This window comes from Pseudorca crassidens, chromosome 2 (assembly GCF_039906515.1).
Source record: "Pseudorca crassidens isolate mPseCra1 chromosome 2, mPseCra1.hap1, whole genome shotgun sequence".
Taxonomy (NCBI): domain Eukaryota; kingdom Metazoa; phylum Chordata; class Mammalia; order Artiodactyla; family Delphinidae; genus Pseudorca; species Pseudorca crassidens.
This window is the reverse complement of record NC_090297.1, coordinates 113,011,017-113,132,912: the sequence shown is the minus strand read 5'-3', so window position 1 is coordinate 113,132,912 and position 121,896 is coordinate 113,011,017. Positions and strand designations below refer to the sequence as shown.

The following is a 121,896-nucleotide window of genomic DNA, read 5'->3' as shown; positions in this document are numbered from 1 at the left end:
TTGGGGAAGTAGCTCTCCAGGCTGTCGGGACTCCAAAGTCCTTCCTGGGTGCAAGGCAGTGTGTACTCTGGCCCTGGCCCCTCCAGCTGCATAATTCACTGCTGGCAGCCCCCAAGCCAGCTTCCGCTCCAGTCATTTCCTTTTTCCATGCAGTTGCACACGCTCATTCCTCTTCTGGAAACACCTTTCCCCACCTTCCTCAACCCTGCTCATCCTCCACAGCTCAGCTCAATCCCCTCTTCTGACATCCCAACCCCCTGTACACGCAGGCATGCACCGCACACATGGCTAGATTAGGAGCCTCTGAGGTGGGCTCCCGTAGCACCAGCCCACACCACTAACTCACCACAACCTTCTGTAAGTACCTGTTGGCAAGTCGTTTCCCCCTCTTGACATCTTGAGACAAGATCCTTTTTCTCTCTGGGCTCTCAGCACCAAGAACAGTGCCTGGCACATAGCCATGGACTGTTGGCCTAAATCACAGTGAAATTTGTAAAAGAAGATCTAGTTTCTAGTCCCAGCTCTGCCGTGAACATCTGAGACACTGACAGACCTGGACCAAGGCACTCAACTTCTCTAAGCTTCAGTTTACCGGTCTGGAAAATGGGGATAATGTTCCCTGACTCCTTCTCATTTGTGAGGATCACACAAGAGAGAAATGGGATTGGTCCTCTAGGGTGGCAGCAGATGTAAGCACACTGCAGGTTTAGGACATCAGCTCTGAAGTTATTAATAACAGCTGCTAATAACGACCTGCTTACTTGAAGGAAATTTCCCCTCCCTTTCTGTGGGATGGCCTGGTTTTGTCCTAACCCAGCTCCATTCTCTGCTTGACGATGAAGCCAGGTTCCCTCTTCCCTATCCCCCTTGTCTCACAGGTTTCATATGACCTCAGAAAATCCTTCAAAAGTCTGACCCACATTCTTTCTATTGCAGCTCTGCACCCCCCCCTCGTGTGTCCTAAGAGCACAGTCCTGTCTGTGAATCTCCGATGACCCCGAAGCCCCATCACCTTATAAGGCTTATCCTTCTGAGGTTGATGTCCCCACTGCCACTGCTCAGACAGAGGGAGAGAGATGGAGAGAGAGACAAAGAGAGAGGGGGAGAAAGGGAAGCCCCAGTCTGGAGCGAGGGCGTGGAGAGAGAATCACCGGAGAGATGGAGATAAGACAGCAACAAGGACTCCCCAACACCCAGACACACAATGACACAAATACTCACCACACCACCACCACCTTCAGCTGCCTGGCTTCCGGGGGAGGGACAATTGTCTTACGGCTTTCCATGACGTGAGTCCTCCACGAGGGCTAGGGCTGTGGGTGAGGCGACATTTCCTGCCCCCGGGGGCTGGGGTGAAAGGAGAGATGAGTCGCTGAGTGTGCACACCTTTTGAGAGCCCAGACACACACCCTGCTCCAGGGGCTCCTTTCCTAGGCTGCCCCCATGGAGTTCCCCCTGGCCCAGATATGCCCTCAAGGTAAGTGTGAAGTTGGGGAATGTGGGTGGGAGGGAACATCAAGACCCCCATGATGCCTGCTCTCCTCCCTCTGGGCCTGAGCTCCCACTTCAGGGGTGACGGGCCACACCTCAAGCCAGAGCTGGCGGGCAGGCGGCCCACAACCCCTGCTCCCCTTCGGGGGCTCCAGGTCCACGCATCCCTGAGGATAAGGGTGAAAGGGTCTTCTGAGGGCTTCTTCGAGTGGAGAGAGGAGGCAGCAGGAGGATGAAGGGGGCTGGGGGGTCGAGGATCCTGGGCCAGCAGAGGGACCTGCCCTGAAGAGATCTGCCTCCTTTCCCGGATTTCAGGACTTCCGGACCAGCCGAAGGCCAGCTGGCTTACCAGCGCTCCTTCCTGGGGCCCAGTTTCCCTGAGAAGCCCCTCTGCGCCTCCTTGGCCCCTTACTCCTCCTCCCTGAGAAATCGTGTCTGCCATCCCTCCTGCATTTCTCCTGCTGTCACAACTGTCCCTGTCCTCCAGGTCCCCAGGGAGAGGCCTATGGGGCGCCTCTGAGCCTGGGGGAGGGGTGGGCGGCAGAGGGAGAGGCAGGCCCTCACTGAGAAACTTCTCTGTGCTAACAGGGAGTCAAGAAGCCCCCACCATAACCTTCAGCACCTTCCAGCCCATAGACTTGAACCGCAGGAGGTGCCAGAGCCTGGGCTTGCTGCCGGGACCCAGACTCCAGGCTCTGAAGGCCCAGGAAGCCCAGCCCAGCCCCAGGGCCTCCGCTGTGCACCCTGCGGTGAGTGGGAACCTGGGGGGTGTTGCTCCCTCCTCTGCTCCCACCGTCCCACGGGTGAGGGCTTGCAGGGGGACAGAGGCCAAGGCAGGAATGAGCTGGAGGCTGCCGACAAAGCCAGCGGCCCAGAGGGAGGGTCTGCATCTCTGTCCGTGGCCTTCATTTGCCCAGTGCATCCTCATCTCAGGCCTTCTCACTCACCCAGTCATTAGGAAATCCTCCCTGTGAACCAGCTCAGTCCCTCTTACTGTAGGGTGAGCCCTCCCTCATTCTGGCCTCTGGCGTTCCCTTCATCCCTCAGGCCACGGAATGCCTTTCTGTCCATCTGGAAGGCCTCACTCCCATTTAAGCACAGTTTAACAGTTCACTGCTACTGGATCAAAGGCCCACGGACCCAGACGGAAGTGGAAGGAAATTCCCTGGAAACAAAAACAGTTTGACCTAAAGAAGAGATTTAAGTTACACTTTGGGAGGGACTTTCTGAGCAATTATACCCTAAAATAGGCAACAGGGATGGGGGACGGGGAGCTTCCTCCACATGTCCAGGAGGGGCTAGGTATGAGGATGAGAAGGGAGTAGCTGGCTTGAAGTCAGAAGAAGGACCACTAATCATGGCTACTTCCCCCTCCTTGAACTCTTCCCCTATCCAGGCACCTCCCCAGGCCCCAGGGGCTGCCTGCAGCCCAAAGGATATTGGGAAGGAAGAGGTGCCTAGGGAAGGAGGCATGTCCCTGCAGGCTGAGACTCAGGCTTGGTTCCAGAACACCCAGGCCCATGAGCTCCTGCAGCATGGGGCAGCCCCTGCTTGGTTCCACGGCTTCATCACCCGGAGGTGAGTCACAGAGGAAGAAATAGGCCCAGAGAAGGGCAGGAGCCAGTCCCGGGTCCTGCGGTCAGTCAGGAGTAGATTGAGGCTACAGGCCAGGCTATGACACCTGGAGGTTCCAAGGCTCCTCGTTAAGGCAGCTCTCCTGGGGGAGATCATTGGAGAGGCTCTAGCCCAAACCCCCTACTCCGTGCCTCAGTTTCTCCCTTCTAGGCTCAACTTTCCTCCTGCCTCTAAGGCTTCTAGTGCTCAAGTTTCCACCTCTGCCTCAGTCTCTCTCCCTCCATCTTTATTTACCTCTGGCTCTCTCCAGCCCTCTCCTCTTTCTTCCCTCCCTTGCAGTTCCTCCCTCTTCCTCCACTTCTCAGCTTCACTTCTCCCGTATCTCTCTGTTCACATCCTCTGTTCAGCTTGTGACTTCTGAAGTCTAGGAGTCTATTACCATCCCTCTTGCTGCGGCCACTGTACTGACCCCCTTAGTCCCCCACCCCAGGCTGCTTTTCCAGCCAGGATGAGGCCAGGAGAAGGATGCAGGGCTGGGAGGTCTCCTGACCATCTACGCCCAGTCCCTGCAGCAGGAGCGCAGTGCCCACATCCTCTCTCTCCCACCTCCACCCTTCTCTAGCCACTTAAGCCCTCTTGGTAGGGGGTAGGGGTCCCCCCATGAGAGCCAGGGAGACAGGGGGTGAAGCTGGAAGAGTCTGAGCATCTTCCGTGTCTTCTCCATCACCCACAGAGAGGCTGAGAGGCTGCTAGAGAGCAAGCCTCAGGGATGCTACTTGGTGCGTTTCAGTGAGAGCGCCGTGACCTTTGTGCTGACTTACAGGTGAGGGGCGGAGCGCTGCGCTGAGCGACAGGGAGGCGGGGCTTCGGGCTAATCAGAGGGCGGGGCTTGATACTGACGGACGTGTGAGGGGAAGAACTTCATGCTGACTCCCAGCAGGGGTGGAGGAGGTCTATGCTCAGCCCCCAGGCTACTAAGGGTGGGAGACCCGGGCGCGGGGCGGGTAGGGGTCACTCCTCGTGCTGGTGCCCTGGCCGGGAAGAGGGAGCAGGTCTGATCCTGACTAGTGCCTCCAGGAGCCGGACTTGCTGCCGCCACTTCCTGCTGGCCCAACTCGGGGACGGGCGCCACGTGGTGCTGGGCGAGGACAGCGCCCACGCGCGGCTGCAGGACCTGCTGCGGCACTACCAGGCGTGCCCGCTGAGCCCCTACGGGGAGACGCTCACCGAGCCCCTCGCCCGCCAGGTACGCAGCCCCCATCCCCGGCCCTGACACTGACCCTGACCCTGGGAACCCAGGCCAGCGCCCCCTCCCCACGCACAGCCCAGGCCGCAGGACCTCGACATCAGGCACTTTCCCATTCCCACCGACGACCCAGCCAAACCTCCCTTGCCCACACATCTCCACGCAGATGCCCTTCCAGAAAGATGCGTGTGCTGGAGGAGGGGTCCTTGAGAGACCAGCCCAGCCACACAAAGGCTGGGAGTGACCAGCTAGGCAGACGGGTCATTTGGTGGGGGGGGGGGGGGGGGTTGTTTTTTGTTTTTTTGTTTTTTGCCTCGAAGCTTGTGGGATCTTAGTTCCCTGATCAGGCATTGAACTCGGCAGTGAAAGTGCCCAGTTCTAACCACTGGACGTCCAGGGAATTACTGGGTCATTTGTTCTTTAAATTAAGAGATATTTACTGAGACAAGACATATGGGTGTCAAACCCACAAAGCTACTTACCAGCGGCAAAGACATATAATAGGAATCAAGTGTGAGAGTGTGATGAGAGAGGAAATACAGAATGGGGTGCTATTGAGCTCACGTGGTGGGGAGCCGTGTCAGAGAGTGCCTCCCTGAGGAAGTTCAGGCAGTTCTGAGGGACCGCTCTGTGCCAGGCATTGGTCCGGGCACTGGAAAAATTGCAGTAAACAAAACTGACCCAAATACCCCTACCTCCATGGAGCTTCCATTCTAGTGACAGGAGACAGACAACGAATGCTAATACAGAAAACAAACAGAGAATACAGAAACAAGGAGTGACAGGGTTGGGGCTATTTTACATAGGAACATCAGGGTAGGCTATTCTGGTAAGGGGACATTTGAACAAAGGTCTGAATAAAGTAAGGGAGAAAGTCATGCAGATAAGTAGAGGAAAAACATTCTAGGTAGATAGCACAGCAGGTGCAAAGGCCCTGAGGCAGAAGGATCCTTGATGTGTGTGAATAAGAATAAGAGCAGTAAGGAAGCTAGCATGGGTAGAGAGGTAGGAAATGAGACCACAGGGGTGAAGGAAAGGGGCCCAGTAAATTCTTGTATGATTTGGAATTTTATTCTGAGTGAGATGGGATGGCACTGGACAGTTACAAGCTAAAGAGTGACATGACCTGGCAAGTTTGAGAGGGACATGGGTGACCAGATGGAGACCACTACAATACGTCAGGAGAGAAGATGGCAGCCTGGACCCGGTTGGTAGAGGTGAAGGGGTGAGGAGGTGGAACACTGGGTCTGTTTGGAAAGTGGAGCTGACAGGGTTTTTGCAGGATTGGGTGAGGAGTGTGAAAAGATGGAGTTGTCATTGACTGAGATGAGGAAGGCTACAGGAGGAGCAAGTCTGCAGGAGGCAGGGGAGATGGCGAGTTCAGTTTTGACGCTTGCGGTTTGAGACATCCATTCAATATGCAAATGGAGATGTCAAGTACGCAGTTGGAATACAGGGATCTGGAGTTTAGGACAGAAGTCTAGGTTGGAGATCAACATTTGGGAGCCATCAGCATGTAGACGGATTGATTCTAAAGGCTTCAGGAGGGATTAAATCTCAGGAATGAGTGTAGATGGAAAAGAATACCAAGTCTCCAGCATTGAGAGTTTGCAGAAATAAGGGGGAACCTACAAAGAAAACTGAGAAGGAGCAGTCAGAGAGAGAGGGGAGAAGAACCAGGAGTGTGATGCTCTAGACGCGAAGCAAAGAAAACGCATCAGGGAAGAGCAGGTCCCAGTGCGTCCAGAATTAACCACTGGATTTGGCCAACAGAAGGTCACTGGTGACCTGGGCAAGAATAGTTTCATAGAGCTTGATTGGAGTCAGTTCAAAGAACTTGCCTTGGGCTTCCCTGGTGGCTCAGTGGTTGAGAGTCCGCCTGCCAATGCAGGGGACACGGGTTCGTGCCTCGGTCCGGGAAGATCCCACATGCCGCGGAGCGGCTGGGCCCGTGAGCCATGGCCGCTGAGCCTGTGCGTCCAGAGCCTGTGCTCCGCAACGGGAGAGGCCACAACAGTGAGAGGCCCGCGTACTGCAAAAAAAAAAAAAAGAACTTGCCTTGAGGGACTGTGCCTAGGGGTAACTCTTGTGCAGAATTTTGTGAGGAATAAGTGGAGACCTGAAGATTCCCAAGCAGTTGGAACAGGGTGTAGGGAAGTCTGGTGGGGAGGGGAGCCAGCTGGAGCTGCGAGAGCCAAAGGCAGAGCTGTCAGAGACCAAGCTCCATGACCGGCCCTCAGAGGGTCTTGTCACTCACGTTTTCTGGAGTTTGGGCTTTATCCTGGAGCAACAGGCAGCCATGGAAGGATTGCTAAGGGAACTTCTGCAGGCTTACTCTGCTCACGGAGTGGAGAATGGGTTAGCAGGGCAAGATGATGCAGGAGGAGGACTTAGGAGGCCTGAACTGGAGTGGTAGCTGTGGGCGTGGAGAAGGTGTGCAGATGTAAAGATATTTAGGCAGTGGAAGGAGCAGGGTTTGTGCTCCGTTAGATGTGGGGAGGAAGGGAGGGAGGTGTCCAGGTTGACTCCTAAGGTGCTGCTGTTTCGGCAGCAGGGTAGAGGTGCTATTTTTTATTCATAAAGGGAATGCTAAGAACTCTTAGGGGGTTGAGGCAAGGAAAAAGAATTCTGACTTGAATCCATGAACGGCCTATACACCTTAAGATGGAGACATACACTTGGTGGATTGCAGAAGCATGAGAAAAGGCCTATGGCCTGAGCCTTCCAAAAGTAGTGGGCATGTGGAGAACATTCAAGAACCCAGGGATAAATGCTGAGCAAAAAGCCTACCTAACATGGGAAGGAACCCTATAAGGCTCATCTCCTCATCCCTGAGGCAGTGTCTCTGTCCCGAGAATGTCTAGCTTATAGCTCCATAAAGTAGAGTCGCCTGGCACCTGCAGAAATAAACACAGGCACAGAAGTCTTGGAGATCTATCCCCATGCCGAAAAATTTTAGGCTAAAGACTTCTAAAGCCTTGTTGCAGTTTTACAACCACAGGTACAAATGGCGACTGGCCTGGCCCTATGTTCCAGATGAAGTTAAGTTTAATGCTAAATATGGCCTGTGACCAGAGCGACTGTCCCGCCTCCTGGTCTCCTTGCCGCCTCTTCCTCACCCAGAAACCCAGCGCCACCCAAATTTCTGTGTCGCACCTCCACCCCCGACATTATCCGTATGGACGAGATTATTTTGCGCCCCCCTGCATCACTTGCCGACTCCCATCCGCCCCTCGTGCACCAAGTCCCTGAGGCCTCCTTCTTTCCCCGCAGACTCCTGAGCCCGCAGGACTGTCCCTAAGGACTGAAGAATCAGACTCTGGAAGCAAAAGCCAGGTCTCACAACCTCAGTATACCTCAATCCTCAAAAAGGAGCAAAGCGCAGCCCCCATGCAGAAAGATGGGGCGGGGGGGCCAAAGCAGGTACTGGGCGGGAGGGGCTGAGAGAGGTGGTGGGGCCTGAGGGAGTGGAGGAGCCGGGAGACGAAAAGACGGAAGGCCCTGCGGTCAGGGGCGGGGCCAGTGGGGAGGGGGCGGGGCCTGCAGGGAGCGGAGGCTCGGGCTGAGCTGCAGCTTTGGCCCTGCCTGTGTTGCTCTGACCCACTCTCCTCCCCGCCTGCCTTCTCTCTTAGACGTCCCAGCCGCCCAAGCCCAAGCCTCCCATCCCCGCCAAGCCTCAGCTGCCTCCCGAAGTCTACACAAGCCCCTCTCCGAGACCCCGCCCAACCCCGCCCCCCAAGCCCTCCAACCCCATCTACCACGAACCTGATGAACCCATAGACTTCTATGCCATGGGCCGTGGCAGCCCCGGGGAAGGCCCCAGCAACATTTATGCCGAGGTGGAGGTGAAGGTGCCTGATTCAGGGTGTGAGGGCCCGCCGTGCATCCTCAGGCACGAAGTCCTACAGAAGTGCCAGTCCAGGCCTGTCCCAGGAAGCCAGGTAAATAATGGGGGTGCAAGGAGGATTTCCTGAAAGCAGATTGCGGAGGGTGGAGAAGGTGTTCAGACAGGATGCCTGGGTCAGGGTGAATGCAGGTCAGAGGTCTGAGGTGAGATGGGAAGGACAGAGGGTCCAGGCTGCCAGCAACCCTCTTCCAGGCCCAGAGTTGCTCCCTCTCCTCTGCCTGGAGTTACTGGGACCTGCCTCCCCTTTGTCAAGTCCCCACTCCCTCCACTTCTCAGAGAAAATAGAGGCCCCGTCAGCCTTCCCCCAACTGAGCCTGTGTCCCTCTCTCCTGGCTTGTCCTCTTCAGACCCACCTGAGATTGACCCCACCCTGTGCTGGCAATCTCCTCCCAAGTCTGAACTTGGGCCTCTCACTCTGGCTGCCTCCCCTCAGCCTTCAGGGACCTCCTAAAGAAGAGCACCTGGAGTCCCTTGTGTCACCTCAGATGAGCTCAGGGGAGGGGGTACCTGCACGTCCCCTCCTTCTGCATACTCCTCCTCTCCTCCATCCTCCCACCTGCCCAGTCTTCTCACTGATCAGTTCAAGTCAGTATCTTGTTTCATGGGATGTGTTAGACCCACCAGCTGCTCCCACGCAATCCCTCTGCCTCTGCCCGCCTCCTCAGGCCCTTCCCCACCCTCCCCCCCACTTCTGGCACCTCAGGCTCCTGCTCAGCCCTTGTGCCTGCTCCCACTTATCCACACCCCTGCCACCTGCTACCATCCTAGAGCTGAGGTCACCAGTCCATGTCTCTACGCAAACTTCTCTCCAGGCTTCTGCTCAGCTCCCCAGCATCCCACAGCTTCTCGGACTCAGCACAGCCAACACTGTTCTTACCCTACTCCCTGGATGGCTCCCTCCATTGTTCCCTCTCTGATCGGGTACCTCTCCAGTCACCCAACTATTCAAGATCGTAGGGCTCCCTTGACGTCTCCCCTCTCTTCACCCTCACTCCCCTATAAGCCACTGATTCCTGCTGAGTCTCTTCCTAAATATATTTTTCCTTTCCCCAGTTTCAGCCCCCATCATCTCTCATCAGGACTTATCCAAGGGCTTCTTAACTGGCCTCCTAACCACCAGTCTTACCACTTCTGACCTACTCGGCCCCAAGAAAGTCGGAATGGTCTTTCTAAAACAGCTACCTGGCCCATGAGGCCCTCTATACTTGTGTGGGCTGGGGAACCACCTCCTCAGTCTTACCATCAGCTGCTCCCACCCTCCCAGAACTGGTCACATTCCTCCAAACACACCAAGTGGTTGCAAACCTCCCAAGGTTTTGCACATGCCAGTCCCTCTGCCTATAGCTACTTCCTGCAAGTGCACCCTCCGGCTGCCCAGCAACCTTCTAATCATCCTTCAAGATCAGCTTGCCCTTCTCCTCCTCTGCAAAGACTTCCCTGACCTCACCGCAGAGGCCGTCCACACAGAGGCTTTATACACACCTGCCATGCCACTGATCATTGACACCCATCTCCCCTCTCCCCCAGCAGAGTGTGAGCTCCCTGAGGGCAGGGGCTGGGACTTGTTCATCTCTGTTTCCAGAGCACCCAGCACAGTGCCTGGCAAAGAGCAAGTGCTCAGGAAATGTTTGTTGAATGAATGAGAGAGGTTTAGACCTCCTCTCTGCAGGCCAATGTCTGTTAAGATCAGACGTCTTGGCCCTTGAGGCTGCAGGTAAGCCTAGGAGGCAGAAGGAAGAGGGTGTGACCTGGGACCATCCTTCTCTCTACAGAATCCAGGTGGCCAACAACTGCATTCTGAGAACTCTGTGGCTGAACAAGGCGCTGCTGTGCCCCACAAGCCCCTACCCCGCTGGGGGCACACCCTCCCCCACAACCTTTCTAGACAGGTGCTTCAGAACAGAGGTCAGGCGTGGCTCCCCCTGGGGCCTCCTCAGTAGCTGCTGAGTCTGAGCTGGGGTGGGGCGGGGGTGGGGGATAACTTGGAACAGCGGGTCCAGAGACCTTCACACACACCCAGGCGCCCTTCTCACAAAATGTGGATGGAACAAACTGTAGATGATCAAAGCTGGAAAGGACCTCAGCCATCATCCATTGCAAAGATGGCAAAAAGGTGTCACCTCGCATGCCAACTCCAATCCATTCATTGTGGCTGCCTAGAGCGCTGCAATGGAAAGGATGTTGAGGTCATATCTGAACTCAGCAGAAAAGAACTCTGTGATTGATTAGTGATGTCTGCCACGGGTGAGAGAAGGAAGAGGAGCAGCATCTCCTTTGCTCTTACTGATCAAGTTCGACTCCCTCACTGTGCAGATAAGGAAACAAAACCAGAGAGGGATAGTGGCTTAGTCAAGGTCAAGCACTAGAACCCCAGCTTCCTGTTTAGTGCTCTGTTCCATACCCCACATCCACTAACTCTTTACCACGGGAAATGTCAAGAGATTTCCTCAGGAAATCTGGCTGCTTTCCAGAGTTCTGCCTCATGGGGGCCCGGGTGCTTGTTCCCCTCCTCCAGATCCCAGCTTACCCCTGTTCCCCTAACTGGTCTGAGGCCCCACAAAGAAGCCTGGAGGTCAGAGGAGCAAATGTGGAGTCGGCTTCCTTTTAGGGACACACTCACTGGTTCCCTCCCAAGAGTCTCTAAGAACCCAATGGCTCAGTGCTTGCCTCTAAGGAAGTGGGCTAGGAGGGCCCTGCTGCAGCCCGCTGCCCTGGTTTCTCCTCCTGGAGTCTGATTTCCTTGGCCCTCTGAGCCTTTGAGTCTGGGCCCTGGTCCAATGCTGCTGTTGTCTGAGGAACAGTTTGGCGAGAACAGATGTTAGAACTTGTTTGTTGATTCTTGTCTGGCTAATAAATCATCGCCAACCACCTCCCCCAACAGGGATTCAAGTACTCCAGGCTCCTTCTGTCTCTCCTTCTGACTCTCTCTCTCATATTGTGGAAGGCAAGTGGTTGAACGACCATTGCAATGGTGGGAGAAGGGTCGGGGGTTGAGAGACTCCTGGGCAAGGGTCACAGATCTATGGGCTGGGGGCAGGGAGACAGCAAGGCAAGGGACACAGACCTCTCTCTGAAAAGTATTCTCTGCCTAACTGGGGTGAGCTGGGCAGCTAGCCAGGGGCAGAGGAGTGGCTACATCACCTGCGGGTTGCCAGGAAAGAAAGGGGCAGGGAGGGGAGTGGTTGAAAGGTAGCCCCTGCACCTCCTTCCCCAACCCCCTGCCAAACACAGGACTGGGAGGGGGAGGGGGCATTGTTAGCCTATGTGTGTGAGCCCCTTAGGAGGATGGGGAGCCCCCCTGCAGCAGCTCCCAGCCTCTTGGGCTTAGGCCTCCCCTGTTCCTCTTATGAGGCTTCCTCCTGTCTGCCCAGACCCACTTCAGAGCCATCTTCCTGCCTCTGTGGCCAAGCTCTGCATTCTAAGCTTCAACCACCTAGAAGAATCTGCCTTGGGTCTTATTTTTTTATCAGACTGGAGGCTCCCTGAGGCAGGGCTGTGTCTGCGCCTGGATGGCCCTGAGGGCTCAGAATAGACTGCCCCCAGGAGCCACTCAGGGGGCTTCTGGGTACTCCTGTGGTCCCAGCCTGTTCTATGAGAGTTCAGTCAAGACAATCAGAGCCCATCGAGGTCTCTCTTCCTGCCAAGGGGCTCTGGGTACTTGCCTGAATCACAGAAGCCCCCCAGACCCCCTCCCTGAAGACATATTCCCTAGGCCTAGATGCTGCCACCACCATGCCACCCCCAGCCTGGTGCAGGGCCAGCTCCAGTGACTAGTGAATTCCCCTCCTTTCCACTCAGTGCTAATCAGCTCAAGGAGAAATATGGTTGCTGAGTCAACAGAGTGGGGTTCCACTTCCTTCTGTCTGTAGGTCTAAACTCCCTCCTGAGCAAGAGACGGGGGAGGGGAGGGGAGCAGATGGCTTTGGGAGGGGAGGCTGAAAGCGCAAGAAAGGTCTTAGATTAGACTCAGGGAGTCACCTCATGGCTGGTTCCTCCTGGCAGGGGAGGAGGCAGGAAAAGGAGAGGCTTGCTGTATAGCAAGGGCTGGAAATCAGAGTCAGAAGATGGGATTTCCTTAGACTTCGGGATAGAACAGGATGGCGGGTTCGGGGAGGGGACAGAAATGCCTAGGGACCCACTTGGTGTTTCTGAAGGAGCAAAGCCTGCTAGAAAGGGGTGAGCAGGACCCAGGGAATCTCCCCCTCCCTCTTCAGCTCCTCACAGCTAGGGGTGGACTCCCCAGAGTGGGTGGGAGGATCCAGATGATGGCATTGTCAGGAGCCCTGGGTTCCTGTCACGGCTGTTTGCTAACAAGCTGCCCAGCCTTTAACAGGGGAACTTGTTTCTGCACCACTGTTCCCTACACTGCTTTGAAATGGAGAGAATGCCTTATTTGCCCACAGGGCTGCTGTCCAGAGCAGATGAGACCAGGCAGCGAGGGGCTTGGCCGAGCAGGACTGGGACAGGAAGGGACTTCCAGACCCCTTGTGACTGACTTCTTGGTTCAACCAAATCGGAAACTGAGGTCTAGAGAGGGGAGGTGACAGGGTACTGGAGATAGGACCAGATCTTGTCATCCCAGTCCAATGTTCCCCCTTATACTGTGAGGTCCCTCCCAGGCCAAAGGATAAGGCCCCGGTCCTCCTGAGGGCTCCAGCTGCAGGCCCAGCCCTGACGACCAAGGTAGTGGAACCTCCCTTCTCCCCACCATAGCCATAGGCACCCCTGCACCATCCTGCTGATTTCACTCCCACGGGGGCCTGGGGCTGCAGTGAGACCTCAGGATAGAGAAGTTGAGTAACTAGTACAGGAAAGGGAGCCTGGCGATTGTGCTGAGCAGGTTCCTCAGCCCCAGCAGAGACCCCTCGGGCGGGGAGGGGGAGGGCATTTCCCAGCTGACTCAATCTCCCATGGTTATTCCATCCCTCCAGCTTCCTCTAGGGAGGGCTCTCTCTGGCTCAGCCCCCTGTCAGAAAGAAAAGTCTCCTACCCCGAGCCCCAGATCCCCTTCAGAGCCTGCAGCAGGCCTTGCTGCAAGTGGAGGTTCCAGCTTTTTCCTCCAGTTCCAGCCCCTTTAGCACCATGGCCGACCCTGAAGTCTTTTTTTTCCTGCTCCTGTCTCCCTTAAGCTGTCCCCTTTATCCTATCAGCTCCCTCAGCTAATGCAGTAGACAGTCTCAGTAAAGTACCCTGTAACTCTGGCTCAGGGGACCAGGGCAGGGGCAGGGGGCTGAGAAGCTATTAAACCCCAACCTCAGCTGTCCCGAGTCTATAGCACATCATTCCCCATGGACCCACTTAAGGAGGACTGGGGGCCAGTCATCACTGAGGCCCCATCCCCAACTACCTCTACTGGCCTTAGAACATGTGTCCCCACCGGAAACAAAGCTGAGCAGAGGGAGAGGGGGCAAAAGAAGGTTGGGAGCAGACAGCAAAGCCTTCCAGCACCCTTGCCACCTCCCCAGGCCCCACAGAACTTCAACCATCCCCTCAACAGACTGCGGCTTCTTGGACAGCAAGCTCAGCACCCAGCTGGGGCGAAGACCTGGCCAGGTCCCTGCCCAAGGGTCAGAGCTGAAACCCCCTTTGTGACAGCTGTGCCATCTCTGGGCAGTTCCTAAGTCTGCGTCCTAAGCCTGTTCCTGTGGACCTCACCTTCCTCAGCTCCTCTGCCCTGGGCAATGCAGCACTGAACACTTGGGCTTTGCCCCAGCACCTCCAACACCTTCTAGGGCCATTGGGAGCCACTTCTGACCAAGGCCTTCACCTCCCGCCCCCACCAACCCCGCCCCTTGGCTGCTACTGCCATGCCAATTTGAGCCAAGTTATCATTCCTTATTCCTCCTTCCCTCTCCCTCATCCCTGTCTTCTCTTTCCTGTTTATTTATCAGAACTTGAGGTTATTACCTCAGGAAGCCCTCCCAAATAAAGTCTGTCCATTTTCTAACTTGTATTTCTCTTGGTAACCAAGAAATTCTAACCACCAAATAATAATGTCATCTTTAGTAGGAGTAAAAAGTGGCTTTAAAAAAATGGCTTAGGGCTTCCCTGGTGGCGCAATGGTTGAGTCCGCCTGTCGATGCAGGGGACACGGGTTCGTGCCCCGGTCCGGGAAGATCCCACATGCCGTGGAGTGGCTGGGCCCGTGAGCCATGGCCACTGAGCCTGTGCATCGGAGCCTGTGCTCCGCAACGGGAGAGGCCACGACAGTGAGGCCCGCATACTGCAAAAAAAATAAAAAGGCTTAATACTACCTCCAGAGAACCAAAGGAGGTGGCAGGCAAGAGGAAGCTGAAAGATATCTGGCTTAACTATCCGTTCCCAGAAGACACCAGGACAACCCCTGACCACCACGCCTTGCCTCCCAACCCAAAGCACTTCCAGCTCCATCATGATGCAGCCCCTAAAATGAGAAAGTTGAACTGCTGAATCCCAGGAGTGTGGCAACTCAGGAGGGCAGGGCTGCGTCTATAGCGTACTGAATACAGAAACAGCACTTGACGCCATGGGACCTCAGACTTTGGGGCCCTGCTGAGCCTACCTCACCACCTCACTTCACTATGACACCCCAGAGGGGCGACCTCAGCCCTCAGTGCCTCTGTGGATGGTGGGAGTGGTGGTACGGGCTAATGCTCCTTGCTGAAGGCTGGCTGGATGCACTGACTTGGACAACTACAGCCCAAGTGTCCCTGTGGGATGCAGGAGCCCTGTCTGGCTCCAACCTGAAGTAGGTCAGATTTCAGATAAGCGGGTGGTTTTCCTGTAAGTGATGAAACCCTCCTCTGTACTTAATGAGAAACAGACTCCTCAAGTTACCCCAGCCGACAAGAGCAGAAGCATGATGAGATTCCTCACTTCTTCTAGTCTCCAAGTCCCCACCACACACTTCTTCAAACTGCCCCTCTGGCCTTAGCCTTCCTGTCACCAGGACTGTCAAACACCAATTCCCCCTAGTGTTTTCCCCATTCAGAACCTGCAACGACTAGAGTCAGGCATCTTTGTCCAGTTAACACTGCTCTGCCTAGCACCTAAGGCTTTTCTTCTTGCAGGAGTTTAACAGTCCCTTCCTGCAGGAAGCCACTGCAGTCAAGCCCTACTGGAGTCCCAGTATCCTCAGCAACAGGTTTCAGTAGTGTCTACAGTAGGATTTGCATGCTGCTTGGTGAACGATACCCGGTATCTTCCATCTCTACTTGAACCTTGCTCCGAGGAGGAATCATGCCACCTATCTTGTGGCTCCTGGGCACCACAGTGCCCTACAGCTAACTCAAGTCACAGACCCTGCCACCTCCCTTTCCCATCCATCCACCCACCCAACCTGCCCCTCCCTCTCAAGCAAAAAGCTAGGAGTCCAGAAATCTCCAAGATCTATCTAGCCCCCAAGCTCTGTGCAAAGCTTCCAAACCAGCCCAGGTCGATGACAACCAGTATAAATCTGACTCATCTTGAGGGACAGGCATTTCACCACTTTTTCATGTCCAACAACTCTTTCATGTCACAGAAACAATCTCCTTGACTTCCCCCAGTCTTCAGGGATACCCGAGATCAGCAACACTTTCCATATTTGGGATCACAGGCCCCTGTCCCATACAAAATTGTTGGTACAATTCCTAGAGTCTTCAATGGCCATGACCCCAGTTTAGATGGTGAGTACTCAGAAAAGATGCAAAGTAATCATAAGGCAGCTCACGATAGTTTGGAGGTTGCTTTACACAAAGTAAATATTGAGATCCAAAGACAGGATAACAAATGAGAAGGGTCCAAAAAAAGAGACCTCACTTAAAAGTAGGAAAGGGTCAGGGCAGGCAGCATCTGTCAGACTGAATGTTTTATTTCAACAGACATCCCTGGTTTAAAAAAAAAAAAAAAAAAAAAGATGGAGGGGTTCAACATTTCGTCACACCCAACAGAGAGCAAAACTCCCATCCAAGAACTCAGAACCCCTTCTGAGGCATCACTTGAGTCTCTGCTAGCTCCAAGACACAAAGGAGCTGAATTTTCTAACTTTTGTTAAGAAAAATCTATCAAATATGTTCATTCTCGCAGAGGCGAGGGCTGGGTCCTCAGGGAAGGAGATCCTGGGCTTGGAACAGCTGGGGTCCCAGAGACGAAGCTGGGGGCCCGGCCAGCTGGGCAGCAGGAGATCCAGGGGGCAGTCAGGTCCACAGCCCTAGAATCCATATTTGGCTTGGGTCTGCCGGCGGCTGAGCTTGTTCTCCGACCAGGTGTTCTTCAGTTCCAGCTCCCGCTCCTTAGCCTATGCGAGGAAGAAGGGGCAGGGGAGAGTCACACTAAGGTTCTGAGAAATATTTTTCTTTTGCCTCTGTGCACTTCCCAATTTAAGTCTTTCTCCCGGGCTTCCCTGGTGGCGCAGTGGTTGAGAATCTTCCTGCTAATGCAGGGGACACAGGTTCAAGCCCTGGTCTGCGAGGATCCCACATGCCGCGGAGCAACTAGGCCCATGAGCCACAACTACTGAGGCTGCGCGTCTGGAGCCTGTGCTCTGCAACAAGAGAGGCCGCAATAGTGAGAGGCCCACACACCGTGATGAAGAGTGGCCCCCGCTTGCCACAACTAGAGAAAGCCCTCGCAAAGAAACGAAGACCCAACACAGCAAAAATAAATTAAAAAAAAAAATTAATAAACTCCTACCCCCAACATCTTTTTTTTCACTTATTTCATTTAATAATATTGGTATGTATATTTAGAATAGTGTTACATAAAATATTTTAAAAAATAAAAAATAGAGCCTTTCTCCCATCAAAACAATTAGGTGGAAAAAGCAAATCCCTTGAAAGATTTAATTTTCCCTTATTCAAGCAGAAGGGGAAGACCCTGAGAAAGCAAAGAAAAACCATCTCTTTGGGGAGCTAATAGGGTTTAAGCAGAATAAAGACTCAAGAATCCTGGTCCTTCATCAGCTAGAATTAAAACTGAGATGCTCAAGTGGGAAATGGACAAATGAGAAACTGAATCTGGCATCTGAAAGAAAGACAACTGGCTACCTTGGATACCTAACTAGCCAAGTGGGAGAGGACAGCCTCAAAGACTTGGACAGGTCAAAACAGGACACCAACCAATAATAACTTAGTCTGGAGCCACAGTTTGCTGTTGTGTTGAATACAGTGTATATGGTACCCCAGAAATTCACACCGCTTTCAAGTATAAACTGAAGCTGTGAAAAATTGACTGGAAGGAACTAGAATTAATGCTTTCTCCTTCTGACTGCAACAACTCCTGGCTCTACATTGCATTCTGGGAAGGTACAAGCGCCACCCTAGAAATGGGGCTCCTCAACCCCACTCCCACAAGCTAGCTGATACCTGCTCATTTCCCCTGGAATGGGGTGGGGTGCTAAGGGTTTGGGTTTAAAAAAAGACCCTACAGGGGAGCAGCTAGCAAAAACAAATAATTAAAAAATAAATTTAAAACAATTTTGAAAGACCCTACCCTCAAATTCTTTCCCTACAAACAATAAGACAGGGTAAGGGTACAAAGGAGTCTCTGAAAAGGAATGTGAAAATATGATAAGAACAACGAAAGCAAGTTTTGCCACGGAAATCACCAACCAGCATATACACTCCCCAGGGAAATGGCCAGGAAAGAGTCTTATTCCTGTCTGCACCCTTGACAGCATTTAGTACAGTAGGTCTCGAAAAGATATTCAGTGATTCAGTGAATATTTGAAAGCTGCCAGGTCCTATCAAATAAATACCAAGACATATTCTCATTCCAGAAGATATTCTGGATTATCTGTAATTTTGAATTATTTGCAATGATGTTTCCTGCCACAGAAATGGAGAACATAAATAAAACCAACTTCCTCACGAGGTGGATGTTTTGCTAAAAGTTGGTGAACCAATTTTTCTTTAAAGTTTTTTTTAATTTTTTAAAATTTATTTATTGGCTGCATTGGGTTTTCATTGCGGTGGGCGGGCTTCTCACTGCAGTGGCTTCTCTTGTTGCGGAGCGCGGGCTCTAGGCGCACGGGCTTCAGTAGTTGTGGCATGTAGGCTCAGAAGTTGTGGCTCGCAGGCTCTAGAGTGCAGGCTCAGTAGTTGTGGCGCACGGGCTTAGTTGCTCTGCAGCATGTGGGATCTTCCCAGACCAGGGCTCGAACCCATGTCCCCTGCATTGGCAGGTGGATTCTTAACTACTGCGCAACCAGGTAAGTCCCTAAAGTTTTTTAAATTATCAGATAAACTTGCTATTTGAAAGAACCCTGTGATAAACCATTTCACTCCCCGCTTACCTTTATGCTTTGAATATCTGAATTTTCACTTACAGAGTTTATTCCAAGCACCTGTACTTGAGTCTTATCTAAAGTGAGACTGATGCAGAGTAGGAGAATTCCGAAGGACACATCCCCACCTAGTGGCCGTATGGAGAACTGGGGAGGGTGCCTGCTGGAAGTTTCTTAGCCTAGATCTCAGCCTTCAAATCCCCAGGTTTACAGGGATCCTGCCTGGCAGGCCAGGGCCCTCAGCCCTCTCACCTGATGAATAAGATATGTGATCTGGTGTTTCCGCCGCTGCTGGCCTGTTGGCTGCTCACCTTTCTTCTGCAAGGGAAGAAAACAATCATTAACCCACTGAAAGAAAAGTGGAAGTTTCTCACGTGCCCCAATGAGGCAAGGTTGGGCATTAAGAAACCAACTATACACAGCCCAAATCCTAGGGGGGAAAAGTCAGCTTGGAGCTGTTTTTATGTCTGTATACTTACAGTTATTTTTATTAAAGCCATTATGCAAAACTCCCAAGCTCAGACTACTTGCCTAAAATAGCCAGCTAACATCCCCATTAGACTGGAAATCCTATGGGGTCAGGACTGTCTACTACACGTCTTTGGTAAGTAACCCCACCCCACCCCCAGCACCAAGCATGGTGTTCTGCCCACAGTGGGCACTTGATACCAGCTTTACTGCCTGCAGTCAGTCTAAAACAGCTGAAGTGCCAGGGTCCAGGAGACCTTCCTCCCTCCTTTCCTCCCGCCCTCCAGACTCTCTCACCACCCACTCTGCCCATCTCCCCTTTAGGCCCTCTTCATCTCTGTTCACCTCTCCCCAGTCAGGCCAGATGTCTAGCCTATCTCCTACCTACTGCTTACCAAGCTCTCTCCCATCAATCACCTCTGGCTGAAACCCCAGTCCCTCATTCTAGTAACTGCCAACAAACAACTTCCCTGGAATTAGATTTTCGCCATCACCCCACCTCTCTCCAATCTTCCAGCCTCCACCCGTAACTGCACTGAACCCCTAACCAAACTGATGCAAATGATTTACTGTCAAAGTCTATATTGGTCTGGGCTTTCATTCTGCGGTTTTTCTGTCCTCTGCCAGTCTTGTCTCAGACTAGAAGCTTCCTAATCAGCCTCACCCAACTCCCAAAACTCCTCTCTGGAGTCTCCTCAGCACTTATGTAATCAATTTGCACCATAATCATTTACACTCAAGTGTCCTTAAATCTCTTTTTCTCAACTACACTGTAAACCCCTCAAGGACAGGAACTGTATCTTTCTCTCCTTTTTTTTCAATCTAGCTCAATACAATGAGATGATGGAAAAAAACCTCAGACCTGGGAAAACAGCAAACTCCAATTCCTTGATGCTATTTAATATCATTTAATATGACAGTTAAAGATGACAAACATAAAACATCCAGCTCCATTCCTGGCCCACAGTGAGCACTGACAACAGTAGCTATTACTATGTGATGATGCTTCTCGACCCACAGTTAGTAGAGCATGCTCTCCTAAGTGGTTTTTCCAGTAAACAATGATGGATCTATGCTGATCTAACCACAATCCTTTGCTCTGTCCTGTATGGCCGCCAACATTCAGTTAAAACAAATGGCTGGGGCTCAGATGGCCATCTGTGGCCACAGAACAAAGCAAAGAAAATGGATAGAGAAGGGAATAAAATGCCCGACCTTGGCCTTACTGGTGCTCGGCTAGAATCCAGGGTTCCCCACATTTTCCCCCCTGTGGCAGGCTCATAAATGTCCACATTTGCTGTACTCAGCTACTAGGTGAAGAGATGTTCATCATACTGACTGAAGAAAACTAGCAGAGAGAAGGTAGGAGTGTGGTGTGGGAAATGTGAGGCATAAAGCATCTGAAAAGACTACAGCTGGCTACAATAAATAATGGAAAGAAAGGAGAGAGAAGGACATGTACACTCAGCACCTAGGACCCCAGGGCTTCTGAGGCTCTGTTGTGCCCACACCTCACAGATGTGCTGTGCCAGGTCCCAACTTAACAGAATGGAGAGAGGGATATGACTGCAGAGAGAAGGAAGAGCAGCTATGGATCCCGTCCAGCCAGGGAAGGAGCCACACATATCAGAGATCTTCCCAACTGCAGGTTAGGAAAGTGTTTCAACCATCCAATCTCAGTAACCAGACTCCACCACCCAGATGGAGAGCAAAGTGCTGCAAATTCTGAAAGGCGGGAGCTCTATCTGGGAGGCTTGGTGTACACTCCAGTACCAAGGGGAACAGGTGTTTGCTAAAGGTGCTGGGACAGTAACAATGGGGTTTGGGGGTCAGATTTTGCTTTGGCCACCCACTAGACCTTTCCCACTTACTTTGCTGAATGACTTCATGGTTTTCTCTTCTGTCAATGACTTGGTCATCCACTGCTGGGCCCCACTGAGCTGGTCATCACCTTTGATCTCCACAAAGTTGATCTCCTCCCTCCCTCGGTTCCTTTTGCCCTGCAGCCGCTTAAACTGGAAAAGGGGGAAAAAATTCAGGAGTGGGGGGTCTGGGTAGGGGGTCAGGAGATGTCACCAAGGATCCAGAGTTTATGGAATGGTTTTGGGCCTCCCCAATTCCATTGCACCCTTAATTCTCTCTATGCAGTATGTCCTTTCACCGTGCCACCTACCAAGTGGCCTTAAAGCCAGGTGAAAGGTTACTTCTCAGAGGTTCTCCTGGCCTCAGGGAAAGGAAGGCCAAAATGTATTCCCAAACATAAGCGAGTGCAGAGAATCACTGATATGAATTTGTATTCAATTATTTATAAATTGTATCTGCCTAAAAGGACTGCATACTATTTTCAAATTAACGGTACAAAAAAAAAAATTTTAGGATTTCTCTTCTAAAAATTGGTTCTTTTAACATGTCTGTTCCTTCGCATTGGTTCAGTATCACCAAATCAGCAGACCGCACGACAGACCAGACATGAGAGAAGGAGAACGTAGAGATGGGGAGAGAGGAAGCCTCAAAAAAAGACCTGGCAAATTTTCTAGGAGACTGCTACTCTTTCCTCCTCAAAAAAAAAAAAAAATCACACCACAAGTCACCAGGAGATATGCCTAGAAGGAGTGTGAGCAAAGGGGAATTAAATTCAATAACACTCGGAAACCTGCAATGAAACCCAGCTTGTGGTCTGAGCATTAGCAAGGCCTCCTGGGGTCACTCTACCCATAAGAAGCTGACTTTTGCCACTGGATGAGCTCTCTGCTGCCTCCTAGGCTTAAAACAAAAAGGGCCTAACTACTGAACTTGTCAAGGAGGATATACACAGGGAGGTGGATGAACACAGTATTAACCACAGGCAGAAGTTTGCAAAGGGATGCACATCTTTCTGTGAAAAGGTGAGATGAAAATTATTTTTATAAGAACTTGCATGCAAAGAGGTAGAATCCCCAATTTCTCCAACACACTCCTAATAGGCTGTGACCTCCCTACAGATGGAATACTTTATCTCCTGAACATGACCAGATGGCCGCAGGACATGGGGTTTTCATCTTCCCTTGTGCTGAGTTGGGGAAAAGCTCAGCAGCAGGGAACACAGTGATGTGAAACACAGGGTTATTTACTGTGGCTGCTGTTCCCTCCCCAAATCCACTCTCCTGTCTCCGTTAGTATGAATGAACCCAACACTTCGGCTAGGCATATTACCACCCAGCGAAAAGACTCCATTTCCTTGCAACTAGATATGGCCATGTGACCAGGTTCTAGGCAGTAAGACAGAAGGGGAAGTGTTCTTAGAAACTTTCAGGAAGTCTCCTAAAAGGGGAGATGACTTTCTTTCTCTACTCTGCTGCCTGGTAGGCAGTAATGATGGCAGTGGACTTAGCTACATTCTTAATCTTTTTTTTTTTTTTTTTTTTTGCGGTACGCGGGCCTCTCACTGTTGTGGCCTCTCCCATTGCGGAGCACAGGCTCCGGACGCGCAGCTCAGCGGCCATGGCTCACGGGCCTAGCCTCTCCGCAGCATGTGGGATCCTCCCGGACCGGGGCACGAACCCGTGTCCCCTGCATCAGCAGGCGGACTCCCAATCACTGCGCCACCAGGGAAGCCCCATTCTTATTCTTATCACTCACCCTAAGAATAAAGGCCACAACCTAGGGATGGGCAAAGTAATGATCAGAAGGGGACTGGACTCCTGACAGCTTTGTGGAGCTGCCATACCAGCCTTCGCCTGCCTACCTCTAGCCTTCTTTTATGAAGAAAAAAGTTAACTTCCCTTACATAAGCCAGTATTACTTGAAGTTTCTCAATTATATGTTGCCAAACCTAATCCTAAGTGAATGTAGTTTAAAAAAAAAAGAAGGAATTTCCTTTAGCTTCAGATTTGAAACCTGGTGACCAGGGGTTAAAGATGGTCACTTGTGCTTTGTTAACTTACTGCTTCGTCATCGATGAAGGAGGCATCTGGGGCAATTTCCTGTGGGGGGACCAGAGTTGGGTCCTGTGCGGGATAGTAGCCACCACTGTAATAATCCTGCAGTCAAGGAGGGAAAAAAACACACCAACTGAGGGCACAGTGGAGAGGGGACAAAGAAAACCCTCATCAAAGAGGCAGTGGTGACACCCACACCCACACTACAGACCCTCAAATGGACCAGTAAAAGCACAGATCCTAAGGACCTACGCTATAACTCAAGAACCACACTTTCTTCTCATCTGCACCATCCAGACGGATATTTTTTAGGGAAGAGAGGTAAGAAATAAAGACGTTCTCTCTGGCTTCAATTTACCCCCTGCTCCCCTGGCCGCTTCCCAAGAGTGGTTTCCACTCCTGACCTCTACTGCGCCTCAGCCCTGCTCCTGCTCGTAAGACCCCAGCAGAATCCAGTGTGAGCAGAGGTGAGAGGTGTGAGGCATGCCATTCACGCTCCTCGTCCTATCTAGCACCCTGGACACAGGAGATCACTGAAACAGGCAGGGAGGTTGCAGATCTCGGATAAAAATCAACCCCTACAAGGGTGGTATGGAATTTACAAAGCTGGGAACAAACCAGGTTTGAAACCAGGTTTGCATTACCAGATTTTCAGTTCAGGAATTGATGATTTCCCTTTAGAGGTGAGCTGTCCAGATGTTGTTATGGACCCTAGAGGAAGAGGGGTGAAGGCAAGGGCAAGGCCCCTACTGTGGCCGAGTCAGGCAGCCACAGGGCTGAGAAACTGTTTCCTCCCTGCCTGCACTTTTTCCTAATTCTTCCACCTTTGCCCAGAACTCCAAGAAATGCTCCTCTAAAAACATTCACTTTATAGTGAGCTATAAAGGTTTAATTCTGAATAAAAATAATACATAAAAACCCAGAGTAATTAATTTTCATTAAAAGTATTGATAATAACATACATTTAAATTGCAGGGCCCCCTAGTGTATTTAAAGTGCTTTAATTTGCACAGATTACCCCAATAATGTTCGTAACTGCATACAGAATTCCAACTGATACTCATTTGCTGGATGTAAACTAGTGGTTTCTTAGATTTTTTTTTTTTTCTTTTCTCCTGCTAAAGAGATCAAAACACTCATGTTCCTCCTTCCTTCTAACAACCTTGAGGGGGAGATGCATTGTCCCTGATCAGCCTACAGGATACAACAAGGTTTAACGGCAAATAGTTCTCAAGGTCTTTGATCAGAACAGAGTGCCTTCAAAGCCCACTGCCTAGACTGTAGATAAGATTAACACTGACCATTCAGAGAATCACAGTGGCTGAAGAAGACTGAAGTCTTGAAACCATCGCATGCTGGCAGGAAAACTTCCTACAGCTGCCCAGCCACAGGACCGGCCAGAGGCCTCTGTTCCACCTCCACCACTGCCGTGAGTCCTCGAACTCCTGGGAGCCCTCTCCATCTCAGGAAGCTCTGACCACTGGAAAAGTCTTTCTTAAACCTATTTACAACCTGGCCTCATATATTCTCACTCTCTGAGGCCACATAGAACAATTTAAACCGCTCTTCCAAATAACATTTGAATAAAAAGTTATCATAACCATTTACTGAGCATTTGCTATGTTCCAGGCAGCACGCTAAACCAATGTAATTCTACCTAACAACCCTGAAGTTGCTAGTATTCTTCCCATTTTAGAGCTGAGAAATCTGAGACTCAGAGAGGCAGTTAAGTAATAGACTCACATAGTTTGAGATTCAAACTCCAAACCACCCTCAAACCCCATTCTCTATCTCTGCCCAAACTATGGTCCTCCAGCATCTTCTTTCCAGGGACTTGCCTCAGTCCCTTCAACTTCCTGTGACTCAGTCGAGGCCTCTCACCATTCTCCTTATTCCCTTTTGCATTCAACTCTCCAGATTCCCTCCTGTCCTCCACAGTCCCTCCTCTCCCTTGCAGTCCTCCTCAGCACTCCCCGCCTCCAGAACTCTTCTTGGACTCACTGCTGTCTAGGAGTCTATGCCACAGTTCACTTATCCTCCTCACTCACATCTGCAGAAGCACCTGGGATCTCTAAGACTAGAGACTGCTCCTCTTCCACTTTCTCCCTATACCTTTCATCAGCTCCTACAATGACATTTTGTTTTCAGAATAAACGGGTCAATTATGTTTCAACCTATCAGACTACAAGACTTAGCATAAAGGCAGTATGTTTTGAGGCCTGACAGGTACAGGAAAACCAAGACACCAGAAGATGCATTAATTCAGCCAAAGTGATGCCACAGAGCCCGTATCACTGGCTCAAAGCTCTCCTGACGGCCGTACTCCAACATTCCCTGGCCTGCCCTCCATGCCTCTTACCCACCTGATAGTAAGCACCAGCGGCATTGGCATCGCCATACGTGGAAAACTGATTGTAGCTGTAGTCATCCCCAGGCTTAGGCATCCAAGGGGCCCCACTTGAGCCTGCTGCCATCTTGAACTCTAAGGGGGCATTGGCTGCATCGTCCTGGAAGGCCGGCTCTGGTTCCGTGCCTGGAGGCAACTCTTCAGGGACAGTGGGAATGGGGTAAGGGTATGGCTCAACTCCAGGCGGCTCGGCCTTCTCAGGGAGGGAGAAAAAGTTCTCAGGGGCTACTTCCTCATCACTATCGTCCTCTTCCTGCGTGATCTGCTTCGTCACCTGCAGGGCAGCACTCTTGGCAGCAGCCTTGATAGCAGAGGGCGATGGAGTGGTGGTTGTGGTGCCCACAACAGGGGCGAGAGAAGAGGGCTTGGTCTTAGAAGCTTGTCTGGAGGGCTTAGTGTCAGAGGAGCCATCCGAGGGTTTCCGGGAGAAGGCATGGGGCAGGAGCAACCTGTTAGTCTCTTTCACAGTCAGGTTTTTAGGTTGGGGAAGCAAGGCGGACAAACCAGTCCCCTCACTGGATCCCTGGTGAGCCCAGGTTTGGGTAAGGAGGGAAGAAAGATGACAAGTGAGATGTTATGATACATACTACTGACATTAAGAACAAGCATTACAGATATGTGCTCTAGCCTAAAATCTTACCAGCCCTGTTTCCGTCTAACCTCGGACCACTAACGTCATCCAAACTGGACTTGACTCCTCCTACCTCAGGCCATTCTGCTGTCCGCTTCTCCCAAGGTAAGATGTCATCCCTGTTTTCCTCATCCATCTCAACCCAGCTCCACTTCCCTCTCCCACAAAGCCTTCCCTGACTCTGATTTTTTTGCAAATATGATAAATACATTTGGCAAATACATCATCCTTCTTCGCAAAAAGCCCAGGGCTCTCTCCAGCTGATCACTGAACCTCTATGTCCTAACGGTTCCTCTTAACATGGGACTACTCCCTGCTTCCTTTGGATTGCCACTCAAAGTCAAGAGCAAGCCTATGTCCGAAAAAGATATTCATACATACCGCCAGAAGTTCCCTCCCCGACCCAAGAAAAGACGGGGTATATTCAGCTTGCTTACGCCAGAGTCATGCATTTAACTTATCAATTTGTAAGCTAATTGGCTCAGCCTATCCAGTGTTCCTCAGCCCAACCAGAGTTGCTATTATTCATAAGAATCTCTGGGATTCTGCTTTCCATGTGCTACAGGTCCAGCTTGGCCTAACTGCAGGGCTGAGGGAGGTGTCAGTCTGAAAAAGGAGAATGGAACAAGGTCATTGTGTCACCGTCCTGGAGTACCCATGTACTTCAGCTCTCTCAGCCAAGAAATGCCCAGAATGAGTAAAATAAGACTTCTGAGTCAAGCAGGCCAGGCAGAACTGTTCATCCAGAAAATGGGCTCTTCTCCCTGCTGTCTGTGTTCACAGATTTGGGTCATTTCAGCCTGGTAGACCCCAGAGGCTCAGGTTCATAAAAAGCAGACTGAGGTGGCCGGTGGAGCACATCCTCAGGCTACCTTCAAAGTGTCTGACTTCTCAGATACATCTGGGATCATGGCTACATCCCTGGGCAGTGCTGGGTCCATACTCTGCCTTAATAGCTCAGAGTTTCTCTATGCACTCATCTCTTCCTACCATCTGGAAGACTGCTTTTTACTCCTGGGGTGCCTTCTGAGCCAGTGTCCTCTCATCTCTTCAGTTGCCAGTCCACGTCCTCCAGGAAGCCATTCTGATAACAGAGAACAACTGGCTTCATTCAGCCTCAGCAAGTCAGTATCTTCCATGATTCCTCCTCCATCACCCACTACAAATATGGACACAACATCACTCTCACTAGTTATCTTTCTAACTTTCACATGACTTTGTCCTTCTAACACCTCCCAGCCATGGAAGTGACACCTTAACAGAGTCAGGGGAAGGAGCAACTTCAGCATCATATACCTAAATCATGAGACAGCAACCTTATAAAGGCAGAACTGTTTTTGTTTTTTTGGCTGTGTTGGGTCTTCGTTGCTGCACGCCGGCTTTCTCTAGTTGCGACAAACGGGGGCTACTCTTCGTTGTGGTGCACAGGTTTCTCATTGCAGTGGCTTCTCTTGTTGCGGAGCACGGGCTCTAGGCGCGCAGGCCTCAGTAGTTGTGGCTCGCAGGCCCCAGGAGTTGTGGCTCTCAGGCCCCAGGAGTTGTGGCTCACAGGCCCTAGAGTGCAGGCTCAGTAGTTGCGGTGCACGGGCTTAGCTGCTCCGCGGCATGTGGCATCTTCCGGGACCAGGGATCGAACCTGTGCCCCCTGCACTGGCAGGCAGATTCTTAACCACTACGCCGCCCCCAGGGAAGTCTCAAGGCAGAACTGCTTTTGCTCTTCCTGAGGCATATAATCAACATGAGGTCAGAGAATGTATAAATCACCGAGTGTGGAGCTGAACAGGAAGAAACTTCTGGGAGTCAGAATAAAGGCACGGGGACAAGGGGAAACAGGAAACAGCAGCAAGATCATCTCCCGACACTGTCTGGTTAAGGACTTCTGGTCTTGATGACAGAGCAGCAGCCAAATGCAGCAGGTAAGAGCTTGGACTCTACAGTCAGACTGCCTCAGTCTGAACCCCAGCTCTGTCCCCACTAGTTGTCTGACCTCGGGCAAGTTCCTTAAGCTCTCGTTTTCCTTGTATGTAACACGGGGATGATAATAACGCTATGACTTAGGCACTATTAGGAGGATTAAATCAGTTAAACACTGGTACAGCACTTAGTGCCTGGTAAGTGCTATTTAAGTGTTTCTTTTCCAGGTTAAAAATGAGACAGGGAGAAGATGGATAATTTTAAAGTTCAGATGTTCCATAACAACATTTTGACCAATCCATTTATTCTACCGTTCCTAAATAATCCTTTTACCTGAAATGTAATGAATCAAATTGAGTTCCAATTCATCTCCCTACCACGCCTGTCCTCTAGGAGAGACGCCAGTGCGCTGAAGCCAGGGAACAGCGAGGAGAGGGTAGAGAAGCACAAGGTCTGATGTTATCAGGAAAACAAAACTATACCCAACAGGCAGTCGTCCAATACTTGCATTTGCTCTACGCCTGACCTGGAAATTTCCCATCTTTCAGGAAGCAATATGGGAAGAGAAGAAATGGCTTCTATTACATCACAAAGCTTACCTGAAGGACAGTTTTCTTCTTTGTGGGTTCATCTTCCTCGGAATCTGACTAAGAGAAAAAGAAACGGAATAAGGCCTCACTGTTTAAGGACAGTGGAGAAGCACCCACATTAAATGAAGCACAAATAAAGGACTGGACAACAGGGGCCATCATCCTGTCCGAGCCCCTCCTCTGTATGCGAGATGCACCCCCCAGAACCAGCCAAAAAGCAGAGCTTCCTTCCTGCTCTCAAACGGCTTCAGAGAACAAGGTATGCGTTGACCACCCCCGGTCACTCATTCCCATACCTCCAGACCTGTTGCACAGCCTTCTTAGCATCCATTTCTAGTCCTTTAAATTAAGACTACTTCCTCCCATTCAGTCTTTGGTGGAAAGAAAAAGCTACACCCATTCTTCTTCCTATAAATCTGTCCACTAGAAGATGAATGGGATTTGGCCCACAATCTCACCCAATCTCAGTTTCACTTCTAAAACCACTTATATAGACAACGTAACCACAGGGCTGGGGAACTCCACTGGGATTAAGTGGTATGTTAACTACTCTTCTATGAGGTATTAAAGGTCAAAGCCATTGGAGAAATCCATTCCCTCTCGAAGTATGATCTATTGTCTGCCAGACAGAGTTGTTTGTGTCCAGGAAGAAGGCGAGCAAATGATGACTGTGAGAATTTGGAGCAAGAGGGGAGCTCATCTGTGTTACTCCTCTGACTCATCAGGATTGTTTCTAATACAAGCTCTCACACTAAAAATGTCTAAACTTTTAGCTCAATACCAGTTCCTCAGCATCTCCAACTATCAAAAAGATGCAAGGCATATGAAGAGCAAGCTTTCACATTTTATTTTAAAAAATTAATATCCAAACTGAGAACCTTAAAAGTTTTCCATTTGTTCTTAGCACCTTGGTTTGGGACATCTGTAAACAAAGGTGATTAGGCAAGAATCTAAGATCCTATTCATCTCCAAGATTCTAAAGAACTCAAATCCTCTGCCTGTCTTTCTCAACTGACCCTCATATCTCACAAGTTCCTTTTGGGGTTTTTTGGAAGTTGTTGTTTTCTATTTTATTTTCATTTATTTATTTTTTTGGCCACACCACATGGCATGCGGGATCTTAGTTTCCCCACCAGGGATCGAACCTATGCCCTCTGCAGTGGAAGCACAGAGTCTTAACCACTAGACCGCCAGGGAAGTCCACAGGTTCCTTTTTGGATTTGTGTGCTACAAGGACTTTTTGATCATCATTACTCAGAACCTACTGTATGCAAGACACTGTGCCAGGCACCGTAGACAGAGTTTCCCAGCTGGTGTCCTATGGCTGGGTTATAGGTACTATGATGATACCGACCCACTCAGCCCACAGGGCATCAGGCAGGGCTTGGAGCAGGTAGAGTCCTGGCCCACTGGTTTCCAGAGGCACAGCCTGTACCACTTCCCCCACTGTGCTCCAAAGATTTTCCTGTGTGCCATGACATGAAAAAAGTCCCTGCCCTCAAGAAACTTACAGTCCAGTTAAGAAGATTCATTTGTGCTTGCTGTGTAAATGTTACATTTTTCACGTGCGTATTCTTCCCTTTACTCTGACAGCCAAGGCCCTATCTTACAGTTCGATATTACCTCACAGTAGTCAGTACACAATGATTTTAATTACTAACTGCTGCCAATTGTAGTATTAAAAAAACCTGTTAAGAGAAATCTGTCTTGGACTTCCCTGGTGGCACAATGGTTAAGAGTCTGCCTGCCAATGCAAGGGACACGGGTTCGAGCCCTGGTCCAGAAAGATCCCACATGCCGCAGAGCAACTAAACCCGTGCACCACAACTACTGAGCCTGTGCTCTACAGCCCGCAAGCCACAACTACTGAGCCCGTGTGCCACAACTACTGAAGCTCACACACCTAGAGACCATGCTCCTCAACAAAGAGAAGCCACCGCAATGAGAAGCCCACGCACTGCAACGAAGAGTAGCTCCCACTCGCCGCAACTAGAGAAAGCCCGTGTGTAGCAATGAAGACCCAACACAGCCAAAGACAAATAAACAAAACAGGGCTTCCCTGGTGGCGCAGTGGTTGAGAGTCCGCCTGCCGATGCAGGGGACACAGGTTTGTGCCCTGGTCTGGGAAGATCCCACATGCCGCGGAGCGGCTGGGCCCGTGAGCCATGGCCACTGAGCCTGCGCGTCCAGAGCCTGTGCTCCGCAACGGGAAAGGCCACAGCAGTGAGAGGCCCGCGTACCACACACAAAAAAATAAATAAATAAAATAATAATAATAAACAAAATAAATAAATATATATTTTTTAAAAAAAGAGAAATCTGTCTTAGTACTTAAATATGGTGGTAAGAGAAAGGGCAGTAAAGGACAGGACAGTCATTTGCTGAGTAGCTACTATGTGTCAGGCAATTTATTCACAAGTTTTTATTCAATCCTGAATAAAATTTCAAGGTAGGCATTATTATCTCAACTTTACAGGTAAGGAAAATAAGGCTCAGAGAGGTTAAATAATTGCTAGTACACGGCAGAACCGGGACCTGAATCAGTTTAGGCTCCCATGCTTTTGCAGCAATACCTGTCACGTTTTTGCAGCTGAGCTGTGCGTGTCCAGACCTGAGATCCACACTGATCAGATCCCACATGATACAGCCGAGAGCACAAGGCACAACATCAGAAATACAGGTTTATAGCTAGTGGGAAGCAGCCGCATGGCACAGGGATATCGGCTCGGTGCTTTGTGACCGCCTGGAGGGGTGGGATAGGGAGGGTGGGAGGGAGGGAGACCAAGAGGCAAGAGATATGGGAACATATGTATATGTATAACTGATTCACTTTGTTATAAAGCAGAAAGTAACACACCATTGTAAAGCAATTATAGCCCAATAAAGATGTTAAAAAAAAAAAAAGAAATACAGGTTTGAATCTCAGCTTTGCCACTCATTCGCTGGGAGGATCCCCAAAGAGCCATTTAACCCCCCAAGCCTCAGTTAGCAATAATACTTATCCATGTCACAACATTGTTCTAAAGACTGCATGAGCTACTATCCATGAAAATGTATGTAAACTAAAATTCTTAACAGAGTTCAAGGATTACTATTCTCTCTGGTCTGCCAAGATGTCAAACACAACCGAAGAATAAGGCTTAAGCCCCAAACACCCAAGCATTTCTGACCTTTTCTCTCTGTTCCAAACTCCCACTGCCTCAGGGGCTACTGACCATTTCCCTTGTCTTCTGACCGTGAAGACTTTTCTCCTTTCCAGCAGACCACACAGAGCCACCTCACTATGGGGTATACAAGGTTTTCATGAAGTCCCCAGGCACGTTTAAACTTTAACATCTAAGGCAATACGTCCAATGGAAACAATCTGAAAATAAAATTTTATCAAGTTTAAGATGATTACGTTTATAAAATTGTACAAGCATACTTTTATTTCTCAGATCCTGTGACAAACAGAAAGTGGCTACTTTGAAAGTGTAGGCAAACTGTCCCACGGCTAATAGAACTGAAGGCCAGATCAGCTGTGGGAAGAAAATTCAATTTTTCCTTAAATGTCAGATTGTTTCCATTACACTGTCAACCTAAGTTGTTTTATTTTTTCCAACCTAAGTTTAAAAGCGCGTGTGCGCACACACGCACACGCACGCACACACACACAAAATGTACAAAGACTTTAGGAACACCTTATTAATTCTGGATTTAGAGAACTGCTATGGCTACTCACAATCATCCTTCTTTGAACGTTTTGTACTAACCTAATGAACTCCATTATAAACCATCTCAAGATGGGCACAAAATATGACAGACTCCCTAAAACAGAACACTAAGACCCTCAAAAACATGTGCTGAGCCCCTAAACACTTCTTAAGTCATGACTATTCATCTCTGAGCGAGGGGTAAAAATAAATCTTTACCTCTTAAAGCTGGCAAACAGGACTCCGAGACATTCAGTAATCTACCCAGGGCCACAGAGGAAGTCCAGGGTCATTGGGAGGGTGAGGAAATAGAATGAGAACCACCTCTTGCCCCCTGAACTAACTTTAGCCAACTAAAGAGGTTGGAAACACAGGACTCACTGGTTCACTATGAAAAGAGGTCTAGATGCCACTCAAAATACTTCTGGGCATGTGGGGGCCTGAATGAAAACTAACAGGAAGCGAAAGGAAAGCTCAGCAAGGAATTATCCAACTACCTCAAACAAAAAAATAAACTTCGGTTCAGAGTACCGAAAAGGAGGAGATAAATAAGCCAAAAGCTAAGAGATGTGCCACATATCCTCCAGTCACAGGGTAGGGTTGGAGTCGGGGGGATACAGCTGTCTTGGAGCAGTTAAAAGAAAAATTAATTCAGCTTCTATCAGGAACCAGCTAGAAGCAATGGGCTTAGCCTAAATACAGTATTTAACTAAGACACAAGAACTTCCTTGATGGTGAGAGGCACATGAGTATACTGGGTTTTTTCCCCCTTATCATGGTAAAACATATATAACATAAAATTTATCATTTTAACCATTTGTAAATGTACAATTCAGTGGCAGTAAGTACATTCACAATATTGTATAACCATCACCACTATTTCCAGAGGTTTTTCATCATCCCAAATAGAAACTCTGTACCTACTGAACAATAATTCCCTATTGCCCAGCCCCCAGTAACCTCTACTCTACTTTCTATCTCTGGATTTGCCTACTCTAGGTACCTCATATAAATGGAATCATACAATAGGTGTCCTTCTGTGTCCAGCTTATTTTACTTAGCATGATGTCTGCAAAGTCCATCCATGTTGTAGCATGTACCAGATTGCATTCCTTTTTAAGGCTGAATAATATTCCATTGCATGTATATACCACACTTTTGTTTATCCACCCATCTGTTGATAAGTTGGGCTGTTGCGCTGTTGCCACCTTTTGGCTACTGGCTACTGTGAGTAGTGCTGCTGTGAACACTGGCATACAAGTATCTGTGTGAGTCCGTTTTCAATTCTTTTCACCTAGGAGTGAAAATGCTGGATCACATGGTAATTCTAATAAACTTTTTGAGGACCTGCCAAACTGTTTTCCACAGGAGTATATTAAATGGAGGCTGTGGAGTCAATTCCTAGAGAATGCTAAAGACCAGCAAATGGTGATCTGAGTGGGTCTGTTTCATTAGACCCAGAAAGAAGGGTGATGCTAGAGATACGGGAGCACCCAGGGCTGGAAGAAGTATGCTGGGCCAGAACAGGCATTCCCGGGTTTTAGAGACACAAACCAGTTGTGTCTCTTAAGAAGAAAGTATTGTATTTCTTCTTGGCCTCATTAGAGCCTGAGCCTCAATGGCCACCACTGTCCTCTCTGTTCCAGCTGCCAAGAGTGACAAGACACACACACCCAGAGACTGCTGAGCAAGAACGGAAACAGACATTTTCCATTAAGCCAGGCCCAGTGGGATCTGCTAATCTATCAGAGCCTCATTCCCCGTGGCAGCCTCCCTCTTATCTTTCCAGGCTCTGGTTCTGACAGACTCCCTCTCCAAAAAAGCAATCACTAGTTGCCAGGGCCAGGAGCCAAGAAGAAAATCAGGGCCCAAGCACAGCCTCTCCTACCCCCAGGCTCCAAACTCTAATCACTTCTACACTCCTCTCTGCTATTATCCCAATTAGCTAGATTCATCAACTTCTCTACCCTTTGGTCTCAAATATGTTCTTACATCTACCCTTCAGTTAGGACATCATTTTCTCTCCCACTTTTGCACTGCTCATCGTATCACTTTCATAGTTCCGGTTGCTCAAGGTGGTTCTATCTTTTTGGTAGGCACTATGATAGAAAGGAACAGAACACACCCTGGGTACAAATACGACTTCTGCTACTCCCAAACTGTGTGATTTTAGCTCTGCTCTCTAAATTCCTATCTCCTCACCTGTAAACTAGGGGTAACACTTAGCTTACAGAGTCGCTGAAGTGCCCAGCACCGTGTCGGACACTATGCAAGTGCCCCACAGGTGTTAGGGCGCTCCTCCTTCCCTTTCTATCTAGGGCTAAATCTTAGCTAAATCCACCGCAGTCTACTCTTATATTACTTGGCTAACAGAAATGAGCAAAATTAGTGAACTTGCAATCTCACAGCTTCAAATCTTCCACTACCTGGGTAAACAATCTAAAAGGACGGGTAATACTGATCCAGATAACCCTAAAATTTCTATTTGTGTTGTAATGCACACTATATGACAGAAAACTCTTACAGCAAACTTATTCTTCTAATTTTGTTTTTTTTGGTATCCTAATTTTAGAAGTCTGCATCCCCTAAGCCCGCAAAATCAACAATAAACCACTGTTCAGAAAAAGAACAGTAAAAAGGGAAAAGGAAAGGATGGTTCTCCATTTTATGGGTCATTCCTAATTCTTCACAGAAGTCAAAAGCTGACTGAATTTGATTTTGCAGTGCACCTGGAGAGAGAAATTTGGTACCACCCTGTCCCCGGACTGCAGCTGACTGATGAGCTCACCCAAACCAATCATATCCTCTCCCCTGGAAAACCAGAACTGGGACTGAGATTGTAGGTCAATCTGAGCCAATCACTAAAAGGAAGAAACTAAAAACCAAGGAGGTATGGGTGGCCATCTTTCACCTGCAACAAAAGTTGAGAAGTGGAAACTGGTCTGCAGACAAGGAAGAATGAAGCAAATGTGCAGAGAAGCTGTGTGGGTCTCCGACAGATCTCCAATTCCTGATTCCAGGCCCTTTCCAAGGTACCTCAGTATACTTATGACGCATTTCCATTTAAGCCAGCTAGGAGCGGTTTCTGATACTTGTAACCAATTAAATCTAATCCCCAATCTGCTCAGCCTCTGTATTCCCTAAATGCACCACTACCCTCCCAGCTGCCTGAGCCAAAAGGCAAGGGATCAGCCGGGAATCCTCTCCTTCACCCATGACACCCAATCAATTCCCTAGTCTTAAAACGTCTACCTCAGAAAAAGACCTGGAGCCTCCAGCTCTCTCCAGCCCCCGCTACTCCCTTATCCAGGCCGCCATCATCTTTCACACTCTCTGCCAGTCTTGCTCCCTCCAGATCTTTCAGCACCCTGCGATCAGAGAATTCCTGCTCAGACTTCAAGGGCTCTTCACTACCCTAGAATTATGTACAAAGGCCTTGGCATGGTTTCCAAGGCCCATTATCATCTAGCCTCAGCCTCTTTCTCTCTAGCTTCATCTCTCATCACTGCCCTGCCCACCCATGCGCTCCAGCCATGGTGCCTTACAAAAGGTTCCCCCAAAGCATTTTCATTCTCTCACCTCTGGGCTTTTGTACATTCTGTTCCCCTGCCTGATGTTCTCCTCTCCATCGCCCCTTTCTCTGGCTACCTTCTGCTCATCTGTCTTATCTCTGAAGTTTAGACATCGACTCCTCCTGGAAGCCTCCCCAACCTGTGAACTGGGTTAGTGCCCCAGAGGAGTGCTCCCATGGCACCAGCTCTATCATGGTTCTTCTCTGACTTGACCTAAAATCTATTTCCTTGTCTGTCTCCCCCACATTGACCATAAACTCCTTTTGTGACAGGATCTATCATGTTCACTACTGTACTCTTAGCTCCTGGCACAGAGAAGCAGCTCAATACTGAACGAACAAATGAATGAAAATTCAGAGTAATTATTTCTACTTCAGCACCAAACCCTAAAGGGAAATTATTTAAGGAAACCTAATTCATTCACTCAAATGTTTACTGAGAGCCCAATAAGCACAAGACACAGAGCTTGGAACCACAGGGCCTTAGAACCACAACTATTTCAAAGGCGAAAGTCACCCTCACCTAATCACCTTGGAACTCTCTTAGGCTACACTTCCCAGGAACTATATGTTCAGAAAACAAAAATACTAACTTGAACAGAACAAAAATGGGAAACTGAACCAGCTAAGGGCTAGGATTTGGCTTTATTTTAATTATCCACATCAGGATTCACCTCAGGAATTTAGTAAATTATACTCACAAAGGAGGGACAGTTAGAAGTCCTCAGAGTTTTCTGCCACTTCAGCCAGCCTAAATGGAAGATTCTACAGCCTCTACCAGCACCTTTTTTTTTTTTTTTTTTTTTTTTTTGCGGTACGCAAGCCTCTCACCGTTGTGGCCTCTGTGGTTGCGGAGCACAGGCTCCGGACGCGCAGGCTCAGCGGCCATGGCTCACGGGCCCAACCGCCCCGCAGCATCTTCCCTGAATGGGGCACGAACCTGTGTCCCCTGCATCGGCAGGCGGACTCTCAACCACTGCGCCACCAGGGAAGCCCCCAGCAACTTTTCTTAATGCTACCTTTGCAGACCTAAAAATGAGCCTTTCCACCGTCACTGTGGAGGGTGGAGGGAGGCAGGTTTAAAGTGCCATCTTCCACCAGATGTAACAATTAGGCTGCGAGAAAAGTTGGTGGGAAAATTGTGAAAAGAAAACACCCCAAACAACAAACCTATTTTCCTCTGTCCTACTCAGGGACTTTCCTTTGTTCCAGGTTAAATCAAGACCAAACTAAGTTTCAGTGGAGCAATACAAGCCTTTCTGGGAACCTAAACTTAGAAATGACAAACTCAGGTGAGAAAGAAGGGGGAAACGATATGGAAAAAAGTTTGGAACAGGGCCTCTCTGGTGGCGCAGTGGTTGAGAGTCCACCTGCCGATGCAGGGGACATGGGTTCGTGCCCCGGTCCGGGAAGATCCCACATGCCGCGGAGCGGCTGGGCCCGTGAGCCATGGCCGCTGAGCCTGTGCGTCCGGAGCCGGTGCTCTGCAACGGGAGAGGCCACAACAGTGAGAGGCCCGCGTACAGAAAGAGAGAAAAAAAAAAAAAAGTTTGTAACAAGGTAGTAAAGGAGATTCTGGAAACTCCTTCTATAAAGAATCCATATTCATTTGAGTTCATTCACTCAAAATATTTAGGTAGTATTTAGCTTGTGCCAGGCACTGTTTTAACCACCAGGGATATGGCAGCGAATAAAATAAACAATAAGCCTATCTTCATGGAGCTTGTATACAAGCAAAAGGAGAAAGGCAAATAAAATATACAGTATGCTAGACGGTGGTATAGTATTTTAGATGTCAGTGCTACAGAGAAAAATAAAAGAAGTGGGGTGGGGAGGAGCATGTGACAGGAAGTTGCAATTTAAATAGGTCGGCTAGGAAGTCCTCACCGAGAACGTGTCTTTTAAGCCAAGATTTGAAAGAGGTGAGGAAAAGAACATTAATACATGGGGGGGGGGGCGGTGGGGGGGGGAGAAATAGCCTCCAGGCAGAGTCTGAAGAAAAGAAAGGGCAAGAATCAGCTTCTCTCAGAGGGTTACCAAAGGTGAGCCAGGGATTGACCTAATTAACCTTTTAGAAGAGAGAGAATGGAAAGAACTCCAAATAACTGTAAAGTATTACCTGCCCCTAGGCTGTCTCCTTTATCCCCCAAAGTGCTCACCCCAGAAAAGGCCTTCAATTTTTCTGATACAACATTCAGAAAACGACAAGAGCTTGGTTGCCTCTCTAGGACCCAAATGTCCTAATTCACCTAGGCTTGAGAAATACCTAAACCGTGAAACTGAGGCACAGGCCTGGAGTTCAGATAAACCCTTAATCTTCACTCTGCCCTTTGCCAGGTAAGATCATGCATACTGGACACCTGTTTCTCATCTGTAAAAATTAGAATGTTATCTCCCAGAGTTCTGTGACAATTGAAGGAAAGGGCCAGTGCCTGGTAAACGATCTATACTAACCAAATACTCAATTTCTTCCCTAACTCCCCTCAAACACAGAATCCAGGATTCCTATCCTTTTCGTTCCGAAGCCTGATGCTTTTAAGTTCAGAGGCAAAGGAAAAGGTTAGTCCTGAATGTTCAGCAAGGGCTCAGGAATCCTGTCTCCTGTTACCTAAGGTGCCAGATTTTATGCTGTTCTCAGTGTAAGACAGAAAGAGGAAAAAAAACAAAAACAAAACTGGGCTGCGGTGAAGATGCAACAAGGCGGAGTGGAACCAAGTGTCCCTAGGCCTGGGCCTGTCAGTGCCAGGTGATGGTATATGGCCCTTCTGCAGGCGAATCCAGCTTGAAGAAACCCGCATGGACAAATACCCTAACTCCCCGAAGCCGACAAACTTCAGCTCAATTCATCGCACTGTACCAGGAATCCAGCGGTCCGGAATCAACGGATGCATTTACAGGAGAGAGTCTCGCAATCTCCACAAGTCCCTCCTACAGCTGAGCCCATGCCCAAACCCAATGGGCAGTTTGGGGGTGCCCTCCTCAGATACTCACATCCCCCTTATGCAGCTCTGGCGCCGCAATCTTCACCGGCTCTGTCCTCTTCTTTGGCTTGGGAAGCCCCAGGGGGGGCCCGGCCCCGCCGATATGGGGGGGCAGACTGAGGCCAGGGCCTCTGGGCGAGGGCAGCCCCAATCCCAGCCCCTCCCCAATTCCCGCCGCTTCAGCCGGGCTCACGCCTGGAGGTGGAGGGAAGCCTCCCAAACCGAAGGGCAAGGAGGGAGGAGGCTGGAGCCGGGGATCTCCGGTGGGTGTGGGCAGCAACAACGGCGGGGGAAAGGCTGGGGCCAGCATCTGGGGGGACGGAGGCAGCAAGGCCGGACCCTTGGGCGCGGGAAGAGAAGCGAACAAGCCCCCTAAAGTGGGCCCAGGTGTAGGGGCTGCCGTCTCTTCCTCCTCCTCCGCCTCCGGCTCAGCCTCATCCGGCTCACTCTCATCGCTGCTGGCGTAAGCAACCAGCGACATGGCGCCTCCCGCCTTTGGGACGCCCTTGCCGGCAGACGAGGCCTACTTGACACCGGGGATGTCCGGAGGCCTAGTGGGCCCCGCTAGTTAGCGGGGCGGTGAACCAAAAAGCCCGCCTTCTCCGTACTCTAGGGGTAGTCCCGGTAGAGGCCCATGCCCACAGTTGATTTCCACCGAATAAGCCTTCCCTCTCCACTTAGGCTCCTAGTCCCGGGCAACTACACACAGCTAATGGCCGCCGAGTCACTCCACCTCCTCCTCGTCTCACCAATATATGAACTACAACTCCCAGAAAACACTTTGGCCACAGCACCATTCTCCGCCGCAGGGAGCTCAGCGCAAGGCACGGCGGGAGTTGGAGTCCGAGGAAGGATTAAGGGGTGCGGAGAAAGACAGGAGGTAAACCCGCCTCTGACACGAGGACTCCTGGGATGAGTAGTTTTTTTGGTCTCCTGACAATTCCTAGGTAACTACAAGCCCCATCGGTCACCGCGGTAGTCACGGAGACGGATAGGAGAGCATTTCGGTACTTGAAGTTCCCTAAAACAGCTGCCTGGGCGCTAAGATTTATGGGAGACGTAGTGCTCTTAGAAACTGCAAGTGAGGCTGGGAATGAGAGGGAGTCTGGGAAGGTGACGGATTGAGGGAAAATAGCTTAAAGGGAAAGAGGTCTGTAAATGAACTGATGAAGCTTCCGAAGCCACTGAAACCCCTAGTTGGAATAAAACATCCCAAGAAGAGCCAGGGCCCGAGACACCTGTACGGAATTGGGCTGCGAGCCAGAAAGAAGCAAGACTTCAGGCCTAATTAAAAACATCTCAGAGCTGAAATAAATGTGACGTAAGAGGGAGTAAGTGATCTCCCTCGCCTTGACCAAGGTGCATATCCAGGAGCACACCTAGCCCTTCCAGCCTGGGTCCTAACCTCTCTCTGCAGTGAGACTGAAAGATGGGCAGGGCCCTGGAAGGCAGAACCTGGTACTTGAGGTTAATCCCTTCCCCTCAGCACAGTGGGTTAAGGGGGCCAGCTACATCTGATACCCCTTCACAGATCTGAGGCATCATCTGAGTCCATCTCTATCTGCATATATCCTTTGTATCTGTGTGTCCGTGCTTGGTATTCGTGTGACTTTGTGTGTGACCTTGTTAATCGGTCTCTGTGAGTGCCTCTTATATCCATCCATGTTTGTGTGTCCTTTTCCAGCGCACACATGTCTGCCCGTGATTCTGCAGCTGTCCTTCCCTGTCCGCCTGTAATTTTGTGTCCTTTTCTTTATATTCATCTTTGCCCCTTCCTGTCTGCCTGTGAGTGGGTGCCCTCTACTTGTCAACTCTGTACATGTCCTATATATGCCAAACCACCTCTGTGTGGGCTCTATCTCCCTATTCCCAGAGCAGAAGGCTCTACTGAGCTCAGCCCATAAAGACTGTTGAGGTTTGGGGAGGAGGCTAAAAAGGAAGATGGAAAGGATGACAAGGGGGGCGATGATGATGGCAACAACAGAGAGGGACAGTGAAAGCCCAAGCATGAATTCTCTGTCAGACAGGCCTGCTATGGCCCCCTCCTCCCCACCTTCTCCATGTGTCTAAATCTCACCCTACCTTCACCAACAAACTCATATGCTGCCTTCTCCGTCTGTTTGCTTAAATCTGTTTGCTCCCTGCTCTGGATGCCCAGAGCATTTTTTCTGCCCACCAATTCTTAAACTTTATTGTGCCTAAGATCACTGGGAAAACTTCTTAAAAATGCAAACTTCTGAATTCCAGCCTAAGAGATTCCTCTTCAGTAAGTGTGGGGTGGGGCCCAGAAGTCTAAATTTTTATTTTTATTTATTTATTTTTTTCCAGTACGCGGGCCTCTCACTGTTGTGGCCTCTCCTGTTGCGGAGCACAGGCTCCGGACACACAGGCTCAGCCGCCATGGCTCACGGGCCCAGCCACTCCGCAGCATGTGGGATCTTCGCGGACCGGGGCACGAACCCGTGTCCTCTGCATCGGCAGGCGGACTCTCAACCACTGCGCCACCAGGGAAGTCCAGAAGTCTGACTTTTTAAGAAACTCCTCAGTTGATTGCAAAGCAGGTGCACTGAGGACCGCGTTGAGAAACTAGACCTTCCAGTCCTACCTCGCAGCTGGTATGCTTTGCACAGTACTGACTTCTAATACCACCTTTTCGAATCTAGGTTCCCCAACCTACTTTCTGGTGACTTTGGACAGTCACTTCTCTTCTCTGAGTCTCACTTTCCTCCTTTGAAAAATGGGTAGAGTATGAAGGAACCCTACCCTACTTCTGTGAGAGACATCTGATATTAACACACAGTGAAATGATTCAGAACCGTAAGAGAATGGGAAACTTTCAAAGGGAAATGACTATCCTTGTTCCTGGTCAACATATCTTGCTGCCCTGCAGTGAAGTGACACCCCAAAAGGGCAGAGATCTTTTTGACAAACATTTTCTAAGCAGGGTCCTCTTACTGTAAAGATTAATGATTTACCTTAATAGGTAGATACCCTGCCCTTGAAAGGTTGTTTTCGTGCAAGAAATTGATAATAGAAACTTGAGGACAGGGATGGGAAGGGGATTTATTTCTTACTGCTTACTCCTTTATACCTTTAGAAATTTGTAACTTGTGCATGTATTACCTATTCCAAAGTAGTAATAACAGTTATAAAGTCTTCCATTAAAGATAGTGAATAGCATAGACATATCTAATTTGGTTCCTTCCTGAAATTCTACTAAAACTTCAATTAAAGGAATTTTTTTAAGGCATTAAAGATCATTTTGAAAAGATTTAAACCCACAAAGATGGGGACATGAGAAAAGGAGATCACAGTAAGAACATTTGGAAGGTGGAGAGCAAGATGCATCAATGGTACTGACTTGGCATATCCAAGAGAGCCGAGAAGCAAGCTGGCCTTGGGGAATGGTGAGAATGAATCTGAAGTATCTGTGGAAACCTCAAAGGGCTCAGGAGTGGTGGCATCAAGTACCTCCGGAAGTGAATGAGAAGGGAAGGGAGCAAAAGTGAGGGCTGGTTACAAGATGGTTAACAAACAGTTAGATCCCTGAATCCCCTCCCCCACTTCATGCTAGTGGAAGACTGCCTCTCCCCAATCCCAGAAAAAAATAAAGGGTTTTTGTTTTTGTTTTTTTCCAGAGGGAACAAAACAAGAGGGTTTCTGCTATGGGGAAAACCAGGCACAGTCAAGGGCAGAGGTATTTTACAGAAATCAAAGGAATTAAAGCAATACGCACATGGAATACTGAGACCCCAGACCTAATTCTCCAGAAGACTGGCCACGGCCTTTACCCTAAAGGCTAGATGCTGGGAAAAATCTCCACAGGAAAATGTGTTCAGCCCAAGAGGAAAGATCTATGGAATCCCACATCAGAGATTCCCCCTACAAATTTCCCAGCCAGATAACCCTCACATCAAGTTGTCAGTTGAGAAGCCCCAACCACATGCCCATAGGTACAAGATGTCTTTTTAGTCCTTCACTCTTTTTTTTAAGTCCCTCACTCTTAAACATGAGCAGGCACTCTGACATGAATGATAGAGACAAAACAAACAAGTAAAAATAGAGAAAGTGCAGGGAGAAGAAAACTTCCAAAACCTAACAATTTTCTCAAATAAGTAAGAGAAAATACTATATACATGAAACAAGAACAGAATGCCATAAAAAAGTAACAAGCAGAAAATAAAATAGAGCTCTTGAGAAATCAAAATTTAAGCACACAAATAAAATTCTCACTAGAAGAGTTGGAAGAGAAAAGTTCAGAAAATCAGAGAACCAGCCCAGAAAGTCTAATAGCTGAATAATAAGAGTTCCAAAAAAAAAAAGAGAGACAACAGAAAAAACACAGAGGGAAGGAAATCGTCAAAGGAATAATTACAGGAAACTTCCCAGAACTGAAGGACGAGCGTTTGTTTTCAGATTGAAAGGGCCTACCCACTGCTCAGCATAATGGATAAAAATGGATCCACACCAATATGAAATTTCAGAACACTGAAGACAAAGAGAAGATCCTGAAAGTTCCCAAAGAAAAGAAACAGATCTCTTAAAATGGATCAGGACAGGGACTTCCCTGGTGGTGCAGTGGTTAAGAATCTGCCTGCCAACGCAGGGGACACGGGTTCGAGCCCTGGTCCGGGAAGATCCCACATGCCACGGAGCAACTAAGCCTGTGCACCGCAACTACTGAGCCTGTACTCTAGAGCCCATGAGCCACAACTACTGAGCCCACATGCCACAACTACTGAAGCCTGCGCACCTAGAGCCTGTGCTCCGCAACAAGAGAAGCCACTGCAATGAGAAGCCCGCGCACCACAACGGAGAGTAGTCCCTGTTCACTGCAACTAGAGAAAGCCCGCGCACAGCAGTGAGGACCCAACACAGCCAAAAATAATAAATAAATAAATATGCTGCAAAAAAAAAAAAAAACGACAACAAAAAAAATGGGTCAGGACAGAATGTGCAAGGCCTTCAAAAATGCAGAGGAAAAATATTTCCAACCTAGAATTCAACTCCAAGCCAAGCCATCAATCAAGTGGGAGGGTAGAATAAAGCCATTTTCAGACATAGAAGTTCTCCAAACTGTTCCATTCTAAGCACCTGTACTCAGGGAGCTACCAGAGGATGTGCTCTATCCAAAAAAAGGGGTGGGGGGAGGGGAGATTAACCATGAAAAAGAAACACCTAGGATTTAGAAAATACAGGAGAGGGATGAAGGGAATCCCCGGGAGGCTTGGGAAGGGAGATTCCAGGAGGAAAACTGTAGACCAGACTACTCACTGCCAGCCACCTATTCACCTTCAGACCTACGCCTTGCCCCCAACACTCCCTCAGGGCCTGGCACAGCACCTACCAATGTGCTGTGAATATATGTGGGGGTGAATGAATGAAGCTTCAAGCCCGTGGCAATGTGGTGGCAGAAATGGTGGCCTTTCAGTACCTCCATTGCCATCTGTGCCCACAGAAGCCATAATCAGCTTCCTCCAGCAGAGCCAAAACTGCTGCTCTCTCTCCCTCGGTGGTGGGGAGGTGGGGAGAGGGGCAGAGAACCCACTAGGGCTCAATCTTATCATTCCAGAAAAGGGCCCTTGGCCCCTCCTCACCCAGGCACCTCCCAGGCTCCTCTCCTCCCTAGGCCTCTGTCCCTGGTGTCTCAGAGCAGTGCCCTTGGTGGGAGAGGGCTGAAAAGTGTGGTCAGACACGATCAGAGCCACAGCAATTCTGTCAGCCTGACTCTGGTCCCAGACCTCATTCCTTTAAGTCTCAGGGACCAAGGGGAAAGCAGACAGACCTGGGGTTTGTGGCTGTACACAATGGAGGCTTCTCATTCAACCTTAGATGCCCCTGTCTATAATTAGCAAGGTTACTTCCAGCACTACTTGTCAGCAAACTCCTGCAAATAATGTTGCTGTGAATGACCTTTTTCATCTTGCAAATGGGAGAGAAAAATGGTGAGGATCCTCACCCGTGAAAGAGATGAAATGGCACAGTTTTATTCACTACAGCATTATTGGTATTATCAAAAGAAAGGACAAAACCTGAACATCCATCTACAGGGGGCTGATTATATCATTTATGACACAGAAATGTTGTGAACTATTATGCAATCATTAAAATGAATGGGGCCAATCCTTGTGTACTGAAATGGAAGGAGTCCCAAGATATATTGTTAAGTAAAAGGTAGTAAAGTACAGAACGGTGAAAATGAGATGCTACAATTTGTGTAAAGGAAATAGATAGCTCTGCATTTGCTTGAAAATTATATAAAGAGAATATTACTAGAAAAATACATACAAATTGGTAAATTTTTGCCTCTAAGAAGAAAATTGGGGTGGCAAGGGATAGGGAGGGGTAACATGAGATGACTTTTCGCTAAATTATCTTCTTGACTTTCTAAATTTGGCATCATATACACATATTCATTACATATACAAAAATTAAGCTGAATTTTTTTTTTTTTTTTTTTTGCGGTACGCAGTCCCCTCAGTGTTGTGGCCTCTCCCGTTGCGGAGCACAGGCTCCAGACGCGCAGGCTCAGCGGCCATGGCTCACGGGCCCAGCCGCTCCGCAGCATGTGGGATCTTCCCGGATCGGGGCACGAACCCATGTGCCCTGCATCGGCAGGCGGACTCTCAACCACTGCGCCACCAGGGAAGCTCTAAGCTGAAGTTTTTTAAATGGCATCTACAACTCATGGGGATCTTGAGATGCTCCTGACTCTTTCCTGGTCTACGAAGGCTGAAGTTCTCTCCCCTGAGGGCTGAGGAGCCAAGGAGCCGTTGCCACCATAATTCTTGGAAGAGCGGAGAAGAGAACCCAGGAATACAGCTCCCCGGGAGCGTTCATAGCCCCTTCCACATGTGAGGTCACACGTCCCTCAGCAGAGACCACCGCTGTACCCTCTCCATGACCTGGCAACTCCAAGCCACTCCACACCCGTGCTGCCTCCAAATGAATCTTCTAGAAGTTCACGTCTGCTCTTGCCTAAACACTTTAACAGCTTCCACTGTCAACCAATTAAATCTAAACTCTGGGGAGTCTGGCCCAGGCAGTAGTATTTTATAATTCTTCAAGTGACTCTAATGTACAGCTCAAATGGAAAGCCATGGCCTTGGAACACTGCTGTCCAATAGAACTTTCTGAGCTAATGGAAATGTTCTGTATCTGCTCTGTCCAATACAGTAGCCAATAGCCACATGAGACCACTGAATACTTAAAGAGTGTCTCATGTGACTGAAGAAGGGAATATTTAGTTTTAATTAACTTACATTTAAATAGATATGTTAAAAGAATAGCTTTAGAGAATGAATCCAATGATTCTCACTTTTTAAAAAACAGAATCCAGGAGTTCCCTGGTGGCCTAGTGGTTAGGATTCCAGGCTTTCACTGCTGTGGCCCAGGTTCAGTCCCTGGTTGGGGAACTGAGATCCTGCAAGCTGCATGGTGGCCAAAAAAATTAAATAATAAATAAAAATAGAATCCTCTTTAAAAAAATATATTTTTCTTATACAGGATATTATACATACAGAAGAGTTATAAAACATAAGCATTTTTAAGAAAACTAGCTAAGGGAATTCCCTGGTGGTCCACTGGTTAGGACACCTCATTCTCACCGCCAACGGCCTGGGTTCAATCCCTGGTCCAGGAACTAAGATCCCACAAGTCTGTTCTAAGCCTGTTCTCAACATCCCCCTTTACAGATGGAAAACTGAGGCACAGAAAGGTTGAGTAACTTGTGGCTGGTCACACAGTTGGTAAGTGGTGGAGTGGGATTCAAACGCAGGTAAATGGGTTCCCAAGCCCATGTGAACACCCACATTCACTGTAGTAGTGCCAGCTTTACCAGCGCATAAGGCTAGTACCTAGAAGCTCACTGCAAGGTAACCCATTTTCTTGAACTATTACTCAATCGAATCTGATAAATACAGTGATCACTGATTTTATCAAGCATTTACCATGTTCCTGGCTCTATTCAAAGCACTTTAAAATACATTAAATTCATTCAATCCTCATCACAACCCTTTTTACAGACATGGAAACTGAAACTCACCCATTTCACAGACATGCAAACTGAGACTGGGAGCAGTGAAGTAGGTTTCCTAAAGCAATACAGTGTGTCACAGTGGTGGAGCAGGTACTTAGACCCTGTTATCTCTGACTCCTTGTAAAATGCATAAAACCATGAATGCTTTTTTTTTTTTTTTTTTTTTTTTTTTGGCAGTACACGGGCCTCCCACTGTTGTGGCCTCTCCCGTTGCGGAGCACAGGCTCTGGACGCACAGGCTCAGAGGCCATGGCTCATGGGCCCAGCCGCTCCGCGGTATGTGGGATCTTCCCAGACCGGGGCACGAACCCGTGTCCCCTGCATCAGCAGGCAGACTCTCAACCACTGGGCCACCAGGGAAGCCCATGAATGCTTTTTTATTTGGGGAGGCACCAGTGGGAGGGGCCAATGGAGGCGGTTTTGAAAACCACTGTTCTAAACTTCCCATCCTTCTCTCCTCCATTTTCCAGAAGGGGTAACCGGGCCCAAGAAGTAGTAATGGGAGCAGGTCACACAGCGTTGAGGGCTGGGACCGGAGCCAACCCCCTCGACTCTCTCTTAGGAGTTAAAGGGAAGGAAGCTGACATTTCCTTTGAAACTAATGAGCAGGTAAGTTTTTCACTCAGATGATCTCCTTTTCACTTTACAACCACACCATAAGGGTGGCTATTTGTATTAGTACTTTTGCAGTGGAAGAAAATTTTGTTTAGAAATTCTAGTTAAGTCATTTGCTAAAAGCAAGTTTCAAACAAACACAGATTGTTTCCACTAGACTACATTGCCCCTTCCTCTAGTACTCTAAATTCCACAACCCTACTGCTGTGCCAGTTCCTCCTTCTTCCTGACATGGAAAGAAGAAGTCCGCCACCATCTTCCCTGACCTAGCTCCTCCAGACTCGCTTCAGAACCCTAGAGCCAGATCTGCACCCTCAAGCCTTCTCTGCTCTAGGGCCCCAAGTCCACTGTCTGTCTTGACCTCCCCCCCACACAAATGTAGACTCAGGCACCAGCATCAAAGGAATCATCTCACTGAGACATCTGTGAATTGGTTCCAAGCTGGACTAGCAGCCGGGGGCCTGTGGCCGAGTGTTTTAGACGTTACTAATCAACAGAGGTCCAAAGCAGCAGCACCTTGGGTGATGAAATAGAAATGTGGGCACCCCACACCTACTGAGTTAGAATCTGCTTTTTAAGAGGATCCCCAGGTGATTCATTTGCACATTAAAGTCTGCAAAGCGCTCAATTAGACCTGAATCCCAGGGGAAGCAGGTTTATGCCCGCCCCTGTAACTGACCCTCTGTGGCTCTTGGCTTGGTTGGTAGGGGCAGCTGTGAATTGGTTGATGATGTTATTGTAAGGAGAACTTGGATATTAAATTGCAACCAAGGCCTGGGAGATTATTGCAACAAAGGGAACCCTGGTTGTTTTATTGCAACCAGCATCTGCATGGCAGACTGAATGACAGGCCCAAGAGATTTGTTGCAAAAAGAATTGAAGAAGCCTTATTGCCATCTCCATACAACAAAGTGGAGAAATGGATAGGAGTCTTTGGTTTAAACTAAATTGGGGTGTGCTAAATTGGAAAATAGTTTTAAAAACATGTTTGTTGCACTGAAATGGCATATTTATAATACTGGCCTGAACACTAAATAAAAGGAAACCAATTGTGACACTGGATTTACTGAAACATTTCTAAGAACTTGTGACAAGATTCTCTCCTAACAACAATAAGAACAACAAAGAAGGGTATTAGCCTGACAGAATCTGGACTATCACACTGACTGCATTTCAAACTGGAATGCATGGTAGAGTAAACACCAACTGGATCTAGCTGCTCTGTTGCAACAAGTTTGGATTTGCTATTGAAACAAATCGACAGGTCTGTGGCTGAGGGCATGCATGAGGACCTTGCAGAGTGCCCCGCTGTGCCAGCAGCCTGGGGCCTGGAGTGCCTGTGGACAGGGCCAGCCACCTCCTATCACAAGGTGGGATTATGCTGAGAGGCCACATTTTACAAAGGCAACAATTGTGAAATGCATTGCCATGGACATAAGGACAACCAACTGATATGAAGGCCTGCAGGGAGCAAGGTCAGGCCTCAGCTAATGATAAGCAGCCCTTCCATGTCTGTGATGTTGGCAGGAAAGTAATGTGATCCCATCTCACAGTTGAAGAAACTGAGGCTCAGGGAGAAGTTCAGGGGGTAGCCCAAGTTCTCATGACTAGTGAACAGCAGGGTAGGATGTGGATCTGGGCCTTTTGGCTTCATCCTGCGCTTCTTTTTCAGGGAGACTTTGCACATGCTTTGAAGTAGGATCAGGAAACTTGTGGGAAGAAAAACACACATATTTTCTCTCTTCAAACCTAGAATATTTTGTTGCAAAATTTTAAGGATCTGGACATACTATAACATAAGATCCAAATAGCTTATTTCTAAGTTACCATAGGTGTCTGGAATTTCGGCAAATCCAAGATCAACAGAGTGACAGCAAATCAAAGATGTAATTACGGCAAAGTCTTGTTTGGCTTAATGGTAAGCGACGTGAATTCAAGTTTTGGCTCTATCAGTTCTTAACATATAACCTAGTCTAAAATGTTGTCTCTGGAATCCGGCAAGCTCACATTCGTCCTTTAAGGCCCAACTCAAAAGTCACCACTTTGTGAAGCCTTCCCAGATTTTTCCCCACTCTCACCGCCCCGAGAAAGCTAGTGACTTCACGTTTTATCGATGGTTTGGGATTTACTGGCATTCTACTGTCTCTTCCCACTAGAACAGAGCTCATCTTTGAGGGCTTAACTGGTGGTAAAGCCCAGATCTCTTTTGCCAGGAAGTAGCAGAGAACCGAGACCTGTCTAATGCACATGGAACGTGGCCACTTTGTGCCACAACCCCTCCGAAGCTTCCTCGATACCGAATTCCACAAAGGCCGTCGTAGGGCGCAATCCCCGACGTTTCAGGAGCCGCCCCACAGACTGTAAGCACGTCGAGGTCCAGGCCAAACCTCTGTGCGCTCAGAGGCGCGGTGCCCAGCTCTCGCCCCGGCGCCCAGCACGCTGCCATGCACTGGGTGCCCAGCAAACATTCGTGTATGGGGATGGAGCCGAGGGCAGGGAGACACTGCGCCTAGACGTCGACAGTTGGCAGCGCCGAAGCCGCAGTTGGGAGCGACCCGAGGGGCCGGGGGAGGGGCGCCAGGCCGCTCCGTCCTGCCGGGCGCCAGCTCCTCCCGGGCGGGCGGGCACCCACCGACAGCGGGCACACAAAGCCTACTCGGCTTGCTCGGCAATCGGCTCCTCACGCCTGTGTCGCCGCGCACCGCCAGGCGGCTCCAGGTTGGGCGTCGGGCAGTGGCAGGCACAGGGCGTCAAGAAGCCGCACTCATCAAACCGCCGCGGGAGGGAGCGCGGAGGAGGGAGGAGGAGGAGGAGTGAGAAAGGGAGGAGGGAGGAGGAGGAGTGGGGACCGGGAGGGGGGTGGAGGAAGAGGCCTCGCGCAGCGGAGGGAGCAATTGAATTTCAAACACAAACAACTGCACGAGCGCGCACCCATCGCGCCGGAGCGTTGCCCCCGATCCGCGCCCGCCCCGTCCGTGCGGCGCGCGGGCGGAGACGCCGTGGCCGCGCAGGAGCCCGGGCCGGGGGCCACCATCGAGGCGGGGGCCGCGCGAGGGCCGGAGCGGAGCGGCGCCGCCACCGCCGCACGCGCAAACTTGGGCTCGCGCTTTCCGGCCCGGCGCGGAGCCCGGGGCGCCCGGAGCCCCGCCATGTCGCGATCCAACCGGCAGAAGGAGTACAAATGCGGGGACCTGGTGTTCGCCAAGATGAAGGGCTACCCACACTGGCCGGCCCGGGTGAGCAGGGCGGCCCGCCGCCCCCTATCCACCTCCAGACTTGGGTTGCATAACACCCGAGAGGGCAAGAGCGCTCCGCGCGGAGGGGGTGGGGGTGGGGGGCGTCTGAGTCCCCGAATCTTTCCCGAGCGACTCAAGCCCACCCGCCGGTTATATAATGGTGGAGGCGGGGTGGTGGGGGTGGTGGTGGCGGCAGCGGCGAACACCTGGCCACACGGCGTCCGCGCGTGGTGGCGTGTGCGCGGCGTGGGGATCTGAGGGCGCCGGTCACTTCCCGGCCCCCGGCTCCGCGTGCTCAGTTCCGCCCCCAGCCCCCATACTCCCAGAGGTTTCGGGCGCGCTGCCTGGGTTTGGGCCAGCAGTGTAACTCCTCCCACCACCACCCCCAGGCGCCACCGCTACCCCCTTCAGGGACCCCCTTAGAGACCCCCAGTTTCTTCACTGATTGTTACCCCCAGTTCAAACTCTCCTCTTCCTACATTAGATGGTTAAGAAGGATCTCAGCCCTGAAAGGCTAGATGGAGGCGGAGTTCGCTTCTAGAAAACTTTGGTTTGGGGCATCCGTAAGAGGTCTGAAGTTGGGAGGGTCGAGGAATCGTTGGGGGGGCGGCAGAAGAGGGGATCCGTCTAGCTTGGAAATCACCGGCTAGTACCCTTCACTCCTCAGCTCCACAAAAATATTTCTCCGTATGCTGCCGACTCAGATTGGGGGCTGAAGGTGGCAGAGCCCTTGTTGGGATTGGGAAGTCCAGTCCAGACTGCCCTGCCTCTTAGTGGAGGTGGGGGGAACCCGAGTTGCTTCTCCTCCCCATTTCTGAGCCTCTCCCGCCAGAACGGCCCAGTCTGCCATGTGGTTGATTAAGCCCGCCAATGTGAGGCGCCCACCCTCCCCCCACCCCAGCACCTGGCCAGGTGGGAGGGTGGGGCCCAAATGCCCAGCCTGGCGCATTCATCATGTTTCCCCTAAGAACTGAGACAGGTGAAGTAAGGAGTAAGGGAGGTTGCCAGAGGGTGCTGGAGGAGGTTGGGGGTGTCACAGGGCACAGTGTCTCTGGCACCTTATTTCAACGTTGGTGTAGAGAGAGGCCTTTGGTATCGGCCCTAGAGTATAGGACTCCTGTAGAGTGTAATCCAAGGGCAGAGAGGAGTAGAGGGAGGGAGTCTTCTGGGCAAGGGGACCAAGTGCAGAACTGCCTTATGGCTGTGGGTTGCTCTTTTCCACATGAGTCTGTGTCTTCATCTGGGCCAGACCCTGCTCTGAGCTTGGGAAGTTGCCCCAGGCTCCCTTGGGTCCTGTTCAGTGTCCAGACCAACTTTGGGGCCACTCCGAGAAAATCCAGGAGACCCTTCCTCACTCAGTACCCTCTCCTGAGGAATATACCTAATCCCATATGCCTTGAGCTCCTTGTTCCCTGCAACTTCTAGATGTCTGGCCTCCGGAATGGGAGTGAAGTACAGAGTGAAGCAGGGCTCTCCAAGCCTCCAGGGCCTTCTAGGGGACTTGGGTTTGGGGGGTGGGGGGCAGTGTGAGGAAGCAGCCACAGACAGCCTTGTGTGTGCATGTATGTGTGTGGTGTGTGAACACTCATGTACTTTACCCTGCACCTTTGATCCATCTGGCTTCTTGGTCCAGATGCCAAGGTCCTGGTGGGCAGGGCAAGAACTGAACACAGGTCTCTACTGCTTCTACCTCCTGGGGGTGGGACAAAGTCCAGAGACTGAGGAGGGGGCTCAGCTGGAATGGGGGTTGTAGGGAACCCCTTCAGGCTGCAGGGAAGAGAGAAAGGGGGGCCCATGCAGACCCACATTGGCCCCTGTGAAGAAGGCCTTCAGGTTTCTGGTAGCCTTTGGAGTGAGGGCAGCGCCTGGGACTGGGGATGCTGTCCATTTCCTCTGTTCACCCTAGGCCTCCAGGACAGAAGGGCAGGACAGGGAGGCAGTCTCTTGCTCTGTTGAGGCCTGGGCCCTTTAGATAAAGTTCGGGTTGGGGGAGGGAGATCAGACTGGATCCCAAAGAGATAGGACCCCACCCTTTGCCTGTGCTCCGGGTCTTGATTCTGAAAATTGGAGAGAGTGGTACACCCAAGGTTGTTATCTTCCGAATACCTCACCATCCTTGGGTGCTGTCTTAGTCTTGTGAGTGGCAGAGCCTGAAGGGGGGCCTGGCTCCTCCTGAGATGGAGGAGGAGTAGGGGGGCCTCGCTGACTGCTCCATCTAATAGGCAACCAGAGTCCTCAGCCATGGTGAAGGCCACTGTGTGGGCTTTCCTTCCTCAGCCCCTGCTTCTGGGGAGGATGGCTGACTCTGGGTGAGACTGGAACAGCCCAGTGCTTGGAGAGTTCAGCCAGAGGGACCACGTGGTAGGCAAGACCTGCCTGGAAGGATGGTGTGACTCCATCTTAACCTTCTCCTTTCCTCTTCCTCCTGCCAGACTTCCTGGGGGATCTCCAAGCACTTAACAGTTAACCTCCAAGACTCAGGGATTTTCCCCCTGAGGTTCCTTCCTCCTTTCTCCACTTCCTGTTTCACAGTCCCAGGAAACCTGAGCAGCCAGAGGGCCTCGCCCATCTGTCCGCCCTGTGCCCTTCCCCCACATCCAGGCACCACCTTCTCTTTTCTGCCTCTTGGGCTTGCCACACTTTCCTGACCCCAACTGTCTCCTGCCCCATATTTTACGGTTCATGGGTCAGGTTGGGCCTGGGCCTTGGGTGTGGTGGTCAGAACCCTGGCTGGCAGTCAGGGTGGGCTTAGCCTTCTCTGCTGCCTTTCTATGTGCTGAGCTGGCGCCCCTGGGCCTGGATTTGGTATGAGGCTGGGGGAGAGGTGTTCAGTCCTCTCTCCCCACTCCTCACCTGGGTACTTCAGGCCTTAGAAGGTGCCCTGGGCTCTGGGAGGATGGGACTTGTGCTCAGGCCTGTGTGATGGAATGAGGCACCTGCAGAGGGCAGAGGGTGGGGGGTGGGGTGGGGGTGGGAGTGGATGAGCCCCAGCCGGGGTGGGGGTGGGGGAAAGTAACTTGCCAGGATTCCTGGAATGGCTGAGAAGTAGCAGAGCCCCCTCCCCTGTTGGCCAGTGGAGGAGGTGCAGTGGGGTACCCAGCACTCATCTGGCCCCACCCTGACCCACTTAGCTTTGACTCACTTGTTCTGAGTCACAACCTGGATATAAAGGCACCGCCTGGGAGACACATGTCTGTATTGGGAGTACAGGCCTCCCCTGAGACTTCATATCCTCTATGTCGTCGACGAAGAACCTCCCTTCACTTCCAAATGCAGAAAGACATTTCCTTTGTGGCTTGAAGGATGAAGGGTCCACTAGAGAAGGAATGTCTCCCCTTTTTGGGGTGAGGGGTTGGGAATTCCATTAAGTTAAAGGAGCACGCCTCTCCTGGCCCTTCCCCCACGGTTGCCTACACTCGAGGTGAGGTGGGATTGGGGTGGTTTTATGCTTTGAGGGTAGATGCCCATCTGCCCAGGCCCCTGGCCTCCCTCTTTCCTCTTTCCTCTCGACCTACCCTTTATCTGGCTAGAAGTCAGCAGGGCGGGTATATCTGGTGTGTCCCGTTCTGTCTATTTTTAATTCCCATCCATTCTTTGGTTTCTCCCCCGCCCCTGAGGCTGGGCAGCTGGTGGCCTCCTGGATCCCCTGTCACAGCGTTCAGCTACCTCTCTTTGAGTTCGCTTCCCACGGGAAAGAGACTGACGGGCAGAGCGCTGCTTTGCCTGGTCTGAGCTCCTTGAGAGGACCTCATGTCTCCTGTTTCTGACCCCTTCACTCACCATCCCCCCTTTCCTGAGCCTCAGTTTCTCCCTTTTCATCACATGTTTCCTACAAGCCTGTTAACGTCCTGGCTCAAGTGTGGCACTGAAAATGCAGAGCCCAAAGTAGTTCCCAGCTGGGACCCTTAGATATTCCCCCCCCCCCCCCCCCCCCGTCCTCTTTCCTGGTGCTCGATGATCCACCAACAAGAGGCCTAGGAAAGAGCTTTTGCTATTATTGTCCTCTGCCTGTCTCCTGGGATCTCTAAGCCCTGGAGGCCCTCATTTTATTTTTTGCTTCCCCCTCTGAGAGGAGGGTGGGGAGCTAGCAACAGGACCCAGGTATCCTAGCAGAGGACTGGCTCCTCCTTTGCCCACACCCCAGCTCTGCCTTCCTGAGAAGGGCCCGCAGCCCTCAGCCCTAGCTGTGGTTTCAGGCACAGCCAGGGACCCAGGTGCCAGACTCCAAGCTTGGGGGTGGGGTGTGTGTTAGTGTCCCCTCCTCCCCAATCTGGAGAGAGGGCCTGGGGGGGGAGGGGCAGTCACATTCCTGGTTGCTGAGTGGCCCCGGGGGCGGGGTTGGGTTGTCATGGCGATGGGGATTGAGCTGGGGTGGGGGACAGCGTGCCTTTCCACCCCCAGCTCTCACACCCCAGTGTCTTCCCGATTGTGGGGAGGGCCCAGTTTGTGCTGAGCCTTCCTGGGGGGGAGGGGCTGGACCTCTGTCCCCAGAGGCCACAGGGCAAGGGGGGAGGTGCTCAGGAGCTTGAAGACTCCATGTCTGGAGCAAGATGCCCCTCAGATTCTTGCTCAGGTTCCACCCCATCTCCTGGGTGTGTCTCAGCTTATTTCCATCCACCTAGCCTCCCTGTCTCCCCAGGCCCCCAGTCAGGCACTCTGTCCTAGTCTCTGTGTGTTTAATCACTGCCTTGGCCTGTCTGTCTCTTTCCTATCTGCACCCCGGGCCCCAGCCAACATGGCCACCTGGCCTCTGTCCGGTGGGAAGCCCGGCCGCTAGGGCTGCTGCAAGTGTTGCTGGGAGTTGTAGTCCTCTTCCCCCGTCCCCCACACCTCCTCCCCCCCCCCCCCCCCAGCTCAGCTTGGCCTGGGCTTCCAGGGCCTGATCTGGGAGAGGCTATCTGGGCCACTGTCTCTCACCATTTCCCTGACCTCAGACCTCTGCACCTTCTCCACCACAGCATCCCTTATGCCCCCAGGACATTTGAGGCAGAGGATCAAGTCAGGAGCTCTAGTTCTGAAATCTGGCCCTCACTAACTTGTCCTGTCATCTTGGGCAAATCACTTTTCTTTTCTGGGCCTCAGTTTCCTTGTCTGTAAAATAAGAGAGTCTGACTACATGACATGACTTTCAGAGAGTTCCCCAGAAGTCTTTTGGAGCTGCTACTGATGGGGGATATTGAATAGGCAGCCCTTGGCCTCACCTCTCCACTTCAGTCAGAGCAGGCTGCTTTGGTCTGTTTCATAGAGTCATTCAGCATATCTTCACTGTGCACTCACTGGGTGCTAGGCACTGTGTTGGGCTTATAAACAGACCTCTCTGTTCTCGGGGCAGGTATAGTCCACGTAGACATTAAGCAAACGGTAACACGAAGAACTGTAAAACTAGAATTATGAAAAGCACTGTGAAGGAGAGGTGCTGAGAGTTTTATCTGGGAAGCCAACCAGGTTGGGAGAGGTGGGGAAGCTTTCTGGAGGAAGTGATGATGGGGCTGAGGTTGGAAGGCTGATCAGGAGTTACTATAGGAGACTGAAAGGTCAGTGTGGCTGGAGCAGAGAGCAGAGGAGCAGCGTACTGGGGAGAGGATGATGATAGCGAGCTCATATGCGGGACGTACTACATTATGGTCATTTAATCCTTACAACGCTATGGCTTAAGTACTGTGACCATCTCCATTTTACAGTTGAGAAAATTGAGGTTCTGTCAGTTGCCCAAGCTCATACAAATACTGTTGGCAGCATTGGAATTCAGACCTTGACATTAGGGACAATGGTGAACAGGTGGGCCCTAGAGTCCTGAAAAGCCACCGGAAGGTTTCTAGCAGGGGGACTGAAATGCTCAGACCCGCACTTGGAAAGGCCCCCTCTGGCTGCAGTGTGGAGAATGAGTTGTAGTGGGGCAAGAATGGAGATTGAGAGAAGAGAGGGAGGCTGTGGTTTCAGTCCAGGCAAGAGGGGACAGTGGTTGGACCCGGGTGTTGGCAAAGACGTGGAGCTTATGGGCAGGATCTGTTTATGGACGCTGTTTGGTTTGTGAAAGAGAGGCGGGGATTCTGCTGGGCTTTTATGCCTGACTTCTTTTGAACAAAGTCACACTGCTAAAAATGGTTCAGAAACCCCTTTGGTGAACTCCTGGGTCCCTCTCAGTCTGATTTTTCACAGATGTGCCTTAGAGATCAGCCCCTTAACCCCTACCCTCCGGCCCCAAATTCGTGACCTCAAGACTCCAGCTCACGCTCTCTTTACTCATCTTGCTCTCAGATTGACGAGATGCCTGAGGCTGCCGTGAAATCAACAGCCAACAAATACCAAGTCTTTTTTTTCGGGACCCACGAGACGTGAGTGAGGGGGCAGAGGTGGGGAGGGCCACGGGGGGACCACTTTGGGGAACGAGCAGTGGTGACGGCACGCCTTCCCTGTGGGGCTGCGCAGCTCAGATGCGGTGAGGGACTCGAGAGCACAGTCTCCCATCTCTCACCAGGGCATTCCTGGGCCCCAAAGACCTCTTCCCTTACGAGGAGTCCAAGGAGAAGTTTGGCAAGCCCAACAAACGGAAAGGGTTCAGCGAGGGGCTGTGGGAGATCGAGAACAACCCTACCGTCAAGGCTTCTGGCTACCAGGTGAGCTGCCATCCGCCCCAGAGACCTCCTGGAAAGCGGGTGTGGCCATAGGTGCCGGGAGCCCCTGGGCCCACGTGTGCTGCTTCAGGAACAGGGGGCTCAGACACCAACACCAGGGCTTTCAGAGTAGGAGCTCGTGGGGTGGGGGGTTGGGGGAGGCTTCTTGCAGAGGGGAAGGGGTTCCGGGTGTGTGATGTAGCTGTGGTCAGGGGCCACCTGTTAGACAGCGCCTGGGGGGGCAGGAACAGGATGGAGGCGGTAAGTGGGGACAGGCCTTTGGCAGGCCCAGTGTGAGTATAGGATGTGGCCTTAACTCTTTCCACAAAGGCTTCCAGGAGGAGGTGCTCGTGAGCCGGGCAGGATGAGGCGGGAGGGTGGGGGGCGGGGGTTGGCGGGGAAAGGGTCCCAGCTCCCTCTGGGAGAAGTTGACCCGAGGTTTTGCCTCCTGCTCCAGCCCTCCCCCCTCCTGCACAGAGCCCTGCCTGCCCGGCCAGTGGGTTTACCCCGGGGCTAATCCGACAGAGGTGGGTCTCAAATCACTTGTGAGACTGGGCACCTGGGTGGGGGCGGGGGAGAGGTGGGAGAAGGAAGGAGTGAGTGGCCGAGGGAGGGGTCTGGGGAGGGGGCCCAGCGTGGCAGTCGCTGGTGCCACTCAGCCTTTGCTGTCTCCGCCGCAGTCCTCCCAGAAAAAGAGCTGTGTGGAAGAGCCTGAGCCCGAAGCCACCGAGGGTGATGGCGATAAGAAGGGGAATGCCGAAGGCAGCAGTGATGAGGAAGGGAAGCTGGTCATTGATGAGCCGACCAAGGAGAAGAATGAGAAGGGGGCGCTGAAGAGGAGAGCGGGAGACCTGCTGGAGGTAACTGCCCCCTACCTGGGGCCCCGGAGCAAGGCTCCTAGTCTGAGGAGGGACGTTACGACTTTTTCAGGGAGTGCCCGTCTGAGAGACAGACTCAGCCCCTAGTTTTGGGGAGTCCCTTGCTGAGAAGATGGGACACAGGAGACCTCTCAGCTAGCAGAGGGTTGGAGGACTGTGGGTCTGCCTAGGAAGGAGAGCCTCTGGGGAAAGGAGGGGGAGGCTGGTGTCCTCCCTCTCTAGCCTCAACCCACCTCATCTCTGCTAACCCTGCCCAGGACTCCCCCAAACGTCCCAAGGAGACAGAAGACCCCGAAGGGGAGGAGAAGGAAGGGGCCACCTTGGAGGGTGAGAGGCCCGTTCCAGTGGAGGTGGAGAAGAACAGCACCCCCTCGGAGCCGGGCTCTGGCCGGGGGCCTCCTCAGGAGGAAGAAGAGGAGGAAGAAGAGGAAGAGGCTGCCAAGGAAGATGCTGAGGCCCCGGGCATCAGAGACCATGAGAGGTGAGTGAGCCCCCTGCCCCTAGGCAGCTGGGCTGGGAGGGCCCAGCCCCCTGCTGAGAGGAGGAGGAGGAGGGCCTGTAGCAGTCAGCCTCCAGGGAGGCAGGGTGGGCTCTCCCAGGAGGCCGGCACTGGCTGGGGCCCGGCCAGGCCAAGGCCACACCATTAACCCTTCTCCCCTCCAACCCTCCCCCGCAGCCTGTAGCCACCAATGTTTCAAGAGGAGCCCCCGCCCCGTTCCTGCTGCTGTCTGGGTGCTACTGGGGAAACTGGCCATGGCCTGCAAACTGGGAACCCCTTCCCCACCCCAACCCACTCTCCTCTTCCACTCACTCTCCCCATTCTGAGCTCAGACCCTGGAGATTGACCCGGATGGGGCAGGCCACCTGGCCCTCACCTCCATGTCCCCACACCCCTGTGACCTGAGTCAGGTCCATGTCTTCTGCTCTGTGGGATGAGATGAGGCCACTGTGTCCCTCCCTGCCTGGAGCTGTTTCCCAGTGTATTTGTTAGGGCCTGGACTGGCTATTTCCATCTTCTGACACCCCTCTCGCCCTTCCCCGGGCATTCTAGACCTCTGGGTTGGTTGGGATCAGGGCTATGAGTGGAAGGGATGGAGTGTAAGTAGCACGGTGGGCTTCTGGGGCCTGGGAGGGGCAATCTTCAAGTTGGGGTGGGGGAGTGGGCAAGAGGATGGCATCTTGTCCCTTCCTCCCGCACCTGTTCTCCCAGCTACCTGGATTCAGGGAAAGTGGGACAGCTTGTGGGAGAGGGGCTCCCTTCAATAAATCCTTGATGGTTGACAATGCCCATTCTCATACGCCAACCCTAGGTGTTATGGGAGTTACAGTTTATCATCAAAAGATTTGGGGTCTTCCAAGTTCTTTGGGTCAAGGACCTGAGATCTGAAGGGTTAACTTCACCCAGCTCCTATGGGAGTGTTGAGGAGTATCCATCCACCTTTAGACCTCAGGCCAGAGATGGGATGCCCTGGGGAGACCCTTAGCTGCCCTTTTCCCTCTCCCCACAGTGCTCAAGGCCAGCCTACAGTCACATACGTCACCCAGACATAAAGGAAAAGACACATTTTTTAGGAAATGTTTTTAATAAAAGAAAATTACAAAAAAAAAATTTTAAAGACCCCCCCATCCCTTTGTGTGCCCCCCACTCTGCTCCTTTCTTCCCCACTGTTGCCCCCATTTCTGAGGTGCACTTGGAGGCTCCCCTTCTGTTTGGGGCTTGATGACTTTTCTTGTTGTAGTTGGGGCTTTGGTGTTCCTTCTGGTGTCATTTCCCATCCACATACCCTCACCTGGTCCCCTCAGTGTTGTCACCAGATCCAATTTGTAACCCACTGAGAGGCCAGAGGGAAATAAGCACCCTCTCCCAGCCTCTTTCTAGTGGTCTATTTGGCTCTTCCGTCTCTCGTCTCTTTCACCCTTGCCCCCCTCTCTTGGGCTCTGATGAAAAATTGCTGACTGTAGCTTTGGAAGTTTAGCTCTGAGAACCGTAGATGATTTCAGTTCTAGGAAAATAAAACCCATTGATTACTACATTGGATTTTGACTGATTCTTTGGGGGTGTATTAGTTAACTGATGGTGCAGGGGAGTGGGAAAGGGAATGCAAATGATTTCCAAATCCACTTTTCAGATTGAGGTAAGGTGTGCCAGCCTTCTCCATTCTCAGTCTGTTAGAGATATCTAAAATTCTACATGAGGGCAAAGTCACAGAATATGGTGCCCAGTATTCTACTTCTGCCCAGCCACTGTTTAACACAGTTTCCCTCATAAGCACCTGGGAAAGTTTTTCTAAAAGTTTGCACAAGAAGTAGGGTGTGGGACTTCCCTGGTGGTCCAATGGGAAAGACTCCCCGCTTCCAGTGCAGGGGACCTGGGTTCGATACCTGGTCAGGGAACTGGATCCCGCATGCATGCCACAACTAAGAACTCCACATGCCGCAACGAAGATCCCACGTGCTGCAACTGAGACACGGTGCAGCCAAAATAAATAAATATTTAAAAAAAGAAGAGGTAGGTTGTGAGAGGTGACAGTATCAGTCACAGCTCACGATGGCCAGGGAAGTTAGGGTGTTGGGGCTGGTTGTAGAAACAACTTTGACCCTCAAGGGCAAAGCCAGGGATGCCCGCTACTGATAACGTGATGAGGGTCGGGGAGGTTGATAGCATGGAATCCTCCCAATACTCCTGAATTAAGTGGAATGGCTGGATTAGATCCTCTCAGGTTTCTTTCAGTCTGACATTTTGTGACTGGATCATCGACTGGCATTGGAAGGCCCCACGTTTCATCCCTTAGTTTAGAAAGCCTATGACACTTTCTTCACTGCCTTGGCTCCTTCCAGCAGAGGGCGGGCGGGGAGAGTATTGACTGTAGCCTCACTAGAAAGCGAGGCCCTCTGCTTTGAAGAAGCCGCAATCACCTAGAAAATGGAGCCGTCGTCTCTAGTAACTACAATTCCCAGCGGCCTCCACGCAGAGCACGTGCAGGAATGTGCCAGGCGCGATAGCATATTCCGCTTTGCCTTCAATTCCCGACGTGCTTCACGGTGCTCTTAGGCTTCCTAGATTTCCTACAAGGCCAAATTTCCTGTTTCTCGCTTGCTTTGCAGCAGCGGACTACAACTCCCAGCATGCAGAGAGGCTAGATTATCGTTGCGCGTCCATTGTAGCATTAGACTACTTTTCCCAGAAAGCCGGGGGACGCTGTGGGGCGGGGCTTAGGTCCCCCGTGCAGAAGGGACTGGCGGAGGCTACGGGGCTCAGCGGGAAGCGGAGGTGAGAACCGCGTGGCTCGGACGTTTTGGCAGCTTTGGGCTGGTCCGAGAGCGGGAGCGGGAAGAGTCTTCTTTTACCCTGGCATGGCTTAGTGGCTTCGTCCGAGGTCTCCCTGCTTCGGAAGCTCGGAGCGGGTGGTTGCTGAAGACTGCTGGGGGATGGACATCACCCGTACCTAAGATGGGGCCGGCGGGGCCTTTGGAGCCGGGGTCTGAGGGAGCAGACGCTCTACCTCACTACCTAGCACGGCGCCCCAGAGCGCGCCATGAAAGCCCCACTGCGGAAGGGCACCAGCCTCTCCAGGGTTTGGAGAAAAAAAAGGAAAACATCTAGGGGGCTGGCTTCTGGGATCTCCTCCCAGAGCTTCAGATCTTGAATAGCTGAGGTTAAGGGACGTCTTGCAGCAATCACGCAGGAGTCTCGGGTCTTAAGATTGTCTTTTTTGGGGGCCGCACTGCGCGGCCTGCGGAATCTTAGTTCCCCCACCAGGGTTGGAACCCGTGCCCCCTACAGTCCTTCAGTGGAAGCGCAAAGTCTTAAGCACTGGACCGCCAGAGAATTCTGCTTCTATCAAGTCATGAACTAGGGCAAGTCTCCAGCTCTCAGGGCCTTGGTTTCCTCGTCCCCTGTCAACCTCCCGCGGAGAGCAGTGTGAAGATCAAATGCTGGGAATAGTGAAGTTCCTAGCATTAGACCTGTCACATAGTAGTGCTCCCTAAGCATTTTTTGATTCTGAATGGGAACACCAAGGCCCCTAACATTCATCCAGCATTAATTAAAAATAATATTAGGTCTTTTACGTATAGAGAAGAGAAATGACCTGATATCTCACTGTTCAGATAAACCAGCTGATGTATTATTTTAAAGGTACGTGGTTAGAAAATGCAAACGTTATGGAAAGGAACAAGATGGAAAGAAATAGCCCTCCCAAACTTCCTCATCTCCAAAACAAGTACTTTATTTGTTCCCTGTTGCCTTCTTGTAAATATTTATGTCTGTGATAGAATATATATTTTTTAATTTACCCAAAAAAGGATACTATCCACATGATTCTGTACATTGCTTTGTTAAAATGTTAAAAATAACTCGAATGACAGAAACAACCCTGTAAAGTTTTATGGATGATGAAACTGAAGCTCGGAAGTCAAGTTGCCTAGGGTCACAGAATAAGTTGGTGGTGGAGCGGGGACTAGAACCCAGGTCGTCTGATTCCCAATCCAGAGCTTTTAATGTCATTAGAGTGCACTTTAATTGTACTTTTAAGTTAGGCTTTATTCTTAGCTATGAAACAAGGTTAATGGTACCTCCTTCATCAGTTGTCCTTGGGCTTAAATGAGATGATACAGGAAAGCACTTAGCATGGCAACTGGAAGGTAGCAAGTGCTCAGCAAACTGAAGCACTTACTATTTTTGCCCTCAGTTGTCTCACCGCCCCATTGGTTTAGTCCATTATCCAAAATTGGGAGGCTTAGAGTACATACTTAGTTTGGAAATGTAGGACTCTATAATCCTAGAGTCTGGTTCTGGGTCCTTTTCCTTTAGAAAAGAAACTATCTTAGGGAGAAGTGGTTATTTCCTGATTGAGATTAGGAATTGGACATTTTGTAGGGACATTTTAATCCCAGTTTTTATCTCTGCCACCTGTTTGATTGTTTTACCTTATAACTGCCTGTTTTCTGGCTTTACACCAGTGTTTTGTCCATTACTTGTTTTCTTTCCATCTTTCTGTTGGTGCATTTATTAAATAACTTTTTATTGAGTACCTACTACATGCCAGGCCCTGCTGGGATCTGCTGGATTCAAGGGTGATCTAGATAACATGGTCCCTGGCCTCAATGAAGTTTTGGACTTTGAAGTCAGATATATGTGGCTTTGAATGCTGATTCTCCCACATAGTAGCCTTATGACCATTGACAAGTCACTTAACTTCTCTGAGTCTCTATCGTCATCTGTAAAGCGAAGATAATATCTTGTGAGGATTCAGTAAGATCAAGTCCATTGAGCCATGAAGTAAGTGCTTAAGAAAATGTTGCTTCCCTTGTTTCTTTGCCCCTTTCTTTGTCCTACCCCAGAGCCGACTAGGAAGATTTCTGGGTCTTTCACCGGCCAGGGGATTTCTCACAGTCTCCAGCCATGCGGCTCTCTGCTCTGCTGGCCTTGGCATCCAAGGTCACTCTGCCTCCCAATTACCGCTATGGGATGAGCCGCCCAGGCTCCTTGTCAGACAAGAAGAAGAACCCTCCAGGGACTAGGCGGCGCCGGGTGGCTGTGGAACCTATCTCTGATGAAGACTGGCATCTGTTCTGTGGGGACAGGGTGAGAATCTCAGATGGGGTAGGGTGGCGGGGTGCTCCTGGGCAAGGATCTCCTTCCCTGACAGTCATCTCTTCCCACAGGTCGAGATCCTAGAAGGCAAGGACGCTGGGAAGCAAGGCAAAGTGGTTCAAGTTATCCGGCAGCGAAACTGGGTGGTCGTGGAGGGGCTGAATACAGTAAGTGAAGAGTGAGGATGGCGATGCTCAGGAAGCCTGTGCCATCCGTCCCTGTCCACTAAGAGCAGCACAGGGAGGCCAGAGACTGGCTGAGGGGATGGTGAGACAACTGAACCTTCTGCTTTTCAACTTGAATGCTCTGAGTTGTGGTAGACAAGCCCCCTTCTCACCTCCTGGGTTCTGATAGCCCCCTCCTCTTTTGGACAGCATTATCGCTATGTTGGCAAGACCGTGGATTACCGGGGAACCATGATCCCCAGTGAAGCACCCTTGCTCCACAACCAGGTCAAACTTGTGGATCCTGTGGACAGGCAAGCACATGGGGCTCTGGTCAGAGGGTTTCTTGCCCTCTGAGTCCACACAGCTGTTGACCATGTTTATCCAAAGGGAATGGTGGGTTGGATGTGCTGAAAATTGAGAGGGGCCATCCATGACCCCCCATAGGAAACCCCAGTGCAGGGGTAGCAGAGAAACGAGATGGTGACCTTAGTGTTCTTAGTCATTGACTTTCGGGTTGGAACATAGGAGGGAGACCTAACTCCCTGGCTGGCCTCACTTCTTCTATCCCCTAGGAAACCCACTGAGGTGGAGTGGAGATTCACTGAGGCAGGAGAGCGGGTACGAGTCTCCAGAAGATCAGGAAGAATTATCCCTAAACCTGAATTTCCCAGAGCTGATGGCATCGTCCCTGAAACATGGATTGGTGAGGCTGGGTGAGGCGGCAAGAAGTGGGGGGGTGGGAGGAGTGGGAGTAAGGGATGTTAAGAAGCCCTCCCACCCATCTTCTTTTCTCTGGCTCAATAGGTGGCCCCAAAGACACATCAGTGGAAGATGCTCTAGAAAAAACCTATGTGCCCAGTCTAAAGACACTGGAGGAGGAGGTGATGGAGGCGATGGGGATCCAGGAGACTCGGAGACATAAGAAAGTCTATTGGTATTGAGTCTGGGGAGAGCTGCTTCTCCCCTCCTTGCCTTAACCTTGAAGATTGGGGCCACCTCTTCTTCAGACTCTAATAAAGAGCCTTGGCTCCTGTGTGTGCAGCTGCTGTCTTTTGGTAGACTGGCACCCCTAACGCCTGTTTCAAGGACTGAGGGAGGGAGCATCTGTCTTGATGTTATGACAAAACTTGGATAGAAGTTAGCCAGCCTTAAGGTGGTCCTCCCAAAGGGCAGGGCCTGCAGATTCTGGGATGGAGATCTAAGGGAGAGACAGCTTCCCTCCATGGAGACCTCTGAGTAACAAGGTGCTACCTGTTAGGGAAGACAGTGGGGACTGGGGATGTGAGACCTAATTTAGCACCTCTGCAGGATTCGGTAGGGAGGGTGCATGTCTGTCCTTTCCTATACTTAATAGAAAAGACAGAGAAGTAAAGATTTCAATTTTTTAATAAATTAAAAATAACTTTTTGCATAATGTTACATAACACACAGAGGGAGAGAAAGGGTATGAAGCTGAAGGTTTGTAGGGAACCAGGATTCCACGGAGGATGCTGGTTCTCTGGCTGAGGAGGTGGGTGAAGACTCCGCCACCCAGTGTGGTACCTGGCAGTTTCAGATGGGGTCTGAGATATGCCCTTCCTCAGGCTGTGTCAGCTGTCTTCAGTCTCCAGAACAGAGAAGGTCTCACCCAGAGGCCTTTTGGTGGCCACCAGAACCAGGTTTCTCGGAGAGAGTTCGGGGCTGAAGATGGGCAGGAGCTCAGCATGGAAGCCTATGAGAAAGGCAGGGCTACTCAGAAGGGGAGAAATGGAACAGACTCTTAGCCACTTCCTGCTTAGCCTGTAGGCATAGCCCCTTTTCCCCATGGGGGAGGCTCCAGGGGGTCTAAGGAGACCCAGCTCTCCAGGAACATGAGTGCCCGAGACACTGACTCGGGAGGAGGCAGTCTGCAGCACATCGTAGGTTCTCAGTGCCTGGGATGCTGGCTTAAAATGCACCTCAGGGAGGTACCACCACAGGCAGATTCAGTAGGAATTTGCATTAACAAGTTCCCCTTCCCCCATCTGACTCTGAAGCAGCTGGTCTGAGAATCACCACAGCAAGGAACCTAGTCCTGGCAGGTGCAGGGGCCAGGACCTGAAGGAGAGCCCTAGAACTCCAGCCCCTCTGGCCCTGGGTCCCTGCTTTGGCCACCCTCACCCTGCTCCTGAAGGTAGAGCAGCCGGTCCAGTAGAATCAGTGTCTCCACCAGCGGGGCCAGCAGCAGGGCCAGGCTGAAGAAGGCCACCACACGGTTCTCCTGGGCCTGGTGGGCCCGAAGGGCAGCCAGATTCAGCGGCAGGTGGGGGTCAAGCCCCACCCGCTGGAGCCCCCGCTGCACGTATCTGTGGGGTCAGCCACAGACAGCACTCAGTTTGGTTTTAGAACCCTCCTCCCCCATTCAAACTGTCCATTCCTAATTCAATTCCAGCTCTAATAGATTTGCCACCCTAAGGCATTTTTAAATGTTTTTCTGGCTGTGAGCTGTCTGTCCAATAGCAAATCAATCCAAAAATTTATTTTCATCCTAATCTGTCCAATTATTTAGCCATATTTTTAGCATTTCAAAAACTTGATAAAAGAGTGACAACTGCCTTTTAAAGAAAGTTTGAAGCTGCTTCAGAACTCAAAATCACTCCCCTCCTCCCAGCACGTTTAGATTTTCTTCAGGACATGCTAAACAGTTGAGGGTGGGAGGGGAGTCATACCTCCAGTAGGTGATACCCCCCTCCTCACGCCCCCCCCCCAACTCCCCAGCCTCACTCTTCAATCTTGAGCTCGTGGACCCTGGGGATCCCCTGCACGCCTGGCCGACGGAGCTCGGGCCGGGCACGCCGGATGACTGTCTCCAGTGCTGCCCGGTAGCAGTGGGTTCGGAGGCCAGGGCCTGCTTTCTGCAGCCGCTCAGCGTATTCCTCCAGGGCGTGGCAGGCCCCCTCCCGTAGCCTGTAGGGCAGTTCACGGCCGGGCAGCCCAGCCACCCACTGACTCAGTGGGTAGCCACCGGGGTCACTCAGCTTCATGTAACAGCAGCCCACTGAGGCCAGGGCCGCCACCTCAGGGCGGCAGAAATGCCTCAGCAAGGCAACACTCAGATCCCCACAGGCGTGGAGGCCTGTCAGCAGCAAGCGGGCCTCACTCTGAGGTGAGTTCTCCAGTGGAAGCAGGAGCTCCTCACACAGGGCCGTGGGGTCTACCCACCTAACCACATGGTGGGGGCGGTGGCGAGGGCCAGTGTGGACCACCTGTGGAGGCAGGACAGAACAGAGGCAGATGGGAAGCCGGCTTCCCGTCCCCGTGCCACCTCAAGCCACTGGAATGGATCTGTCCTCCGAGTTCCTTCCCAAGGAGGAAGGTGGGGGAGAAACTGGGGCAGAGGAGAAAGTGGAACTTTAAATCAGGAGATGGGATAGATTCTGGGTCTGTTATTAGTAACTGCAGGTCTTTTCGTCTGAGCTTCCTCATTTGATTGGCCACTTTTTACAGGTGGCTGTGAGAAGGACGTATCGGTGTGGAAAGCACTTTTTTAACTAGAAGGTGCCTTTAAGATATGAGGAGGCTTTGGGAAAGGGGTAGCAGAAATAGAGACACGCCATGTCAAGCTGAGAAACTTAAAAGAGGGAATTAGCCTTGGTGCCCAATTCCAGCCAAGCAGACCCTGCTCTCACGGTCCTGGCTGCAGGAAGGGCTGGTCTACCTGTGGGTTCCTCTTCTCCTCTTTCTGCAGAGCCTGCAGGAGCTCCTGGTCTAGGCGCTGGGCTCTCTCCACCAGTCTCTGATCCCCTTCAATGCTCTTCACCATCAGCCCCAGCCCCAGGGACATGAAGCGGGAGAGATGGCCCTGGAGTCCCGAGAGGGAGGGTGGAGACAGCCCCGTTCAGTGTCCTCTCCACTGTCCCCCTCCCTATCTGTGGTTTGGACGCCTGGGTCCTAGGCCCCCAGAAGGCTTAAATTCTGCCCAGCTTGCTTCTACCACTCCTTAGCACCTGCCTCCCTGGGCCTGTGGCCCGATAACCTGTCTTCCAGCTGTTCTAGCCCCACAACAAAAAACCAGAACATTAGGGGTCTGGCTCACCTGGCCTGAGCCTACATCCACAACTTGGGTGCAGCCTGTGAGGTCACTCAGCTTCTTCACCAACTGAAAGAGGAGGGAACAAAGGTCTCCTGCCATTGGTGTTGGCTCCCAGGGCAAACACCCATAATGAGGGTGGAGGAGCTGAAGATGGCAGAGGAAGATGGGTAGAGGGAAGAGACAAGAGACATGGGAACCAAAATGGGGTGTGCTGACCCCAGGCTCAGGCTACTGTCTTTGCTCCTCTCAGGCTAGTGATTCAGTCTCCTCCACAGAACAAGAGCCCTGCTGTGAAGCCGTGAGCAGATTGTGAAGGTTATCAGAACAAGATTAAGCCAGTGATTCAAATACAGCCACCAAACAACCCAGCAAAAGGATGAAGATATGATTATAGTGTATCTGACAAGGAAGGGACCTTCTGGGGCCTCTGGTCCTGCAGGTAATATAAGGTGCCCACACCTTTGTAACCCATAGGCTTAAGGAGTCCCCAGGCTCCCAGATACCACCTATACCCCAGCCATCTCCTCACCTCTCCCAGCCTCCGAATCTCATGCTGCTTCTTGGGCCTGACATGTTTCCGGAATGGAGCTGTCAGTCGGGAACTCTGGCTGGGGTTCTCCAGGAACTCTGAGGGGGTCTGAAACCCAGGCGTCCGGGTAAAAGCCAGGGCATAGGCTGTGGACTTCAGGGCCAGCAGGGTGAGTGGCCACACCGACCTGTACCTGAGATAGCCCACCCAGGCCCCCAGTGAATAGTCCCATTGCATCCTGAGTGTGCAAGTTTACAACCCAGGAAGCCCTTGTGAGATTCTGAGCAATGGCTCCCTGCAGGGCTCAGCACCAAGCCCCCCAACACAGGTGCCCTCTTGCCCATACCTGGCCACTTCCCCTTCCCCAGGCTTCCCCAGCAGCAGTGTGGCCAGCTGTGGCGGGTTCAGTCCATCCAGGGCTTCCTGCCATGAGCAAGGGAGTGTGCCCCATAGGTTGTCTGTGAAAAATTCCTGTAGGGGAAAGGGAGAAGCAATCAACAGGCTACTACTCTTCCCATTCTTCCCTGCCCCACTCAACACGTGGCCACTGGCTGCAACTAACAGGCACCTCTACTCATTGGCTGTCATCTCTTCTCTGAAGCCTGCTCTAGCCTCCCCCTCCTTCCTCTGAGCCCAAACTGCATTTTGGACACATCTCTCCTTTTAGCAGTGTCCCCACTTATTTATGTGTCTGTTTCCTCCACTCAACTAAAGGGCAGGGATGGTGGCTTCACATCTGCATCCTCAACACCACAGTGACTGACGCCCAGTATTAGTGTTACCATCTAGTAACCTACCATTAGATGTGCCAGACATTATATATGTCAGAATGTTGGGTGTTTTTTTTTTTTTTTTGCCCGAACTGCGTGGTTTGTGGGATCTTAGTTCCCCAACCAGGGATTGAACCCAGGCCCTCCGCAGTGAAAGCGCCAAGTCCTAACCACTGGACCACCAGGGAATTCCCTGCCAGAATGTATTTTTATTCATTCATTTATTCAACACAAATTCTGGAGCTTTGGTTAGGCACCAAGTTCTATCCTAGGCTCAGGGGATACAAACAATGAAGCAGACAGACAAGATCCTTGCTCTTACAGAGCTTACATTTTAAAAAATTATTTCAGATAACATCAAATGCCACATAGACATTAAAACACTAATGAAACAGTAACAATGGAGAGTTTGAGACAGTACTATTTTAGAGCAATGAGGGAAGACTTGTCTGAGAAGGTGACACTTGAGCTGAGATTTGAATGATGAACAGGAAACAACACATGTAAAAAAATTCAGGCAGTGGTTGCCAGAGTCAGGGGGTGGGGGTGGGTAAAATGGGTGAGGAGGGTCAAAAGGTACAAACTTCCAGTTACAAAATAAATGTCATGGAGATGTAATGTACACCATAGTGACTATAGTAAATAATACTGTATTGTATACTTGAAAGTACTGTGCACTTGAAAGTTGCTGAGAGAAGATCTTAAAAGTTCTCATCACAAGAAAAAAATGTAGCTATGTACGGTGATGGATATTAACTAGACTTACTGTAATCATTTCATAATATATACAAATCACTATATTATACACCTGAAACTAAAATGTCAATTCTATCTCAATTTTTAAAAATTCAGGTAATAGCAAACACAGAATACTATAATATGCCAGGCACTGTCTGAAACATTTTACGTATATTAATGCATTTAATCCTCACAATTACCCTATGAGATAGTACTATTTTTATCCCCCATGTTACCGATAAGGAAACCAAAGTACAGCAATTAAGTATTCTGTCTAAGTCAAAAAGCTAGTAAGTGGCACAGCTGGGATTTGAAACCAATTTGACTCTAGAGTTCTTGCTCTTAACCACCCTACTCAATTGCCTTTCTGTGGAGGAAAAACATTCCAGGCAGATCAGTAGTGTACAGATCAGTGTAGTACAGTGAATGTGGGAGAGACTGAAATGTGATGGGGTTTAAAAGAGAGCAGGGGACAGATCATGTAGGGTTTTATAGGTAATGGTAAAGAATTACAATTTCATCAAAATACCTAAGAAGCAAGAAGTGTCCTGGTGAGATTTACATTTTTAAAAGATTAATCTGGCTGTTTTGTGAAGAACTGGGTATGGAGGAGAGGAAGCAAACAGAGAGATCAGTTAGGAAGTAGTCCAGGAGAGAGATGATGTTGGCTTGTCCTAGGGTGGTAGCAATGGCAATGGAGACAAATGGGTGAATCTGGATCTATTCTGGAAGTTGAGCCAATAGGACTTGTTGAAGGGCTGGATGGTAGATCAATGAAGAAAAGAGCTGAATCGAGCATGGCTTCTGGGTTTGGGAGCTGAACAATTCGGTGGATGTTGGTGCCATTTATACATCATCTCATTTATTCTTCACAATGATCCTTCAAAAAGAGATCCATTTTACCGCTCAGGAACTGAGGCTAGGAGGAATGTTTTTTTTTATGCCTAAGGTTAACACAGTAGGGGAGGCAGGATTCTAGTCCAAGTCTGTCAACTCCAAAGTTGGAATTGTCCATTACACTGCAAAGCCAGGAATTTATTCAAAGCTTGAATGAATGAACATGTGTGTTCTCGAAACACCTCACATGTTTCTGGGAGAGTTTAACGTAGCTGCAGCAGCATGGCTCAAATGTCCATGCATTTTATTACTCTGGACTTGAGAGGGTTAGAAAAACAACCTAGATGCTAAAACTATTAATATTTAGGTCATCTGAAAGAAAAAGAAGGGGGGGGGGCTGCCCCAGCTTTAACCCTTTCTTGTACAGACAGAGACTGAATAAACATTAGAAAAGAGATCAGAAGCTAACTCTACATTCTTCCCCTGCCGTGGCTAGGGAGCCACCCACATAACCAGGAGCACCCCACCCACAACCCTGTGGCCTCACAATGATGTAGGCGTCCAGGATGGAACGGTAGAGCGTCACGACCCGGGTGAGGTTCACAGCTAGCTGCCTCCTCGCTTCGTGAGAGAGGCCCCGGGCGGAGACCCCCGGCATTCCGGGTCCCAGCCGGTGGCGCGGGGAGGGAGAATGCAGTGAGGCGGTAACCTGGGTCAGGACTACGCGCGTCCGGGACCCGGGCTTGGCTCAGCTCTGCAGAACCGGAAGAAAGCGCTCAGAACCCGGTCCCAGACGCCGCCTTTCCGGGATTCGAGCTTGGGGTTGAAGACTTGAGGCGCCCTCCTGACGTCACAGGCCGCGACGTCCCATAGACCGAAGCTGTCAGCATTGGACGCAAACCGGGAGGCGGTGCCAGCGCAGTGACGCCACAGAGGCGTGCCGCGGCGCCCACCTCAAGGAGTGGGGCGGGCCAAGTTCCAGGTCCCGCCTCCAGATCCCGCCCCTTCCCATACACTTCCCTCTTCTAACGGAAGTGAGGCCCGGGGCCTCCGGCACGGTGCAGTGCCAGTTTGTAGCGGTCTCCTCACACCTTCGAATTGTACCTCCACTGGGCTAGAGGGGCCGGGGAGAGCATCCCGCCTCCGCCCCCACCCACGCCGCCCCGCCGCCGCCGCCGCCGCCGCCGCCGCCGCCGCCGCCGCATCTCACACACTAGGAATCCCTGGCCTCGCTCCCGGAGGCAGGTGCGCTGTGGGTACGCGGGCCCGGCCTCCGGCGCGTTCCAATCCGCTAGCCTGCCGGCTCGGGCCTCGCCTACGCGCGCCAATTTCCGCATCCGGCTCCTGGCGCTTCCGGTCTTAGCTGGGCCCATCTGGGAGGTAGGTGTGTGAGGGTGGGAAGCTGGCTCCGTGGCTTGGACGACCAGAGTGTGCTGTCCCCAGCCTCGGTTTTCCCCTCCGCTAATATGTGTTGTCAAAGGTCCTTTCTTGGGAGAAGGACTTGAGTGAGCTGCATGTGGAGATTTCCTTCACGTGGAGATGAGGGAAATGGGTGCCTGAATTTCTATCTCTGTCCTTAGGACCCGCGCTGGGGATGCCTGGGTAATTCAGAGGTCAACTATGTCAAACCTGTGACTGCCTTCGAGCATACTTAGACGTTCCTTCCCTGGGCAAATGATAGAGCTCACCTATTCTGGCGTTCCAGATCACAAGAGTTTCAGATGGTTGGCCCTGCAACCCCCTCAGTTTACAAATGAGACTGAGATCTAGAGAGGGGAAATGGCCTTCCTAATACCATACTGCTGGAGAATTGTGGGGCTTCCCCGGAACCCAGGCTTCCTGGTTCAGAAGGAAGTCCTCCTTCCATCATTTCACATTTCACGTTATCTGAGAGGTTACTCTGATGTCTTTCCTCTCTCCTTTAAGTCCTACGGAGATGGGTCTTATCTTACTGGTTCCCAGGCCTATGGACTCCGTTATCAGGATTATTTTCTTCCCCAGGGTATACTACAAACCTCCAGATGTTGGCCTATGGGATTCAGCAGAGGATGAGTTGTCCATCTTCTCATTGGTAAGCTGTTTTTCCCAACTGTTCTCCCACCATCCACCGTCATCATGTCTACCTTACTCCTCAATCTGGATTTTGGCGAACCTCCCCCCAGAAGGGCATTAGAAGGCAATGCCAAGCACCAAAAATTTGTCAAGAAGCGGCGGCTCTTGGAAAGGAAAGGCTTTCTGAATAAGAAGCAGCAGCCCCCTAGCAAGGTCCCTAAGTTGCGCTCAGAATCTTCAAAGAAAGGGGACACTCCCAAGGTGGATGGCACTTGGAAGGCCCCTCCCCTTCCAAAAAAGAAGACTGCTGCTTCCAGCAGTGGGTCAGAGCAGTCCCTGGACAAGAAAGCTGCAGTGCCTTGGCTGACCCCTGCTCCTTCACAGAAAGCTGGTTCTGTTGTGGCTAAAGTAGATTTGCTGGGGGAGTTCCAGAGTGCCCTACCAAAGATCAAGAGCCTCCCAATTCGCCCCCAGAAGAAGGGCTCCCAGAAGAACCCTCCTCAGAAGACTGCCCCACAGATCTCCACCCAAGCTCACTCAGAGAATAAATACCCTGGAGCATCCCAGAAGATGCCAACGAAGATGGTGGCAATTGACTGTGAGATGGTGGGCACAGGACCCAAGGGGCATGTCAGTTCCTTGGCTCGATGTAGCATTGTCAGCTACAGCGGAGATGTGCTTTATGATGAGTACATCCTTCCCCCCTGCCACATTGTGGACTACCGGACCAGATGGAGCGGTATCCGGAAGCAGCACATGGTGAATGCTACACCCTTCAAGATTGCTCGGAGCCAGGTGAGAGGCATGGGAGATGGTGGTAGCAGCGGGGTGGGTGGGGAGAGGTCCAAATCATTTTTCTGCAAAGAATATCACCCTGGGGAGGCGCCGAAGGATTGTGGAGGGAGGGATGGAGTGGGTGGAGTAGCAGATGAAGAAGGCTTTCTGTTGGGATAAGGAGTGGTGAGAGTCTGGAAAGTTACAATTAGCGGGTGTAACGAACTTTATTAAGATCTTTTAGGTCCCAAGTGGAATCCTCATCTGGAGAACCGGGAATCTGCTAGAGAAATATCAGCCAGTGATGGACAGAGCAACAGGCATGAGTGCCAGGGGGAAAGGGCTCAATTTGAGAATGCCTTGTAGAGGTGGGGTCTAGGGTTGAGAATAGAGAGGTGGAGAGGGCTTCCCAAGCAAGAAGTAGCCTGTGGCAATGTGGAAAGTTGGTGGTAGGAGAAGGCAGAACATTGACAGAAGGAGCTGGGGCATATTTGTATAACTGGAACAGGTAGCCTGCAGTGGAGGGGATAAAAGACACCGGGCTGGTATGTTGGGGTTCTCATCTCACTCACTGAGCAAACCTAGCCACTGTAAGTCCTATGCTGAATACTGGAGGCCCAACAAATGAACAGGAGAGGAGGGTGAGCCGGTAAATGTGAAGGGGAAGGGAGCCTGCTGGTCTTGGAAGGCCTCCAGAGGGCGCCTTTGGTCCACTTCTTTGTAATTTCAGCTCCACATTCTTTGCCTTCTCTAGACACACACTGTTCCAATAATTCCTCATATGCCAGAGCAGTCAGTTGGAGGAATTTCATCAGAGGTGGAACAGCTGGATTTTAGAAGGAACTTGAAGAGTTGAAGAACATCCTGTGCACCAGGGGCATAGCTGAGCAAAGGCTTGGGAGAGGCAGAAGATGGGGTGGGCCTGAAAGAGCAAATCCACTTAGCTTTAAGGCAGGCTATATGTTGAAATTAATGTGAAGTAAAGGTGTTAGTGGTCAGTAAACTGCAGGTGCAGTTAGGAGCAACTAAATACCAAGTTGATTGGACTATATCTGGCTTTCATCATAAAAACCAGTGCCCAAGCTGGGGTATGAGACTAAGGTACATTCAGATGAGTCTTTTCCCTTCCAAGGGGTCCCATTGGGAGGCCAGGCATTGATTCCAGGCCTGTTGCTCTTGTTCACAATCTGTTTGGAACCCCATTTTGGTAATGGCCTTCAGAGCTCATGACATATTCTTTAGTCATTGGCAGTATGTTCTTATGCTTTAAGATTCTGAAATGGTGAGAAATTATTTGGTTCCAAGAATGGTGTGAATAAGGTTCCTGACCAGCTGGTAAATACCCTCTGGTTATGAGCAGGAGGAGCTATGAAGCGCCGGGACTGATTTGTTAAAGCAGCATAAGTGTGGGCACTTGATCACTTCCCTCTGCAGCCTTAGTCTATAAATGATTCTTAATCTTTTTCTTTTTTGAGGTGGGGCGCTGTACCTCACAGCTTGCAGGACCTTAGTTCCCTAACCAGGGATCGAACCCCGGCCCCAGGCAGTGAGAGTGCGAGTCCTAACCACTAGACTGCCAAGGAACTCCCAATTCTTAACCTTTTATGGCTTGTAGGCTCTTTGAGAATCTGATGAAAGCCATGGATTCCCCCCCCAAAAAAAGGCAAACATATGCATATCTATTTGCATATAATTTGGGGCTTCCAGTACCTTCCTGGAGCCCATCTTTAACAACATTTATCCCAGCCTATGTCAAAGGCCAACATAATGATCATGGTTAAAGAACTTCAGGTATCAAGCCAGGACTGAACTAGGTAGTTACATGAACATCACATTGGGGTAGAAATTAATGTGGAGATAAGGTGCCACTGGTGATGTAAATCCAAACAGGGTTACACCATAGAAAATACCTACTTTTACCCTGGGGAGAGGAGACAGATTTCAGGTGAAAGAAAACTTGTGGAAGAGGGCATTTCAAGGATGAGGCAGGTGGGCAATTGGTTAAAAGAACCTAGAAGGACTTAAGCAGCCATGTTGGGCTTTGAAGATGCAGGGGCTACATCTTTGAATGCTGTTCCTCACCACCTCTTCTCCCATGCCTGTTTCAGATCTTGAAGATTCTCACAGGGAAGATAGTGGTGGGGCATGCCATCCACAATGACTTCAAAGCCCTTCAGTATTTTCACCCTAAGTCCCTCACCCGAGACACCTCCCATATCCCCCTCCTCAACCGTAAGGCCGACTGCCCAGAGAATGCAACCGTGTCTCTGAAGCATCTCACCAAGAAGCTGCTGAGCCGGGACATCCAGGTAGCGTCTTCCCAAATGCTGCCAGACCTCTGGCCTGGACACTGAAGGCTCTCCTGCTGCCTTTCTCCAGGCTCTGACCCTCAAATTCCTCTGGTTGTAGAGAGATCTGGATGGGATGCTCTGATGGGAAGAGCTTTGGGCAAAGGGGTCCATCTCTACATAGGGATAACTATTCCTGTTCTCTACCTCCCAGAGTGTTCCAAAGGATACTTGGAAAAGGAAAAAAGCCTGAAAGTGGGGATAAAACCCTAACTAAGAAAAGTAGAAAGCAGGTAGTTGTGGTGGTCTAAAAGACCATGTAGTGGATGCAAGAGGCTCTTATGTATTTCATATGTTTGGCAGTCAAAGAGGGGATGGCCTGCCTGGCATGAGGCTGTAGACACATGTCATATACAGATCAGTTAAGGAACTGGGGAAGGTGGAAGACTCAGAAGGCCTGTCTATGGTCTGGTTTGTTGCGCCTCTACAGAAGAATGTAGAACAATATGGTATGTCCATGTTGCTACAGAAAGGATTGAGGCAGACAGTAGCATAGGAGTTGAACCCCTGAAATGAGGTAAGGAGTAGGCTCTCACCACAGGTCTACCTTTGTAGCCCGCTACCTGCAGAAGCAGCAGCATCAGTGGGTTGGAGGGAGCCAGTTGGGAAGGGAAGAAACAGTCTCTTGTAGCTTCATGTTCTTTTCTTCCTCCCTTTTCTTCCTTCTCTCAGGTTGGGAAAAGCGGACATTCCTCTGTGGAAGATGCTCAGGCCACCATGGAGCTGTACAAGTTGGTCGAAGTTGAGTGGGAACAGCACCTGGCCCAGAATCCCCCAAAAGACTAGTGCCAGTGGGGACACTGGTGGTGTGGGGAGGCAGAGGCAGCACCACACCCAGGAGAACAGGGCAGTGGACCAGTGGACAGCTCTACCAGCTCTACACCTTTGGAAACTAGAGTTGTTGGGGAGAGTGAGGCTCCACCCCAGACTTAAAATCCATTAAAATTTCACCTCAGGTGTTGTTAAGTGTTCCATGGAAGGAGGAAGGCTCCATGTCAGAACCCAGCCCTGAAGGCTGTTTACCTCTTAAATGGTGCTAACCATGGGTCCCAGGGTGCTTTGCTCCTGGGAAAGCCTTTTGACTTTCAAGGGGCAGGGCATACTGGGAAGTGTAGTTTCCCAAACTGCCTTATCACTAGGGTGACCATATGTCTCATTTTATGCCTTTTGTTCTCAAGTAATTAGCAGCACCGTGTTGAACTTGCCAAAAGTATCCTGCTGGATGATAACTTGTATGATCACAGTTTCTCTCAGACTTTTTTTGGCTCAGAGTCTACATCCAGTCTGTGTTGGGATATCACCTGTTCTTTCCACCTTGACTTCCAGAGGAGCCATCCCTGGTGAGGTTTAGTTCTTAGGGTTACAAGGAAGTAGAGGTAAGAGAGTGTGACTTGGAAATCAATTTTTCGGATTTAGGAAAGCAGCCTCTTTCCTAAAGTGATAGAGGATTTATTTAATTTAGACCCCACTTGGAAGGTTAAAGAAGAATTCAAAGTGTTTTAATGGTTTTTAGTCTTTTACTTTGCTAAACCAAGCCTTTTAAAACTCAAATTATTCCCTTGATAAATTTTTATAAAGGAAAAACAATTGTGTGATGTTTTCTTTATAACTTCACGTTAAATAGCTTTGTCACAGGATCCTGTAGAGCTGTAATTCTGATAGGGGGTCCAGGGTCTGTGTGAATGACACTAACTGGGCCCTGGTTTGCTGGAAGTCATCAAGAAGCGCTGACCAAGCCTTTGTGTGTAGCCCATGTGCTCTGCTGCCTTGTCCTCGTCCCTACCACAAGTCAACGAGCACACCTAAAGTGACACCCCAAGCCATGCGAACACCCTCACACAGAGGGTATGTGACCAAGAGAGTGACTCAGAGAGTGGGCGTGCGGGAGGGATGGAGCCGGGGAAGAAGGGTGCTTCATGACGCCAGCCTGGTCGCTCCTGCCAGCTCTTCCTCGGTGGTATACACCCTCATGTTGGGAAGGTGAATCACAGGTCTGACTTTGTGTCTGGGATCGCTGCACTCTGTCTTGAGAGAACGCAGACTCCATGTATACACCAAGGCTTGTGCCCTCTTGAGTGGCTAGTTTGGCTCCAGGGGCCAGAGTCACAGTCATGGCTGCCCATAGAAGGGAATTTCCTGCAGCCAAACCGGACCCCACATGTGGTCTTGCTGTTGTGTCCTGCGCTACAGGATCTGCTTGCACAGGCAGCCTTTGAGCTCTGAGCAAGTTGGTTCCTGTTGAACCCAAAATATGTAGTGTCCATGACACTTCACAAAGAGGTGCTAGGCGTCCTTACACACCTCTAAGTGGGATTAATCAAGGAAGGCTACACCAAAAAGCGGGGATACAAGTCTTATTTGAAATGAAGGCGAGTCTTACTTACATTGTGATCAGTAAACTAGAATATATGTGGAAAATTCTCATTTGAGTTCAAGTTTTAGGGTACCTGGCTTTGTAATTTATTCCACTGAAGTATAGTTGATTTACAATGTTGTGTTAATTTCTGATGTACAGCAAAGTGATTCAGTTATACATGTATATATACATTCTTTTTCATATTCTTTTCCAATGTAATTTATCGCAGGATATTGAATATAGTTCCCTGTGCTATACAGTAGGACCTTGTTGTTTATCCCTACTATATATAACAGTTTGCATTTGCTAATCCAAACTCCCAATCCATCCCTTCCCCACCCCACTTCCCCTTGGCAACCACAAGTCTGTTCTCTATTCTGAGTCTGTTTCTTTTTCATAGATAAGTTCATTTGTGTCATAGTTTAGATTCCACATGTAAGTGATAGCATATGGTATTCGTCTTTCTCTTTCTGGCTTACTTCACTTAGTGTGATAATCTCTAGGTCCATCCATGTGAGTAGCAACTGGCTTTTATGCTCCACTTCACCCCCCACTCAGGTGCCCTCAGTCCAGCATTGGGAACAGCTCAGTCTCACTTTAGCTCACCAGGAAGAACCTGGAGCCCAGAGGACCTTGCAGACATTTTCTTACTCTTCTCTTATCACACTTCCTGGTCAGAGCCCAGCTCACCCTGCAAGGTGCCTGGGGATCCCTGTACTTTATTATTATATTTTTAATAAATTTATTTATTTATTTATTTTTGGCTGCGTTGGTTCTTTGTTGCGAGCAGGGGCTACTCTTCATTGTGGTGCACGGGCTTCTCATTGGGGTGGCTTCTCGTTGCGGAGCACGGGCTCTAGGCGCGCAGGCTTCAGTGGTTGTGGCCCGTGGGCTCTAGAGCACAGACTTAGTTGCTCTGCGGCATGTGGGATCTTCCTGGACCAGGGCTCGAACCCATGTCCCCTGCATTCACAGGTAGATTCTTAACCACTGCACCACCAGGGAAGCCCTGGGGATCCCTGTATTTTAATCCCCTCTTTCTCTGCCCCTCTGTTCCCAGGCTTCATCCAACTGATGACAGATAAGCCCCATTGCAGATTACTATGGAAATAGCAATCAGCAAGTCCTGTTTTGTCTTGGGTATTAAGGCTCTTCAGAGTGGAGCATACGTATAACAAAACACATGCTCTTCCAATAGCATTCTTTTCATAGCATAATAATGTTTTCTAATGCCAAGGCCCCCTTCTGCAGGTGAGAAGGATAAAGGGAAAAGGGTGTGAGAAGTGTTATCATGCCAAACACATTACTGATCTTAAAATTTCATGTAACAAAGTGATTCTCAGAAGGGTAAGGGGGGATGTATTTTGAAATTTCAGGTGATAGCACTGCCATTCTCTCTACCCTTAAGAACCACTGATTGAGGGAATTCCCTGGCCGTCCCGTTAACCACTGGACTCTGCACTCTCACTGTCAAGGTCGTGGGTTCAATCCCTGGCTGGGGAACTAAGATCCCACAAGTCACACGGTGTGGCCAAAAGAAAAAAAACCACTGATCGAGTTAAGGCTCTAAAGGAATCATTTGATTCCTAGTTTAACAGATGGTTACAGCTGACGATAGGAAGGATGAACAGCACTGTAATTATGAACTTACCCCAAGACACATTAGCACAAGTGCAAGTTTAGAGACGCAAATTCCCATGTATGCAATATGCCAAGTGCATTTATGAATATCCTACATCTACAGTCTACGTATCATTGTTCACAGTGCTCTTTCATTTACCCTGTAATTAAGGGCAAGTCCACAAAACAGCCCATAACAGTATTTTATTGTTGTATTGATACTAGGTTTTAAGTTTGATCTTGCCACTTACTAAATTCGTGATGGTCAGTCAGTTTGTTTCTTGGAGCCCCAGTGGTTCTAGCATTAAAATTCTGGGGTTCTTTTCTAACCTTGAAGTTTAACTGATGGTTGCTGTCATTAATAATAATAATGGCAACCATTTATAGAGTGCTTCTCTGTGTCAGGCACTGTGCTGAGTCCTCTAGGAGCATTGTCCCATTCTCTGTAAGGTAGGTGGAGGTATTCCCATTTAACAGTTGAGGAAACTGAGGCTGACAAAAAGGAAGAAATATTCCCCAGGCCAAATAGCTGGAGGTTGGTGGTGCTGGCATTCAGACTGCCAAGTCTGCCTGTCTGAAGCCTCTGCTCTTAACCGCTGCCCTGCTTGGCTGTTAACACATTCAGGCAGCACCTGATGAGGCTTGGAATCCTTCCACTCAAATGTTTATTAAGTACCTGCTATGTGCCAGGCATTGTGCTAGGCACAGAGAAACGGCCTGTGACCCCGAGTTGCTTACGGCAACCTGAAGAAGAGAAACCAGTAAACTAATTTCAATTTAAATTTAAATCCTGCAAGGATTTAAAGCAGGGGAGTGATGTGGTCAGATCTGGGTTTTAGGAAGACGACGCTGGCAGCCCAATGGAAGCAGGATTGGGAAAGGGCCAGGAGCTGAGTTCTTCTGTTTGACTAATTTGATGAGCAGTGATGGAGTCCTGAATTAATGAAGTGGGAAGATGTATATGATCATCACTGAGGAGGTAGAGTCAGTAAGACTTAGAGATCAGGGCAAGAGGATTAAAGGTTGCCTTGATATTTCTGAATTACAGTGAATAGACAGCAGTGGTACCATTCACCAAGACAGAGAATATGGTGGGCAGAAGAGCAGGTTTTTGAGGAGGATGACTTGGGTATTGACTGACTTGACTTTGAGCTGCCTGCAGATACCCAAATGGAGATGTCCAGCCAGCAGCTGGATGTACCAGACTGGAGTTTAGCAGAGTAAAAGAGATCTGGGGCTGGAAACTAAGGCTTAGAGACAAGAGTGTAGCAGTGGGATGGAAGCCTTGGATTGGAACGAAGCCTTTATACATAAAGGTATAAAGAGCAGCAGAAGGTCAAAGTCTCAGGAAGTACCCATCCTTATAAGCTGCTGGAAGAAGAGAGGTCTGAGAGAGGGCTATTGGGTAAGAGGACAGCTAAGGAGAATCCCCAGGAGGGAGGAGATAGCATTAACAGCACGGAGAGCCAGTAAGCTGAGAGCAAAGAAAAGGGTCTATTTTGTAGCGATTTGGTGCCCTTGATCTCAGCAATGTCTGTGGTGGTGGTGGGGAAGGCGGCAGAAGCTCAGCTGACGTGGGCTGGAGAATAAATTGGAGGTGAGGAAGGAGAGGAGTGGGTGTGGACTGCTCTTTCTTGGCTCTGAAGAAAAGCAGGTGAAGGTTGCTGTAGGAGTGAGAAGTCTTAGGATGCCAATGGACAAAGCCAGTAGAGCATAAGGTGGCTCACGAGGGGGCAGGTGAAGTAAGCTACAGGGGATCCTGAAAGAGTAGGGGGAAGGGATGCCAAGCTTAGCCTTGGCCAGCAATAGGGATCCCTTGTCTTCTGGGACAGAAAGGAAAAAGGAACGGGTAGGGCAGATGGAGATGGTTTGGGATGATGGTGGAATAAAGTGATTAGCACCTGGTGACCTCGATTGCTCATTAAATGGGAGGCAGAGTGCTCTGCTGAGTATGAGGGGGAAGTCAGGGGACAGGAGCTTGGGAAGAATAAAGACGGTTTGCAGCAGCCACTGAGAAGACGGGAGAGCGAGCCGACCGAGAACACAAGGAAAGGCCTCTGAGCAACGGCAGAGTTCCGATTGAGGTCAGAACCTGAATTTGCAGGAGCACTGCAAGCTGCAAGCTGCAAGCTGCAAGCTGCTTGTCACAGTTTTTTTCTAGCATCACTCGGCAGCCCAAACAGAGAAGTGGAGAGTTTAAATGCTTGCGGCTGCATAGGCCGCAATGGGAGGACAGTGTGTGGTCCTGGAGGTGAGTGTCTGAACTGAGATGGAGATGAGATTGTTGGAGTCCATGGAGTCAAGGACCTGAGAGGCTGACCTGTTGAGTAAGCGCTGGAAGCCCCCAGGTGGCTGGCTGTAGGATTACATATCTATATATCTATATATCTGTACCTATATCTATAGATAGATAGATAGATAGATTTCTTTTTGGTTGCACTGCACGGCACGTGGGATCTTAGTTCCCTAACTAGGGATCAAACCCGTGCCCCCTACGGTGGAAGCATGGAGTCCTAACCACAGGACCTCCAGGGAACTCCCCGGCAGCAGGATTAGAAACAGGAGGATGGGGAGCCTGAGCTAGATCCTTAGGGACCTGAGATAGATAGATGCAGCGAACAAGGAGTTGAAGATGCAATAAACATGGCATGAGCCTCAAAGAGTTGGGCCAGGGATTTCTAAGAGGGCGGCTGAGGCATCGTGGAGAGTTCTGAGGCCTCCCAGGCAGCGGTCATGGCCTCCGCCAGGGCTATATCACTCTCGTTTTCAGACCTGATTTTTGTCAGAGTACCTCTTTCATGCATCTATCAAGGACAGTTAAATAAATGATTAAGCCAGGAACAAGAGTACTAATGAAAGACAGGTATTTCTTTCAGCCTTAGTAGTCATTGATTTTGGTTGATGTCATTCACTTTTCAGTCACTTGTTCAAGAAATATTTATTGAGTACAAACCATGTGCCAGGTACCGTTGTAGGCTAGCGAAGTCTGCACGAACTTCCCTTGTAGTGGGGTGATGAGTGACATGAGGAAAAGTAAGGGGATAAGGCAGATATGTGTACATAAGATTTTAGATGGGCTGTTTAGAGAAGACCTCGCTGAGGAAGTGACACTTGAGCAGACCTGAAAGAAGTGAAGAAGCAAGTCATGTAGATATCTAGGGGAAGAACATTCCAGAGAAAGAGGGAGGTGCAAAGGCAGGAGGAATGTTTGGTGTATTTAGGGAGCAGCAAGGAGGCTGGCATGGCTGGAACAGGGGAAGCCAAGGGGAACGGGGTAGGAGTTGGGGTTAGTGAGCAGGGCGAGATACAGGCAGATAATATAGAGCCTTGTAGCCCATCGTAAGGAGTTGGGCTTACTATCTGCACAAAATGGGGAACAAATGCAGGGTTTTGAGCAGACTGGTGTGAACTGGCTCAGGATTTAAAGGACTCCCCCTGACTGCTGTGAAGGGAGGAGAGTGGGAACAGAGAACCAAAGAGGAGGCTCTTGCTGTAATCTAGGCAAGAGATGATAGGAGTTGAGGCAGTGGATGTGGTAAGTGGCCTCATTTGAGACTAATTTTACATACACATGGATGATCTTTGGCGTGGTTGATGCTGAACAAATGTTTAAGCCAAGACCGACACCTTTGGCTTTTCAACTCTCACCCAAGCTCCTGTATACACTAGCCCACCAAAGAGAGCTCAGGAAGTACACGCACCCTCAGAAGTTGGGGACCCAAGGATGGTCAGGAGTGGAGATTTGCTGCAGACTCTGAGCAGACAGTCAGGGTTGCACTATCTCTTTCGCGCAGTGACTAAATGGGTAAGTAACATCTAGTGGCACTGCTAGGGGAGGGGTCCTGGTGAGTCCCTTCCACCCCAGCCCCTGGCCTGTGGGAACTGCTGCACAGGTCTTTGCTCCAATCTCCTCTCTGCCCTCCCACCGCTTAACTGTGCTGACTTGCTGGTTTAGTTTGTTTCTTTCTTCAATATGTAAGGTTTCTAGCCTTATTTAGGGATACCATCAACTCTGTGCTTTCTTTGAAAGAGTATATATAATGCATAGGATTTTGAGAGAGATGGGGGTGGAGGGAAGAGGCAGAGAGAGAAGGTATTTTTAAGAATTTGCCATGGAAAGACAAGTACATCTTAATCTTCCTCCAGGCTCAACTGAATTCCACTCTGAAGTGTTTTAGAGCAAAGCTTTGGAATCAAACAGACCCAAGACAGTACATGGAAAGCTGTTGCACAGTGGTGGGTTCAGAGTCAGAGCCACTCCTTTCCCAGACCTGGGCACTGAGGATCGGGCCCTGTGCCTGTGACCCTGACCCCCCTGTCCCAATGCAGCACCAGGAACCTAAATTGTCTGGCATCCCTAGACCAGAGGCAGCTTCCCCAAGGGGCAGGTTCTTCACTCCCTTCTACCTTGTGGAATCCTGCTCGGTTCCTTCTTGGAAAGATTCCATGAGACGGATCCAAACCATAACCAAAGGAGGAAGAAGGCAGACTGCCCCCGCCCTGGGAGCTGGGGAGGGAGATGGAGCCCACACCCAGGACCAACAGGGAGGCAGAGGCAGATAATATAGCCCGATAGCCGGACACCTAAGGCTGGGGCTTGGACGCCGGGCTGAGCTGGCAGAGTGGGTAGGTCTGGGAAGCTTTCCTGAAGGGTGGGAGGGTGGATCTGGGGTCAGATCAAAGGGGCCCCCGGGCTGGGGAAAGGGCAGAGCGATCTGTTGCCTTTCTGCTAGGTTAGAACCCACCCCCATGCCCACTCTCCACTCCAAGGCAAGAACTGCCTCCTCCCAGCTTTGGAATCAATTCCCTGGGGCTCCTAGGAACCTAGTACCCGTGGGTCAGGGAGCTCATCAGAGGAGACTTGGCCCAATGAGACCACACTGCCCCCAAGCAGGGAGAAAGGCACACACTGTGTGTCCTTGACTCAGGATGGCTCCCTCTCTAGGCCAGCCACTGCAAGCTCAGTGGGAAGACTAACCAAAACTCCGGATCATCCGGAAACCTGGAAATGTGTGGCCAACAGTCCTAGAGCACTGGGATTTAGGAGGCGTGAGACCGTGGCGAGAGGTTGGCAGCTGTGAAATCCAGGAGCTGCTGGCTCCTTTGATCCCCCAGGGACGTGTCCCTGAGTATCCCAAGTGCCAAAGCTCCCGCTTGGATGTCTTTCCCAGATTGGTGGAGAAGACGCAAGCGGGGCGGGGTGGGGTGGGGGGTTGTCACAACAGTGTGTCCTCAGCCTGGCGAGCTGAAATTCACAGACACTAGCCCAGTGCCCTTTAGGAATCCAGACAGGCTGGGGGGCCCTGGTGGATGGGATGGGGTAAGGGGTACTGGGTTGGGGGAGGCAGGGAGACTGTACAGTCTCTCTTTGACAGCTAACATTTTCCAGAGCTGGAGCCTACAGGGGAAAGGAAATCAGAGCTTCCCACTTCACACATCTTTTTCCCATTTTGTTCATGCTGCCCAGGGAAAGCCATTAGGGCTAGGTCAGTCTGGGGCCTCCCCCACACTCCCATGTCTCCAGCCCTGCTATAAGGAGGGGTGGGATGGCAGGGTCACTGGAAGGACAAGGCCCTAGCCTGGCAAAGGGGCCAGACTCTGAACTCTTGTATCCCTTCTTAATTCCCTGCCTGCTCAAGATGGGAGGATGGGGGCAGGGACCAGGAATCTGGGCTCCTGGGGCCCTCCCTTACTCTGCTCTAATCCCCCTGCACCTCTGATTCTGTCTCCAGGGAGTCTGGCCCCCTGGCCTGGGCCTGGTCTGCAGCAGGAAGGGCCCTGGTGTTGGGGAAGCTGGCCCTTATTACCCGACTCTTGGGGCTTCAGCCCCCTTCCTGGAGCCATTAGCACAGCTGGTTTCCATAGGCCCCTAGGAGCCAGGCTGGGGGCCAAGCTACTAGGTCTTTTTTTTTTTTTTTTTAATTTATTTTTGGCTGTGTTGGGTCTTCATTGCTGCACGCCGGCTTTCTCTAGGTGCGACGAGCGGGGGATACGCTTCGTCGCGGTGCACGGGCTTCTCATTGCGGTGGCTTCTCTTGTTGCAGAGCACTGGCTCTAGGCGCGCAGGCTCAGTAGTTGTGGTGCACAGGCTTAGTTGCTCCGCAGCATGTGGGATCTTCCCGGACCAGGGCTCGAACCCGTGTCCCCTGCTCGAACCCGTGTCCCCAGATTCTTAACCACTGCGCCACCAGGGAAGTCCCAAGCTACTAGGTCTTACCTGGAGACAGTAGCTGCATTTGGGGGCTAGAGACAGGAGGGGAATGTGAGAGCTAAGGAGCTTTGAAGTGGTGTTCTCCCCAAGCTGGCCGACGTTCCTGAGTCTGACCCATCAGCCCCCTTACCCTGCCCACAGCCCCCCCCCCACCCAGGGACAGTGAGTCCAACACCCTCTTTCTGTCTCCATCCAGAACCTCAAAGCTCAGACCTGCGGCCCCCTCAGTTTCTCCTCTGGGACCTCGCCCTTCTCGCCTCCCTCCTGCCTCTTTCCTCTTCAATCCCAGAGTCTGATTATCTGGCCCAGTGCCCACCTTCTGCAGTTCAGGCCAGAAGAGGGATAGAGCACCCATCCAATCTGCAGCCTTGCCGATTTCTTTCTTCCTCCAGAAACTCCAGACCATCTCAATGGAGAGAGGGGTTCTTTACACCCCTGGCTCTTCTTCCATTTGCCATCCTCAGAGAGTGGGAGAGGAGGCATCTGGGAGATGGTTCGGGCTCCCCAGAACCAGTTTTGGGCTAGACTGCAGGCTGTTCATCTTTTCCAGGGTTAGCCACTGTCCCCAGGTGCCATGCAAACCCAGGTGTCCAGCCTGCCAAACCTGTCATAGCTACAGCCTTCTCCCTCCTGCCTTGGGCTGCCAGGGTTAAGGGGCCAGTGCAGGGCAGGGAGTGGAAATGGCAGAGGGGTCTGGCCCTAGTCACTGCATCATAAAAGCTAAAAGGAGTTTAACTGCAGGTCTCGGTGCTGACTGACTTCTTCATCCAGCAGTGCTGCCCTGGGGGGATTCCTTCGGGGGGGAGGGGCCACAGCTGGCCAGAGTCAGGTCCAGGCCCATCCAGCTTCAGATGCTGGCAACTGCCACCAACAGTCCCAGCCACACTGAATCCCCACCTCAGCCGGGAGGTTCTCTGAGAAGCGTGGAGGCTCCAGAGGAAGGGGAGTCGGATTTGGTGCCTTTCACTGCAGTAGGAGAGAAAACTGAGCAGGGGCCTACGTGGAGAAAGGGATGACCTCCCATGCCAGACTGGCAAGAAGCAAAGTCTAGGTGGTGGAGCCACGGTAGAGGGACAGAGAAACAAAGAGCCCAGGGTCAAGGAATAGAATCAGTGCAGTGGTGGCCAGGCCTTGTGCAGGGGGTCTCCAGGCTCTTCAGTGACTGCCCACACCTCTGCGCCTGCCCCCTGAAAAGGCGAGCAGAGCCAGGGGCCTCTCTCAGGCGAAAGAGATTCAATCCGAACACTGTCTTCAGCCAGTGCATCCCCACCTCCTCCTTCTCCCCTCCCTTGCTCAGCCCCCCCGCGGCTCAGTGTGCCCGGCCCAGCCCTGAGGAAAGCGTTGGCGGAAGGAGCTGGGAACCAGGTAGCAGAGCCAAAAACAACAGAGGAGCCGCCTGGCTGCCTGGGTGCGGTGCAGATCCTCCCCTTGTCTAACTGTAATCCCTCCTATCACAGTCAGTCCCCTCCTCACACCCCGTGGCTCTGACCCTACTGGGCCATACTTACCTCCCTCTTTGCAGGGCCCTGGGGCTGGCCCCAGAGGCCACTTGTCATCCCCTACCTTTGAGTCCAGCTGCCCCTTCCCCCGGTCACTCGGATTCTCTGCTCACGTCTTCCTTAGTTCTCAGGGTCTCTCCCATGTGCCCAGATGTTCCTGGGAAATGAGTTGCCTCCTTTCTAGTTCTCTGCCTCCCAGCTTGCACTTTAGCTTGCTGGAAGCTCTTTTTTGGTCTAACTGCCATCCATCCTGTTGCAACGGCAATTTCATTTGCGGAGAATCAGAGCCGGCCTTACCAGATTTGAAAAGGGCTGGTCCCTAAACCCAGGGAGACACACGAATGGAACATCCCCTTCGGTACCGAGGATCAGAGCAGACTAGGAGGCAGGATGCTTAAGTCTACGCTCGGTGCTGAGTGGAATCCTGAGGGCTCAGGGAGGCCAGGAGACACAGCTGTCCTGCCCCAGGCACTCCCAACTCCCCTCTTCTACTTTCCGACTTCCCCACCCTCTATAGAAGTCCTGCTTTATTTGCTGCCCCTACCCTGAGTGGCAGAGACCCAGGTGTCCAGCCCCACCTGGGTTTAATTTCTACATGACTCCCAGCCAACAAACTCTGTGATCCAGCAGATGCAATAACACTGGTCAGGGTGAGGCCCTTCTACAAGTGCTGGCTTTGGCCAGAGAATCTCCTTGGTCCCAGTTGGGGGTGAGGGTGAGGGGTTCATGACACTCCCACTCTTCCCATCACTCCTCCCCCACTCAGCTTCAAGGGAATGATGGAGAGGAGTGGGGGAGCCTCCTCTTCCCAAGCCCCCAGACCCCTCAATCGTGCACGCATCTACATCTACTCACACCCACACTCTTGCAACCATTCAGAGCCTGCCCATCTCCATTCCTTGTGCAAAACCAGCCACTTTCCTCATAGCCACACTGCAACGGGAACAAATCCCCAGAGTGTTTCTTTCCTAACTCTCTCAAGCCGGTTGCTTTCCTCCCCACCCCACCCCCATCCTGCCTCTGCTCCCCCAGCTTTTCTCACCAATTAAGCACCCTCCCCCACCTGAGTCTCCAAATTCCTAGGAGGAACCCCAAGAGGAGTATGACCAAGGCTCCTAGGAAGGGGAACGCGTTGCCCCAGGAGATCTGCAGCAGATTTGGTCATAATTAAAAGGCCAGCGACACTAGGAAATTCCTTCTCCTTATGGATCCCAGCGGGAAATTAAAGCCAGTTGTGACTGAATGACTGATGCTGGCTAAACTCCTCCCCATCGCCTTGTTCCAGGGCCCTAGTCCCTGCCCCTTGCCCCTAGGCTCCCCCAGCCTCCTCTGTTAGCCCCCTTTCCCGGTACCCCCAGCCCTCTCATCCCACTGCTCCCAACCCCAGTCCCCCAACCCCCTTCCCCTGAATCTCCCCTAAGCACCCCTTACACATGAGCCTCCATGCTTCTGTGGGGTAACAGGGCTGCTGGAGGCTGAGACATCCAGCCTAGCTGCCCGGCACCATGCTCTGGACCCTCTGCCCACCTCCCTCAGCCAGGGTTGGGGTGCGGGGGCTGAAACTCAGGCCCAGAGCTGCCAAACCACGAGCACATCTGGAAAAAATTCCCCTCCCAGCCCGACTTTCCTTTGTCTTACTTCTGTCTTTTTGGAAATTCTGGCTGCCTGGCCAGTGGGGGGAGTGAGGAAGTGAAGGGAGGGGAGTGGGCCCAGGCCTCCTTCCTCCACCCCAGGGAGCCCCCACCTCCAGCCTCTCCAGTTTCCTCAGCCAGATCACATCCCTCCTCTGTGCTCCTGCAGGTCTAGGCTCCCTCATTCTGGATGACCATCTTTTGAGCGAAGTTACTACATCCTTCTCACAAGGCTTGTGGGGGAGAGGGCCACCACTGGCCCTTCTCTTTTGCAGCAGGAGGGATGCATATTGAGGAGACTGGACTATTCTGGCTGGGGTCTCAAGAGGGCTGGAGTGGAGATGGACATGGGACCTGGGTGGAAGAGGTAGGGGGCAGTGAGGGGGAAGGAGAGGCAGCAGGAGTCTGCTTTCCGCCATGTTCCCTCCCCCAGCCTCTCCTCAACCCTTTGGCTGGGAGCCTGATTTCACTGTCAGAACCTAATCCCCCTCCCTTTACCTACAGCGTTGCTGGAGCCGGGTGGATGGGGGAGGAGCACAGGCTGTGCCTTAACCCCAGGCCCTAAGCACCCCCCAGGGACCACCACCACCTCCGCTTTTGTCTGTCCATCCTCCGAGAGCCCTTCGACCTGCTGCCCCCTCACTTCCAGAAGACCAGGCCACCCGCACCCCCAAATAAACTCTCCCACACCAAACCTGGAACCCTAAAACCAGGCTGGAGCATCCAGCTCCCTTCTTCAGAACTGACATTTTATTGGTTATTGCAGGGTGGGACCCTGTCAAGAAGTCCTTTCTACAGTCTAATCTCCATCCCTCCTGCTCCAGAGTCACCCTAGTTGCATTATTTTTTTTCCTACACACCCGTAATTCAGAGATTTTCCTCTTTACAGCACAGAGACTCGACCTCCAGTGTGACTTTGGTAAATCCTCCAGCCCCTCTCCCTTGGCTCTCCTCCTCCGGGCTCCTCCCCAACTAAGGCCCCTACCTCCTTAGACCGTTCCCGGGCTCTAAGGGAAAGGGCCTAGAATCTCGGAGAGCCTGTCTTCTGCTCCACCCATGGCCACGCTGGCAGGGAGGGGCCAGGGCAGGAACCCAGGGCTGGGACCAGATGAGGGGATTTTCTTCACCGTCTCGGAAGAAACTGGGAGGACAGCTCCGGCAGGGTGGCGGGGGTGGGGTGCGGTACGGGCATCGGGGCCACGTGCACGGATTCGCCGAGGGCAGCTGGGCTGCAGTGTCCCTCAGCGCTAGACAGGCCCCCGGGTTCCGCCCGCTCAGGGTACCGCATCCTCTGCGGTCGGCGGTCTCGAGTCTCCCGGCCTGTATCCGAGGTTCCCTGCCTGACTTCCATTTGTTTCTCTGTCTCCTGGCCCTCTCCCCCGGGGTCTCGCTCACTCCCACTTGGGTCTCCGTGGGGAGCCGTTCCCTACCCCCTTCCTTTGATCTCCCACTTCAAAGCTGCTCGCGGCGGGGCGGCCTCTCCTTCCGCCAGTTTTACGGCTCAGAATGGTGACACCTGAGACCCCGCTCCGCCCCTTCCCCGGGGCACCCAGACTCCCCGCAACCTAGGTGGCAGCGCGGCGCGCCGAGGGCTCCGCGCCTCAGTCCCCGCCTCCCCTCCCTGCCGCCTGCTGCGATTCCCTCGGGGGTCTGGGGAGCCGAGTGACAGAGAAAGCGCCGTAATAAAGAGCTCGTGTCAAGTGATTGGCTGTGACCTCTGCCCTCCGCAGCCTGGCGCTCCAGGCTCCTGTTTAACCCTTCGATGCCCGCCCAACGCTTTAAGAAGAATGAGTCTCTTTGCTTCAACTTCCAGCGTCCGCAGGCGCTACTTGAGCCCGATACCGGGTGGGGAGTCGAGGGTGGTGGGTAGGGGGTGAAGCCCCCTCCCAGCCTCTTCGAGTTGTTCCAGTAGGGGGCGCCGTTGCCTCACTTAGGTGCCTGGCCCCTAAACCCCAGGGCTCCCCAGCCGGTCTCGAGTTCGGAGCGGTCACACTGGATCCAACTCAAGCTTCAGTGGAGCCGGAGCTCGGCCGCGCATTCTCTTCCCCAGCTCTGGCTTGCAAGCAGGGGTTCACCCGCCGGTGGTGTCGCCGGGTGTCCGGCGCCAAGGAGTCGAGCGCACCGTGTCAGGTTGGGCAGGGATGGGGAAAAAGCGAGGTGCGACCCTGTGCCTCGGACTGCAGGACGTGAGAGCCCAGCATCTGTGCCCCGGGCCTAGCGCCCTCTCCTCTCGGTTGAGAGCCCAGTCCGAGGGCTATAGCCCTCCGTCCGCCTCCTCATCCACCCACTGGCGCGGGAGCCAGCAATCTCGGGCCCTCTCAGCGAATTCTGGACCCGCCCACTGGGCTAGATCCAGAGGACCGGGTGGGAGTGGGGGTGGGGTGGTAATGCAGGGCCGGGACTCAAGGCCCCCCAGGTGGGGTGGAGGGGGGGGCGGAGCGGGAGGCGGGACCACCTCATTCTTGGGCAAGGGCGGGTCCACAAAGGGTATAAAAGCTGCCCGCGCGAGAGCCCAGGCCGGCTTTAGGGTTATCCTCGGACGAGTCCTGGATCCTGAGTCTTACCATCCGGCGAAGGCGGCGGAGACATCTCTTTCGACTAAAGGACTCAGCGTCCAGTGCTCCAGCCGAAGGATCTAAGGGGACCGCCACTAGCACCGCCACCATGCCCAACTTCTCTGGCAACTGGAAGATCATCCGATCGGAGAACTTTGAGGATCTGCTCAAAGTTCTGGGTAAGGAGATTTTTGAGCGCCCGGGAGAGGAGAGGGGGCTCCGCCGAGGCCTCGGAGGTGGGTACGAGAAAGAAAGGGAAGTTGGAATCAGGGCGTGGGAAGCTGGGCGCCTGCATTCCCAAGAATAGGGGTCAGACGCCTGGGTCCCGGGGCGCTGAGCCCGAACACCTAAATCCTTCTTCCTCTGGCGGGGCGCCCACAGACGCCAACTCCTGCGGCGACTCAGCCTCTGAATCAAGTAGAAACCAGAAGCATGAGGTCGGTATTCCCTGGGGTGAGGCAGTGGGGTTCTCCGCAGTTCGGAAGCTGCAAACCCTGCATCCAGGCTGGGAGCCTGGGTCCCTACCCAGCCGAGCCTCCCACCCCCACCCCAGGCATTCCTGCCTCCTTCCCCTTGCCCCCCGCAGGTAACCCAATCCCCGGGCAGATTCCAGATCTCTCTGTGCGGGGCTCCACCCACCAGGTGATCCGTCACCGCAGGGCCCCCAGATCCCCCTTTCAGAACTTTTCCACTCTGCTCCCCCCACCCTCCATCTGTGAGGCAAATATTTTCCTACAGCGAGCAGCTCCAGAATCCTAAACTCACTCTGGATAATTATCACTTTCTTAGATTTCAACAAATGGCTTCGTGTGAAACCCCAGCCATCCCCTCCCTTTGAGAAAATCCGAATTCTCTTCTCCCTGCCTCCCTGGAGACGGGCTGCAGCCCAGCTAGGTCTGTTGGTTAAAGGTGGAGGAAGTTGAATCTACCCAGACTGCCCTTCCCAACTCCTGTGTGCCCTCTGGTGTCTGGGGAGGAGGGGTGGGGAAAGCCTGGGCCGGCTGGGGAGAGGGCTCTGCAAAGAGATGGAGGTTAGTCAAGGACCCAGCCACTGGGAAGCCACCTGGAAACCCTGGAGCCATCCATTTCTGAACTGAACAGAGAGACCCCAGCTGGAATGAGCAGAGGGCACCCTGTGTGGGGCCGGGGGCTGTAGAAATGAGTCAGGAACTAGGAAGGGGCTGGAATGCAGTGAGGAAAGCAGGGATTTCCATCCTTCCTTACCATTAGTTCTGCTTGCAGTCTGACCACAGTATTTCTTGTAATCATGTCAGCCTTTCTTGCCCTACCCTTGTTGAAATGAAAGATCCAGGACTTCCCTGGTGGTCCAATGGGGACCCCGCACTCCCAGTGCAGGGGGCCTGGGTTTGATCCCTGGTCGGAGAACTAGATCCCGCATGCATGCCTCATGCTGCAGCCAGGATCCCGCGTGCCACCAAGATCCTGCCAAAGGATAACAATTTTCCCTTCAGAAAGCCTAGATGCCATTCCATCCCCCAACTTCTCTGGATTCTGGCCCCTCTCCCCAGTGGAGGAGGCAGTGGCCTGGCACACCCCCAGGCCCCAGCTGGAGGATAAGATCCCAAACCCAACCCTGTTGTCTGTCTGTCTTCAGTCTGTTTGTCCTCCCTGCGGGGTCTCTCAGAGCCACGTGCCCTCCTCAGGGCTTGCTGTGGGGCAGATTGAAAACAGACCCGTTAGACAAACACAGTCCTGAGTCAGCCAACGTTGGCTGAGCCTGGCCCCAGCACCACAGGTACCAGAAGCGGGCTGGAGGGGTGTCTCCTCTGGACCTAGCCTTGCTTCCGCAGGAATCTCAGTCCCTTCTCACCCCTCTTTGTCCTATGCAAGAGTCTCTCTCCCGGGGAGGGATGCTCAGGTATTTGGGGGATACCCGTCCCATCCACTATGATGGTTACGACACATAGCTAGCAGCTCCTGTTCCTATAACGGGAAAGATGGATAACAGGATGGACTTCCCGGGTAGCACCAGAGAGTGAAGTAGTCTTTTTGTCCAAGGAGGTGGAGTGGGATATGTCTCTTTTACCAAGTCAATTAGTCCTGGGAACCTCAGTCATTTCTCCCTGGACCCAAGAGATTGGCAGCCAAGAAGTGGGCTCCTGGGGCTCCTGAGGGACAGGGCTTCCTCCCACTCCCTTCTGTCTGGAATAGAGTGGGTCTGCTCTGGTGCCGAGGGGAAAGGGGATTTGTTTCTTCTCTAGGGACCCAGGTCTGGAGGAGGGCCAGGGGGTCTGGACCGCATTGGGAGGTAGGGAATCCCACTTGCCTGGCCCAGCCCAGCTTGGCCCCTCATCCCACCCATTGCTTCCCTGAAGCGTTCTGCTCCAGTTCAGGGCAGGAGGCCAGGCCAGGTGAGGGTGTAGAGCTTGGACCTGGGCCCTGACTAGAGGTGCCTCCCTGCCTGCTTGACTTCCTGCCAGAGGGCTGCTCTCTCTGGCTCCTCCACTCCTTTTAAATAACTAGGGAATAGAGAGAAGGGGTCCAATCTGGGAAAGGATAGGGGGACAGGCACAGCGACTCTGAATCCACAGAGACTGAATGAGAAGACCTGACCCCTGAAGTTGGGTGGGTGTTCCTGGAGTCGGGCCCACATCAGGGGAGGGGAGGGGAGTGTCCCTTTCTGTTCCAGGAGGGCAGGTGGGCAGGAGTCCGATGCAGGGAACTTTGTCTGAGCCCCAACTCTGGCTTTTTCTTTGCCTTCCTTTTATCAGTGAAAATAACAACAACAATAAGAGTAGCTATTGTTTCCTGAAAACATATAGATGTGCCTGGCACTGCGTGTGCTAGGGCCTAAACACACATCATCCCATGTGATAGGCTCTTGAAGAAGTTACTGTCTCCATTTTACAGTTGTGGAATCTAAGGCTCAGAGAGGTTAAGCCATTTGCCCAGGGTCACCCAGCCTGCAAGGGAGGGTGAGCCAGGTGGAAATCATGGCCTAATAGATCTTATTTCACAGCCGGTGGTGTCCCCAGGCTTCTGACCATTCTGTAGGGGGAAACAGCTGTCCCACCTCTTCCCCTGCTGAGAATCCCTGCTCCTTCTCATCCTGGGGAGGGACAGAGGCTCAGCAAATAAAGGCCACAAGACAGGGGAGGGGAGTGGGCAGAGAGGGGAGTGGCCCCTACTCCAGGACGTGAGTAGTGAGGCCTGGCTGGGGAAGGCCTGCCCGGCACGTGGGCGGGGGTGCAGACGCAGTGACTCTGATGAGCCCACCCCAGCAGATGGTCTCCAGCAGGATGGACAAAGGACCAAAAGTGAGGTGAATTGAGCCAAGGTGAGCTGTCGCAGGATGAGAGGAATAGGGGGAAGCTGCCCCCAAGAACCGAGTGAAGAGCTGAGACTTGGGGATCCCGATCCAGGGCTGCTGACTCATCCAGGTGGGGCCGTAGCTAGAAGCAGAACTCCCAAGGGCGGGGCACTGCCTCTCTGTCCCTCCTCCCTGAACCCACCAGCCATCAGGGCTGTACCACCTGCCCTCCCTTCAAGGTGCTTTCTTGGACACCCAGGCAGCTTGCCCCTCTTCCCAGCCGCTCACAGTTCAGCCTGCTCCTGCTGTCCCTGGGGAGAGTGTGAGCCAGGCGCCTGGAGCACCCATAAGAGTCGAGCCTCTCCTCTCCCTCCAGGGGTGAACGTGATGCTGAGGAAGATCGCCGTGGCTGCAGCATCCAAGCCAGCAGTGGAGATCAAACAGGAGGGAGACACTTTCTACATCAAAACCTCTACCACCGTGCGTACCACAGAGATCAACTTCAATATTGGAGAAGAGTTTGAGGAGCAGACTGTGGACGGGAGACCCTGTAAGGTGCGTGCCGGGACGGGGTCCCTCAGGGCATCTATTGCCCTGCTGGGATGGGGTCCCTCAGGGCATCTATTGCCCTGCCTCTCAACATGACATTTTCCAGTCTTTTCCTAGAGTCTTTCCTCCAGTTCCAATGGAGAAAGTCCCTAGATAGTGGTGGTGGGAAGAAAGGGGGTGCATCCCCTATACCTCTCACAGCATTGTCCCTGCTGTGGGCCCACCTCACCTGACCACCCTCTCATGCAGAGCCTGGTAAAATGGGAGAGTGAGAACAAAATGGTCTGCGAGCAGAGGCTTTTGAAGGGAGAGGGTCCCAAGACCTCCTGGACCAGAGAACTGACAAATGACGGAGAGCTGATCCTGGTAAGGCCTGCCTCCTCTCAGCTCACAGCAAGCCCAGTGCTACCTTCAGAGATTTTCCGGGACATTCCAGGGTGCAGGAGATTTAAGAACAACTGTGGCTGGTCTCCCTGTCTCCTATGAGGCTGCTGGGGCAGGACTAGGCTGTCTCTGTCCCATACAGTGTCCTTGTGCAAACGTAAAAGGATGTCCCTTCCATTTGGAACAAAGGACATGCGCTGAGAGGTCCCAACAGTTCTCCGCGGGGATCTTCCTGGCTTGGGGAGAAAGACTTAGGATGGACCCCTGGGGCTGTACTGTCCTCCATCCCATGATGCCCAGGCATTTTGTGACCAGCTCTTACCTGTCAGTCCTGAGCCAAGAAGTAGGTTTGGACCTGGAGGTCAAGCAGAGTACCTCCGCCCAACCCTCCTGCAACCAAACACAGGACCCAGGCTAACAATGACTTCTCCCCTTTCAGACCATGACGGCGGACGACATCGTGTGCACCAGGGTCTACGTCCGAGAGTGAGTGGCTGTGGCCCAAGAGCCGCCAGAGCCTGCCACCAGCCCATGCTCCCTGCTTCACTGCCCCATGGGCTGCCCCTCCCCCATTCCTTCCTTCTAGGCTAGCTCTCCCCTCACCCCAGTCACTTCTGGGGGTGCTAGGATGCCTCCTGCAGGGGCTCTGCTTTTCTTGGCCCCTCCTCTCCTCCCATACACCAACAAAGTGGGATGGATGGCAGGACCCCAGATCACCCGTTCCAGAATCACTCCCCCCATCCCAAGTCAGCAGTCCCAGCCCCAAGCCAGCCCAGAGCACCGTCTCTCTCTTTTTCTGCAAGGGGACCTGAGGGCCCGACTGGGAAGACCGGCCCTCTGTCTTCCACTCTTTGTCCCTGTAGCCCATACAGTGTAGAATATTTATTGGTTAATTTTATTAAAATGTTTTAGAAAATAAAACCTGTCTCTGGCTCATTGGGAAGGGGTTGGGTAAGTCACCTGAGTTCAACTTTGCCTCTAAATTGCAGTGTGAGAGAGTCGATGTTTCAGCAGCACCGGTGCGACTTACACACCTGGGAGGGAACCACCTTCCCTTCACCTTTCTCATCACCACCCCCTCATTTTCTGCTGAGTCCATGAGCATCACCTTCACTTCCCCTCCTCCAGCCTCCTTTGTCTCCTGCTCTGGCTTCCAAGGCCACCAGGGCCCCCCTGACTCTGAGCTGGCATGCTGGGGAACTGATTCCCACCTTCCCCCATGATGGTGACATAGCTTCCTCCTCCTCCAATTGTTCCTTCTCTCTCCTCCAACCCCAATCTGTGGGCGACCCTGGGCCTGGCCTTGGCTTCCCACCTGGTTCCAGACAAGCTCGTCACCGCCCACGGGCTGGCCTTGCTCTTACCCAGGTATCCTCTGTGTCTGAGACAAACCCATCTCTGCCTTGAGATCCCTCACTCTGCCCCATCTGCCCTGTCTCCTGGGTCTTCCAGGCCCCTTGGGTCCTCCTCCCACTCACCTCACTGAGCCTCCACACTCAGATCTGTCCCGTGTCTTCCCACATTCCATCATCATCTCTCAAATGCCTGCCCTCCTTCCCCAGGCCACTGCCCTAGACCATGCTTTCTCACTGCTCACCTCCTAACTGTTTTGCCTGTTTGCTCTTTACATTACCATGCTGTGATAGGGCGAAATGAGCACAAGTGTTAGAATAAGAGAGGCTCAAATCCTGGTTCTGCCACTTGCTAGTTGTGTGACCTCAGACAAGTTACTTAGTGTCTCTGAGCTTCAGTTGTCTGGAGTTTTTGTTTTTGTTTTTGTTTTGTTTTTGCGGTACGCGGGCCTCTCACTGTTGTGGCCTCTCCCGTTGCGGAGCACAGGCTCCGGACGCGCAGGCTCAGCAGCCATGGCTCACGGGCCCAGCCACTCTGCGGCATGTGGGATCTTCCTGGACCGGGGCACAAACCCGTGTCCCCTGCATCGGCAGGCGGACTCTCAACCACTGCGCCACAAGGGAAGCCCCTTGTTTTTGTTTTTAATTGAAGTATAGTTGGTTTACAATATTGTGTTAGTTTCAGGTGTACAGCAAAGTGATTCGGATATATATATATATATATTTTTTCAATTCTTTTCCATTTTAGACTATTACAAAATACTGAATACAGTTCCCTGTGCTATACAGTAAATCCTTGTTGTTCACTTATTTTATATATGTTAGTGCATATCTGTTATTCCCATACTCCTAATTTATCCCTCCCCCATCCCCTTTCCCCTTTGGTAACCATAAATTTGTTTTCTATGTGAGTCTGTTTCTGTTTTGTAAACAAGTTCATTTGTATTATTATTTTTTTGGCCACACTGCCTGGCTTTTGGGATCTTAGTTCCCTGACCAGGGAGTGAACTCTGGCCCCCTGCAGTGGAAGTGTGGAGTCCTAACCACTGAACCACCAGGGAATTCCCTGTATTATTTTTTAGATTTCACGTATAAGTGATATATAATATTTTTCTTTCTCTGTCTGACTTACTTCACTTAGTATAATAATCACTACGTCCATCCATGTTGCTGCAAATGACAATATTTTATTCTTTTTTATGGCTGAGTAATATTCCATAGTGTATATATATATATATATATATATATATATATATATATATATATATACACACACACACACACATGCCATGTCTTCTTAGGCCAATCGTCCGTTGATGGGCACTTGGATTATTTTCCATGTCTTGGCTATTGTAAATAGTGCTGCTCTGAACATGGTGGGGGAGTACATGTATAGTTTTGAACTAAACACAAAATAATATAATTCAATAGCTTATGTCCTGGGAAGTTTCAGCTGGGTCTAGCTTCAGGTGTGGCTAAGTCCAGGGACCCAAACAAGTACATCAGCCTCTCCCTTTGCATCCATCCTGCTCACCTCTGTTTCTTTGTGCATTGGTCGCCTTCAATCCTATCACACAGAAATGTTCTCTGAGTCATAGGAAATTGGCTTCATATGCCCCAAGCTTACATGGTTACCGCTTGAGATCCAAAAACAAGTGGGACTCTCTCCCGGGGTCTATATCTTCAACATCCCAGAAGGACTCAGTCTGGTTCTGCTTATATCACATGACCATCCCTGGACCCTTGGTCTAGTCGCTGTTGGCAAAGCAAGGGGCCCACTGATTGGCCAGGCCTGGACCTCATGCCACACCCATGGCCAAGGAACAGGTCTGGTTCGGTGATTAACAATCGCATCAGAATCCCATGGGATGGGAAGCAGCACTTTTCCAATGAAGAGGGCTGTTATGAGTCTCAGGCTTCTAATCTAGAAAACAGCAATTGTATATAACATCTACCTCACAAGCGTGTTGTAATAGTTAAATAAAATAAATCTCATTACGTACATAGCACTTAGCAATAGTAAGCTCTTAGCATCTCTGATCTATCCTCCACAGTGCTGCCAGAGGATCCTTCAACACATACATTTTATTATGTCAGAGCCCTGTTTAAAAAACCATAAAACAAGACACAAAATCCCTTTAGCTGCACCCCCTCTTTTTGTCCAAAATAAAGTCCAAACGGGTATTAGAGGCCCTTCAAGACATGGCCCCTGCCCTTTCCGGTGTGTGTTCCTGCAGGCAGGCCTCAGCTCCAACCTCCCCTGCATGGTATGCCGCCCTCTCACCCACTGGCATTCAGCTGCTTCTCCAAAGCTTAGCTCCTCACACGGCCTGAAGCGGCCTCTCCCTCCATCGGCACAGTGCACAGTTGGTGGTCACGCTTCAGAGCCTCTGTGTCGGCTGGGGAGCCTCCTCTCCCTGCAAGACCAGGATGCCCTGGGGCCAGAGCCTTCTGTTCCTGCCCCAAGAGAGGCCACATTCGGCAGCTGAGGGCAGAGGGTCAGGGCCAGGGAGCAGGCAGACAGTGTGCAGAGTCCTTGGGTAAGCAAGTCCCGTCTCTGAGTGTGGGGTGGGGGAGGTGAGGGACCCTTTCATTTATTCATCCAACTATTGTTTCCTGAGAGACTCCTAGGAGCTGGGCACCCTGCTAGGTACTGGAAACACAGAAATGAATAAAATGGACAAGATCTCTGCCCTCATGGGGGCTGTGGGGGGGGGGAGGGGAACAGACCTTTAGTAGGGAAAGATGGTTAAAAAGTAAATGCATCAATAAATATGCAAGGGACTTCCTTGGTGGTCCAGTGGTAAAGCACCCACCTTGCAATGCAGGGGACGCGTGTTGGATCCCTGGTCAGGAAACTAAGATCCCACATGTCGCAGGGCAACTAAGCCCATGAACCACAGCTACTGAGCTCACGCGCCTCAACTAGAAAGCCCGTGTGCCGCAAACTACAGAGCCCACGAGCTCTGGAGCCTGGGTGCCACAACTAGAGAGAAGCCCATGCACCACCACGAAGACCCCGCACGCCTCAACGAAGACCCCGCGTGCCGCAACTAAGACCCGATGCAGCAAAAAAAAAAAAAAATATATATATATATATATATATATGCAATTACCTGTGTGGTAGGTGCTATGAAGGAGAAGCGGAGTAGAGGGAGAGAGCACCGCAGAGAAGACCTCATTTAGATTGGGGGTGGGCAGAGCATCAGAAGAGCAGGTGTTTTGGAGGACAAAGCACTTAGGGGGGCCCTGGAGGACTCAGTGGGGTAGAGCAGAGGGGAAGGTGCTCTAAGCAGAGAGAACCATGGGGTAGAGTCTCTAAGGACAGTTTGGGGCTGTTCAAGGTCCCATAACTGGAGTGCCTGGCAGCTGGGGGCGGGCCATCAGTGGCTGGATCGTGCAGAGCCTGAAGGACCTGAGGGCCACAGTAAGTATTTCTTTTCTTTTTCTTTCTTTCTTTTTTTCTGACTGCGCCTTGCGCAGCTTGTGGGATCTCAGTTCCTGACCAGGGATCAAACCCGGGCCCTCAGCCGGGAGAGCACGGACTCCTTACCACTGGATCACCAGGGAATTGCCACTATTTCTTATTTTATTCTAAGAGCAATGAGAGGCCGTTGAAGGATTTTAAAAAAGGGGGTGGCATTTCACTTGTGTTCTAAGGATTTTCTTCTGGCAGCCAGGTGGAGATGGAACAGAGAAAAGGGGAAGTGAGGGAAAGCCATCAGAAGACTGGTGAGATGCTCGAGCAGAAGGTGGAGAAAAATTTGGGGGAGGGTGCAGACTGTGATGCATTAGAAGGGAGGCGTCAAGAATGGCCGTCTGGGGGCTTCCCCCGGTGGCACAGTGGTTAAGAATCCGCCTGCCAATGCAAGGGACACGGGTTCGAGCCCTGGTCTGGGGAGATCCCACGTGCCACGGAGCAGCTAAGCTCGTGAGCCACACCTACTGAGCCTGCCCTCTAAAGCCCACGAGCCACAACTACGGAGCCCACGAGCCACATCTACTGAAGCCTGAGCGCTCTAGAGTCCGTGATCCGCAACAAGAGAAGCCACCGCAATGAGAAGCCCGCGCACCACAACCAAGAGCAGCCCCACTCGCTGCAACTAGAGAAAGCCTGTGCGCAGCAACGAAGACCCAATGCAGCCAAAAATAAATAAATAAATAAATAAATAAATAAAAATTTATGAAAAAAAAAAGAATGGCTGTCTGGCTTTTGTCGCTGCTGGTGCTGTTTTCAGAACTGGAAGAATGAATCAGGCTGAGCTTTCTGGATGCGTTTTGTGTTTGGTTTAACCCAGAAGAGTCTTAATTTGTCAGCCTGAGCCCTTTCTTTATCTTCGGCATCATCTCCTCCCCTCTCACCCCATCCTTGACTCCAGCTCTGTCTGGCCTGCATCCAGGCTGCTGGCTCCCCAACCTACCCTTCCCCCATCAACTTGACTCCCCACTCCCACCCTGGAGAGGCCTTTTTTCAAGCCTTTCCCAGGCCCTTGCGTCTGGAGCTCTGTCTGTCTGTTCGGGGCATCTGCTCTTTTTTCTCTGCCTAGCTTGTCTCTTTCTGAATAAAGTTGTTGAGAATGGCAGACAGAAGAGACATTTCTTTTTCCCAGGAGATCTCGGAGGGCAGGGACTGGGTCTCCCCCAGTGGACTGGGGGTTCTCTGAAGGCAGTAGCTGTGTGTCCACCCTGAGACCGAGGCGCCCCTTGGGCAGGCACCTCCTCCTGGCTCTGCTTCTCCAGTACTTCCCTGCCTGCCAGCCTGAGATGACGAGGAAGTTACAGTCCTGGACCCAGGAGATTGGACCAGGGAGCGGCCACCTCACCCATTTGGCCCAGCCCAGCCCAGCCTGTGAGAAAATCTCTCCAACTTCCCCTCCCAACCCAAGGCCTCTTGGGTTCCTCTTCTGTTACCTGCCCTCATTACTCAGCAGTGCATTGGAGGGAAAATGCATAGGACCCTCCACCCCCTGCATGCATCCTGAAAATTCTGTGAGATATCTGTGGGCAGAGTCTTTTCTAGAGTCCAAGCTTCTCAGAGGAGAGGGAGAAGGTGAAACTTCTGGGGCAACAGAGGGGCCTGGGTCACTGAGCCCCAACAAGGGCCAGAGCAAGAAGAGCCAGAGAGGAAGGGAGGGCAAAGCCAAGGGAGGGGGTATGTGTGATTCTCTCCTGAGGTCAGGGCTGGCACACATGGCAGGGGCACTTACAGGCACTGGGACAGTCTACAGCGACATCTTAGGGAAACTGAAGTATACACACACACACACGCCAAGAAACAGGAGCATGGAGCTGAGAGAAAGGTCTAGAAATGTCAAAACCAAGAGAGTCAGGGCACAGCTGAGACCAGAGAGGAGAAAGCCCTGGGGAAGCCAAGGCCCAGGGTACCTCTGAGGCCTCCAGAACCTGAGGGCAGCTCCGTGCCAGTGTGTGACAGGAGGAACCACGTTACAGGAATCCACATGGGAGGGATTGGCCGAGGTGGAGCCAGATACAGGAAGCCCTGAGAGAGGGGAGAGAGAGACAGAGAGAGAGACAGAGAGAGAGAGAGAGAGAGAGAGAGACAGAGGGAGAGACAGAGAGATCTAGGCTGGAGAAGGCTGAGATACTCAGGAGGAGGGGAAGAGGGGGAAAGAAAGGGCCCCAGGGGTGGGGCTCAGAGGAGAGGGGGCATGCTGGTCAGGCCCTCTGACCCCAGGTCCCAACAAAGGGCTACTTAAGGACCGCCACAGGTACAAGATGGATGGGACTGGGGCCGCCAGGCCCTTTGTAGCGGAGGATGAAAGGGAGCAGGCTCTGAGGAGAGTCCCCCAGAGTCCCCCACCTCTTGCTGGCTCCTCTGCCTCTCTCCTCAGTGACTTTAGGACTCTTCAGGTGTCAGTGGAAAGGGAGAGACTGGGGTGGGGAGGTGGGGAGGAGTCCACCCAGGGATTTCTCCTGCCTGGGCCAGTCGTACCTGAGAAAGACGAGGGACAGGATAGCAGGACAGGGACAGCTGGGGGACCTGGGAGGGTCCTTCAGTCCGTCTAGAAAGTGAATCCGTCATATGCAAATAGGATGCAAAAGCGATGCCTACGGAGGTCCCCTGGCGGTTGAGACTGCGGCTCTAGTGAGGGTCGGGGGTCCCCAGGTCAGGTCCTCCCACCTCTCCTTCAAGCCTGCCACTGCCCTCCTGACCTCTTGGCTTCTTCCTTCCCCTGTCCCCCTTGGTGCTGCCAGTCGAGAAACCAGTTCTGTCCCTGCCCTGGATAAGGATCTCTGGGCTGGGCTCTTCCCAGGCAGCGGCAGAAACCTGGCTGGCTGACAGCACCCTCACTCCTAGCCGGGGCTGCCAAGAGCTCCCCACTCCAGGCCCACCCGAGGGTGGCCTGGCCCCTTCCTCACCATCCCTCCTACAGTCCAGTCGCACCTTCCTTCCCAGCCCTATTCCCACTCAAAGAGAAGTTCTCCTCAGAGTAGCCTTGTAGGGGGCAGTGTCCCTCCCTCACCTTCTTCCTTGGGTGTCCCAGGAACCCCAGTCCCTCTCCTCCCATCTCTGTTCCCCTTTCCCTTTGGGCTGGTGGGCTGGTGGGGTGTGCCTGAATTGCCCCTTCCTCCCCCGCTCCCCGCCCGCTCCCCACAGGGCTGTGACAATTGCTCCCAGACAGCAGGGTCAGCCCCTTGCCCAGTCACTGGCACCAAAGGGGGTGAGATGAGACAGGGTTGACCCCACTTAACCCCAGCCCCTGGTCTCCTCTTGAACCATCATTCTTTTCCCATGACATTCTCGTCCTTTTCTCATCCCTTGGAGCTGCATGCCCGACTCCTCCAACTGGAAGGGACTTTAAAAGGTCGTCTCCTCCGTTCTTCTGCCTCCTCATCAAATGCTTGCCTGACCTCTGCCCCCGGCCAGCACCCCAGAAACCTCATTCCTATCCCAGCCCTCCACAGGTTTGGCCAGCCTCTCCCAGCTTCCCCCAGGGGATCCAGCCACTTGCAGGGGAGTAGGAGATGAGAAAAGCAGAGAGGAAGGCAATTCTGGCAGCCATCAGAGGAGATCTGGGGGTGTCTGGAGGTAACTGGACTCAGGTCTCAGCTCCCACCCCCACTCATTGAGGTGAGCAGGTGTGTCAGGTCAGGTTGGGATTCAAGCTGGTGACTCAAGCTGGAGCAGCCTGACAGCTGCACGGTCCTCGGCAACGTGCCCTCCCTTCCAGCTGCCCCAAGGTGGAATCTTAGAAGCTGGGAATTGTAGAACCAGAGAACAGAGTCCCAGAAGGAAGGGCCTTTGGGGATCATGCCTCTCCTTTGTTCAAGAAGCAACTGAGGACCAGAAAGTGGTGTGGCCTGCTTGGGGGATCACTCAGGCAGCAGGGAAATCATTGGTCACATTAAGAGGGGTCTGCTTGGTCCCAACAGGTGTCAGCAGGACCCCTCCACATCCTCTTTCTCCCCAGCCAGGGAAGTGGGTGCCCCAGGGTGGAGAAGTGTTAGTCTTCCCCATAGGCTCTCTTCCATCTCTCACCCTGGAAGGGGGACAAGCCTCTGCTCCCTGCTGGGCCTCTCCTCTCCTTCTGGACTGAAGATTATGAGGCCAGGATAGCTGTGGGAGCCCTTCAGGCTCAGGTGGGGGATTATGGGCTAAAGTTTCAGCAGGATCCTAAGGGCAGGGGATCCTGGGCTCAGCCCAGAGCTGCCTGGGGAGGGAGAGCCACCCTCACTTGGCCCAGCTTTGGGGCGGGACACTGGAGCTTCCTCAGAGGCCTGATGGTCCAGCCCCCAATTCATTTCAGCCCACCCAGGGTGTACCTAAGCGTAAGGAGACCCAAGGACCAGCCCATCCTCCTCTTGGTTCGACCACAGCACAGGTGTCATTACTGTTTTCAGGGATGCCTACAAAGGCAGGGCCCAGGCCTGGCCTTGGCCAGATGGGCAGCATTTATTCCCTCGACAAACATTTACGGAGCATCAGCTAGTCGCCAGACCCTGTGCTGAGCAGGACCAATGCAGTCCCTGACTTTCATCCGTCCTCTCATCCATTGAGGAAATACTCCCCAACCTCCTAGTATGTGCCAAGCACATCATTCCGGCTCCTCGCCCTCAGTTCCAGAGCTGAGCCGGGATGGGACACCCCACAGCAAGCTCTGTGGGACAAGGTGTCAGAAGGGCCCTCTCGTGCCATCCTCAGCCTCTGCCATCAGGCTGCCCAGGTCTCAGCTCCAGCCCCTTTCCTCACAGCTGGGTATAGAGGCTAATCTTTCAGTGAAACTTTCCTGTAATTGTCCTTCTGTCATCACAGTCCCTGACTCAGAAATCAGCCAAGGAACTGCAGAAACAGAGGCAGAAAGGTGAGGTCATCCTTCCAGCAGCCTGTCTCAGGGCAAGAACGTGGGGCACAACCCGGCTGAGTCCCGGGACTTAACAGAGACGGAGAGATTGCACCCTCCCACCATCCTCTCTGGCTCACTCCTTCCCTTGCCCCCAATTCCTCCAGGGAAGTCCTTCCTAAAGGCTAACTGAAGTTCCTCCTGCTGTAGCTTCAGCTCCTCAAGGGGCTGGAACTCAGAGGACAGGCTCCTTTCCTCAAGTAGCTTTAGAGACTCAGAAGAGGAGTAGTGTGGGCGCACCCACGTGGGGACACTTTCTCCACCTCTCCCAGCTCTCTTTTCTTTTTCTCTTCTCCACCCCTCATCCTTTCCCCTTCCCTCCTCTCTCCTCAGTCCCTGACTCCAGCTCCTGGCTCAGTGCCAGCATTGTTCCTGCCTGGCTCCCCGCTCCCCTCCTCCTTCCCTCCCTGCCCCCTCCAGCCAGCCCTAGGGGCACCAGCCTGCCCAGTCCCTGCCCTCAGTAGCCCCAGACTGGGGGGGGGGGGCGGGGGGGGAGGAGACCTTTCTGATTCCATCCTCTGCTTCCTCTTTGCTCTGCCCTTCTAGTCCCCACCGATGGCCTCCACCCTGCCATAGAAACCTGGGAGCTTGGGTTACGCAGGGGCCCTGGTTATTTTTAATGCCACGAGCTCAGAAGATAAATATACCTCTCCCTCCCCCCAGCTGCCCTGCATAGACCAACACCTCCTCCAGATACCCTCATTCTCCCACCTTTTATCCAATCTCCTCAGTCTTGCTAAATGCCTTCCCATCACATTCCTCCCTAGTGGGTCCCCCCACCTTGGACTCTCAGCAGGAAGACAGCCTGACCCCCAAACCCCCATAGATGAGGTGGGAGGTGTCCCGGTGTCCTGCCTCCACTCGGTGGCTTCCTGAGACAAGGGCTCCACGGGAGCTTCCCCCTCGGCTGGCATGGCTGGGGCAAGACTCAGAGAGCCCTGGGGAGGAGGCGCTGGACAGGAGTCACTCCTTGGCCCCAGCCTCAGCCCTGGGGTCCCTCTCCTATTTGGCCAGGAGAGGGGCCAGTGGTCAAGAGCCCACGGCCTCTTCCTCTCCCTTATCCCACTCCATTTCTGTTTGATCCCACAAGACAGGCAAGTTCTTCCTGGAATTAACTTCCAGGCCTCTTGTTTTGGCTCAAAGAACCAAACTCTGGCAGGGAGTTCCCTGGTGGCCTAGTGGTTAGGATTCTGGGCTTTCACTGCCATGGCCTGGGATCGATTCCTGGTCGGGGAACTGAGATCCCGCGAACCACGGTGCAGCCAGAAAAAAGACAACCCTCTGGCAATATTTCAGGGCAGGAACTGCAGCTCTCCAGGGAGGACAGGAGCGGGGTTCTGGGGTCCAGATGGACTGTTGTTCATTCCTAGAGTGTTGGAATCCCCAGGGTTGAAGAAGCCACCAAGGTCCTCTAGGACAGATCACAAAATGGATCACCCAAGAGTGGTAAGCTGTCTTGTGTCCCAGTAACGGGGCTCACACTCCCTCTGGTGGCAACCTGCTCCAGGACAGAAACAAGTCCTGTGCCCATCTCCTTTGTCTGGGCTGGCATCTGGGCCCGTAGCATCTACTCATCAGGACGGGTTCTGATCTCTGGACCCACTAAGAGAAGTCTGGGCCCTTTTACCCAAGAGCCCCTCAGGCACTTCAAATGACCCCACCGTATGTATTTATTTTCAAATATTTCACATACTCTATCAATAAAGAACTACATTACGCACAGTGGTGTACCTCTCCATCCCCCTTGCATCTCCTCCCTCCTCCCCAGAGGGAACTACTATCCTCTCCTTTATTTTTACCATGATTTTGCCTTTCAAAAACGTTTTTACTACATACGTACATATCTCCAGATAACACATTGTTTTGCAGGGTTTTGAACTTTGATAGAAAAGGCATCTGCCATGTGGATTTTACTGCAGCTTTGCTTTTCCTTCTCAACACGATGTTCGTGAGGCTCGTCCCTGCTGATGCGTTTCCACAATTGTACTGAATGAACACACTTCACGACTGTGAAAAATTAAAAAATCTGACAGTACCAAGACACTGTGGAGCAATGGGAACTCTTTGCACACTGTTAGTGGAGAGTAACCTGGTATGCCCGCTTTAAAAAACGATGTAGCAGGAAGTCGCTGGTGGTTCAGTAGTTAAGACTCCAGGCTTTCACTGCCAAGGGCGTAGGTTCGATCCCTGGTTGGGGAACTAAGATCCCGCAAACTGCGTGGCTAAAAAAAAAAAAAAAGATGCGGCATTGTGGCATTGTCCAGTGGAGTTGAAGATGTGCCTTCCCTCCAAGAAGCAATTCCCTTCCAGATGGCTCCGAAGAGAATGGGACACACACGGGCCCCAGAAGACCTGGCCAAGAATGTTTGCAGCAGCATGGGTAGTAACAACCTAACACACCCCACCTTATTCACTCATTTATTCATTTCACAAACATACACTGAACACCTGTTGAGGACCAGGCGCTTGGACAGACTGAGAGGCGAGCTCTCTGTGCTCAGATTGGGTACGTATTACTTCCCCCATTTTACAGATGAGGAAGCTGAGACTCAGAGAGGTTAAGTGTCTCTCCAGGACTCAGGTCTGCCACCAGAGCCTATGCTCTTAACATCCTCACCACACTTCGTCCAGGTGCCTGGTCCTTCAGTGGGCACGTTACAGTGTGTCTGTGCCCTCCTTCAGCAGGGTGCTCGGAGCCAAACTCAGTCCAGCGTGGGGTTGGACAGTCAGTCAGCGAACACCTGATGGGAGCTCAGTGTAGGCAGGGCACCAAGGTACCACCAAACACAGATGGCACCTTCAGCATCTTCCCTGGGATCCCAGCCCAAGCCACCCCTAGCTCCCTGATTCCAGCTCCAGTCCAGCCCCAGCTGGCCTTCTCTGTCCACTGCTCCTAAAAACTGGGTGGGTGGGTGGGTGTTGGTGGGGTGAAGACTGGATGATTTTAACCAGGGGAGAGTGTTTTGAGTCCAAAGTTAGTCATCTCCCGGTTGGTGCTGTGTGTGCTAAGGTGGCCCTGAGAGATGCTAGGAGAAGCATGAGGGATGGTAGAGATTACAGACTTTCCCACAAGGTCCTCTCTGACTCATCCCCTGACCCCGCCCCCCCATCATCACCTTCTTTCCCAGAGAGAGGGAGGTGCAGGCTGAGTCAGAACTCTGAGTTCAAGTTCTATTTGTGTGGTCTTGGATAGGTTACTTAGCTTCTTTAGGTTGTTTCCTCTGTTAGAAAATCATGAATGATAATGATGATAATAGTATCTACCTCACTACCTAGATATTATAGCTTACAATCATCATCATCATCATCACAGGATTTCCCCAGGGAATGTAGCTTTTCTTGTGGCAATAGTGGCGCCCGGTGGCCGTGCCCCACTGCAGCCCCTTTTACTTTGCGGGGGTGGAGACCTGAGCTGAGCCGGAGCAGGCGGGCGGCGGCTGCTTTGCAAGCTGCTCAGCAAACCACAGACCCAGAGCGTCACAGAGAGAAGGGAACAGCTCAGCGTTCTGTACTTCTATCCTCTGTCCCTGAACAACCTAGTCCATGCTCACAGTCCCCCAGCTTATCCACCCCACTCGGGCATCGTCCTTCTAAATGTGATCCCCAACCCTGTACATCTGGCAGCCACTGCACCTCTCCCCATGCCACCCTCCCTCCCCGTCCTAGGGCCAAGCCACCAGTATGGAAATCTTCCCTGTCCCCTCCCGCCATCCCACATCTAACTCTTATTGGAACCGACACATCCTAAGTATTCTCACACTCATCCCTCCTCTCCGCCCCTAGGCTCTGGTCTCACCACCTCGAAGGTGGCAACTGCCTCCTGATTGGCCATCCTGCCTGTCTCCCCCCAGCCCGCCCCAGTCCTTCACAGTGATCTCACCAGGTTACCCGTGGTTGAGGTTAAAACCTTTTCAGGACTTCTCGCTGCCTGGAGGGCAAAGGCCCCAAATTAACCACACGGCCACCTCCTTTGCCCCCTCCCCCCTCCCCCTCCAGTTCATCACGCCTCTCTACCCGGATCGCACTCTATGGTTCCCACGTCTGTCCTCCAACGTGCCCATCGGCTTCCTGAGGACAGGGCTCCACATTAGTCATTTTTGATTCCTTCACAATATTTATTTAGTGCCTATGGTGCACCTGGCACTCCATAAGTGCTTTCTAAATGTTATTTGAATAAATTACTGTGGAAACCACGACCCAAAGAGGTGAACTGACTAGTCCAAGGTTGCATAGAGAGACAAGGCTCTTTGTTCAATGCTTTTCCCATGCTACTTGCCTTCCCTTAACCCCTCCCTCAGGATGTAGAATGAGGAGTCCAGCTGGCCTGCTGTGGATGTGAGGGAAAGGAGAAAGCTGCAAAACAAAGCCAGCCCCATCATCCCTCCAGCCGGGAGAGGAGAAAATGAAGAGAGAAGGAACATTTCTGCCTCCCAGACCCAGCTCCAGCTCCAAGCCTCCCTCACGGGGATGGGGAAAAGCAGCCTGGAAAGGGAGGGTCCAGCCAGTACCCAAAGCTCTCAGGCCAAAGCCAGACTTCCCAGGAGGGGTCCCTGGGCCCACTCTCTGCTCTGTTGATCGCTTCCTCGGCACCCGCTCTCTCCCTCTCTCTATGTCTCCAGATCTCTCGGTACAGAGCTTCCCAAAGTTGCCGTCTCTCTTACCATCTGGTCTCCAACCTACTCACTTCCTTCTTCCCGTCTCTTTTCTTGTTGTCAAAAGACTTGTGACTCCTTGCTGACGTTACTCCTTGCCACACATGTCCAGCAGGACCCATCTAGTCCTGGAAGTGGAGGGGAAGAGAGAAGGGGGACAGGGAGGTTAAAAGGAGGGGTCAAGTTAGGGATAGGGCAAGAGTGATGTCCTGCCCCTGCCCTAGCCTCCGTATTATGAGGCAAAGAAGTGAGAGGTAGGGGAGGTAACAAAAAAGAACAGCTTTAGATCTCTCTGACCACTGCCTGCAATGACATTCTGTTGGGTCTCCCTCTCCTGTCCCTTAAGCACACTTTGGCAGACCCGCCCCGAGGCTTCCTTCTCCTCTGCAGGACAGAGGAGGAGACAGGGGTGAGTGCCACTTACCCAGGGCTACGGTCAGCCTTCCTCAGATGCAGACCTCCCTTGGGGGTGGTGATGCCCAAAGCTTGCTCCCCATGGGGGGCTCCTTTCACAGAGTCCTCTTGGCACACAGAACCTCGCCTGTCCCTCCCTGTGGCCCCCTCTATTTCCAGCCATCCTTCTCCAGTGTCTGTGTCTCAGTGAGGCCCAGATGAACAAACCCCGTGCCCTAAAAGACAGCTGCCCAGAGGTGGGACACCAATGTGCCCTTCATGCGGATGCCCGGCCTTGAGGAGTCATCCCCTTGGAAGTCCACACCCACTCGCCTCAGTAGACATCACCCTTCCCCTCGGAGCAGAGGAGGGGAAGCCGCAGCCTGCCCTCCAGGGCTGGCCACCCTGCAATCCAATGCTGCGGTGTGCAACCTCTTTGCTCTCCGCCTGCCTTCTCTCCTGGGGACTGGGGCAGGGGTGAAGCCTTGCAGGCGAGCCTGGCAACTTTCTTTAGGATATGTATGGTGCTCAGAGGCTATTATCTTTTAGTTTCGGAACTCAGCTGCAGTCCTGAGACAAGAGTAGATGCAGAAATTCTTCATCAACCATGATTCCAAGTTGCCTTATCATCTGCTCATCTTCCTCTGGGATCAATTCCAACATGCCAAGGTCCCTCTTAAAATACTGTGTCCAGAACAATACTCCAAATGCGGAAGGGCAGAGGGAATGTCACCACCCCTGATCTGGGCGCCCTGCATCTATGAATCACTTATATCCTTTTTACTCTTTTAGGTGGCCACATCACAGTGTTGGTTCATAACAAGCTTGTGGTCTGCTAAAACCCCCAGGTCTTCTTCACTAGATAGGCTTTATTCTTTTCTCTTCTTATGCTGTTGATTTTTTTTTTTTTGAAACCGAAAGCAGAATTTTACATTTATCCCTATTAAATGTCATCTGGTTCATTTTTTTTTCCTATTCTGTCAAACCCTCTCATTTCTTGCATAACATGTAGATTTGATCAATATGGCTTCTATGATTTCATCCAAGTCTTTAATAAAAACTTGTGATCTTCAGACCAAGGACAGAACCCTGAGGGCCCACAGAACCCTCTTCAGCTTTCTCATGGACATCTCTGGGGATGGCTACTGAACTTTGTATCCACCCAGTGTAGTATCACACAGTCCATGTGTCCTGGCCAGGCACAGGGACATAAGAAGTGCAGGCAAAGGCCTCATAAAAATCCCAGTAACAGGGCTTCCCTGGTGGCGCAGTGGTTGAGAGTCCACCTGCCAATGCAGGGGACACGGGTTCGTGCCCCAGTCCGGAAAGATCCCACATGCCGCGGAGCGGCTGGGCCCGTGAGCCATGGCCGCTGAGCCTGCGCGTCCGGAGCCTGTGCTCCGCAACGGGAGAGGCCACAACAGTGAGAGGCCCGCGTACCGCAAAAAAAAAAAGAAAAAAAGGAAATCCCAGTAACAATGCAACCCCCCGAGGGAGGAGAGGACACCTGGCCCACCTTGTGCCCATTGAGTGTCCCCTGGTCTCATGGAAGGCCTCATTTTCCTCAGCTTCTCATTGCCTCAAATATCAGTTATCTGTTTAGAATTGTCTGGGCCTTGGTGTCGGCTCCACCAGCTGTGGTTGCTGGGACCCACCTTCTCCTGCCTTAAAAAAATCAACATCCCACTCTTCTCCAGCATTTCAGATCATCTCTGCCTTCCAAGATTCCCAAAACTCACCAAGAGTGGTTCACGGGAAGGGTTTGCTCTAGCTTGATGGCTTTCATGGTGATGGTCCTCAAAAAGGCTTTGTACAAAGACGTGCCCATACCCAGTCTTCTTTGATGCTCAGAACAAACGCCTGGGGATGGGTAAGTATTAACCTCTTTTACCAAACAGGTAAACTGAGGCTCAGTTGGAGAAGCTATGTGATTTGCCTAAGGTCATTCAGCTAGAAAGTGTAAAAGTCAGACCCAGTACTCTTTGCATGAAACACAGTCCAAATGTCTCCCCTCTGGGTGAGAGTGAGAGGCCCAGGAGGGAAACTCCCCACACCAGTGCCACCCCACATTTCCAGGGGACCCCCCCCCTTGGAGGAACCCAAGGATCTCAAGTATTCAGCTTCTCTCTCCCCACAGCCAGGAAGAGAAAGAGGAGGGAGAGATGCCAAGTGACCTCCCCTGGACACAACTTTTGGGATGCCCCAGCCCAAACCAAACCGCAGGATTTGTGAGGTAATGTGGGGATGGAGAAGCCTCAGCCTCCCGGTCTGCACTAAGTCTCAGTCAATCCCCCCACTCCACGCCCACTGGCCCCTCCCTTTCTGCTCCACATATGGTAGTGAATTCAAAGTCCAGTTGGCCTGGTGGGATGGCCTCCTGGTCATTGACCCTGCTGTACCCCCTTTCCAGAAAACCTTCTCCATTATCTGTGCTCCCCCAGGTCTCTGTGGATACCTCAGGTGCTAAGTATTATGATAATATTACCTCCACCACCATTGCTGTTGCCCTCACATTACCAAACTATGTGCTCCTCCAGGGCTGGGACAGAGTGCTGACACATAGTAGGTCTCAATTAACACTTGTAGAGCTAAATTGGATTTACATGAGCAGAAATTCCTTCCCCAAAGACCCCCCCCCTCAGTCTCATTATCTCTGGCCCTCTCCCTCGGACCCTGCTTCCCCTTTACACTACAAACCCCAAATCCCACCTCCCTCACCACCCAGTTCAAGGACCCCTCCTCCTCCAGAAGGCCTTCCCAGCTACTCCCGCCCTCAGTGAGCTCTTCGTTTCCTGAACTGTGGAACCCTCAAAGGGATGTTTTGAGGATTCAGTCAGATAACGTAAATAAAATGTTAGAACATGATTGGCATATTACAAAGGCTCGATAAATTTGGACTAGTTGTGACAAGAGATGCCTCTTCTTTCTGTTTCCTCTTCTTGGCCCGGTCTGCGAGCCACCAGGGGGCGCCCTCTGCCCAAAAATCGCTGACAACGAGGCCAGGATGGGGTGTCCTTCCCTGCGAACTGGCGGGGCGCGGGGGGGGGGCTTCCATTACCTAAAAAGTGGGTATATGAACCTCAGGTTATATGAAAGATGAGTAGAAAGGATGGAGGTGAATAATGGGGAGAACATCCTTTTGCCTGCTCTCTCCGTTTCCTGGTGGAGACTGAGGAAATAGGGTGTGTGTGCATATGGGGTGTTTCCCAGTAGGACACATTTGTTCTTGTGTTCCAGGCAATGTCTCTTCTAACTTCTCTCTGCAATGCTGCCTTCTTCCAGTATTTCAGGAGGGTGAGCCTTCGCTATTTACGAAAAACATGGCCACATCTATTCTTTCAACAGTCCCATGACAGTTCCATCATCACTCCCATTTTTTGGATGAAGAAACTGAGTCTTAGAGGAATTCAGTAAGTGACAGCTCTCTTGGATGCGCTGAGTAACTGAGAGTCGCACCCCCTCGCAGGACTGAATCCCCTGGCACCCCCTCCACAGGCTCAGTTCTGTGTATAATCTGCTTTTATCTGCGGTTCTGACCTTGCCTCACGGCCTCTTCCCCCCGAAAGCCACCATTGGATCGGATTCTCCGGGCATGGCTTTTCCTTTGGTTTCACTCTCCAGCATACCGGGGGCACAGGGACAAAGGCTGCCGTCGTTTCTCTTAACTCTAAGGGGTTAAGGCCTGGGTCCCGCCCCTTTTCCCGCCAGGCTGGCGGGAGTATGAATAGCCTCGCTCCCACTCCCGACTCTCAGTCGCTTCAGCTGCTCCTCGCCCCGCCCCGTCATTGTCCCCATCCGTTTTCTTTACCCTTCCGTCCTAAAAGCTTTGAGAGCTGCTGGCTTCTCCCGGTGCTTCGCCTCTCTCCACCTTCGGTGGGTCAGACGGGCAGGATGGAGGGCTGCCTGGGGGAGGAATCTTTTCAGATGTGGGAGCTCAACCGGCGCCTGGAGGCCTACCTGGCCCGGGTCAAGGCGCTAGAGGAGCAGAATGAGCTGCTCAGCGCGGAGCTCGGGGGTCTCCGGGCACAGGCCGGGGACGCCTCCTGGAGGGCCCGTGCCGACGACGAGCTGGCGGCCCTGCGGGCCCTCGTCGACCAGCGCTGGCGGGAGAAGCGCGCGGCCGAGGTGGCGCGCGACAACCTGGAAGAAGAGGTGGAGGGTGTGGCGACCCGGTGCCAGCAGCTGCGGCTGGCCCGGGAGCGGACCGCGGAGGAGACGGCCCGCAGCCGGCGCGCAGTCGAGGCCGAAAAGTGCGCCCAGGCCTGGCTGAGCACCCAGGCGGTGGAGCTGGAGCGCGAGCTGGAGGCTCTGCGCGCGGCGCACGAGGAGGAACGCGCGGGCCTGAACGCTCAGGCTGCCTGCGCCCCCCGCGGCCCCGCTCCGCCCCGCGGGCCCCCCGTGCCGGCCCCCGAGGTTGAGGAGCTGGCGCTGCGGCTGGGCGAGGCGTGGCGCGGGGCAGTGCGCGGCTACCAGGAGCGCGTGGCGCACATGGAGACGTCGCTGGGCCAGGCCCGCGAGCGGCTGGGCCACGCGTTGCAGGGCGCCCGCGAGGGTCGGCTGAAGCTGCAGCAGCTCCAAGCGGAGCGCAGCGGCCTCCAGGAGCGCAGGGCCGCGCTGGAGCAGAGGTTGGAGGGCCGCTGGCAGGAGCGGCTGCGGGCTACTGAGCAGTTCCAGGTGAGGAAGCCTGGGGGCCTGGGCAAGACAAGGCTTCAGGAAGTCCCGTTGGGGATCAGAGACCTGGGAGAGGGAGTGGGAAGTGGGGGGTGTGGTGGCTGCAGGTTCAGGGGCCACTTCTTAGAAAACCATGCCTGATGCCACTGTCCTAGACTTTCACAACTCTGTGTAGTGTAGGGCTGGAATGATGGAGGTTCAGACCTCAAAGCACACCCCCTCGAAGGGCAGACAGGCACAAGACGCTGCAGCGGCCTCCTCACTGTCTAAATGGCACGTTCGTACCCTGATGGCCCCTGGACCCCTCCCTAGGCCCTGCCGTTGCTCAGAAGATGCTCAGAACTTTCCCTCTCAGTGCTGATCTGATGGTCTGGCCACTCAGGAGTCTCCAAGTTCCCAGCTGCCCTCCTCCCCCCTGACAGGAGAGGGTGAGGGGCCCTGGATGGGGAGCCACCAGCCCTTCTCTCCCTTGTCTGGGCTTTTCGGCTCCTGAGCACATTCCAGAGGCCTGGGACAGCTGCTCCCCCTCACACTACGCAGATGTGACCAGCAGCTGAGAAAACAGCCTCCTGCCTGGGCCAGACAGAGGTCTCACCATGACCGCCCCCCCTTCAGAGGAGAAAGATTCCAGAACATGTGGGAAGTGGAGGGGGTGGGGGCCTAGCATGGGGAGCAGGAGACAGTGACTGGGACCCGGGCTGTTTGGCTTCCAATCCTGCAGGCTCCAGGCCTGGTGATTAATTGTTTTTCCTTCTGCTTCCACTTATTTCCTTCTCCTCCTCTCTGTAAGCCATCTCCTCTCCTCCCTCACCTCCCCCTTCCTGTGGGAGCTGAATTCTGAGCAGCATGTGCTACCATTTAATCAGCATCTTCAGAGGAGGAGCCAGGCCGTGGGAGAGGGCTGAGAGGGGCCACTGTGCTCTTCTCGGGGGCTTCAGGAGGGCTTCTCTGGGCGGGAAGTGGGGTAGGGGAGGCAGGAATCTGCTCTGCAGAAAAGTTAGGGAGCAGAAGATGCTGCTGCAGCAGCCCATGGGGATGCAGGTAAGTTAGCAGAAGGACCCCGTCCCTTCACTGACTGCCTCTGGCTTGCTCTGCAGCTGTCCGTGGAGGCCCTGGAGCAGGAGAAACAGGGCCTACAGAGCCAGATCGCCCAGGTCCTGGAAGGTCGGCAGCAGCTGGCACACCTCAAGATGTCCCTCAGCTTGGAGGTGGCCACATACAGGTACAGGTTGACCCTGACCATGCAGGCACACAGATGCACACATCCATGCAGGGGCAGACTCCTGGGCTGAAGAGACCCAGAGCCACGGGTGGTGGAGGCTCTGCCACCGCTCGGTCCTGTGACCCTAGGCTGATCGCTTCCACACCACGACGTGTGCCCCCTAAGCCCACCTGCTCTCTCGTGGGTTCAGGACCAGAGAAGCAGCCTGTGCCCAGGAGATCCCCCAAGGAGAGGTGATAGAGCTGAGTGGGACAGCCTCAAAGGAGAGGGCTGGACACGTGCGGGTCATCCAGATCCAGAACCTTACCCCAAGGGGCTGAAAAGCCCAGTCTCTGTGTGTGTGCTCACACAGAGAGGGTGATGTCCTTGAGCAGCCTCGGGAAGAAGGAATTGCAGGTGTGGGCCGGTGGCACTGACTTGCCGCCTGACCTGGGCCTCAGTCTCCTTGTCGGGAGGATGGGAGATGGGCTGGGTGACAGCAAAGGTCCCTTCCATCCTGAGTGTCCTGGGGCCTGGCTTCTCTCGAGCCTTGGCCCTGCCCAGCCCTTCTACTGACCGCATTCCCTGTTGGCTCAGGAAAGGTTGAGACCAAGGAAGTGCTGCTTCTCTGGCTCTGTGGCCTTGGGCAAACCCAGTTTCTGGGAAACTGGCCTGGTTAGCCAAGGATCCACCGATGAAGCCTGAGGAAGGGGCTTTGCTACTGTGAAGGGCCGCGTACCCCAAGCCTGCAGGGTGGAGCCAGGGCTAGACGGGCTATGAGGACTGTGCCCCCAGAATCCACAGGCAAACAAAAGCAGGGGCCCTGGGACAGGTTAAGGAGGGGAGGGGAGGCCGGGCCCAGAGAGGGAAGGGCGGTGAGGATCTAGGGATGAAGAAGAGAGGGCCTCCACCTCCAGGGGGCACAGAGCTCAGGGGGCATGACGCTGCATCGATCGAGAAGGACAGAGGTGAGACCATAGAAAACACTAACCGGACTCAGAGATCATGAGGAAGAGCACAGAGGAGACAGATGTTCAGGATAACTCGTTGAATTGATTGGTCCTCCCTCCCCCGCAATCGGTCCCCTCCTCCTCGGTCCCCATGGGGCACTAAGGCAGGGGCATGTACACGAAAACGTCCATTGCCCTGAAAGGCTTGGGATCCAGAGTACTTAGAGATCCCAAGATGAGGGCCTTGACCCCTAAATCAAACCACTGAGGGGAAAGGACTGCGCAGGCTTAACCTGGGTTTTGAGGCATGAAAAGGATTTGGAGAGAGGGAGCTGAATTCATTGGCTTTTGTCTGGAACCAGCTCTGGGGGCCCTGGGGGAGAAGGAGGAGGGAGCTTATCCCATGGGAACGGCCTGAGAATTCCCACTTCCCCTGGGAAGCCCCCTACTCAGACCCTCCAGATGGCAGTGTGGACAAAGGCAGCAATTAGCATGAGAATCGGCCCCCCACACGGAGGATGAGGTCATAGGCCTGGGGTTGGGAGGGGACTAGTCTAAGCAATGTGTGGGTGTGTGTGTACACTGTGTCGACTGTGTGGGAATCTGCTTGTGTGTCTGTGAGTCCAGCTGTGTGTCCCAAATAAGTGTGTGACTCCGTGTGACCAAATGGGTGATATCTGTGGGATGTGACCATGTGATTTCACGTGCAGAGCCAAGTATGCGTGTGGCTTTTGTGTGATAGTGGTGAAAATGAAGAGATAGCCTGCCAGGCCAGGGACGCGCATGCTCAGCTGTGACTGTTCCCTGGCTGGCTTGCCGGCTGGCCTGTGGGCAGAGGGCTGACCCAGCTTTTCCTCCCTTGTCCCCAGAACCCTCCTAGAGGCAGAGAACTCCCGGCTGCAGACACCTGGCAGCGGTTCCAAGGCTTCCCTCAGCTTCCTGGGTAAGAGGAGGGGCCAAGGTCCCCCCAAAACTTTACCTTTCTTTCCTCTTCACACCCAGAGCAATGCCTTTCCTGAAAAGCAGCAGTCTTAAGTCTTGACACCGTGGTCCTCCACGGCAGCGAGCATACTCTTAGCCCAGCCCATAAAAGGCAGGAGCAGGACCCTCTTGCCAGAAGTGGTAGCTGCTCCCCTGCCCCACCCCCAACCTGTATGTGCTGACACCGTTTCTTCCCCTCTACCTTTCCAGACCCTAAGCTGGAGCTGCATTTCCCTGGGACCCCAGAGGGCCGGCGTCTGGGACCTTTGCTTTCTGTGCTGAGCCCTACTCCCCTCTCCTCACCTTTGCCTGATACCCTTGAAACACCTGTGCCAGGCTTCCTGAAGAGCCAGGAACTCCTTCAGGGCCATGCCCCCACCTCGGCCAGCACCCCAATTCCGCCCACACCTCAGGCTCCCCGCCCTGCCACAGATGCCAAGATCAGAGCCCAGGATGCCCCTCTCTCCCTGCCCCAGCCACAGGTTGGGATGCAACAGGTTCCAGAAGCGGTGTGGGCTGAAGCCAAGGTGGCCATCCCTGCCAGCGTCCTGCCAGGACCAGAGGAGCCTGGGGGCAAGGAACAAGAGCCCAGTCCAGGCCAGTCCTCTGAAGATCATGCCTCCCTGGCTCCAGCCCTCAGCCCTGACCATCCCAGTTTAGAGGCCAAAGATGGAGAACCCAGTGGGTCTAGAGGGTCCAGCAGATTCCAGGAGGAAGGGGAAGGACAAATCTGGGGGCTGGCAGAGAAAGAAACAGCTGTAGGGGTCAAAGTAATAAGCAGCTTGCAGCAGGAAACATGGCAAGAAGAGGGGGATCTGGACATGAAAGAAATCCAAGACTCCCCGGGTCCTTTGGAAAAAGAAACTCTGAAGTCTCTGGAAGAGGAGATTCAGGAGCCTCTGATTTCTCTGGAAAAACAGCGCCATGAGACGATGAGATCTCTAGAGAAGGAGAATCAGGAATCTCTGAGGTCTTTGGAAGAAGAGAACTTAGAAATACTAAAAACTCTAGAAAAGGAGAATCAAGAGTTATTGCAGTCTTTAGAAGGAAAGGAGATGGAGGTAATGAGACCTCTAGAAAAAGAGACTCTAGAACTACTTAAGCCTATAGGAAAAGAGGACCCACAGACATTGCAATCACTAGAAAAGGAGAGTCAAGAAATAATGAGGTCTCTTCAAGGAAATGTAGGAGCATTTTTATCTCCAGGAAAGGAAAATCAAGAATTAGTGAGGTCTCTAGAAGAGGAGAACTTTGAGTCATTGAGAGCTCTAGAAAAGGAAAGGCAGGAGCCACTGAGATGTCAAGAAGTAGAGAACCAGGAAACATTGAGACCCTTAGCAAAAGAGACTCTACAGCCACTGGGATCTCTAGAAGAAAAAGACCAGGAGACACCAAGACCTCTAGGAAAAGAGAATCAGCCACTGAGGTCTCTAGAAAAAGAAGACCAGACGACATTGAGCCCTCTAGAACAGGTGAAACCAGAGGCACTAAAGTCTCTTGGAAAAGACCAGGAGATAGTTAGACTTCTCGAAAAAGAGAATCAAGACTTATTAAGGTCCCTAAATGAAGAGAGCGTAGAGGCAGTGAGATCTTTAGGAACAGAGACTCTAGAACCACTAAAGCCTACAGGAGAAGAAAACCTGGAAATGTTGAAACTTCTAGAAAAGGAAAGTCAAGAACCACTGGGGTCTGTGGAAGGGAACCAAGAGACACTGAGACCCCTAGAAGAGGAGACTCAGAAATCACTGAGCTCTCTGGGAGGGCAGAGTGTAGAGGATATGAGATCTCCAGAGGAGGTAGACAAGGGAAGTCAAAGGTATCTGGAAGAGGAAGAGAACGTGGAGAAGGGAGAGAATTCAGAGCCACCGAGGTCCCTGGAGGAGGAGGGACAGGAGCTGCCACTCTCTGCACATCTGCAGAAGTGGGAAGATACGGTGCAGGGGGGTCAAGAACTGGATCAGGAAACGCCCCCTGGGAGACCTGAAGTGGACAGTGCGGACGAGGCAGAGATGGAACCTAGGGAATGGGATAGCTTCGCTGGGAAGGGGGAGGCTGTAGACCGGGGGGAGCTGCAGCTGACGGCCACAGGCAAGGCCTGGAGCCCAGGTGAGGGGCAGCCATGGAGCTCCGAGCCCAAAGAGCAGAGGGTCTCAGCTGAGGGAGCCAGTGGGGTGGGAGGCACTGAGGGCCTCCAGGACCCTGAAGAGCGGCCAGACCAGGTGGGGACCCCGGGCCTCCCAGCTCCCCAGGGAATGTCAGAGGTGCTAGAGCCAGTGTTGGAAGGTGAGGATGTGGCCCCCAGCGATGGCCGAGCCTCCCCAGAGGTCACCTTGGGCTTAGAGACTGCAGGAGCGGAACAGGGACCGGAGCAGGAGGCGGTAGGGCTGGAGGACCCAGGCGGCCTGGCCAGAGAGGAGGTGATGGGGCCACCGCTGGGGGAGGAAGGTTTGGAGGCAAAGAGGGTGCAGGGCTTGGAAGGGCCCAGAAAGGAGCTGGAGGAGGCAGCTGCTCTGGAGCCAGAGCTCTCCACACTGCCCAGGAAGAGCAGAGACCCGCTGGACGCTGCCAGGGGCTGGGAGGAGTCTAAGCCTGAAGGCCCTGAGGAAGCAGAGGAGACGTTCCCTGCCGAGACCTCGTGCTGCGATGGAAGTGATACCCCTCAACCCAGGCCCTTGAGCTCCGAGGGGGCAAAGGAGGATGCCAAAGCAGTGCTGGGGCCACCCAGCCCACGGCCCACTGAGTCCTGCTCACCCATCCCAATCCCTGAAGATGCCCCTGGGCCCCAGCCCCTGGCTGAGGGTAGCCAAGAGGCTAGCTGGGGGCTGGCAGGCAGGGCTGAGGTCCTGGGGAAGGTGGAGGGTGAGCAGGAGGAGATGGGCTCCGGGGGAATCCCTGAAGACCTCTCGGAGGAGGGGGAGGAGAGCAGAGAAGAGAGTGAGGCTGATGAGCTAGGGGAGACCCTTCCCGACTCCACTCCCCTGGGCCTCTACCTCGGGTCCCCTGCTTCCCCCAAGTGGGACCTGGCTGGAGAGCAGAGGCCCTCCCCTCAAGAGGAGACTGGAAAGGAAGGCTGGGGCCCTGCAGTCCTGGCCTCTGAGGGCCTTGGGGCCCATCCCTCAGAGGAGGAGGAGGGGGGAGATGAGGAGGAACGTGGCCATGACTCTGAGCTGTCGGAAGAATTTGAGGACTTGGGGACTGAGGCTTCTCTCCTTCCTGGGGTCCCTGGGGAGGTGGCAGAACCTCCGGGCCAGGTGCCCCCGTTGCTACTGGAGCCTGCAGTCTGGGACCCGGATGGGGAATCGGATGGATTTGCAGATGAGGAAGAGAGCGGGGAGGAGGGAGAGGAAGAAGATGAAGAAGGGAAGAGGGGGCCAGGGGCAG

At 52.1% G+C, this 121,896-nt stretch overlaps 8 protein-coding genes and 1 long non-coding RNA gene across 16 annotated transcripts in view; 7 read left to right on the top strand and 2 right to left on the bottom strand.

Moving 5' to 3' along the window:
• The first annotated feature begins 1,443 nt into the window (after positions 1-1,443).
• Positions 1,444-11,089, top strand: SH2D2A (SH2 domain containing 2A). 3 transcript variants are annotated; one of them, XM_067713790.1, is made up of 8 exons: positions 1,444-1,477; positions 2,080-2,161; positions 2,881-3,069; positions 3,800-3,889; positions 4,144-4,312; positions 7,586-7,735; positions 7,945-8,253; positions 9,992-11,089. In XM_067713790.1, exons 1-8 carry the CDS (start codon positions 1,444-1,446, stop codon positions 10,157-10,159), a joined length of 1,191 nt encoding a protein of 396 aa, XP_067569891.1. In that variant the 3' UTR covers positions 10,160-11,089. The 3 variants fall into 3 exon arrangements, with proteins under 3 accessions (XP_067569891.1, XP_067569882.1, XP_067569871.1); XM_067713781.1 differs by having other exon boundaries at positions 3,770-3,889; XM_067713770.1 differs by having other exon boundaries at positions 2,080-2,240; positions 2,888-3,069.
• A 4,943-nt stretch (positions 11,090-16,032) lies between these two features.
• PRCC (proline rich mitotic checkpoint control factor) lies at positions 16,033-39,394 on the bottom strand. The gene is made up of 7 exons (XM_067728231.1): positions 38,644-39,394; positions 28,399-28,446; positions 25,211-25,777; positions 22,854-22,949; positions 20,802-20,945; positions 18,715-18,780; positions 16,033-16,476 (listed from the first exon to the last, which is right to left on the bottom strand). Exons 1-7 carry the CDS (start codon positions 39,112-39,114, stop codon positions 16,390-16,392), a joined length of 1,479 nt encoding a protein of 492 aa, XP_067584332.1. The 5' UTR covers positions 39,115-39,394; the 3' UTR covers positions 16,033-16,389.
• A 191-nt stretch (positions 39,395-39,585) lies between these two features.
• Positions 39,586-47,274, top strand: LOC137211372 (uncharacterized). The gene is made up of 3 exons (XR_010937068.1): positions 39,586-39,992; positions 40,962-41,248; positions 47,142-47,274. It is a non-coding gene; the product is annotated as an uncharacterized lncRNA (long non-coding RNA).
• Positions 47,275-50,141: 2,867 nt separating this feature from the next.
• On the top strand, positions 50,142-60,045 carry HDGF (heparin binding growth factor). Of its 2 annotated transcripts, none has more exons than XM_067728227.1 (6): positions 50,142-50,522; positions 56,781-56,857; positions 57,001-57,139; positions 57,817-57,996; positions 58,272-58,495; positions 58,691-60,045. In XM_067728227.1, the coding sequence occupies exons 1-6, from the start codon at positions 50,436-50,438 to the stop codon at positions 58,695-58,697; spliced, it is 714 nt and encodes a 237-aa protein (XP_067584328.1). In that variant the 5' UTR covers positions 50,142-50,435; the 3' UTR covers positions 58,698-60,045. The 2 variants fall into 2 exon arrangements, with proteins under 2 accessions (XP_067584328.1, XP_067584330.1); XM_067728229.1 differs by lacking the exon at positions 50,142-50,522 and adding an exon at positions 53,716-53,943.
• A 1,087-nt stretch (positions 60,046-61,132) lies between these two features.
• On the top strand, positions 61,133-64,812 carry MRPL24 (mitochondrial ribosomal protein L24). The gene is made up of 6 exons (XM_067728230.1): positions 61,133-61,285; positions 63,358-63,601; positions 63,682-63,777; positions 63,985-64,088; positions 64,350-64,480; positions 64,582-64,812. Exons 2-6 carry the CDS (start codon positions 63,419-63,421, stop codon positions 64,716-64,718), a joined length of 651 nt encoding a protein of 216 aa, XP_067584331.1. The 5' UTR covers positions 61,133-61,285; positions 63,358-63,418; the 3' UTR covers positions 64,719-64,812.
• A 333-nt stretch (positions 64,813-65,145) lies between these two features.
• On the bottom strand, positions 65,146-72,013 carry METTL25B (methyltransferase like 25B). 4 transcript variants are annotated; one of them, XM_067728223.1, is made up of 8 exons: positions 71,250-72,013; positions 68,704-68,828; positions 68,358-68,510; positions 67,832-67,894; positions 67,454-67,597; positions 66,520-67,001; positions 65,917-66,101; positions 65,146-65,488 (listed from the first exon to the last, which is right to left on the bottom strand). In XM_067728223.1, exons 2-8 carry the CDS (start codon positions 68,806-68,808, stop codon positions 65,367-65,369), a joined length of 1,254 nt encoding a protein of 417 aa, XP_067584324.1. In that variant the 5' UTR covers positions 68,809-68,828; positions 71,250-72,013; the 3' UTR covers positions 65,146-65,366. The 4 variants fall into 4 exon arrangements, with proteins under 4 accessions (XP_067584324.1, XP_067584325.1, XP_067584322.1 ...); XM_067728224.1 differs by having other exon boundaries at positions 68,358-68,465; positions 71,250-72,012; XM_067728221.1 differs by having other exon boundaries at positions 68,358-68,550; positions 71,250-72,007.
• ISG20L2 (interferon stimulated exonuclease gene 20 like 2) lies at positions 71,943-78,992 on the top strand. Of its 2 annotated transcripts, XM_067728226.1 has the most exons (4): positions 71,943-72,082; positions 72,704-73,549; positions 75,637-75,837; positions 76,549-78,992. In XM_067728226.1, exons 2-4 carry the CDS (start codon positions 72,818-72,820, stop codon positions 76,660-76,662), a joined length of 1,047 nt encoding a protein of 348 aa, XP_067584327.1. In that variant the 5' UTR covers positions 71,943-72,082; positions 72,704-72,817; the 3' UTR covers positions 76,663-78,992. The 2 variants fall into 2 exon arrangements, with proteins under 2 accessions (XP_067584327.1, XP_067584326.1); XM_067728225.1 differs by having other exon boundaries at positions 71,954-73,549.
• Positions 78,993-91,672: 12,680 nt separating this feature from the next.
• CRABP2 (cellular retinoic acid binding protein 2) lies at positions 91,673-96,873 on the top strand. Its single transcript, XM_067728220.1, has 4 exons — positions 91,673-91,927; positions 95,396-95,574; positions 95,818-95,934; positions 96,392-96,873. Exons 1-4 carry the CDS (start codon positions 91,858-91,860, stop codon positions 96,440-96,442), a joined length of 417 nt encoding a protein of 138 aa, XP_067584321.1. The 5' UTR covers positions 91,673-91,857; the 3' UTR covers positions 96,443-96,873.
• Positions 96,874-114,453: 17,580 nt separating this feature from the next.
• The window catches only part of NES (nestin), an 8,538-nt gene continuing 1,095 nt past the window's right edge, over positions 114,454-121,896 (top strand). The window contains exons 1-4 of the mRNA XM_067728218.1: positions 114,454-115,386; positions 116,481-116,605; positions 118,404-118,477; positions 118,726-121,896. The exon at positions 118,726-121,896 is cut by the window's right edge and continues 1,095 nt beyond it. Coding sequence (XP_067584319.1) covers positions 114,604-115,386; positions 116,481-116,605; positions 118,404-118,477; positions 118,726-121,896 — 4,153 coding nt within the window. The 5' untranslated portion in view covers positions 114,454-114,603. The remainder of the gene's footprint in view (positions 115,387-116,480; positions 116,606-118,403; positions 118,478-118,725) is intronic.

What these genes read in the sequence shown, in the direction of transcription:
- CRABP2 (XM_067728220.1), top strand. Translation starts at nt 91,858, where the DNA reads ATGCCCAACTTCTCTGGCAACTGGAAGATCATCCGATCGGAGAACTTT. An exon ending in TGGACGGGAGACCCTGTAAG is followed by an intron (nt 95,575 to 95,817) that starts GTGCGTGCCGGG and finishes CCTCTCATGCAG; the next exon opens with AGCCTGGTAAAATGGGAGAG. An exon ending in ATGACGGAGAGCTGATCCTG is followed by an intron (nt 95,935 to 96,391) that starts GTAAGGCCTGCC and finishes CTCCCCTTTCAG; the next exon opens with ACCATGACGGCGGACGACAT.
- MRPL24 (XM_067728230.1), top strand. Translation starts at nt 63,419, where the DNA reads ATGCGGCTCTCTGCTCTGCTGGCCTTGGCATCCAAGGTCACTCTGCCT. An exon ending in ATCTGTTCTGTGGGGACAGG is followed by an intron (nt 63,602 to 63,681) that starts GTGAGAATCTCA and finishes CTCTTCCCACAG; the next exon opens with GTCGAGATCCTAGAAGGCAA. An exon ending in CTTGTGGATCCTGTGGACAG is followed by an intron (nt 64,089 to 64,349) that starts GCAAGCACATGG and finishes TCTATCCCCTAG; the next exon opens with GAAACCCACTGAGGTGGAGT.
- PRCC (XM_067728231.1), bottom strand. Translation starts at nt 39,114, where the DNA reads ATGTCGCTGGTTGCTTACGCCAGCAGCGATGAGAGTGAGCCGGATGAG. An exon ending in AGAAGAAAACTGTCCTTCAG is followed by an intron (nt 25,778 to 28,398) that starts GTAAGCTTTGTG and finishes TGGGCTCACCAG; the next exon opens with GGATCCAGTGAGGGGACTGG. An exon ending in CCGCTGGTGCTTACTATCAG is followed by an intron (nt 22,950 to 25,210) that starts GTGGGTAAGAGG and finishes CCTTGACTGCAG; the next exon opens with GATTATTACAGTGGTGGCTA.
- HDGF (XM_067728227.1), top strand. Translation starts at nt 50,436, where the DNA reads ATGTCGCGATCCAACCGGCAGAAGGAGTACAAATGCGGGGACCTGGTG. An exon ending in TTTTTCGGGACCCACGAGAC is followed by an intron (nt 56,858 to 57,000) that starts GTGAGTGAGGGG and finishes ATCTCTCACCAG; the next exon opens with GGCATTCCTGGGCCCCAAAG. An exon ending in TCAAGGCTTCTGGCTACCAG is followed by an intron (nt 57,140 to 57,816) that starts GTGAGCTGCCAT and finishes TCTCCGCCGCAG; the next exon opens with TCCTCCCAGAAAAAGAGCTG.
- ISG20L2 (XM_067728226.1), top strand. Translation starts at nt 72,818, where the DNA reads ATGTCTACCTTACTCCTCAATCTGGATTTTGGCGAACCTCCCCCCAGA. An exon ending in TCAAGATTGCTCGGAGCCAG is followed by an intron (nt 73,550 to 75,636) that starts GTGAGAGGCATG and finishes TGCCTGTTTCAG; the next exon opens with ATCTTGAAGATTCTCACAGG. An exon ending in TGCTGAGCCGGGACATCCAG is followed by an intron (nt 75,838 to 76,548) that starts GTAGCGTCTTCC and finishes TCCTTCTCTCAG; the next exon opens with GTTGGGAAAAGCGGACATTC.
- SH2D2A (XM_067713770.1), top strand. Translation starts at nt 1,444, where the DNA reads ATGGAGTTCCCCCTGGCCCAGATATGCCCTCAAG. An exon ending in GGCCCAGATATGCCCTCAAG is followed by an intron (nt 1,478 to 2,079) that starts GTAAGTGTGAAG and finishes CTGTGCTAACAG; the next exon opens with GGAGTCAAGAAGCCCCCACC. An exon ending in CACGGCTTCATCACCCGGAG is followed by an intron (nt 3,070 to 3,799) that starts GTGAGTCACAGA and finishes CATCACCCACAG; the next exon opens with AGAGGCTGAGAGGCTGCTAG.
- METTL25B (XM_067728221.1), bottom strand. Translation starts at nt 71,360, where the DNA reads ATGCCGGGGGTCTCCGCCCGGGGCCTCTCTCACGAAGCGAGGAGGCAG. An exon ending in TCCTGGACGCCTACATCATT is followed by an intron (nt 68,829 to 71,249) that starts GTGAGGCCACAG and finishes TTTCCCCTACAG; the next exon opens with GAATTTTTCACAGACAACCT. An exon ending in CACGAGCTCAAGATTGAAGA is followed by an intron (nt 66,102 to 66,519) that starts GTGAGGCTGGGG and finishes CTGACCCCACAG; the next exon opens with ATACGTGCAGCGGGGGCTCC.